General features: G+C 36.4%; 3 protein-coding genes across 4 annotated transcripts in view; 1 reads left to right on the plus strand and 2 right to left on the minus strand.

Moving 5' to 3' along the window:
• ppp1r3cb (protein phosphatase 1, regulatory subunit 3Cb) overlaps positions 1–4,204 on the plus strand; it is a 4,781-nt gene extending 577 nt beyond the window's left edge. The window contains exon 2 of the mRNA XM_056469654.1: positions 1,771–4,204. Coding sequence (XP_056325629.1) covers positions 1,771–2,710 — 940 coding nt within the window. The 3' untranslated portion in view covers positions 2,711–4,204. The remainder of the gene's footprint in view (positions 1–1,770) is intronic.
• Positions 4,205–55,717: 51,513 nt separating this feature from the next.
• Positions 55,718–100,126, minus strand: hectd2 (HECT domain containing 2). Of its 2 annotated transcripts, none has more exons than XM_056469553.1 (21): positions 99,617–100,126; positions 98,117–98,243; positions 97,156–97,294; positions 96,972–97,074; positions 96,311–96,400; positions 96,110–96,174; positions 95,959–96,004; positions 91,576–91,685; positions 89,647–89,795; positions 89,414–89,537; positions 86,331–86,427; positions 85,849–85,956; positions 82,553–82,685; positions 79,537–79,625; positions 76,488–76,646; positions 71,898–71,972; positions 71,648–71,735; positions 69,761–69,867; positions 58,966–59,081; positions 58,733–58,876; positions 55,718–58,649 (listed from the first exon to the last, which is right to left on the minus strand). In XM_056469553.1, the coding sequence occupies exons 1-21, from the start codon at positions 99,692–99,694 to the stop codon at positions 58,529–58,531; spliced, it is 2,268 nt and encodes a 755-aa protein (XP_056325528.1). In that variant the 5' UTR covers positions 99,695–100,126; the 3' UTR covers positions 55,718–58,528. The 2 variants fall into 2 exon arrangements, with proteins under 2 accessions (XP_056325528.1, XP_056325527.1); XM_056469552.1 differs by having other exon boundaries at positions 98,117–98,246; positions 99,617–100,125.
• Positions 100,127–128,974: 28,848 nt separating this feature from the next.
• The window catches only part of pcgf5b (polycomb group ring finger 5b), a 42,518-nt gene continuing 27,313 nt past the window's right edge, over positions 128,975–144,179 (minus strand). The window contains exons 8-9 of the mRNA XM_056469331.1: positions 140,816–140,905; positions 128,975–130,177 (exon numbers count right to left, since the gene is read on the minus strand). Of these exons, the coding sequence (XP_056325306.1) occupies positions 130,130–130,177; positions 140,816–140,905 (138 nt within the window). The 3' untranslated portion in view covers positions 128,975–130,129. The remainder of the gene's footprint in view (positions 130,178–140,815; positions 140,906–144,179) is intronic.

A 144,179-nucleotide genomic window follows, 5' to 3' on the forward strand; every position in this document is an offset into this window, starting at 1 on the left:
AAAATTGTATTACTTTTATTATTGATCCTGCATTGTAAAAAAATATATGATCAATTAGTCCTGACATATGTTTTTAGGTCATTGTAACTTATTAAACTAAGTAAATCATGTTCTAACTTAAATTTCTAAGTTAGACACGCTGTTTTAAGTCACTTTACAATAATATAAGTTCAGTGGACTGAATATAAGTAATATAAGTAGGCCCACACGGAATCTGCGCGCAGAAATCTGCAGATTTCTGCAGATTTTTTAGCCCATCATTGATTCTATTCATTTACTTGTGTGCAAATTTATATTTCTTCAGTTTTTTAATTAATTTCAGTAATATTATTGACTAAAACGTAAATGTTAATTTGATTTATTTACAATACAGTTTCAGGGTTCAACGTTAAGGATTTTTTTCTACTGGCCCAAAATTTTTACTGGCCCAACAAGAAAAAAAAGCTATTTTAGCCTCATATTTTAAATAATGTGTCAAAAATAACGTCTGCGAATCTAGAATTATATAGTTAAACAATGTTAATACATGTATATTGAGTATAAATTCAAAATGTTATGCAAACAAAAAGAGCAGTATGGAAAATTTGGAGGTGATTTATTGCAGTTCTAAATTGTTTAACAAAAGGTGGCTGACTTGTCAAACTGAGGGCAAATTGTACAAAATACTTCATTTTTTTCATTGTGTTGTACCCACGTAAATGTCTGCTTCCAAGTCTGTTTTTTCCAGGGTACAGAAAAAAAAATTACGTGCTCACAACATCCAATCAAAAATGAGAAGAATCGAAAAGCTATATGGTAGTTACGACATCACAGAAAAGGTAGCATTGAAAGGCTTAAAAGCACAAACTGTTTCTCAATTCTAAGTCTGTATTTGACAATTGACAAATAGTCGCAGGCAAACTAAACTTCATCGGGCAGTCCTTATTGTTTAGCCCTGCAGTTTGTAAAGTAATATAATCTGTGTTTTAGTAGATATATCATAAGAGAGATATTATATAAAATACTTTGTTTTCCAAAAAAGTGGATCTAATTGTATTTGCATTGTAAACATTAAATAAAAGTTAAAAATGTATTATTTTTTTATTTCATATATCACGTTTGTTCCGCATAAATCCAAAGATTTGTTACAAAATTTTGCTCAGAAATAGCAAAAAATGTCAGCAGATTCTGTCTGGCCCTGCTCATAAGGATCATTTGATTCAGCTTAAAAATCTAAGGCAACCAAGATTTTTACAGTGTGCTGTTTACTGTATTATCCAAGTAAATATTCTATTACTTTTGCTGCAGCATATTTTATTGTCTGTGGTTCTGATGTCAATTTTATTCATATATCTGTTAAATTGTTTGTAGTAACTCTTAATTTTAAGTACTAGATGTACTAGATGGCGTGTAACTAAGTAGGAGTTATTTTGACTAATTACATTAGAATATGAACTTGTCATAAGCCTACTGTACTGTTATACTGACTTGATATGTTGCCTAATGTACAAGTAACATTTAAAAAATAATAATTTTACTAGCAGTGATTGAAAAAGCAACCAATTGGCCATTCATAAGAAACTTGATCTGTTGAAGATAAAATCAGTAGATATGGCTCTAAACGTACTGTAAAACAACTAACTGAAACTAGTAACTGTAAAACTAGCTGAAACTGTAGTGGTTTTGTTTGTTAATCTCTACATTCTGTGCCAAGACTTCAACTATGTGACTGTCACATCTCCTGCCTAATTGGTCACTCTAGTGTTTTTTTCACTATTGTTTTCATCACAGGGTTCTGCAGATACTGAACCCCAGGCCAATGCCAAGTCCAATTATGCCTGTGGATGTGGCAATGAGAATCTGCCTGGCCCATTCGCCGCCTCTTCGCAGTTTCCTCAGTTCATATGAGGACTGCAAATCCAGGAACCTTGTCAACCAGTACAAACCTCTGCGATCCTGCATCAGCTCCAAGACAGATGACGACACAGCCAACATAACATGGAAGAGTCCCGAGACCAAAGCTAAAAAGAAAGTGGTTTTTGCCGACTCCAAAGGCATGTCTCTGACAGCAGTGCATGTGTTCAAGGAATTCGAGGAAGACCTCATGTTAGACCTGCAGTTTGAACTATCAGATTTGGAGGATGCCATTGTTGGCCTGAAAGCAGAGAAGGAGAAGAATTTTAGTTTAGGCTTCCCTCAACCTGCCGCCGACTATTTGGACTTCCGGAATCGTCTAAAGAAGAACCTGGTATGCTTGGAAAACTGTATAATTCAGGAGAGATCTGTCACTGGCACAGTCAAAGTGAGTAACGTAAGCTTCGAGAAGGTTGTCCATGTGCGAATAACTTTTGATTCATGGAAAAGCCACACTGACATTCCTTGTACGTACATGAATAATGTTTATGGTTGTGAGGACGTTGACACCTTCTCCTTTTCCATCGACCTTCCAACTTTTGTGGCTCCACATGAACAGGTGGAATTCTGCATATCCTACAAAACTCACGATATGACATACTGGGACAATAACGATGGGAAAAATTACAAGTTGGTACATACGGAGAACGACTCCAGTCAGGCCAGCATCACACAAAATGCCACCCCAGATTTCAAGGCTCAAGGAAAACGGCCAGAAATGGAATTTGACCAATTTGGGAGCCCGAGAACATCTAGTGGATTCTTCCCCGAGTGGCAAAGCTGGGGTCATATAGAGAACAACACCCCCTACTGGTGACAGTTTAACACGTACCTACGAACTGGTCGCCGTAACACGGACAAATGCAAGGAGAGTATTGGATCCTTTCAGAATGGATTTCTGAAAAACCAGAAGAGACGAAATGAGCAATGAAGTACTGAAGCGAACGTCTGTTTGGACATCAATTCAGTGTCGGTGTATGTTTTTAAGATAAACATTTAGCTTAAAATAAAATGTTTGGGCTCTTAAATTATGCAAACCTGGGACTAACCATGTTAATCTTAAAGCAGTTTTTTCAGAATGTTTTGTTTTTTCTAATTTTGTAGCACACTACATATGCTGTTTTGTAGATCTGACATGGGGTAAACCAATAATTTGCATAACATAGATGCCTTCCTTTGTGTTATTCTGTGATTAACTGTAATACAATGGCGTTGTTTTTTGGATAGCTTTCCAAATGTCTTTGTATAAAGTGAACAACTAGATTCTTCCTCAAAACTACTTTGTTACCCTGAAGGGTAACAACTTTGCTGTTAAAACAATTGCTTCTGAAATGTGACTGGATGTTAATATGTAATCATTTTAATCATCCTTAAAGGTATAGTTCACCCAAAAAATGAATGTTCTGTTGTCTACTTTAAACTTCATTCCAAACCTGCCCTGCTGACCTTCATATTAGGAATAAAACAATACTTGTATATCTACTTTTGAGTTACGCAGATGAAAACGAAGCTGTAGATGTTTAAAACAGCATGAAAGCTAGTAAATAATGACTACATATTTAATTATGGGTGAACCGTCCCTTTAATGGAAGATGAATCGGCGCAGCATACTGTATGTATTGCTCAGATTATGGAAGTGGAATAATCTGGAACAAAATGAGATTGCTTCATATTGAAGTTTATGTGTCTCATTTGATAGCACCAGTTTATCGGTCACTTTCTAATGAATGCACTAATCATGAGGGAGTCTGTGAGATTATGATACCTATTAAGTGCTAAATCTCTGCTGTTGCTATTTCCTATGTTTGTTCTACTTTTTTAAAACTGCAGTTTTGATGTATTTTACACTTCTTTCCTACGACATTTTTGCTGCTATGCTCTTGTTTGTGCTGCGTTGTGATTTATGACCCATGGTGTGTAAAAACTCTCCATTGTTATTTGGAGATAGAAGATGAGGGATGTTGGACGTTACTTGAATGAGGCCCTAGAATGTGAGAAAGAATGGCTAAAGAGGACAACGATCTTGAATGAGGTTCTTGTGTTTTTCATGACTGCCCCCACTCCCCCCCTGCTGCAATAGAAACACAGGTTGATGCCTTGCAGGATGGAGATTGTGGACTGTGGTGAACCGCGAGCTGCTGTAACTGCTGAGAGGGATAATGCAGGTTGAATGTAAACAGAGGCCTAAGCGAGACAGTATATGCCTACGTATTTTTTCTACTGCAAAGAAAGATGTTTGTACGAAAGAATGCTGTACTATACTCTTGTGTTCCTTTTAGAAATAAAACCTAATGTTTCTATGAGGAGTGAACTTCAGTTTGTTTTATGTCTACTTATCTTAATGAAAAGTTCATTCAAAAAGAGAAAAAGTATACGACACTGTAAATAATATCTGTAAATTAGCAGTTTTCCTTATTCATAATTTTATTATCCCCCATTTCTGCTTTTAAATTGCATTATGGTACCTGGATCTTTCTTCAAATATTTTTGTGATATAATGTTTGGGTTGGTGTTGTATATAAGCAATTCCAGTGTTATGGATGTGACATCTGCAGTAAAATCTCAAAACATAAATTCACAGAGAAAGTATGTTAACATTATATTGAAACATTTGCTTACATTTTTCAAAACAACCAACCACAGAGTTATGGGAGCAGAAAAATATCAATCTGTAAACATTTTTTATATTTTAAATGAGGAAAATAAATGTGCGTTATGGATGTGACCAAAAAAGTCAGCGAGATTACATATACAACACACTTTGTAGTAATTCTGTGAATTAAACTGCACAACCCAAAAGAAATCATGCTGATCAAAAGGATAAAAGTTGGCTCTCAAAAATGATTTATTTTATTTTATTTTATTTGACATTTTTGCATTTTTGAGAAAAAAGTTTTGTTATGGATGTGACACCTCTATGTTATGGATGTGACAGATGTGAAATTGGCACTTGTGTGACTTTGGTAAATCAAATGTAAAAGTTTGAAAACATTAACAGAGACATTTTTAAGTATTTTGAAAGCACTGTAAAGTACTTGCTTACAAAAAAAACGCAGAAACGGATTTGATATTTTGGCAAAAACCTTTTTTCATGGCAAGGTTGACATTTGCATGGAATTGCTCGTATCACGATACAAAAAACCTTGTAATAAACTCCCAGTACATTTTCTGTTATTTTACAGACTAATTTCTCTCTATATTACTTCTTATACATTATATTATTTTAAACTACTAAAATGTCAATAAAATTCACTTTATTAAACTGTTTTATTTTAGTTGAATTTTCAACATCAAAACACAAAAGAACTGAGATCAGGGTCCCAAAAACATGTGAATCCCAAAATACTGTTAAAAAAAAGATATTTTACTAGTGTTTGGAAGTCAGTGGGGACCAGAAATGTAAAAAAAATAAAAGAAAGAAAGAAACTTTAGAACAACCAGTGGTGTAAAGTACCAGCTTACAAATAGTCAAATTACTGATATTGAGTCGTTTGTCTCATTTGTCTTTACTACGTTAATTTCCCTCAACCTGCAGTCACTGCTTTATATGTTTATTTGTTTTTTATCTAGGGTGATTGTCTAAGTAGAATAATAAAAGCTGTGATTCCCGTCCAATCAAATCCTGCATCAGAAAGATTGACCTCAAGATTAGGGCTGGGCGATTTGGACTAAAATCAAAATCTTAATAAATTGAACATTTTAACTCTATTACAATTAATGAACGATTATTTTATTCATTTATTTATTTATTGGCCTTCTAGTTCACTGACAAGTTTAGTAAATATGCTCTCATATTACGAGTGAGAGAATTTTGAGTGAAGGGTGCATTACCTGATTTGAAGAAAACACACACTACCCTGCAGGCACAGGATGTCAGATTGACATTGTATTGATGTTGATTTTGGTTGGAAATAAAATCGGTTTGATGTCAGAACCCAACGTCAGACAGACGTCAATGTCCAACGTCAGGCAGACGTTTAATTTTGGTTAGTTAATGCCACAAATTTAAACCAACCAAAGGTCACCTTCTACTGATGTTAGACTTTAACGTTGTATGGACGTCAAATTATAAGGCTAAGATGATGTTGGACTTTAATTGGTTAATTTCATAACCTAAAATAAACCAATGATCAACGTCTATTGATGGTTTACTGACGTTGCATTGACGACTTATTATGACATCATTTGACATTAAACTGACATTGGATTATGCTCCCGTGATGTCGCAACCAAAATATAACCAAATACACACATCATATGATGTTGTGTGCCTGCTGGGTATCTGCTCTCTATGATTATTTATTGAATATCAACAGTGAACCACTGAAATTAAAACACACATTGCCTAAAACCAACAGTCACTTTTTTCTTCTAAAAAAGTGAAAATAAATCAGCGGTGTATATTTGAGAGCATGCAAAACTTTTTTGTGCATGAACAGAGGATATCGGAGCGCGAGCAAAGAGATTCGCACGCTCGTATTACATAAATGTGCTTTCAACTTGTAATACTGCACTCACAAGATTTTTCAGGACCACACTCAACACCAAAGGTTAAGAAAATTTCCCAGAATACACCAGCCACAATGGCAGTATAGCTGCACCCGGATGTCAGGAGATGCATATATAAGTATTTTTTGTCATTATTATGAATTTCTACAACAAACAAGCACATGTTTTAATATATTCATAACCATGTCCGTGTTTTACCTTCATGGTTTAAAAAAAAAAAAAACGCTAAAATAAAAACAATAAAAACCGCTAAATTTTGCTATCTATCTATTGTTTAATCCCTAATAACTCCTGTATAGCAGTCCCACAACATTCTGACACTCGATAACACTCGAATACCCTATTAGAAAAGTCTTTTTACAGTGTCTGCTATAATGTTAATGTTGTTTTCCTGATGAATATGGACAGGGTGTAAATGCACAGTATTACTTATTGCTACATTAAATCGTTATGATTACATGATATATGCCTTCAGTAATTTCCTGAAGATAAATACCAAAAAATAACACAACTGGAATAACTACAGCAGTCGCGATCGTCAATCTCATGTGAAGCAAGTGCTCACGATGACATATGATGACGTGTGCAAGTACTGTAGTGCTGTCCCATTTCTTAGGGGTACATTTTGAAGCCCTCTACCTTCGCACTCTGTTTCAAGGGCCAAGGGGAAGGGGTAGGGGTTACAAAAATAGCATTGGGATTGGGCCTTTATCAATGCAGCAAACATGTACAGTGTGCAGCATTTAAAGTGTCTAAGTATCGTTACACAAAACGCCCGAGAGACTGTTTAGACTGCATGTCACTGATGAGAATATGAAGAATGTCTACTGTATGATGACAAAAACACCAAATAGCCTTAAGTGACAACTACACTCACTACAGATTGTTATGTTTTCAAAGACATTCACAAATTGTATGTCTAATATCAATGCTGCATGAGCTTGGTTTGCGGCGCCAACTGCTAGATACTAATAGCTGGTAAATCAGGGGTATATATACATATATACATACAGGGCTTGACATTAAGTTTTTTGATCACCAGCCACTGTGGCTAATAGTTTTCCAAAATTACTAGCCACTCGCCATTTTCACTAGCCACAATTTTATTGTTGGGAAAATATATTTTATACACATAAATATGACTTTGACATGCTGAAATTACTTGATTTAGATTTTGCGTTATCTTCACATGCCTCCTCATTCATTTAACTTTTTGTGTGTCGTGTATGAGCTTGCTCAATGTGCATGAGCAAATGGGTCATGGCTTCATTCTATTACAATTAGTTTTTATTTCACATAATTTTCTAAGCTCAAAATAAAGGATTTACCAAATTTATCTCTGACCACACCAAACATAAACAATTAATTATTTCTTAGCCACAAATTTTAAATGTGTCAAAACAAGCAAAATATAGCTGTATACTATACTTTTTATTTAACAAAACATATGCACAGTAATCTGTCCTGGCTAAAGGTCCCAGATCACCAGTTAACTACACATAAATGGGGAGTTAATCTCCCATTAAAGAAATGTTATTGTAAAAAATGATAATTAAACAATTTTAAGCAGGTAAAAGCATACAGTGTGATAATGAAAGGATGATCACACACACCCGGTTAACGTTAGACTCATAAATAATCTGTTCAAAGAATGATTAAAGCGAAAGCAACTGGCGCTGCTAGCAAAAAGACAAATCTGAAAATCTTGAAAGCAGCAAGACTGTGGGTGCATGTTTATCACTTTTTGTCTAGTCTATTTGAAAGAGAACCGATCACATCAGTTGTGTTTCTAGACACCATTGCTTCACGCAAGGAAACGGGAGCACGGGTTTTAAACAGTCGCGCATATCACCTCAGCTGTTAGCACGAGTGATTATCCTCTCATTCGGTATTCACCTGCTTTCTATTGCTCACACAAACGCAATTATTTTTGTCAGTCGTGTTGTTTCTCAATTCTAAGATCACCTTTGCATGCATAATGAATCATCCTTATTGTCGAACTCTGTTTTTAAGAATTATTATACTGGAAAATTATTTTCAACCAGCCAAAGTGGTTAGAGGGAGTGTCTGTTTTACCGCCACCCGTATGAAAATCTACTAGCGCATATCTACCCGCATTTGGCAGGTTGGCTGGTGTTAATGTCAAGCCCTGTATATATATATATATATATATATATATATATATATATTGCATGATGAGCATTAACAAAAGAAAATGAAACTTATATAAGCTACATTTTTAATTTGCAGGGACTAAGGAGGATTTTTTTTTTTACGCTGTGATATTCACCTCTCACTACTATTGGGTCATTTTAGAAGAGATACATTTTAGTCATACTTTTAAGTAGTATTTAGATAAAATAATTTACTCCATTTTACACCACACACTTTTTTAGCAAGAAATGTAGCTTTTACTTGATTATGATTTTTTCTGTACTCTTTCAGCCATGGGGTTATTAAAAAATATATATATTTCATATATATAATTTGTATGTATACTATTTTGTAACCGCTGTGTATGCTGGATAAGTTGGCGGTTCATTCCACTGTGGCAACCACTGATAAATAAAGGGACTAGGCCGAAGGAAAATGAATGAATAAATTATAATGTTTTCATTTAAATAAGCAGTTTGAAATATAAAGTCACTAAGATTTAATTGCAGGACAAACTAAAGTTGTCCTGAATAAAAGAAATAGCTGTTTTGCAAATTATAATAATAAATATTCAAAAACAAAGTTTTGTAAACAGACAACTAATGAGCATAAATTGGTTTAAATGAATGAAAGTTCATTTCCAATAACAGCCCGAGTGCTGTTGAGATAGCTGACAAACATTTACTGTCAGAGGCAGGGAAGTTCAGCTCGAAATAAAGCAATAGTTTACTCTTGACATAAACAATCATGATGTTGTATAACTTACTGATGAGCAGTTTTTGTGTCTGGGAGGGAAAAGATAAAGTTTTTGTTAAGATGTTCATCACAATGCACACTGCTACATAAAAAGTGTACAGTTGAAGACAGAATTATTATCCCCCTTTGAATTTTTTCTTTTTTTTTTCTTTTTTTTTAATTTCCCAAATGATGTTTAAGCAAGGAAATGTTCACAGTAATGTCTGATAATATTTTTTCTTCTGGAGAAAGTCTGTTTTATTTCAGCTAGAAAAAAAAGCAGTTTTTAATTTTTTAAACACCATTTTAAAGACAAAATTATTAGCCCCTTTAGGCTATTTTTTTTCCGATAGTCTACAGAACAAACCATTGTTTTACAATAACTTGCCTAATTACCCTAACCACTTTAAGCTGTATAGAAGTGTCTTGAAAAATATCCAGTAAAATATTATTTACTGTCATCATGGCAAAGATAAAATAAATCAGTTATTAGAAATGAGTAATTAAACTATTATGTTTAGAAAAAATCTTTAGAAAAATTATGTATTAAAAAAATCTTTTCTCCGTTAAACAGAAATTGGGGGGGGATAAACAGGGGGGGTGGATAATTCAGGGGGGGTAATAATTCTGTGAATTTTTCAGCAGAGTAAAGCAAATTAAATAGGTTGAGAAGTATTTAAACCTATAAACTTAAAAGTAACTTTGTCTGGTTTTGCAGATTTGATTTCTTGGTTACAAATCAAATGATTAAATTTGTGATACTGATCATGTGACTACAGTTAGGCAGATGTTTTTTTAAAATCAGATGAAACTTTTGCATCACTCTCAAATAATGCTAAAGAACATGGAGTTTGTGTAGAGGGGATAAAAATGCACACATCAACACATTAAATATTTGAATATTTACCATTGCAACAAAAACAATATACAAGTAAAATATCTGTTTTGGGGATACACATGCATTCTAATTCAGTTATAATTCATTCATTCATTCATTCATTCATTCATTCATTCATTCATTTTCTTTTTGGCTTAGTTCCTTTATTAATCTGGGGTTGCCAGAGCGGACTGTACCACCAACTTATCCAGCACATGTTTTTACGTAGTGGATGCCCTTCCAGCTGCAAACCATCACTGGGAAACACTCATGTACTCTCATTCACACACATACACTACGGACAATTTTAGCTAACCCAATTCACCTATACCACATGTTTTTGGATTTGTGGGGGAAACCAGAGCACCTGCAAATTCCACACAGAAATGACAACTGACCCAGCCAAGGCTCGAATCAGCGACCTTCTTGCTGTGAGGCGACAGCACTACCTACTGCGCCACCGCGTCGCCCTTCAGTTATCATTACTGATAAAACTTTATTTGGTTTTGCAATAAGTTTGTAACTCAGAATGATAGAGGGGTTAAAACTGGATTAAACCAAATTACAAACAAACAGCAAAACATTATTCCACAATCATGGTATTGTGCTCAGAGTAATGAAGGTGATACAGTAATTCAAATCGTGTGTTAGAAGAAAAGGAACAAGTCTATGTGGAAAAAAGCCCTTTCTGTCAAGAACTGGCATCTGTGCTGCATTACAGGCTTCTTCCATTAGAAGCATCACAGCAAACGAGATTTGAGCCATTCATCCGGAACAGTTGAATCTCCTGATCCAGGGTCATTCAACTAATCTAAAATAAGCACTGCACATTTACAGTAATTTATACAACAAGGGTGTTTAGTGCTTAATTTTGATTTGGCTGATAAACAGATTTAAGTGTACAGAACAAGTTGCTTTATGCTACTGGCTGGTTTTGACCACAATACATATCAAAAGTTATTTCAGCCCACAACAGCAAAATGACCAAATCCCACAAAACACTGAGCAAGTAAATATTTTAAATAAAAATGTAATTCCATATTTTTCCACGAAAGCCTCTTTTCTCCGGTAATCCAATTATTATGATTATTATTTTTGGGGGGTTTTGTTTTTGCAGCTGAAAAAACAAATGACTATTCTCTGTAGTGAGGCAGTAATGTTGCTTGAAGTAGTTAAATTAAGTAGTTAATTAAATGTACAGTTAAGTTATTCAGTTTTTATTTAGCCTTGAAATAAAATCTGCAAACAATGACTTTAGTCGTGTTAAGAAGAGAATAAGTGGAATAATAGTGGATCCAATACTGCACATTTCTCAATATATGAAAAACTGCACGTGAGCCAAGCAGAATGGCATAAAGTACATAAAGTAGTATTCAAAAACTATATATTTGAGAAGTTCCCAGAAGATCTACCGTTTCCACTGAGTATGGATACCATTTTAAAGTATGCATCCAATGGACACAGAAGTGAAGTGATGGAACTGACACAGGTAGATTGTGTGACAACATGGTGGATGTTGTACATCTGAACTCTATTCATGTCCATATGAAATTCCTACTCCTAAAATACGTCATTTTAGATACATTGATTGCCCCCAGGCATGTGTATTATCAAATTGATTCTAAATAGCCATTGGTTGATGAACATTAAAAGTGTGCAGTTATTTTCAGAGAATTTCAGATCATTTTGCTAAAGGATTTCAGCTATTGCACAGCCTGCATTTGAGATTCCTAAAACAAATAGTTTTACAATCAAAAGTTTTCTGAAAACAAAATAACTCACAAATGTCTTGAAATCTGAACAACATCTGACCCATCAACATCTGAACAATGTTTTAAGATCTGGTTTAAGACAGCAGTATAAGTAGGAAAACGGACTCCAGCCTACTTTATTAGAAAATGATGTGTTTATAAGACTGGCATGAAACCTTTATAATCATCACATGACATGAATGTAAATAAGATTTTATAAATAGGACAACTGTTATTAAGTGTGATTTGATCAGTTATGCCATTTTAAATGCAAAGATGACAAAAGATAACATTGTTTGTTATGAAAAATTGACAAACTAATACATATGACAAACTGACATTACCAAGACAGCATAAGTTGTCATAAATCTGTCATTAACATGACTGTTATAAGAAGATAATTGTATCATGAATATTTTTCTGATGAAGTTTTTAGTGGAACAAACTGAATTTATCATTAAAATGTCTGATTAAAAGTGTCATTACTCTGTCAAATCATTCTTAACAGCGTTATTAAACTTTAATGAAATTTATTCACAAATTCAGCCAATAATGGCTAAATGACATTCATGTTTATGACAGGTTTATAAAAAGTTGTGTTGTCTCTGTAATGTCAAGTTGTCATGACAAAAACAGGTTGTGGTGTATGTGCTTATGTCAAGTTGTCTCACAAACAATGTAATCTTGCATTTAAAAGGACATAACTGAGCAGATGACACTTGTTGGTAACACTTTACAATAAAAGTACATGAAAATGGTGTATTAATATGTAAACTAAACATTATTATGTTTTATTAGGAACTTACAACATGATTCACATGAGTTCATGTGTAAATAATCTACCTTAATTCCTTGTTAGTACATGTTGTTAATTAATGTATTAAGTTTAAGCTAAAAGTAACCAACATAAACTCATGAGTTATTAATGTATAATTATGTCATGACTTTATTTGGAGGTGCACATCATCATTAACTCATCCTTAACTACTCATGAACTCCTGTGTTTGAAGTGTTCATGTTGACAGAACACTTTTCAATTGTTATTCAGTGTAAACGCACTAGACGGATGTGCATAAGGAGTTCATGAGTAGTTAAGAATGGGTTAATGATGATGTGCCCCTCTAAGTAAAGTCATGATAAAATTATACATTAACAGCTCATGAGTTCATGATGGTTACCCAGTTGTTATAAGCATAAACAAAATCCCATTCACATTGATGACATGTTTCATGTTGTGATTATAAATGTTTAATGACAGTCTTATGAACTTAATGTGTTACTGAAAGTTATGCTCAGCTGAGGTGTAATACCACTGGAATCTAATGGCAGTTCGTAACTTTTTGATTTAGTGGCTAATTTGTATGATATAATTTGTAAATTAAAGAATGATTTGCTTATCCCACAATGATGGCTGGGTTTCAACAGTGGATTATTTTCTAATAACCATAAATTATTTCTGATATAATGCTGTCAGTTATTTTGTATTTAACATGATATTGTGGCCTAGTGGATAAAGCTCGGGATTAATGAAAGGGAGGTTGCTGTTTCATTTCCCATAACGAGCAAGCAATTAGTTGTGACCATGTGCATGTGAGTTAAACACTTCACACTGGGCTCAGGGAGATTATCCTCATAATGCGTCTCTTGTAAGTTGCTTTAGATAAAAGCAACTGGTAGCTAAAATAACTTTACTGCAGGGATTACAATCGCTTGAAGTCACATTACAGGCCAAGATAATTATAAGCATTATATTGTTTGTAGTGAATTCTACTTGAAATGCACTAATAAAACAATAGCTTCAAGCTCATTTAAATGAATTGATTGGTTACCAAAACACCCTTCAGATTACATTGACTTGTTTTGTTTTTATAGTTCTTGTTACCTTATATAGTATTGTGGGTATTTCCTTAAAAATATTGCCAAGCACTACCAATAGCATCTACAGCAGCTACTCATTTCTATTAACATTTGGTCTGTATGTACAAAATCTGTACCTATTAGTCAAATCTGAAAAAAAGTAAGCCTCTCTCACAGTGTCTTTTATCTGTAGTACATCTTAAACTGTAATGTTGAAGTTTTCATGTTCAAAACCAGCAGCATTGAAGCTCTCTGATTGAACACGACACTCTGGCAAACAAGCAGCTGATTAAAATTCCACCTTTTATCACACTGTTGTCTACCACAAATGATTAAATAAGTAAACAAGTTTAGCTCTTCAGTGAGCGAATGCATTTAAAATCCTTTGAGACAGATTTGGTATTCGTTTGCCTACTTTCAGTGAGTTTATTACAAAGTGCCCAAGTTTTCACAAAAGTCTTTTGTGAGCAAATATGTAATAAAAGTTAAAAAGAAAATGCAACACGCAAATGTATATAAAACTGGTGTTGGAAATAATATAAGATTCTTTTGAGAGCCCACAAAAATGTATCTGGGGAACACAGTGCTGTTAAATAAAGGCAAATGTTTGGCAAGCAAAACAATTCCATATGAACATGTTTCTCAAGTAAAAACTGAAAGCCTTTAGATGAACAGCAATACACAATGGTTTAGTCATTCTGCTGATTTTGGGGAGTTCAGGGTCCAGAAAAGACAACATAAGCTCATTCTGAAAATGTAGCCCTATTTACATTTCCGGAGATCACGAATTATGTAGCCAGAGCTACTCATGGCTGCATTTAATTTTAAACATTTTCCATTAAACATTTAATATTAAAATGAACGCTACGGGGCAGTTTGATGTCGTTCCTTTTCGCGCTTTCCAGCTGACCGCTTACCTCTGTGTGGACGGCTTTCCTGATGTTACCAGTTTGTCCAGTAGCTTGCCATGTACGCCGGCAGACTTGAGACACAGAGAGAAGTTGACCACAATGACGGGGTTCGAGTTCGGTTCGGTTCGAGGAATGGTTCCAGAAAGCAAGTAAGACAAAAACAGAAGGCAAAAAATAAAATCAACAAGTAAAAAACAAGGTGAGAATATGGTAAAATCTGAAAATGTAGTAAAAATCAGACGAGGGCTTTTCTTTTTGTCTATTGCTTTTCAAAACACTGTGGTTGGAATTAGGGTAGGGCGAGGGTTGCTCAGTCGATCGGTCAGTCAGTAGGTCAGTCAGTCAGTCAGTCGACAGCGGCCACTGGTGGATTTATGCGAGAACTGCAGGTACGAATAGATTTTTGAGAAATTTGAGATCTCAAAAAGCATATCTTCATACCCGTACTCAAAAAACAGCAGCCTCTGCTGGATTAGCGAAAACAAAAACTGCAAAAAAAATGTAGCTCTTGGGATGTATTTTGCAATCTCCACAAATGTATATATCGGTATGTTTTCAGAATGAGCCTGGGTTGATAAAAGAACACCCAAATGAAAAAATAATAAATTAAATTAAATAAAAACAGATTTTGCACTTGCAAAAGAAAAAAGTTATCTGTGGAAAAAAAATTGCAAGAAAATAAATAAAACTTGTGTTTGAAATTGGTATGAGATGGAGAGATGCAATTGAGTGAAAACCAAAAATGTATTGGGGAAGTGCATTGCTTCATAGAGAATGTAAACAAGCAAAATGATTGCAATTGAGCAGATAATTTTTCAAGACATGCAAAAGTTTTTGCAAGCAGAAAGCAAAAGATTTAAAGTTAAATTCTTCTATCCATCAATTCATCCATTCATCCACCCATTCATTCGATTGATTGATTGATTGATTGATTGATTGATTGATTGATTGATTGATTGATTGATTGATTGATTGATTGATTGATTGATTGATGTTTCTCCAGAAAACAATTTTCCAGTAAATCTTTCAAAAGAAAAAATCCCTTTTACCTCCTTTCCCCTCCCCCATTCACCTTTAGAAGCACCAAATCAGTATATCAGATATATCAGTTGGTTGAATGCCTCTCTTCATCAGTGATCTTGAATATTCTAGTCCTCAGTGTTGTGTTGAACCTATCATCAGCAGCTTTAAGTAGCATATGACCTTCTGGAAACACTCCAGAATTTTCCACTCCCCTTTGACTGAGGGTCAAGCTCAGGCTTAAAAGCCCAGCTGAGGACAGTGAGACCAGTATTACTCAGCACTCCAAATCCCACCCATACGTCTGTGACTGATTGGCCTGCTGGGCAATGTTTGCATTGAGCTGGAAGAGTTTCTCATGTCTATTCTTAGTTCCTAAACTCACACCTCTTCTGCTTCACATGCCAGCAAGTGAGCTAAATGTCAAGCATCTTTCTTGATGTACTACAGAGGTTAAGGATGTTTAAGGATCCTGTGTGTATCGACCAAAACATTTAGAAGTCACATACATGTCCTAGTTTTGAATTTGTCTATAGGTACTAAATTTGCATGGCAACTGCGCTACATGTCAAGTATGTTTTATGAGACCCTAGGTATCCTAGGTTCTTCTAATAAATCAGGGGCCTGTGTTTACCATACAGAATAAGTGAATGATGTGATGCAAAAACAGTGTTGGGTAAGTTGTGTCCAGTGTTGGGTAAGTTACACTGAAAAAATTAATTTTGCTGTTTGTTCAAACTGTTTATTTAAAATAATCCAAAACAGCACAACTCTTGAGGGGTTTTTGGGACAACATAATTGTTTTATGTTCAATCCACCTAAATTAGTAAAAATTAACAAGTTAAGTTAATTTCTTCATGTTGTCCAAACACATATTGGCTATGTGTAACCCAGCATTTTTTACAGTGTACATCAAAAAAGTAATTGATTATTAATAACATCATTACAATTGTATTTAAATTACTGTAAATTACTTTTCTAATGACTTAGTCAACTTAGTTACTCAATACATAATTCATTCACTTGACTAATGCAATACTAATGGAATTCTTTCAATTTGAGTCCAACAAGGCTTTTTAGCTTTGTTTTAAAAAAATAAACATTTAATGTAAATAATATATGTATTGAAACAAAACATTTCCAAGTAATGACACCATATTTCGTACATATTTATTGGCATACAGTTGAAGTCTGAATTATTAGCCACCTTGTTTATTTTTTCTCCAATTTCTGTTTAACGGAGAGAAGATTTCTTCAACACATTTCTAAACATAATAGTTTTAATAACTCATTTCTAATAACTGATTTATTTTATCTTTGCCATGATGACAGTAAATAATATTTGACTTATTTTTCAATAATTATTTTTCAAGCGTGCACAGCTGGCGTCAATGACAATCAGTCATGCTATAAAGACGCAGCCAGTGCCATGCTCGACATCCTTTCGCTTTCAGAGCCTTTCACAAAGCTTCTGAGAGAGTCTTTGAGGGTATCTCCAACCTGTGTCTACAAAGAGAGATTGAGAAGCAGCTTCTCCCGGTCCAGAGCGCGTATACGCAGTGGCAGATGGTCGAGCTGGGTATTTCTCCCTTGCCTGGCGTACTTTGGGTTCGGTCCTCCAAGAGCGGTTTGTATATAGGAAAAAAGCTTTCCTAAAAGAGCAACACGGTCGTGCAGCGCGTCTTTTTCAAGACGTCACTCCGAACGTGCGTTTCTGGATGCGGTGGTTTCCTATCCCCGGATGATGGGCACGAGCACAGCGTTTCATGTCTGGGGGTCCAGCATGTTAATGCGGTGCTCGCGGGCAGTGCATGCCATCACTGATGTCATGTCTGTTGCGCAGTTAAGATCGCGGCTCGCTCTTGCAAAAGAGCCACCCACCCCAGTTGTCCCCCGCACTGCGGTTGGCACTCGGGCAGATCTGAGGGTTTCAGTGGGAGTAAATCCGCCGCCCCCGGGCCGCGGACCTCTCGCTCCTCCACGCGCTCCATCCAAGCTTCAGGTGAAGAGAAGCGCTCCGTCCTCCGTCGCTCTCACCTGATGACACCGGGGGTCAGATGTCCATCGCTGCATCGGAGGATGGGCTGTCATTGTCTGATGAGGATGCGAGCCCGTTCGCTCCCTCCCTCCGGGGTGGAGAGCGCGGCGTTAGCATCTAAAAAGCAGACGTGATGGCTGTGCTTTCTCGGGCTGCTTCGGCCGTGGGTCTGGTGATGGTTTATCCCCCAGCCCCGCGGCCGGACCGACTAGATGGGTGTGATGTGGAGGATATAAGGAGGCAAGACCTTCAAAGCCTCCCGTCCCCTTCTTCCCGGAAGTGCACAGTAAACTCACGCTGTCCTGAGGGCACTTTTTTCTGCCCGATTTGCGTGCGCTTCCATCCTCACCATCCTTGGAGGTTGGGCTGTCAAGGTCTGACGAGGATTCGAACCCGCTCGCTCCCTCCGGGACTTTGAGCGCGGCATCGAATCCAGAAGCAGACTTTGCGGCTGTGCTTCCCCAGGCTGCTTCGGCTGTGGCTCTGGAGATGGTTTATCCCCCAGCCCCGCGGCCGGACCGATTAGAGGGGTGTGATGTGGAGGATGAAGGCGAGACCTTCTAAGCCTCCCCATCCATTTCTTCCTGGATGGGCACAGTAGGCTCACGCAGTTTGCTGCGTGCGCCTTCCCCCTCACCATGCACGCTATGGCCACCTACCAGCGCTACCAAGCGCAGGCGCTGGCCCGGCTCCGCGAGGATGGTTCTGACCCAGGACTGAGCATGCGCTCCGCACCGCAACCGACTATGCTCTTACAAAAAAAAAAAAAAAAAAAAAAGGCGGCTGTGTGTGCCCTGGGAAGGACGATGATCACATCCGTGATCCAGGAATGCCACCTCAGGCTAAACCTGGTGATGTGCGTGACGTTGACAAAGTTCGCTTTCTTAACTCACCCATATCCCAGGCTGGCCTGTTCGGCGACACTGGCGGTGAATTCGCCCAGGAATTCACGCCGGTGATAGAGCAGTCGGAGGCGATGGGCGAGGTCTCTATCGGCGGGATTGTATGACCGCTCCCCCCCGCCGAGCCATCCACATCCACTGCTTTTTCGCCGAGGACGCCCGCCCGCAGCTTTGCTTCGCCGCCCCTGCCTGCGCCTCCGGCCACGCGGCTGCGCGGAGCATCGCGCGGGCAACCAGCGTCCCCCGCCCAGGGCGCCGCTAAGTTCGGTAAAACGGACCGCGAAGCGTCCCTGAGGCGGGCCATCTGGGGAGGAGGGAATTTGCTCTTTCCCCGCTGGAGGGCGGGGCACGCTATTTAAAGGCGTAAAAAAAAAATAACGCCATCAAAATCCTCAGTGAAAGAGCACTTTTCCCCTCCTCCGGATGTGACAGCCCGAACACTGCCAGTCTGGGACGCTATGCCTTCCAGCTCGCAGGATCGGTGCATTTCGCCAATGGCTCACGGAGCGCGAGAGAACGGTCTCCTTTCTCTCCACTCCCAGCCCCTCTCCTGGAGTTTGAGTGCGAGACGAGAACATCTCCTCTCCTGCTCTCCTGTGGGACCCCAGCGCTCCCCGGATGAGCCCACTCACTCCACACTGCCCCGCCGCTGGCACGTCAGCGATCGTGCGGGTGAGACCATTTGCGGGGGCTCTGCCTGCCTGGTTAGCGCGGGCCAGCCCATCGCAATGGCTCATCCATACGACCAGACTCGGCTATGCGATTCAGTTCGCGAAACGGCCTCCCAGGTTCACGGGCGACCAGGGTCAGTCCTGCGTCCGCCCCTGTCTTGCGAGAGGAGATTGCTGTCCTCCTGGTGAAGGATGCAATCAAGCGCTTCGGAATGCTTACGCAGATGTGCATCACGCGATGCGTTCGTCCTCAGGATTGGTTTGCAGCAATAGATCTGAAGGACGCGTATTTTCATATCTCCACACTTCCACGCCACCGGCAGTTTCTGCGGTTTGCGTTTGAAGGTCGAGCGTGGCAATACAAGGTCCTCCCCTTCGGGCTCTCTCTGTCTCCGCGAGTTTTCACCAAGCTCGCGGAGGGTGCCCTCGCGCCCCTTCGGCTCGCCGGCATCCGCACGCTCAATTATTTCGATGACTGGCTGATTTTTAGCCCACTCTCGGGAGCAATTGATTATGCACAGAGACAAGGTGCTCCGGCACCTCCGCCCGTTGGGGTTTCAGGTCAACCGAGAAAAGAGCAAGCTCGCCCCCGTGCAGAGCATCTCCTTTCTCGGGTTGGAGCTGGACTCGATCACTATGGAGGCGCGCCTCTCACGAGAGCGTGCCGAGGTAATGCTGAACTGTCTGAGAGAGTTCGACAGGAAAAAAAAGTGGTCCCCCTGAAATTATTTCAGAGGCTCCTGGGGCATATGGCATCCGCAGCCGCGGCCACGCCGCTCGGATTGCTCCATATGAGACCACTACAGCATTGGCTTCACGATCGGGTCCCCAGACGCGCATGGCACGTGGGCACACACCGAGTGACTGTCACTACGCTGTGTCACCGCACCCTCACCCCCTGGAAAGGACCCCTCCTTCCTACGGGCCAGTGTGCCCCTAGGTCAGGTGTCCAGGCAGGCTGTCATTTCGGCAGATGCCTCCAGTATGAGGTGGGGGGCCGTGTGTAGCGGGCATGCTGCTGCGGACCTGTGGAGGGGAACCCAGCTGCATTGGCATATCAACTGCCTAGAGCTGTTGGCAGTGTTTCTCGCTCTGCGCTGCTTTTTACCGGTGCTGAGGGGGCAACACGTGCTGGTCAGGACGGACAGCACGGCCGCGGTAGCGTATTCCATCCGGAATCCATTCCATCTCGCTCGCCGTCTGCTCCTCTGGAGTCATACGTGGCTGAAGTCGCTGCTTGCTATTCACACCCCGGATGGGCTCAACCGTGCGGCCAACAGGCTCTCACGGCAGCTCCTTCCCCGGGAGAATGGCGGCTCCACCCCGAGTCATGCGTAAGTATGCACTCCCCCCAGTGAGCCTACTCGCGCAGTTTCTGTGCAAGGTCAGGGAGGACGAGGGGCAGGTCCTGCTAGTTGCGCCCCTGGCCCAACCGGACCTGGATATCAGAACTCTCCCTCCTCGCGATGCCCCCCCTGGCGAGTCCCTTTGAGAGAGGACCTACTCTCTCAGGGACAGGGCACCATCTGGCACCCTCGCTTAGTTCTGTGGAACCTCCACGTGGGGTCCATAAGACGCGACGAGGAAGACTTAGGTAACCTACCGGTGGCGGTGGTTAATACCATCACTCAGGCTAGTGCACCCTCTACGAGGCATGCCTACGCCCTGGAGTGGAGTCTATTCACTGAGTGGTGCGCTTCTCGCCGAGAAGACCCCCGATCTTGCCAGATCAGTGTTGTGCTTTCTTTCCTTCAGGACAGGTGGAGCGAAGGCTGTCGCGCTCCACACTGAGGGTTTACGTGGCCACCATCTCCGCTCATCATGATGCGTGGATGGCGGCACTGTGGGGAGGCATAACCTCATCATCCAGTTCCTCAGAGGTGCTAGGCGGATGTTTCCACCCCGCCCCCCTTTCATACCCTCTTGAGATCTCGCAGTAGTGCTACGAGCCTACGTGGGGATCCCTTTGAACCACTAGACCCAGTATCCTTGAGATTTCTGTCCTTGAAGACAGCTCTGCTGGTCGTGTTGGCATCGGTTAAGAGGGTTAGGTACCTGGAGGCTTTTTCGGTCAGTGACTCGTGCCTAGAATTCGGGCCCGGCTATGTGCCCAAGGTTCCTACCATGCCGTTTAAGAATCAGGTAGTGAGCCTGCAAGCGCTGCCCGCGGAGGAGGCAGACCCAGCCCTTTCATTGTTGCGTCCTGTTCGCGCTTTGCGAATATATGTGGACCACACTCAGAGCCTTAGATCCTCTGACCAGCTCTTTGTCCATTACAGTGGTCGGCAGATGGGAAGTGCCGTATCTAAACAGAGGTTGGCAAACTGGATAGTGGATGCCATCTCCCTCGCCTTTGGGCCAGGGTGAGCCGTGTCCCCCGGGGGTGAGAGCGCACTCCACTACGGAGCATCGCATCCTCCTGGGCGTTAGCACGCGGCGCCTCTCTGACAGACATTTGTAGAGCTACGGGTTGGGTGACACCCAATACATTTGCAAGGTTACAATCTGCGAGTGGAGCCGGTTTCCTCAAGGGTATTAGGCAACCCTTGGTGATTGAGGAAACGATTCGGTTGAGGTGTCGAAACACGCTTGCTGCGCCACTCTCCCTAACCCGGAGATACGTGCGCTTTTTCAGCTTTGTCAGTTAGTTCCCCATTTATTTGGCGAACCCTGCAGAGTTCCTCCGAGGCCCCCAGCACCTGACTCAGCGGAGGAGTCAGGTTTTGGCCCGTTATGTTGTCGGCATGCCCGCTGGTCAGCCCGCGTTCTGGGTATAGGTGCCTGCTATGTGTGATCCCCGCTGGCGATCCCATACGTTCACTCAACCACGGTATAGTCCCCCCTTCTAGGGCAGGCTCATGTCTTCCCTCCCTGCTAACCATCCTTATGCAAGGACTCCCCATCTCTGGGCTAGTCCACAGGTTGTCACCAGGTCTCCCCTCTGGGTAACAGGTGAGCTCCACAGCGTCCTCCCTATCGGGACTGAACGCTTTCCCAACGTACTGTCGTATCAAAACCTATTTTACTGGGTTATTGCGACTCCCCGAAAAACATAACTGTTTCTGAACAGGTAAGTGAGGGCCAGGGGACACGTTGGAAGTCTCGGGGTGTTGTAGGTGCGCTCGCTCTACTGCGTGGCACACCTTTCGCCAGGGACGCAGTAAGGTTCTTTCGTTGTGGCGTTTTCCATAGATTTCCCCATAGTGGAAGTTTCCACATAGCATTGGAGTTCCCCATCCGAAGGGGAGCGCTACGGTTACTAAAGTAACCCTTCGTTCCCCGAGGGGGGGAACGGAAATGCTATGCTCCTTTGCCACAACGATTGTCCCTTAGCTGTTGAGCGTGAAAGTCTCTGAAAGCTAGAAAAGGATGTCGAGCATGGCACTGACTGCGTCTTTATAGCATGACTGATTGTCATTGATGCCAGCTGTGCACGCTGATGCTGCCAACTCATTGGCATTTCATTGGCCCGTTTTTATACTCTTTCAGATGATTGGATTCTGACGAAATCCCCATAGTGGAAGTTTCCACAAAGCATTTCCGTTCCCCCCCTCGGGGAACGAAGGATTACTTTAGTAACCGTAGCGTTCTGTGGACAATCTGAAAAAAAATCTGTTTAAAGGGGCTAATAATTTTGATCTTAAAATGTTTTTTTTTAAAAATGTAAACTGCTTTTATTCTAGCCGAAATAAAGCAAATAAGACTTTCTCCGGAAGAAAAAAATGTACTGTGAAAATTTGCTTGCTCTGTTAAACATAATTCGGGAAAAAGAAAAATTCAAAGAGGGGGCTAATAATTCTGACTTCAACTGTAACTTTAAATGTCATTGTTCATTAAGCATGTGTTATTGTCAGACAGATAATATGCAAAATATCTGACTAACAAAAATATCTACTGTAATAACAATTTCACTTCCTCTCTGAATTTATACCTTATATTTTTTATATTTTCATGATCTAATTTCTCAGTTAAATGTTTTATTAATTTGCAGTTGTCTTGATAAATGTTTTTTATTTGAAAAATAGAATTATTCTGAAATATATATATATATATATATATATATATATATATATATATATATATATATATATATATATATATATATATATATATATATATATATATATATATTATTTATATTACATACTATTATATAAAACACAGTGCAATTATGAAGTATGCTGCACACAGGTGAGTGGGCTTGACAAACCACCTGTAGAAACACTCTTCTCTTTATAAAGAAAATGCCTTTTCGATTGTTGTCGCATTTGACAAAAGCATCTGCTAAATGACTTAATGTAAGTGTAATATATTGTCTCAAACTTCAAATCAAAACAAATTTCAAATCACTTTTATTGTCACATTATCAGCAGCATGTGTACTATGATAAGTGAAAAGCTTAGGTGCTGGCTCCAGAAAGTGCAAAATACAGACAGTCCAAACTACAATGAAATACTCCAAAAAACAAAACAATAAACACTTGGCAATGTTGACAGCAATACGTAAAAGACAATAAATACGTAAAAGACAATAAATTCTTAAAGAAAAACACACACTACACATGTGTAAGCACAGATAGAGAAATACACAGTCAGAAAGGTGTACATAGTTTGACTGTTGGTGGAAAACTTGAAAAATAAAATTCATTTATGAATTTAAGTATCAACACAATTTCACAGCACTTTGTAACTTTTTGATCTAGTGGCTATTTCGTTTGAATTCTTATGATCTTATTCTGACAATCTAGTATGATTTGCTTATCCACCAATGACGGTTGGGATTAGTAGTGGGGTTGGGTGCCAAAACCTCCTTTTAAAATCGTACATTTTCATATGACTGAACTTTTGAATTCACTGATGTGAATTAGTCACTAAACTGACAAACAAAAATAATTATGTTTCTTTGTGAGATCTGGCTGGATTTAGCCTATATAGAACTGTAATTTATGTACAGTATTTAAGGCAAAATTAATATAAGTAACTGTGATTAAATAAAAAAAAAATTTAAAGGTAATCCCTAAAAAGGGAAAAGTAATTTAATTAAAGTAACTAGATGCTTTGTAACTAATTACACCCAACACTGGTTGAGTGTGGAAAAAACGTAGTTATATCAGGATATTGAATAGTAGTCATCTTAAAGCTTTGCCTTTGTGAAACACGTTTGAGACAAGTGGAATTTGAATTTCCCAAAAAATCTTTGGTTATTTTATTAATTACTATTATAGCAGTAGCATGACATTAACTTTATCAAAGTCATCCTGCTCAAAGGTACCGTCAACACTTTTGATTAGAGACAAATGCACAACAGAATCTTAATATTTGTTAATTCACTGTAAACATTATAGTTATTTTAGTATTATTGTATATCAATCATATATATACAGCTTTATTTATCTATGTCCTTATTTTTGTTGTTATATAAAGAACAGAAGCTGGAATGCCAATTATCATGAGTAAAGGGAGGTGTTGAAGGCATTGCTAAATTATTAATAAGTTTGAATTGAACAGAGATGACAGGCATGAACAGACATGTCATGGTAGTTTAAAAACTGCTGGTTTTCACGAGTCGGGCATTTGAGCATAATTATGTTCATAATTAGACAACACATCAGCTGAAATTCACTTTCCCAGACAAAAAGAGAACGCAAAACACAAGATAATTATAAAAGCAAATTTATGATTAAATAATAAATAAACACAATATTTACTGAATGAAATCAAAACTGAACTGAATCAAAATTAAACCGCATTCATTCAATTTTAAATACTAAAATTAAAACAAAATAACATCGTAAAAGTGATTGTATTGAGCATTAATTGATATGTATTGATATTTAGTCATGAAATGTTACTGTGGATTAAAGAATATAAATCAAATGCCTCTTATGGATCTTGGATTAAACAGTGATAATTTAAAAAATGACTCCTATGAATATAGCAGGTGAATTTGCACTGAAATCAAAAGATCATCAGCTGTACTGTATAGAAAGAGATTAAATAACATGACGGTGGGCTGGGCCTCAAAAGTAGGACGCATCAAGGGATTATTATGGCCAGTGTTTATCTCACTAGCTTGAAGCCTTTAAACCCTGACCATTGACACAGACATGTGTGCCAAACACTACACAATTCAAAATTAATTAAAGCACATTTCCACTGCAAAATCTATATTTTTGTCAAAAACTTACTTTTGTCAAGATTTTATATTTTTTTACTCTGTTCAACACAAAAATATATTTAGAAAAATACGACAAACCAAAAAGTTTATATAGACATTCACAGGTTGCTTTGCTATTGACTATCAACAATGTAGCTTAAATTAATACTTAGAATGAGTTTTCTTTTTACACATTCAGTTTTTATTGGCATTTTGAAGGTTTGGTAATTCTTTTGTTTAGCATTTTTTAATTAAAATGTATGTCTAGTATTTTGTTTGTTTTGTTTGATTATGTTAATGTTAATATTATTATTACTTTTTATTTTTATTCTGTTTTATGTTATTCATATATTATTAATATCATATTTATTTATCTTATATGTACAGTTGAAGTCAGAATTATTAGTCCCCCTTTGATTTTTTCTTCTTTTTTAAATATTTCCCAAATGATGTTTAACAGAGCAAGGAAATTTTCACAGTATGTCTGATAATATTTTTTCTTATGGAGAAAGTCTTATTTGTTTTATTTCGACTAGAATAAAAAGGAGTGTTTAATTTTGTAAAATTAATTTTAAGGTCAAAATTATTAGCCCCTTCAAGCTAATTTTTTAGATAGTCAACAGATCATCAAACCATTGTTATACAATAACTTGCCTAATTACCTGCCTAGTTAACCTAATTAACCTAGTAAAACCTTTAAATGTCACTTTAAGCTGTATAGAAGTATCTTGAAAAATATCTAGTCAAATATAATTTACTGTCATCATGGCAAAGATAAAATAAATCAGATATTAGAAATGAGTTATCAAAACTATATGTTTAGAAATGTGTTGAGAAAATCTTCTCTCCGTTAAACAGAAATTCCGGAAAAAAATAAACAGGGAGGCTAATAATTCTGACTTCAACTGTAACATTTATGTTATTTCAAGCAACAAGAAGAATTTTAACTGTATGGTTTTTGTAACGAAGTGGACGCTGACAACAGAAGTGTGGATCCAAGTGCAGTTTATTAAAGACAGGCCGTACAGGCAATGGCCCATACAGGAGCAAAACAGGAGCATAGGGGTAATCCAAAAATGTAGTCAAAATACAGCCGAGAGGTCAGGCTAGGCGGCAAAGGATCAAAACGAGGAACAAAGGAAAAAAACAAGACATAAGAAATATTTCATTCATTAATTTTCTTTTCGGCTTAGTTCCCTTATTAATCTGGGGTCGCCACAGCGGAATGAACCGCCAACTTATCCAGCACAAGTTTTACACAGTGGATATCCTTCCAGCTGCAATCCAACACTGGGAAACAACCACACACCCTTGTACACATACACACACACTACAGCCAATTTAGTTTATGCAATTCACCTACAGGACATGTTTTTGGACTGTGGGGGAAACCGGAGCACCCGGAGGAAACCCACGCAAACACATGGTGAACATGCAAACTCCACACAGAAATGCTAACTGACATAGCCGGGGCTCGAACCAGCGACCTTCTTGCTGTGAGGCGATTGTACTACCCACAATAAATCAAAACAGTAAAATCGCTTCACGATGTTCATGAAAGAAACAAAGTTTGTGTGTGTGTGCCCAGATAATTGTCACCCGGAGCGGGTGTTGATTGGTGCACAGCATCATTGTAGTTGTAGTTCCCCAGTGATCTGCAACTGCTAGATCATTGGTGAGCATGACAGTTTTAGTTAGCACTTACGTAATCTAAGGCTTTTTTTAATTTTTAATCATACCTTAAATTAAATATTTTTTCATCTACTAGCAAATGACAACAAAAGTCTATAAACAAGTAAATAAAACATTGGTCGCATTAATGTACTTACTAAATTGTTTTAATTGTTGCATTCATTTAAAATAGGGAAATAAGGAAAGCATCTAATTTAGTACTGAAATACTAGAAATTCCATACAAAATTTTATATATTTTATAATACCCCTGGGGTATGAATAATTTCGGGGTTGACTCCTTCTTTCGGGCCATTCTCCTCTGACCTCTGCCATCTCTTTTTTGGACCATTTTCTGTAAACCCTAGAGATGGCTGTGCGTGAAAATCCCAGTAGATCAGCAGTTTCTGAAGTACTCAGAAAAGCCCATCTGGCACCAATTCATGCCACGTTCAAAGTCACTTAAATCACCTTTCTTCCCCATTCTGATGCTCGGATTGAACTGCAGCAGATCGTCATGACCATTTCTACATGCCTAAATGTATTGAGTTGCTGCAATGTGATTAGCTGATTAGAAATTTGCATTAACAAGCAGTTTTACCTAATAAAGTGGCTGGTGAGTGTATATTTGATAATATAGATAATATATATTTTCTCCAAATATTTATTATCTGCCAACAGGTAAGCAGTTTAATTTTTTATATGTTTAGTTTTACTTAAAATTGTGCAAGTCCATTTTCTGCTGCAATATACTGTTAGTTCTTTTGAGACTTAAATATCAAAACAATTCACCTGAGACTTACACACTGCACTTTTTGACCTCATGCACTCTTTGATCCTGTATGCAGTTGAGATCCTATTAAAATCACTATTTATCTGTATTTGCAGTCAAGACCCGCTCTGGGCTGATCTTATTCCACAAAAACTGTGCAACTAAACTATGGCGGTGCAATCATAGAACAATGAGAAGACCAAATCCCAGAAACCTAACCTGCATTATTTACTTTCCAAAGATCCCACTGAAACCAGTATGAAATTGGACTTAGACAATCCAAAAGAATGAAATGCTCTAGGCAAGTTTTTTTCTTTTCTTTTTTTTTACCCAGAATCTTTCTAGTGTGTTTGTATGTAATACTGAAGTTACTCCAGCATGCAACCATAGTTTATAACAATAGCAGAATGGCTTTAATAGAAAACGCATCATTCCTTTACAAGCACAAACATTTGAAGATCTTGAAAATGGCTAGCCACTGTAATCTGTCCAAGATGGGACGGAAATTGAAAAGTTTGGCGGCGAAAGTCTTTCCTGAATTCATGTCTCTTTAGTGGCACGCTCCACAGAGGCCTTCCAAATCCTTTCTTTAAGTACAAATCTCTCTCCATCAATCTAGTATTTGATACACAGGTCAAGCCGAAGCTGTGCCAAAGAACAGCACCCGCTTGCAGGGCATGCAGAGGTCAAAACTTTCCACACCTGCCCCAAAACATCTTTTGCTGCGCTCTAAACTGAGCAAATAATGTGATAACCGAAACCGGTCTCAAAACTTACTCTACAAAGAGCGCTTCACAATGTCCTTTTGTTTTCACAAGCAAATCAAGGACATTGTGACCTATAGCATGAGATGGGAGAACAGCTTGACCAAAAAAAAAGACTTGTTTGTTGTGAACTGGGGCAAAAGGAAGTTCTCCTTTCGTACCTCCTGCATTTAGCACAGGGATACTGTTGAAATGCAAACCCTCATCATGTGACACATACCATGTTTTGACATCTGGATGATTTGTGGGATCGTGTTTCTGCTGTGTGCTCTGAAGTGTCAGGTCCAGCAGAAAGGTCATGTTTTTTTTTTTCATTCCCCCAGGACAACATATTCAATCCCCTCAAATATCCAAGACCTTCAACAATGTAAACAAATAAAGAATGTTCTATTGCACTCATCAGTACGTTTTTTTTTTTGTTTTCATTTTATGAATAGAGATTTACAATGCATATTTATTATATATAAATGCACTCAGTAAACCCACAGTACAGGCCCGCTATCACACACGAGGACTTTGTTTTGGCTGGCATTGCATCCCTGCCTTTTTCTGGCTTACTAAACAGAGACACTTTGGTTATGGTGCAAAATTGAATTTGTGGCTGCATAACATTTTAAACTCACAAACATCATAAAAACAGTCTTTAGCGAAAAGATAAATAAACAATGACTATAAATTGCTGACCAAACGAAAAGAGCTTAAATATTTTGTTCACACAGCACACATTAAATTAGTTATTTAAAAACAAATAGAATATATGTTAACGACGTAACTCGCGACTGAACTATCATAGTATGATGCATCGTTTGGGAAAAGAACGATGTAGTGATGAGTGTTTCCAAAATCCGTAGTTTCTCTGTCGCAGATCTATTGATTAAACAAAGTTATTTATATGGATATGCTGGATGGATATGCTCCATTATGTGAGTTTGTGACACACAAGAATAATAATGATCAAGCAACATGATCTATTACTAGAGGAGACTGTGCTGTGCAGTTTAGGCGTACAACTTTTGCACGGTCAGTCTTCTCAGTTAGAGACAGTCATTTCTGGAACACACTTCCTATTGATTTAAGGGGTGTTACAAATTATTCAACATTTGAATACAAGTTAAAGAAATGGCTAAAAGCAAATCAAGTTTGTTATCATGTTTAATTCTTTTTTAGTGTTTTGGTAAAAACATGCACTAGCGTTTCATATTAATTAAAATATATGTAAATGGCACATATAGAGCCTGTGTTTTCTTTACAAATATTATTGAGAACATTACATATTCTATTCTAAAACCTAAAATCATTTACAACAGCTAACACGTATTCTAATCTCATATATAAATCATATAAATGAATAATGAGGCTATTTATTAGGAAATGAAAAAATCCTACTTTAATAATAATATTAATAATAATGATGATGATGATGATGATGATGATTATTATTATTATTAAGTAGGATATTGTTTTTTTTTTTTTATTTATTTGTTTTTAAAAGTCTACTTTTACAATTTGAAACATGCAAACCACTGCAGAAATGTTCTAACCAACAGGCCCATGTCATATACAGTACAGAAACTTAATAAATAACCCACTAAAAATAATAGCATTAACGTATGCTGTGTTTTTTGTTTTCACAAGCTTTGGAGACGTAACAAAAATTCCGCTTTTAAATAATAGGTCACCTATAGATTTCGTCATGAGCTGTGATGAAAATGACATCATGTTTTCAAAGAGCACTTCGAAGGGAGCACAATTGTAAACATGAAGATCACTAAAACTGAACTGTAAAAATACTTTGAAAGCAAATTACACCTAAGAGTGATGACTTTAATGCTTTAAAAAAATAATTCCAAGTGTAAATGTTAGAATGTTCTAAACGAATAGGGCATAATAAGGATAACTGGGAATTGAACACAGTCAGGAACTATGTTTCTAACTACAGCCTAGAGGTGTAGAGTTTGCGAATGTTCGTTGGAACGATGGATTTGGGAAACGACAAATCAACAAACTATGTTTGCAACAATGGAACTTGCGACCTTTGTTGGCTAACGATGGTTTTTGAAAACGCACCCCTGCTCGGCTGATGAATAGCTTTTTTCCCAGCAACATACTGCTAAATCAAAATTTGTGTTTAATTTAATACAAATTCAAAGTATTTAAAATAATATGACTTGGTTATTTATGTTAAAATATTTATTTAAACATTTTGTTTTTTTAAATGCTCTGAACTGTAAGATGTGGACTATGTAAATTCAAGAGTTCACACTGATGAATGATAATAAAGCTTGTTTTTCATGCTGTCCTGGGAGAGAGCCCTGAGCTTATACGATCCTTAAGCCCTGGGCTCCCTCCCTTTAGCAGGGCAAGAGGGGAGTTGGACCTCAGGTAGATCTCGATGAACTCCCACGACTTGTAAATACTTAATGACAGATTATAGTGATAGCTAGACTGCTTACTATGAGCTCGTCTATAGTGCCAATTTGGTATGGTCAAATTACTTTGACGTTTACGTTTTTGGACTGTGGGAGGAAACCAGGGAACCCGGGGGTGTCAACTGGTTCAGTAAGGACTTTTAACCTGTGCCATTCTTGCTGTGAGGCAACAGTGCTAATCACAAGGGAGGAGTAGAGGTTGGAGGGGGGACTCTTCAAAAAGAAAATACTTACAGTAGGTAAGAATTTCTGGTTATTTATAGTGAGTTAGGAATCGTCCAATTGGTGAATCGTGTGTTAGCAAATGCGGGACCAGCTGTGGACAATCATAAGCATGCGCTCCTCTCGAAATTAATTTATAAATAGACATAATTTTGTATGCGACAAAAATGACAAATAAAGTATCAATTAATAATTCTAAAAGATTTTTCTTTGTGCTTCTTTCTTTCTTTACTTAATATTTACTGATTTATTTTTATAATATTTAATTAAATATCTTTCCCTTCACTCCCTTCTGCAGTGGCATCTCTTCTCTTCTCTGAATAAGCCTTTATCATCACGTGGGCGAGACAGCCTGTCCCATCTGAGATTACAGCAGTAGCAAACATCAATGACTCAGCAATGAAATCAGTTCCTGATGGACAAAATAAAGTCTTGTCCTTGTTTAATCTCAAAGCTAAGTATGAAAAGACAAACTGCAACTTTTGCTTCACCATTCCAGGGGCCCCACAGATCCCCATTCATTCATTCATTTCCTTTTCGGCATAGTCCCTTTATTAATCAGGGGTTGCCACAGCGGAATAAAACGCCAACATATACAGCACATGTTTTACACAGCGGATGCCCCTCCAGGCACAATCCAACACTGGGAAACACCCATATACTCATACATTCACACACATACACTACGGCTAATTTAGCTTATTCAATTCACCTATACCGCATGTCTTTGGACTTGTGGGGGAAACCGGAGCACCCAGAAGAAACCCACACGAACATGGGGAGAACATGCTAACTTCACACAGAAATGTCAACTGACCCAGCGGGGGCTCGAACCATTGACCTTCCTGCTGTGAAGTGCCATTCATTGACATGTGTTTTATTTGAGAATAATTGCACAATTATCTATTAGGGCATAGACTAAAGGTGCCATAGACTAAAAATCTGGCATAGCTGAAAAAAGCTATGGCACAAATGGCTTTTAATATTTTCCTAGATGTCTAAAAAGAAAATGCAATTTACGGCTGTAAAAGAAGCCACTGTGTGCCTTTTTTCTTCAATAAATAACTTGAACCTCAGAAGGCATGAGATGCTTATAGGGAATGCAGATGCTCAAGACGGTTCTGAAAGTAATAATACTGAACCACAGTGATGACGGACTTTGACTAAGGCACTTTTAGAATGACCAAAACAACATTTTATGTTATACAATGTGGCCGTCTGCTGTTTTGTTAATACTGTCCCATCATGGCCATATTTGTTATTACGTGATCTTTTTAAAAAAATTTTGAAGTGTATGCTGTAATTTAATCTGTAAATGTGTTTACATAGTTTATGCTTATATTATCTTCATTCATTAATTTTCTTTTTGGCTTAGTCCCTTTTTTAATCAAGGGTCACCACAGCGGAAGGAACCGCCAACTTATCCAGCATATGTTTTATGCAGCGGATGCCCTTCCAGCCACAAACCATCCCTGGAAAACACCCATACACTCCCATTCACTCACATACAATACGGATAATTTAGCCTAACCAATTTACCTATAGGGCGTGTCTTTGGAAACTGGAGCACCCGGAGGAAACCCCCGCGAACACGGGAAGAATATGTAAACTCCACACAGAAATGCCAACTGACCCAGCCGGGACTCAAACCAGTGATCTTCTTGCAGTCATATGCACTACCCACCCCGCCACCCACTTATATTATCTTTTATCAGATGAAAAAAATTATCCTACTCAGTTGTGCGCAAAGGTTTTTTATGCAGTTTTAAAACTTACGTGTGTCTTCGTGGACTAACAAAAAAGAACTAACAAAAAAGAGTGTTAACCCATTTGTGGCAATTTTTTTCAGAATGGTTTCATGTATATACTGTAGTCATATGTTAAACCATCAAAAGAGAAACAAAAATATAACGACTCTTCAATGGATTTTACAATAGGCCTGTATAATGTTTGTATTTAGTTATGGATCATTTCAGTTAATTTAACCAACTGTTCAAATAAATGCTTTATTGTCTCTCAATAAATATGCAATAAGGCTGATGCTTATTGATACTGGTTGTTGCTACATGTGACATCAAGATATGATTAATCACATGGGGCCTGTAGTCCAAATTAGTCAAGGGGCCCAGAAACCCTAGCGGCATCACTGCTCACACTAAGCTATCTGAACCATGCTCAAGCCCATTTCCCGAATCATTTGAGAAGTGTGAGTGCTCTGAATCGGGCCCGGTTCACTTGGGCTTTGGCGCAGTACGCTTGTGTGTGAGTGCAAAACGCGCCAAAGCCCGAAACTGAAGGCGAGACGTGACTTTTAAGGGGCTGTTTCATATGTGTTTATTAATCATTCTTACTGTTCAATGAATGCAAACTGTCATAGATTATTAAAGACGCAAACCTCTCACTGCACGAAGGTTCTGCACCTTCAGCAAACCTCTTAAATTCCTGCAGCACGAGAACTTTATGATTGTTTATGAGCATCAAAAGTGGCAGATCTGTTCTGCGAAATATTTGACTGCGTGTCGCTGCACATCAAATAACTTAAACGATGATATAACTGAAGAAATCTCCACTGTGCTGAGCGAGAGAGTTTCTGACCAGTGCATCATCGATGACGTAAGCGTGCCCAGGCCCGAATGTAATGTGAGTGCAGGCCGTCGGGGGAGACGGGAGGGGGGACAAGCGTGCTTTGGCCCGGTTTAAGGAAACTGTACATAGTGTGAGTACGCCCTAATTCGCCAGGTGATGTGAGTTCAATTTTACCATGTGACCTGCAGTGTATACCTTACTTTATAGTAGTCAACATTTGAAGTGGATCAAAAAATTTTCCTCAGACAAGAATGGGTGTTGTTCAGTAGTTTTAGGACAACTTTAATGAAAGGGTTTATTCACTTCAAATGTTGACTACAGTATATTTTTCTTTACTTCTTTTTAATTCACTTTTACGTCTTGTAATAAATAATAAATATTACCAACACTCTAAAAATGTTGGGGTAAATTGGGTAAAATATGGACTAACCCAAACATTGGGTTAACTTTTGTCGTATTAAGCTGATTTAAAAGGCACCTATGATGAAAATCATCTTTTGTAAGCTGTTTGGACAGAACTGTGTGTAGATGTAGTGTGTTCACAGTCATATTGGGGTGATATAAACACAAGTCTCTTTTTTTAATTTCCTGATGTTAAAATAGGATCCAAATCCCTCCCATTTTGAGGCCCACCGAACTGATTGACAGTCGTGTATTAACATGTCTCCGTAGTAACACGTATAATCATATCCACAAGACAAGACCTTCGAAAAGGAACTGGGATTACAGCTAATGTTTTTAACAGCTCAAATTTCCCAGATTTAAAAAAGTATAATGAATAATCTGATGGGTATTTTGAGCTGAAACTTTACAGAAACATTCTGGAGACACAAAAGACAATCTAGAAAAAGGGATAAAATAGGTGCCCTTTAAAAAATTTACCCAGCAGTTGGATTACTTTCTAATACACCTAGAATTGGATTGAATTAGCGTGCCATTTTTTTAGAGAGAATGCAATCTCCTGGCAAATTGTAACTTTGATTTAGTGGCTATTGTAGATAATATGAATTTGTATCTCATTTATACATTATAGTATGCTTTACTCATCACTAGGCCCACACAAATCAGCAAGCACAGAAATCTGCAGATTTCCGCCGATTTTTAGCCCATCATTGAGTCTATGTATTGTATAAATGTGTGTAAATTTATATTTATTCAGTTTTTAAATTAATTTCACTAATATTATTGTGATTATAATAATAATATTAAAATGTTCATATGATTTATTTACACTACAGTTTGTAAAGTAATATTTTCTGTCTTTTATTATACGATCTATTATACAAAAGACTTGCTTTGATTACCAAATATGTGGATCTAATTGGATTTGCATTTTAAACATTAAATAAGTTAAAAATGTATTATTTTTATTTTATGATTATTTACTAAAATAATATTATATTATTATTAAAATTATTTACTAAAATAATTAAAAACATTAAGTTTTTACTTATGATACTCCTATAGCAAAAAATGTCCACAGATTCTGTCTGACCCTGCTCATCACCCAATGATGATTGGGTTTAGGGGTCTGGGTTTGGGGCACACAAAAATCATACGCATTTGTACAATTGAAATCGTTTGAATTTGTGCGCCACTTTTTTGATAGTATGCAAAATAGTTTTTTTCCTCCTGAGATTGGGCTATTATTAAAATATTAGGCCTTTTGTCTTCTTCTGTCTGAAATCAGCATGCCATTTTTTCCAGAAATGATTCATTATTTCCCAGGGGAGCACACTATTTGACAATGGGAGTGCCATGGCTGGTAGCAAAAATTACACATTCAATTAGACATTAATAGTGTTTCCATAGTAACACATAATTTTGAACAGCTCTTAGCAGAACGTTGTTTATAAGGAGTCACAGCGCAGCCTATTTTAGGGGAGGGTTAAGTTTGTAGACAGCACCACATCAATGCCGGTGGCACTGACACTGCCAAAATATTCTGCTTCATCAAGCACCAGTCCATGATTAAGAATGACTGTAGCACTGAACTCTAAAGAGCTGATGAATGAGAGATGACAATGCCATCAACACAGGTGCCTGTTTGTTTGTAAGACCGTACAGAAAATAATGTTTCATAAAACTACAGAATGTCAAATAATCACACAATATTCAGTGTTCTGATTGAAAAGATCAATTATTATTATATTATGGATACAAAGATTATTGCATTACCCATTTGCTTTGACATGATCATAGTTTAACTTGACGCATTAACCTTGTTTTCAAGTTATTAGGAGAACTATGCGAGGGAGTTTTCACTTTTTAAAGCATGAGAAACAAAGTAAGGATTCAAGCTGATAAAATGGCTCTGGTCCAGTGTTAGGATAAGAGTCTTGAAGGGTTGTATTTGTTTCAGATTAACACTAAGCTCTTAAAATCTAAATAGTGAATTCTTTACCCTGCACCTTGACAATTATTTACTGATAAACTGATGGGAATGCTTCAATTGCAGACTATGGAGATATCAGTAATAATGCATTTACAATATTTCAGCTGATGGCATCTTTCAGTCATTGTCCATTTGATAAAAACCAGGCTTTTGGGCAAATTTCATATGATCTTACAGGAAATGTTTTTAAAATCCCAACCTTGCCGCAGGCAAATGACAGAGATGTTTCGTAAGGACATTGCTTTGAAGGAATGTAATTCACCATTTAAGCATGAATTTCTTTTGAAACGCATCAATTAGGGTGTCAGATCATGGCTGATGGTTTCGAAGCATGTGCTGATCTAAAGTACACATATAAGTACCTAAAGAAATACAAAAATGTACTCTTTAAAAGGGTACAACACCAGGGACAGCATTAAACCTTTATTCTGAAAGTCTATTTTTATTAGATGAGCGCTCATGAAGAACGGATAGCACTGTTGCATTACAGAAAGAAGGTCGCTGGTTTTAGTCCAGGTGGTCCTGGATGCATTTTTGTGTGGCTCCGGTTTCCCCCAGAGATTTGCGGTATAGGTGAATTGGGTAAAACCATGGAGACAGCATATCTAATGTCTGTACTGAACTACAATATGAAGGAAATGAAAGTCGTGACATGTGGCCAAGTATGGTGTCCCATACTTAGAATTTGTGCTCTGCATTTCACCCATCCAAGTGGACATACACAGCAGTGAATAGTGAACACACACACACATATGCACGCATCAGCACCCAGAAAGCAGCTGGGGGTTCAATACCTTGCTCAAGAGTCTAACATCAATCATGGTACAGTACTGAGGGTGGAAAGAGACTATGTTTCTCTCTAACCATTAGGTCCTTTAACAGCTACTATATGTTAGACCATACTTTCAGGGTCAAATTTTAAGTTAGTTTTTAGTTACTTTGTCTTTAGTTCTTCTTGAGTTGTTTGGTCCACATTGTAATTGTATATCAAATCAGCACCAGTTGGTGTGTGCCACAATTTGAATGGCAACCTTCAAACCCATCCAACTGAATGACACTAAAAAGCAATGCACTAGTTCATTTTAACTGAAACAAACCAACCAAGAATGAAAACATCCCAAAAGAGTACATATTGTAATAATGTCAACATAAAGTTTATGTGTACCTTTTGTTAAAATAATGTTTAGTTGGTTTAAAGAAGTACACTTATTTTAATTTGGAAAGTAGTTAATTGTTCATCATTTAAACTGCAGTGCCTTGTTTGATATTACTTTTCAAATTTACATTAACAATTTAAATATACTAAAGGGTAACTTGATTATGTAGCTATTAACATTTGAATACATGCCAAACAAGTTTCATCAGAAACTACACAAAACATATATGTTAGTGTAATAATACTATGCAGTCATTAACCACATAATCAATTTCGCAATCAATCAAAAATCACATAACATGTACCATTTCAGACGGCTATATATAGTGACATAAAGTTGGGATTAGCCCTATATAAGTAACACAAAATGTGCAATGACTGGGTTTTTAACACGAGGCCCTGCACGTGTTTACATATAGCACCATACCAGACTGGAAAATGTGGGGACTGGCATGTACTAGAGAAAGGGTGTCTAAGTTCACTCTAAACTTAGACTCGGAAAAGTCAGAGTGATCTGGCAACAGTAACATGTCTGACATAATCTACAGCTCTATAGTTTAATCACATGTAAAGGTCAATATTTTAGTACCAGGGGGACACAATTGGCATGTTATTCTTAATTGTGCACTGTACTTGTCCTAGCTCAATATACATTCTGCAGTTTAATTTGACATAGTGCTCATTCATAATGGATAGTTTACCTAGAAATGGCAATTATGCTGTCAGTTACTCACCATCAGAGTTGGGTGTAACACGTTCAACAGTAACGTGTTACTGTATTCTAATTACTTTTTTGAGGAAAGCAGTAATGTAATGAATTAAATTTTAAATTAGTAACTGAGTATAAGGTTCAGCACAGTGGCGCAGTGGGTAGCACAATCGCCTCACAGCAAGAAGGTCACTGGTTCGATCCTCGGCTGGGTCAGTTGGCATTTCTGTGTGGAGTTTGCATGTTCTCCCGGTATTAGCATGGGTTTCCTCCAGGTTTCCCCCACAAATCCAAAAAAAAAAAACGTGGTATAGGTGAATTGGGTTAACTAAATTAACTCATTGTGTAAATGAGTGTGTATAGATGTTTCCCAGTTATGGGTTGTGGCTGCAAGGGCATCTGCTGCGTAAAACATATGCTGAATAAGTTGGTGGTTCATTCCGCTGTGGTGACCCCAGATTAATAAAGGGACTAAGTCGAAAAGAAAATTAATGAATTTGAGTATTAGTAGACTGTAGATTAGTAGACTGATACTGCTGCTAAACAGACTATAAGAAACTTTGTAGGTACATAACAACTTACACTAACCCCAACCCTAACCAACCCTAACAGTCTACTTATAATCTAATGAGAATTAGTTGGCAGGTAGATGGCATGTAACTTAAATTCAACAAACGCACCATCAAAATAAAGTGTGACCATTAGTTGATATACAGTTGGTGTGAAATGTGTGACATGGTGTGACATGGGTGTGAAATTTATTCCAGAGTTTTAATTTCTGGTAAACTCTCACACTTCAGGGTCAAATGTCCAGAAATGACTTCTAGAGGAGTACTCTGACTGTGCTAGAGTCACTAATATGTCAAAATAACTTTCATAACTGCAGGAGAAATTACCTTTAAAGCCACCCTTGAGCAAAGAGGTACAGTAAAGCCTCAATAAACAGGTGAACCAGGCAAGACTTTTCTATTTAAATAAATGATGGATTTGGAAAAAAAACATCTAAGCTTTAAAATACTTAGGAATGGCACTCTTTTCACATAATGTGGAGACAATTATCTCTGTGGTTACGGAGATATTTCTGTCTTCATTTATCTACCCTCATGTTGCTCCAAACCTGTTTGACTTACTTTCAGTTTGCTAGGTCACTTTCTTTTTCTTTTTGGAAAAAATAAACAAAATGAAAATAAAAAGCGAATGATTTTTACACCTATCTTACAAAATATTTCTTGATTTTATCTTAAATCCATTCATAAATAGTATAAAGTTTCATCACAGATTTTTTTTCCTGTAAATATATATCTAAAGGAGCTGTTGACATGATATTGTAATTAATGCTTTGTATAAAAGCCATGATATATAAAATATCTTGATAATGACAGCTTCAAGACCTCTTGTATGGAGAATATAGTAGCATGCATTACTCAGATGTGATTTTTCCTCCACAGACTCTAAAAATCTTGAAAGTTCTGAGAAACTCACCTATGAACTTTTATTTTTAGTTTTTTTTTCTACTGGATTCAAGTCAAGTGATCGGCTGGGCTATTCATGCAGATTTATATCCTTTTCTGAAACCAGTTAAGAATCTCCTTGGCTGTTTTGGGATCATTGTGTTGCTGAAATGTCCATCTTGTTTTTATCTTTGTCATCTGGCAATATAGGTGTTGGGACTGAGGGATGTAATACATCTAATGTGTCTCACTGGCACATCTGTGACCAAGACAGTAAGTCTTTGTGATATATCAAGAGCCACAGTATCCAGGGTAATGTCAGAATACCACCAAGAGGGAAGAACCACATCCAACAGGTGTAACAGTGGAAGCAAAAAAAAGTCCTAACCGGATTGTATCCACACCTGCCCAGCTCATTGGAGAATAAAATGTGCACCTCAACTTGTGGAAAGCATCACATCAGGGTCAATATACATGGTTGGGCTGCTATAGCCAAACCTTTGGTCCCTTTACCAATGCCAAACGTTGGTTTCAATGGTGCCAGCAGCAAAAATCTTGGGCTGTGGACAATGTAAAACATGTATTGTTCTTTAATGAGTCCACCTTCACTGTGTTTTCCACATCCAGGATAATCATGGGGATGCACCCAATGGTTCAAACACTGTTTCCTAAGGGCAGTGTCATGTATCAGGATGATAATGAACCAATACACACAGCAAGACTCTTGACAGGGGTGCATTTCCGAAAACCGAAATCTGAAAGTTTTTCCATTACAAACATGGTTCATTGATTTGGTGTTTCCCAAATCCATCATTGCAACGAACATTCACAAACTGCGTTGCAATCTTGTACATTTGCAACTACACCTCTAGAGGTGTAGTTATGCCCGATTCACACGGGGTTTCAGCATCAACACTTGACAGAAGGCGTGTCTGAAGTTGGGGCTAACGCGATCATCATAGCAGTGTCAGCCAATGAAATTAGTTCGCAATCGGCTACTATTTGAGCTGGTGTATTTGCATAAAGCGATCTGATTGACTGACGCGTCCATTGGCGCTTAAAAGGTTGAGAAATTCCAAACTTCTGCAGGGAGCAATGCCACTAAAAGCCTCATTCACACTACAAGCGACTCGCAACGGCAAAGCAACAAGTGACCTTTCATTTAAACGGAGAGCGAGTGAGTTCCGGCGACCTCCGTCTACATTGGCGACCGTTGGCGACCAGGTGGGCATGTGGAGTGACGCAACAAAGTTGAGAATCCTTCAACTTTATGCAAATGAAGAGCAACTTTCTTAAGTGACAGCCAATAGGAGCACCAATACAGCTCACTTGATCCTCTGTCAGCTCGCTCAGTGGCCAGTTGTATTCGTGCTGTATAGACCTACACAGACCTGCGTTTGAAGCAGGTCGCCACCCAGAGTGACAGGCAGCTAAAAAGTCGCTGCCAGTCTGAATGAGGCAGAAGCGGCACGATGGAACCACAGGGCAGTTTGGCAACACCTGACATCACCTATTCAAACTGAATGGGAAGCTTTCACGCTGACACCTCGTATAAATAGGCCATTAGAATCATAGTTCATGGCTGTGTTCTGTTCCCTATTTCCCTATAAGCACTATTCATTTAGAATGAATTTCTAATGAACATTTAAACTCAGAATGATAAAAAAAACATTAAAGCCACCTCTCTTACGTGTAATTTGCTTTCAAGGTATTTTTTACAATTCAGTTTGAGTGATCTTCACATTGACAATTGTGCGCCCTTCATTTATGCTATTTTGAACACAGCCGTGGCTCATGACGAAAGCTATAGGTGACCTATGGAAAGTGGAATCTAAATTACCTCTCTAAAATTCTTCAAACAAAAATATGACACAAAAAAACAAAAACAATATATATATATATATATATATATATATATATATATATATATATATATATATATATATATATATATTAACAATATATATAATATAACATATATTAACTACTAAATCTAATATTGAATTTTTTTTTTATTGCGTTTGCATGTAAAACAATAATTTGCACAAAAAAGTTATGGGGATTTTTACTAAAGAAGTTGTTACTTCACCCCATTTAGAACACCATTATAGACGTTTTACGTTATAACTAACGTGGTTCAAATGATGGATCTGCAACAGAGCAACTACGGTTTTGGGGACACACTCATCAATCCATCGTTCTTTTCCCAAACGATGCATCGTACCATGAGAGTTCAGCCATGAGTTATGTTGTTGTTTAGGAAACACCCTAGGCCACTGTGCAGGACTTGTATCTGCCATTCCCAAGACCAATTGATGTTGTATTGGCTGTAAAAGGCGGCGCTACATAATACCAATGAATTATGGTGCTCTAAAACCAGGACTTTCTGTTTCATTGTCCAACCACTGTATATATATATATATATATATATATATATATATATATATATATATATATATATATATATATATATATATATATATATATATATATATATATTATTAATCCTACATCAGCATAGATTTTGTGGGAAAGTGCTATATACTAATGTAATTCACCATTGCGTTTTTTGTTACATCAGTAAACAGAATTTAAAAAGTATAGTCTCTCTAATTACACATTTCTACTCTGAAAAAGCTGACCATGTTTTTTTAATGTATAATCATGTGACTCAGAGAAGCTAAGAAAGGTATTAAAACGTTTTTGTCTCTCTTCCAGATGTAATTTCTATTCATTCATTCATTCATTCATTTTCTTTTCGGCTTAGTTCCTTTATTAATCTGGGGTCGCCACAGCGGAATGAACTGCCAACTTATCCAGCATATGTTTTACGCAGCAGATGCCCTTGCAGCTGCAACCCATCTCTGGGAAACATCCATTCACACACATACACTACGCAAAATTTTGCCTACCCAATTTACCTGTACCGCATGTCATTAGACTTGTGGGGGAAACCAGAGCACCCAGAGGAAACCCACAGGGAGAACATGCAAACGCCAAACGCTCAAACCAGCGACCTTCTTGCTGTGAGGCGAACGTGCTACCCACTGCGTCACCATGCAGCCCCATGTAATTTCTATAAATCTTGAAATTGTGCACAGTTAAACAGTTTTAAATTGCTTTACAACCCCCATTAAATAATCACTTTAGTTGAAAGCACCAATCAAGGTCAGAACTCAAAATCAGAGAATATCATTGATTGTAGCAAGCAGCAAGATTACAACTACATTTTCTTGATGTTACAGACATCAAAAATTACTAATTAAATTAATTCGAAGCACAGCTGCAAACACAGGACATCAATAGTTTCATACTGTGCTTTGCTGATCTTATCCCACTCTTCTTCCAGTCTTTTTCATGGTTCGGTGACTGTGGTGGTTTTCTTAGCCTACTTACCTTTGTCACCAATAATTTAAAATATATATTTTAATCAAGTTTATTAATTAATAAATAATTAATTCCTTACATTTATATAGGACTTTTCTAGACACTCGCTTTACACACTGGGGGGAAATCTCCTCATCCACCACCAGGGATATGGGGATGGTTACGAGGCTATGATGAACAGAGGCCTGTGGGCAAATTTGGTTAAACCCCTACTCTTTTTCGAAGGACATCCTGGGATTTTTTTACGACCACAAAGAGTCAGGACCTCAGTTTGACGTTTTATCTGAAAGACTGCGCTCATTGAGCAGTATATAGAGTCCCCCTCACTATACTTAGGGGTTAGGACCCACACAGACTGCAGGTTGATCAGCCCCTGCTGGTCTCACTAACACCCCTTCCGACAGCAATCTAGGTTTCCCATGTGGTCTCCCATCCAGGTACTGACCAGGCGCAGCCCTGTTTAGACCATGCGGAGAGCTGCCAGCTAGATCAAGTTTAGTTCAGGACTCTGAGCTGGCCATTTCATTATTTCTGTTTCCATCTTCAAATATCAGTTTACTCTTTTTCTGTGTGACATTGTACTGCATGTAAATTATTGGCTAATTGGGTGATAAAAAAGTCAAATAAAACAACGCTGAGACTTATTTTACATCTTGTAAAAAGGGACATAATAGGTCCCATTTAATAGAAACGAGCGATTAGTGACATTGAAAAGATGCAAAATATTAAACATCATGACATGTTTGTATTTAGTATCAATTGCTCAATGTATAGAAAAAGAGCAGCTTGAACATTCCTAAAAATATCTTCATGTTGAAACAGGATTCAAGTAAACAGGACTGAAACAGCAGAAGGATGATGACAGAATTGACAGTTTTTGGTGAACTATCCCTTTAGGGTTTGTATCTCACAGTATTCTAAATCTGTGCTGAACCAGTCTGTCTCTTTCTTTGCAAATGTGTGTGTCACAGACAGAACCAGGCCACACAGCACTGCATTTTGGGATGTCTAACAAGCCCTCTTGTCCTGCAGCCAGAGTTTTTACTGCACCACAGCAGTGCTGGATATTTAAAGCAGACATGTCAGCAATACTTCATTGCATTGAGAGGAAGCCGTGAATAAACCACAGGCATACCTTCAAATAAAATGGAAGTTAAGGCTGATGAAAACTGATTATAGACAAAAGATGAAGCTGTCAGAGGATCAGGGGTTTGATCAATGCTCTGTTGTCATGGAAAATCAATCTTTGCATTTAAGCTGCGCCATGTAAGAGAGATTACACTGTCCATTCAGGGTCAAACAAATACACATTTTAGGTGGTCTGACGTATAGTGTTACATTGCAACTATATACATCTGCAGGCTGTCTTTAACCATATGTACTAAAAAGATAAAAATAAACTAGAACAGTAAAGTTCATAGACAAACGTTATGAGAAAGCTTCATCTGAAAGTTTGAAGTAGTTTAAAAGTTTAAACAATTGAAGTAGTTTTTAAGAAGTTTGAAAGTTATAACTATATGTTAACACGTTTCTAGTATGGATTGGTATGTTTCTTGCTAGGCTGTTAATACGGGGTTTTGAGTGGTTGCTAAAGTGTTGCTAAGTGGTTGCTAAGGTGTTCTGAATGGTTGCTAGGGTGTTCTGAGTGGTTGCTTAGGTGTTGCTAAGCGGTTGCTAGGGTGTTCTGAGTGGTTGCTTAGGTGTTGCCAAGTGGTTGCTTTGGTGTTCTGAGTGGTTGCAAGGCGGCTGCTAAGGCGTTGCTATGGTGTTTTGACTGGTTGTGAAGGCATTGCTAGGCGGTCGCAAATTGTTGCTATGTGGTTGCTAGCGTGTTTTGAGAAGTTGCTATGGCGTTGCTAGGATGTTTTATGTAGTTGCTAAGATGTTGCTAGGTGGTTGATAGGCTGTTCTGGGTGGTTGCTAAAGCGCTGCTAGGCGGTTGCTAAGGTCTTCTAGATTGTTGCCAAGGTGTTGCTAGACGGTTGCTAGGGGTATTCAGAGTGGTTGCTAGGCAGTTGTTACAGCGTTGCTAGGTGTTTGGTAGGTCATTTCCATGGTGTAGCTCGGTGGTTGCTAGGGTGTTCTAATTAGCTACTAGGTGGTTGCTAAGGCATTGCAGGTGGTTACTAAGGTGTTGCTAGGCAGTTGCTAAGGTGTTGCTAGGCAGTTGCTAAGGTGTTGCTAGATGGTTGCTATGGTGTACTGATTGGTTGCAAAGGCATTGCTAGGTGGTTGCTAAGGTGTTGCTAGGAGGTTGCTAAGGGGTTCTAAGTAGTTGGTAAGGAGTTGCTAACATAAATTAGCATGCTTCTAGTATGAATTAGCGTGTTGCTAGCATGTTTCTTGCATAAATAAGCATGCTATTAGCATGGTTCTAGTATGAATTAGAGGGTGACGCTGTGGCGCAGTAGGAAGTACTGTTGCGTCACAGCAAGAAGGTCGCTGGTTCGAGGCTCGGCTGGGTCAGTTGGCATTTCTGTGTGGAGTTTGCATGTTCTCCCTGCATGGTTTTCCTCCGGGTGCTCCGGTTTCCCCCACAAGTCCAAAGACATGAGGTATAGGTGAATTGGGTAAGCTAAATTGTCCATAGTGTGAATGAGTGTTTATGGGTGTTTCTCAGTGATGGGTTGTGGCTGGAAGGGCATCCGCTGTGTAAAACATGTGCTGGATAAGTTGGGGTTCTGCTGTGGCGACCCCAGATTGATGAAGGGACTAAGCCGAAAAGAAAATGAATGAATGAATAGTATAAATTATGTTGCTAGCATGATTCTGGTATAAACTAGCATGTTGTTAGCATGAATTAGCATGTTGCTAGTATGTTTACAGTATGAATTAGCATGTTGCTAGTATGGATTGGTATGTTTTTAGTATGTTTCTAGCATGGATTAGTATATTGTTAGTGGATTGATATAATGTTGTTAGAATGTTTTTAGTATGGATCGGTATGTCTTTAGCATGTCCAATGTAAAGTCAATGACAGTTTTTTTACAATGGAAGTAAATGGGACAATTGCTAGGCTGCCATAAGTGGTTGCTAGAGTGTGACTAGTGAATTGAAACGTGATCAGTGTTTGGCAGATTGGTAGTCTGAGTTAAAAGACCCCAACTTTAAGTCTGTATGACTTAAAAGTCTGGCACAAAGTTATGAGGTCAAAGAGTTTGGTCCAATGTTAAGTCAATTGAACTTTTCGGAATTTTCCAGATCAGTTTTGGGAAAACCGTAAGTCAGATCAGTTGGAAAAGATATAGCAACTTAATTCAGTATAGTTTGGAGGTTTGGAGTTAGTTTGGTGGTTGTAGTATGAACGGTCTAGGAGGAGATGCGTTCTTAAAATAGTCTAAGAAAAAAAAGAAGACGAAAGAATAATAAGTTTATTGTACTATAACAGTATGTTGGCTTTCTCAAACCACAATAATAAATGCACATTTAAATGAGGTTAACTGTAGAGTTCTTATTATCACCAAATCAATATGATTTATTTCTAATGCTGAATCATCCCCTTGCTTCTGAAATAAAATCTCTCTAAAAATGCTTTATTCACTTTCCATTTTAATCTCTGGCTTGGGTCTATTGACCCTGGTGTTAGTTTGGCTATTGCATTATGTAATGAGATTGCAGCCTTGAGCACACATGGGAAATAGTGGCCATTTCCTTCATGTTTTGTGTTTGTTTGCTATGGTCTGCTGTAACCCAGGGCTATATCACTTTACTGCACGTTCCTTTGTGCTCTCCTACCAAGCAAACATCATGCTAGCATATTACAAAAAGAACAACCCATGAAAAAATACAGATATACTCCATATGTGGAACATTATAAGATATAATAATGTTACACTCTGGGTATATTACTGGGCTGTCATAACCCAACATTGGGTCAAATATGAACAGTCATTCATTCAATCATTTTCTTTTCGGCTTAGTTTCTTTGTTAATCTGGGGTCGCCACAGCAGAGTGAACCGCCAACTTATCCAGCATATGTTTTATGCAGCGAATGCCCTTCCAGCTGCAATCCATCACTGGGAAACATCCATACACACTCTTTCACACACACACTACGGGCAGTTTTAGCTTACCCAATTCACCTATAACAAATATCTTTGGACTTGGGGAAACCGAAGCACCCGGAGAAAACCCACGCCAACACAGGGAGAACATTCAAACTCCAAACAGAAATACCAACTGACCCAGCTGAGGCTCGAACCAGCGACATTCTTGCTGTGAGGCGACAGCACTACCTACTGCGCCACCGCGTCACCTTAATATGAACATTAGGTTTAAATTTTTTTCAATTCAATTTAAACGGAACTTTTTTTACCTGGAATTTTTAGTGAACACAAAATATCCATATATGAACAATTTTCTGTATTTTGTGATTTGGGTTTTTTAACAATATATTTATGCTTTTTAAAAATTGCATTCTGAGATGTTAATCTGACCGGCTGGGTCAGTTTGCGTTTCTGTGTGAAGTTTGCCTGTTCTCCCTGCGTTTGCGTGGGTTTCCTCCGGGTGCTCCGGTTTCCCCCACAGTCCAAAGACATGCGGTACAGGTGAATTGGGTAGGCTAAATTGTCCATAGTGTATGAGTGAGAGAGTATGGATGTTTCCCAGAGATGGGTTGTAGCTGGAAAGGCATCCGCTGCGAAAAACATGTGCTGGATAAGTTGGTGGTTCATTCCGCTGTGGCGACCCCAGATTAATAAAGGGACTGAGACGAAAAGAAAATGAATAAATCAAACTACTAAAACCTTACTAATAGTCACTTTGATAACATGCACAATTAAAATTTGATCATCAAAAGTCAACAGAGCAGAGATCAACATCCCATAATGCAATTCATAACAGTAAACAGAACAAAACACCTGTAAATGACAACCTGTTAATTAACTCAGATTTGTTTTACTATGTAGTAACAAGAAAATGACAGTAATGAATTATAAATAAATGACAAATCAAGTTGATGCCTTGCTAACTTAAGTTGTTTAACCAGCCTGGTTTAAGCTAGAAATAGCTGGTTTTGAATGGGCTCCCAGCCTTGCTAGACTGGTCAAGCTGGTTTTAGCTGGTCATTTCCCAGCCTGGAGTGGGTTTTCCAAACAATACTCCAAAACATAACTGTTGAACTATCAAATGACCATGCATCTTTTGGGTAAGAGCAATGGAGTGAGGAGTGTTTCCCAAAACCCTAGTTTCTCTGTCGCAGGTTAATCATGAACCGGTGTGAATCTGAACCAGCTTAGTTATAGCGTAAAACGTCCACAATGATGCTCTAAACAGGGTGGAGGAACAACTTCTTTAGAGAAAACTTTTTAATGCAAATTATTTTGTTTTACACTCACATTCATTAAAAAAATCCAATATTAGTTTTGGTAAAAACATGTACTCGTTTTTCATATTAATTGAAGTATATGTAAACGACACATATAGAACATATAAATGTTTCCTTGACAAATAATATTGAGAATATTCCATGTAAAATCACTAAGCTAACACATATTCTACGTACAGTAGGCTATTTATTAAGAAATAAAAAAAATCCTACTATAATTATTATTATTATTATTATTATTATTATTATTATTATTATTATTATTATTATTATTATTATTATTAAGTAGGATATTATTTATTTATTTATTTATTTATTTATTTATTTATTTATTTATTTATTTATTTATTTTTAAAGTCTACTTTTACAATTCGACAGATTCAAACCTCTGCAGAAATGTTCTAATCAACAGGCCTATGCCATATGCAGATATATTTCTTAATAAATAACCTACTAAAAATTTAAACTATAAACCTATGTTATATATTTTTTTTTCACAAGCTTTAAAGACTTAACATAAATTCACTTTTAAATAATAAGTCACCTATAGCTTTCGTCATGAGCCATGGCTTTGTTCAAGTGCACTACAAAAGGAAAACAACTGTCAATACGAAGATCGCTAAAACTGTAAAAATATTTTGAAAGCAAATTACACCCAAGAGAAATGACTTTAATGTTTTTTTTAAATCATTCCAAATTTAAAGTTCTAAAATGTTCTAAATTAATAGGGCATAGGGGGATAACTAGGAATAGAGCACAACCATAAACTGCTTCTCTAAAGGTGTAGTTGCAAGCATACAAGTTTGCGACAGTTTGCAAATGTTCATAGGAACGATGGATTTGGGAAACGGCAAATCAATGAACTATGTTTGTGACGATGAAAATTGTGACCTTAGTTGGCTAATGATGGATTTTCGGAAATGCACCCCTGACCAGCTAAGCCCAGGCTGCAAATGGCTGAAACTTGCCTGACAATGGCCTTCTGAAAAACCTTCTAAAACCAGGCTGGTTGCCCAGCTAAAACCAGCCAACTAACTAGCTAACTTAGGCTGGTTTAAGCTTTTTTTTTTTACCATTCATAATATACACAAAGAAATGCTTAAATTTAACACTTTCTGACAATGCTATAAAACAGGACAGATAAATGAATCACTATTGTGTGCAGGCATAATACATACATGATTTTCATTAAGGGCCATTCTGATTGATACCTGTCAGTGTGCCTTTTATAATTTCCCAACACAGCCAAGGCACACCAAAGGCACCTGTTAATGAAACTTGTCACCAACCCAAGGCCTCTGCTCTAGACTGACCGCTTATACCTTCACCCTGGAGAGCAGCCAGGCCCTCACCGATATCAGCCGGTCTTTCGCAAATGTCTGGAATGTTGACAAGTTATATTATTACCCATCTAGTTTCCCAATACGACAACCTGAGCCATTTGTGACCTTGGAACATACTCGATCTGAAATTTCAGTGTTTGTTTCACCTGCTTTTACCTCTCAGGTGAGGACAGCTGGAGTCCTGTGATGCGCACGACGTGTCATACAGCCTTGGTTGAATCACATTGTACTCTCTCTCTTTAAATGAATACCAAAAGGTCATTGTTTTGAATAGCAATGCCCTTAAGCGCAGGCTGGAGCAGCTGCAGATTATGCACTGATCTCACCAGGGGTTATACAGCAATAAGCTTAGACTAGATGAGGTATAAAAAAGAGAAACCTTTTGTTATTCTGTGTATATATTTAGCCTTTTCATGATTCATGATGATATTACACATAGTAGAAAGTTATTAGACATTACACGACCTGTCAAACACCAGTTGAATTTTGTCAAATATATTAAACCTGAGGAAGCACGGGGCACAAAGTAACGCGGGGTAAAATGTAACATGGAGGTTAAAGGTATTTGCTCAGGGTTAACCATGACATGCTTTTGAGGCCAATTATTGAAAAAGTTCTGCGAAATTTGGAAGAGAAACACAGGAGAAACCATTTTAGCAGCATAAATATATTTTTTATTATCGTGGATATTTTTTTATTTTTAAAAAATCTGTGAAAGTATGGAAGTAAAACCTTATATTGTTGTGATTACGTCTGCTAGGCTAAAAGATGAAAGCATTTTGAAAGATGTAAAAAACACACAGTGACTGCTAATTTTGAGGAAAACATGACACAGTGGGGTTAGTTATAACAGGGTGTTACAAATAAGCCACACACTTTTGTACACCAATTAACAAAATATTTTTTGAATTTTGAGTGTATGTTGAGAACTTTTTATATAAAAATGTTTTTTAATAGAAAATATATATTGTTTTAAAGAAAAAAATACTTTTATTGCTAAAAATGCAAATAAATGCATTGTATAATGATAGATAATAATGCAAATAAATTCAAATGTGTTCGTCCAATAGATAAATAAATAAATAAATAAATAAATAAATAAATAAATAAATAAATAAATAAACATACTGTGGGCCACATAAATTGGGACAAGTACTGAGGAAATATAGCAACTATTTAAAGTAAACTGGATTTAAATGAACTGGGTGTGAAATCTGCCTTTTTAAGCATGTTTTACAACTAACTCTCTGACTGTTACAAATTGTCCCGCAGGTGGGGTAAACAGTAACATTTTTACTCTTGGCACTTTTGGCAAAACTGCACAGAAGGTCCGGCAGTCATACAACCAGTGTTAATTTGTAGAAGAGGCTTGTGTGTTGTTGGTAAAAAAAATATGGTTTGTCTAACCCCATTACTTTGTTCATTATTTGGCCAAATCTAAAAAGTGTAACTTTGTACCACGTTCTCCCCTATCCAATAAAACCAGGCAAAGAGTCTGTTGATTGGTGTCAGTCAGTATGATATATCTTTAAACCTTCTACAGTGAAACCAAACAGCTCCATGCATAATAATACAATTTTAATAAATTAACAATAAAAGTCAATGAGGATCAAAAAATAAATAAAATTGGTTTCCCTTATTCTTCAAAACACCTCTTTAAAGCAACTTGTAATTGCTTTTAATGAATTATCTTTTTAATAATGTTTTAAATATGTGCATCAATATGTTTTTTAATTTTTTTACATATTTTAAATATTCAATTTACTTTAGTACACTGTAAAAAATATCTGTAAATTAGCAGTTTTTTCCGTATTTTGTGATTTATGTTTTTTCCTACATATTCAGGCCTTTGAATCACATTATGGAATTTTGATCTTTCTTCCAACAACTTTTTAATCTTGAAAAGTTAGAAAAAATGACTTTTATAGTCATTTTTATTAGTTTGAAGTGATATATTGTCTGGGTTGGTGTTGTATATTATGCTGCAAAAACCTGGAAATAAACAGCCAATAAATTTTCTTAACAAACTTATTTCTCTATACAGTATATTTTCCTAAACAATATCTTGTCTCAAACGACTAAAATGTCAATAAATGTCACTGTTAAACTTTAGTTGAATTTTCAACATCAAAAGTCGACAGAGCAGAGATCACCATCCCATAATGCAATTCACAACCTTAAACAAATGTAAAACACAAAATACTGTTAATTAACAGATATTTATTACAGAGTTTGTGTTCTTTTATACTATACAGTCTGCCAAAAGAGCTTGGTTAAATACTCTGAATTTATGGCAAAGAAAACCCAGAAGACCATTGATTAAGAATCTTTCAGTAATACTGCCTTTTTCATTTGTTTGTTTGAAAGATGTTAATACTTTTTTTCAGATGACTATCAAATGTGACAGTAAAAACATATGTTTGGAATATTAAAATGATTTATGAAGGACTATGTAACGTACTGTAAATCTAGAGTAATGACGGCTGAAAATTCAGCTTTGCCCTCAGGAAAAAAGTGATTAATGATTGATAGGTATGATTACAAATTCAATATAAAATATTTATTTTTAAAATTGTGGTAATATTTCAGAATAATCAAATTTATTGTGAAATATTACTACAATTTATTATACAGTTGAAGTCAGAATTATTAGCCCCCCTTTTTCTTTTAATTTTTTTTTCCCAAATGATGTTTAACAGAGCAAGGAAATGTTCAGTTATTTCAGCTAAAATTAAAGCAGTTTTAAATTTTTTTAAATAACATTTTAAGGTCAAAATTATAAGCCCCTTTAAGGTATACATATTTTTTGATAGTTTACAGAACAAAAAATCATTATACAATATTAATTGATTAACATGAATTAATTAACTGTAAAGGCCTAATTACCCTAACCTGCCTAGTTAACTTAAAAAACCTAGTTAAGCCTTTAAATGTCACTTTAAGCTGTATAGAAGTATCTAGAAGAAATCTAGTAAAATATTATTTACTGTCATCATGGCAAAGATAAAATAAATCAGTTATTAGAAATGAGTTATTAAAACTATTATGTTAAGAAATGTGTTGAAAAAAATCTTCTCTCCATTAAGCAGTAAATGGGGAGAAAAAAATCAGGGGGCCAATAATTCTGACTTCAACTGTTAAGTGTTTTAAATTTACATTATAATTTACAATGACTGTTTTTAGATTTAAAACCACATATCCAGTGCCCAGCAGAAATGAATACAGCCTCACAGATTTCATTTGAATGTACACTACCGGTCAAACGTTTGGGGTCAGTTATTTTTTTTCATGTTTTTTTTTTTAAGAAAATTATTCTGTTCATCCAGGTGGCATTTATTAAATGTAAAAAAATGTTAAATTGATAAATATTTATCAAAAAATTTTATAAAATTAATAAAAGCTTTCTTATTGTTTGTAGTTTCAAATGGATTTATTACTACTGTCATTATTGCTGTTATTACTATTACCATTAATAATAACGTTAATAATAATAATAATTAATATTAGAGTAATTTCTGAAGGATCATGTGACTCTAAAGACTGGGGTAATGAAGCTGAACATTCATCTGTAAAATCACTGAAATAAATTATTAAATTAAATGATTAACTACTTTTGAACCGTTATTTTATTGTGCAATAACATTTCACAATTTTACAATTGGTACTGTATTTAAAATGAAATAAATGTGAGCAGGATAAGCTTATTTTAAAACGTTTAAAAATCTTACTGACTCCAAAATTTTCTCCGTTAGTGTATATGTTCTTTAGGATGCTAAACAAGTAATATATTTGTGAATATTATATAGGACACTTCTTTTGAAATCATTTAATAATCTTAACCAACCTCAAAGTTTTGATTGTATAAAATGTATCCTGCCTAACTCTTCTTTTCACATTCAGATTCTTTTAAGTAAAACTTTAAAGTATTGCTTCAGGATCATAATCTAGTCAGGCGGTGACAAAAATCGCATGTTTTTTTAAGACCTCAAACAAACCTTCTTCATAAAACCAAAGTTGCAACAACATCGTCATCACAATAAAAAAAGGCAAAACATTTATTTTCTGTATAACTTTATTCATTAAAAATGAATGAGCAAAGTTGAAATAAATATAAGGTAAATACATTTGTATTCAGTCACTGGAGAACATAAACCATAGCATGAACACTGATGTGATTTAGATTAACAGATGATATAAATACAAATAAAACCACTGTATGAAAATCTCATGACGTGAGCAAAGCCAGAATAACAAAGAGGACTGAAAATCACCAGACCTGTTAAAGGTCATCAACTAGAATACTGCGGTAGCACTGTGGTCCTAAATGAATCATGAAACAGAAAGCTCAAGCATTAGTTGCAAAATAAATTACGTTTTCATTGGGACAAATACTGCTGTCAACCAGTCTATCTGAAGAAAACAACCAGAATCATCATCGACAAAAGCAAAATAAAAAAAATTAAATGTTCATCCATTTTATGGCCAGTCAGCAAACATGAGAAAAATCTGACATGAACACACACACACGCACACGCACATAAAAATCAAGTCACATTACTGATATTCCTTTCATTTCAGGTTAAGAAAGGGTTGTCAACAACTACTAAACTACATTTAACAAAATCGCAACGTTTGAGCTCAGACACAAACCCTCATTTAAAGTCAAGCTAAATTTGAAAAGCATCATAATTCCAAAGGGAATGTTGAGTTATGTTTCACACAGAAGCTTGTATAAACCACGGGCTCCTGTAACCCTGGTGACAGAGCGCTGTCTCTTTAAGAATGCTGGGTAAGTTTGACAGCCTGTTTGCCAGGCTATTTTAGCTGAGACCAAGCCCCTTATTGACCTACTTTCAGCTAGGACATTAGACCAGACCCATGCTGAAGAAAAAGTCTGAAACATTTGAATTTAACAATGCCGAACACACACATGCTTTCTGAACACACACACACATGTACTCTATATTATACATCAAATTCATGTATTCTAATACCACATAAAATGTTTGGTCATTCCCTCAAGCAGTCGGTAATGATGAGTCCACATTACATAACGACTAAAGACAGACAGATTAACTGGGTTCCTCAAAGAACCCTGGTTTACAACATAATAATACCACACTTTACACACAATCAACAATACATCACACTGCTGAAACTTTACACCTAGAGCTTACATGATCACTGCTGTGCGTTATTTTCATGCTTTCCTGATGTGGCTCTCAGGGTTGAGCAAAACTCACAATTAGAGAAGTGCAATGAATGTGAACTAAGTTAAAAGCACGGACAAGAAGCTGAACCGGAATGTTAATGGACACGACGGAAAAAGGAATGCACTGACTTTATCTTTGTTCCTTGTCTATGAAAATATTTAAAGGAATTGTTCACCCAAAAATGGAAATTATGTCATCATTTACTCCCCCTTGTTTAAAACCTATATGAGTTTCTTTCATTTTTTGAACACAAAAGAAGATATTTTGAAAAATGCTGGCTGCATTGACTTTTTTATTAATCTGAAAGTCAATGGGTCCCAGCAACCAGCATTCTTCGAAATATCATCTTTTGAGTTATAAATTGGTAATTGGTAATAAATTGGTAATAAATTCCTGAAGGTGTAATCCACACGAGGGTGAACAAATAATCAGGTAATTTTCATGTCTGTGTATGCTTTTAAATAAAAACATACATACATATATATATATATATATATATATATATATATATATATATATATATATATATATATATATATATATATATATATATATAGTATCATGCAACCCAGGCTCATTCTGAAAGAGTATCTCTATATACATTTCTAGAGAGCACCAAATATGTCCCGGGAGTTTTTGTTTTTGCGAATCCACCAGAGGCCGCTCAGTACGCTTTTTCAGATCCCAAATTTCTGTCGCGAGAGCCATTCGCGTGTGCTCTTCTTGCATAAATCCACCAGAGGCTGCTGACGATTAACAGTTTGACTGACTGACCCACCCTCCTCCTTCCCTAAACCCAACCAATAGTGTTTTCAAAAGAACCAATTGACCTGCCCACCAACTTCCCTAAACTCAACCGACAAATTTAAAAAGCAATGCAGAAAAAGAAAAGCCCACACCCGATTTTCATCAGGTTTTTATATTTTACCACATTCTCACTTTGTTATTTACTTGTCTATTTTATTTTTTGGATCAAGTCCACTGATGTACATGGCGAGCTAACTGGACAAACTGATCACAGCCGGAAAGCTATCCATACGGAGGAAATCGGTCAGCTGGTAAGTGCAAAAAGGAACGCTGTCATATCGCCCTGTAGCATTTGTTTTAAAAACAATATGAGGCAATACTGTCACAATCACCAGCGATCTAATCTTAGCAGGTTTCTGGTAAACACACAGATCGCTAACGGACTAGCCATTACATGGACTACAAGTTTCAATCATGCACCGCTCACACGCACCTGTTCCACATTCAGTAGAGTACACACACTCACGGCTGGGAGCCGCTCATGAACTGATAACATAGACTTTATAAACCGCATACACATACACCTCTGGGCAGAGTCTTGTTATACTGTTTGTGAACATTATTACACGGTTTTCTTGCCTTGCTGGTTTTGACCCTCACTTTGTTTTGTTTGTTTTACTGTTTATTCCTGTCTGCTGCCCGCCTTTTGACCAATTGCCTGTTTTATGATCACGACTCTAGATTGCCTGTATACATCCTGTGTTGACCATTGCTTGCCTGACCATTCTGTAGATTAAATCCTGCATTTGGATCCGCACTCCGTTGTCAGCAACCACTTCACATTACACAAACGTACTTCTGGCAACATAATTCGTGATCTCTAGAAAAGTATATAGGGCTACGTTTTCAGAATGAGCCTGTGTTGGCATCATGTGTATGAGTAAATCAAATCATGCACTGTGGCAAAAGTGCTTTGATGTTTATACTGCCCTTAGTGTATATTTCATCTGAAAACTGCAGAAAATTTTATGAACAGGCACTTTTTTGGAGTTGGTAAAACCACATTTTTCCAATAAGCATTGGCAGCAACAAGAAATATAGTATCACCTTAAATATCCATAACATCATTTTTGATTAATTTAGACTATAGATGTTTTAAGTTCTTTCTCAAACTTTTCAATAAAGGTCAACAATCTTTACTAAATTGAAAGGTTTGACATTAGCTATGTTTCCATCCAAAGATGCAAATAAAATGTATGCGCAAAACTGGAATATTGAACATAAGACTTGCGCAGCGTTTCTATCCAATGAGTCATAGAGAAAAAATCATCACCTACTGATTTACTGGTGCCAAATATCAAAAAACTAAAAACAGAATTTACAGCAGTAGAAGAAGCTGAGTGAATCTTTTCTTTATCTATTGAATTACTTGTGCCTCAGAATACAAATGCCGATGCACACAGAACACATGGTGTTGTTTGAAGACATGAGACACTGAACACCACTCTTGATTCTGGAGGTCAGCAATAATATAATAAAATAAATACTGAAATAGTTAAGGTGTTTTAGAATGACCAAAACAACATTTCAGATGTTTTACAATGTGCTCAGCCTGCTGGTGTGTCTATCACGCACATTTTTATCATCATATGATCTCTTTTAACAAAATCACATGAATTTTTTAATGCACATACTAGGGCTGTGTGATTTGGGGAAAATATCTAATTGCGAATTTTTTGACAGATATTTCAATTTGATTTGCAATTAAATTTTTTAGTTAAGCTTCAGCTCAATCACACTCCTCATATAGCCGCCTGTGGTGCTATTTTAGGTGCTGGTTGTATTTCCTCATGCTGGCAACAATTCTGTGACAGCTCTTACAAATGACCTTTTTTTGTTCGTTGTCTGTGACTTTGAAACCAAAATATTCCCATATTACCCACATGCTGTTTTTCCTTTGATATTAAGGCCCAATCCAAATTCTATTTTGTAAGCTAAAGGAAATGCGCAAAATGAGGGGTAGGGGTAAGGGTAAGGGCTAAGGGGTAGAATTGGGATTGGGCCTAATTCATCTATTAATGCGTTTGAAGCAGAAGACGTCATCATTCCATTCGTTCGGGCTTTTCTGTTTGTTTGTTTTTTTATTGTGGGAGTTCCGCATAGTTCTGTTGCACTATTCTGATTGGGCAGAACAAAAGTGTGCTCACTCAATTGGCTAGTAAGACTGTCACTCACAGATGACAGTCATGCATTTGCTCTGGGTGGGGGAAATTAAATAATATACATTCATATCGCAGCCTCTTGCGATTAGCTAATTGCAACATTTAAAATTGTCATTGCGATTAAATTTCGATTAATTGCACAGCCCTAGTGCATACTGGAATTTGTTCGGTACAAGTGTTTCAATCGTAGTTTACGCACATATTTTCTTACCGAAAAAAAAGTTTATCCTCCTCAGTTATGTGCATAAGTGTTTTATGTAAATTTTCTAAATTTATGCGCATCATGGCTTTCCATCAACCAATTTTTTATGCGCATATACAAAATGCACATAAAAATAGGTGGATGGAAACATAGCTACTGACAGGTGAAAATCTGATGTACCTGCTTACACTGCAGACATGAGGGCACAATTCACATTGGATGCATTTCCACATATGAACGAGGTTCAAATCTGATCTAAAAATTGGAATCCATGTGTTTTTATCTAGCTTATATGTACTGTATGTGGGCCATATCCGAACTGAAAAAAAAAACTGGAATTGGGTCACTTGAACCATGCAGTGTAAAAATGCAGTGATTCTGAATTGAAAAGACATTGTCAAATATAATTCTGATGCACAACCCTGTTTAAAAAAAGATTATTTTATCTCCATCTGTAACCTACTCTAATCCGAAACCCTCCGCATTTGAAATGGCAATAGTTAACTTTTGCCGCAGTTCTTTCTTGCTCTTGTATGGAGGTAGACAGATCTGGTTGAAGCACGTATGTGACACCGGCAGCCTGCAATGAGAATGATTAAATGAACTTTGGAGAATAAGCATGTATGCTGTTGCTTTAGCATAATTAACCATTGTGATGATTACCAGTCAGTGGAGACATCAATCTTGGAGATCTTGAAGTTGAGGTCAGCCATTCCCCCCACAGGAACGCGGTCACTTCCTGTGGTAAAGTGGAGCAGTTTCTTCTGCAGCTCCAAAGGAAAAGCCAGAACCACGTCCCAGAAAGCTCTGCAAAGGAACAACAAAACTGTCACCTTTGCAGCGATAGGTCAACATACGGAAGTATGATAGTGACTAACTGTAAACAGGACATGTACCGGACGGTGGGGTCAGTCTTGCTGTAGCCCTCATACTGCACCACTCGCTGCAGAGAGCCCATATCCAGATTAGGACTACCACACACCAGGATCTCAACCTCCTCTGGCCTTAAGAGCTACGAACAGAATTGACAGATTTAATGGCATTTAAAGTTCTACCATTTTTGCACTTAGATGCATTAAAAAACATTTCAATAATCTGTAATAAATTATAACAATAATACTAACAATAAAGTAACATGCACACTACGATTCACAAGTTTGCTGTTGTTAAGATTTTATTCATTCATTTTCCTTCAGTTTAGTCACCTATTAGTGAAAAGGAGGGAGGAGTAGGGGTTAAAGGGGGGATTCTTCAAGACGAAGACAACTAAGATAAGAAATTCAGATTATTTATAGCGAGTTAGGAATTATCTGATAGGTGAATCCTGCGTTGCTAATGCAGGACCAGCTGTGGTCAATCATAAGCACGTGATCCTATATTATTAATGAATTATAAACTTCACTTATCTTAAGGGGCAATCGTGTGTGTGTGTGTGTGTGTGTGTGTGTGTGTGTGTGTGTGTGTGTGTGTGTGTGTGTGTACACATTTCTAAACATAATCGTTTTAATAACTCATTTCTAATAACTGATTTATTTTATCTTTGCCATGATGACAGTAAATAATATTTGACTAGATATAGATATTTTTCAAGACACTTCTATACAGATTAAAGTGACATTTAAAGGCGTAATTAGGTTAATTAGGTTAACTAGGCAGGTCAGGGTAAATAGGCAAGTTATTGTATAATGAATGTTTGTTCTGTAGACAATCAAAAAAATATAAAGCTTAAAGGGGCTAATAATTTTGACCTTAAAATGGTTTTTAAAAAAATTTAAAACTGCTTTTATTCTAGCTGAAATAGTTATATATATCTGCTAATACTCCATATTTAACACCTATCTACCGCCACCCACCCATTTTTGTTATTTCTCCCAGGATACTCCCATAATTTGTATGGCCCAATCTAGTTATGAAAGTCACTTTTTTAATAAACGATTGTCAAGTTGCCAGATGTTGTATGAAGCTCATCACCTCACACATTTGACAAAATATTCAAATATTAAAGCATTTTTATCTCAATCTGGAAACATATGTTACAACCCAATTGCACTGTTAATTTTTGCACAAGTGGTAGATGCGGGATTTCAAATGTGATTATATATTATTTGCGGAGACAATTACATAAATAATCAAAAATATATATTTGTTGGCTTTTGGTCCAAATTGATTGAGCATAACTTCTATTCAACCTAATGCTTTCATGCCTTTTTTTTTAAATATTAAATTTACTCAACCTTTCTTCTGTAAATAGTTTTTGTATAAATGGAAGATAACGTAAAGGGATATATTGCTCTGTTATTATCATAAGGAAGTCTCTAATTGTTTTCTTTCCCTGATTTTATTACGAGGGTTGGTTGGTGATTGGATGGATGTCGGCCCAACTCAGTGGCTTTACTTGGACAGAGGAAAGACCTGTTTAAAATTATTTAAAATCACACAACAAAATATTTCAGTGAATGTAAGACTTTTTAAGGCCTAAAATTTACTTTTTGAAATTTAAGATGTTTTAAGACTTTTTTAAGACCCTGCAGACACCATTAAATATTTAATAACCATAAAAAAAGAAAATGTATTATTCTTGAGCATATAAGACATGCAAAAAAAATTACAAAATAACTGAAAGTGTCATTATGATTTGCATATTCATTCATATAAACAACAATATATATATATATATATATATATATATATATATATATATATATATATATATATATATATATATATATATATATATATATATATATATATATAGTAATATTTACTTATTGAATTATCTGCATCAAAGGAAAAATACAGCATTTAAGACTATATATATATATAGTCTTAAATGCTGTATTTTTCCATTGGTGCAGATAATTCATAGCAAAATAAGTAATATTAATGTAAAATGACTTAGTGTGCATGACACTTTCAAAAATCTATCTTATCAAAATACAATTCTTGCCACACCCGGCGTGTACACAGGCTGCTCTGTGCAATGTGTTGAGAAATAGACAGACACTATGAAACACAGAGAGAGAAAGATAAAGATAGATCTTTAAGCTCCTGAATCGGCAGCAACGGCACAAAGTACCGATCCGTCATGTCCCTCCCCCACCACTAACCCTCCCCGCCTCACACTACACCAGGACCCAAGTCAGATATTACTGTTACAGAGGCTCTTACATAAGCAGGCCAGGACACAGTCAGCTGTTGCATAATCACTAAAGAAAAGGAGGGTCTAAAGTTGGTCATGGCCAGCAAAATCAGGCCAGAGGAGGTCTGAAATCATGATTATCTCTTCACATCGTAACAGCGTGTTATTGCTGTTGGTTAACAACTGGACACATGTACAGCTCATCCCACAGCATAATAAAAAAAAAAATACTAATAATAAAAAGTAAAAAAAAAATTACTTTCACAGAAAAAAAATGTTAGGGTAACACACTGACATTAGACTCTTTATTAATCTGGGGTAGCCACAGCGGAATGAACCGCCAACTTATCCAGCATATGATTTACACAGTGGATGCCCTTCCAGCTGCAACCCATCACTGGGAAACATCCATGCACACTCATTCACACACATACACTGCGGACAATTTAGCCTACCCAATTCACCTGTACCACATTTCTTTGGACTGTGGGGAAAACCGGAGCACCCCACGCAAACACGGGAAAAACATGCAAACTCCAAACAGAAACGCCAACTGACCCAGCCGAGGCTTGAACCAGCGACCTTCTTGCTGTGAGGTGACAGCACTACCTACTGCACCACTGTGTTGCCTTATTTCCACACGATAATTTAGTAAATATTTAGTATTAATGCACTTTTTCATTCATTTATTCATTTATTCATTCATTCATTTTATTTTCAGCTTAGTCCCTTTATTCATCAGGGGTCGCCACAGAGGAGTGAACCGTCAACTATCCAGCATATGTTTTACACAGCGGATGCCCTTCCAGCCTCAACCCAACATTGGGAAACACCCCTACACTCTCACATTCACACACACACACACACACTACGGACAATTTAGTTTATTCAATTCATCTATAGCGCATGTCTTTGGACTGTGGGGGAAACTGGAGCACCCGGAGGAAACCTACACAAACACGAGGAGAACATGCAAACTCCACACAGAAATGCCAACTGGCCCAGCCGGGGCTTGAACCAGCGACTTGCTGTGAGGCGATCGTGCTACCCACTGCGCTGCCCCATATTGTTATTATCCAGTTTAATATTTGGAATGTCCACCTTTTGCTGTAATTACAACAGCACATATACAGTATAGGCAGAGTGTCTATATATTTTCAGAGTAAACTCAAACAATTATTTTTTGCTTGTCTAGAAAATGCTTCTTGATTTAGGAATTTTTAAAATATTTTGACTATACAAAAAAGACAAAAAAATCTGAATAAAAATATTCAGACATTTTTGGCAGTGTACAGCATCTCGAAAGAAAAAAAAAGAGCAGAGCAACTGGTGAGTGTGCAGTTCACTGAACTCGGACACAAACCAATGACTCACAGGCTGAACATTCCTAAAAATGGTCTGATGAAATAACGATCCCTCTGATTTTTTTCTCTGTACATCTCTTGATTAAAGACCAGTCTGAGGAAACACCATATTGGGAAGTCAAAATCGAGGTGGAACCATCGCCAACATAAACATACATGCAATTTGCGATTTTACCCTGGTGAACAGTGAAAAACACCCAACAAACACAACACACCATCCTAAAATAATCTCAAAGTTAAAGTTAAGAACTAAAGTTTTGCAGTGTGAAAGAAAATATGTATTTGGTAAATGTGGTTTGGTGAACACACTATTCCAGCACACAGTTTGAAACACTCTCTCGATGTGTTAACACGCAATGATTTTAATGAAGAACTATTACCCTGCAGCAAATTGCAGGGAATGTCGAATACGTGCCAACATGCACAACACAAAAACAACAAAAACAAAAACTTGTTCTGCAGAGACAAAACTACATGCAAAAATCAGTACAGCAACATTAGAGTGCCATCAGACATTATAAAAAAAAGTCCAAAGATAAAAAAGTTACAGTTACAATAAACAAATAAAGATATTTAAAAATCCAAAGATTTGAGAAATAGTCAGTATTTTAATATCTATATTGTTTCTTTAATTTATTCTGTGTATTCTTTCACACAATGTGCATGTTTAAAAGGATACTAAGGTGTGAACAGCTTTGTGTTTTGGGCACCTAATTGTATTTTTGGATCTAATAATACACAATGAGCATATTATTTTGATTTATTACTACTAATAAAACATTTTAATCAGTAATTGTTTTGATGATCAATTTAACAAAAAAAAAAAAAAACTAAATGTAATTCATAGGCCTGTCACAATTATCAATATATCGACTTATAGCACAATACGTGAACATGTCCTCAATAATTTTTCGTGATGCAATATATATCGTCCATACATAAAAACATTTCTGACCATATTTAAGCTGATTACGCAGCCTCTCTTTCTCTATTGGAGGTGTCAGGGTCAATATGTTTAAAAAACACGATAATATATACTAAAAATTACTGTAGTATATTTTCATGTGGGTGCCTGATGACTGAAAATAGATCTAGTACTTTTTCTATATTCTATATTATTATTATCATTAATTATTTGTTTAGGACACCCGGTTTCACATTCTGATTCCAACAGATAATTATTCAATCGTTAAAAAGACTATAATTAAATGAAATATTCTTAAGAATAAAACATTATGGGCTCTATTTTGACGATCCATGCGCGAAGTGCAAAGCGCAGGGCGCAAAAGCATTAAGGGTGTGTCCGAATCCACTTTTGCTATTTTAAGGATGGAAAAATCTGCTTTGCACCGTGGCGCATGGTCTAACAGGGTTGAGCTTATTCTCTTAATGAGTTATAGGTATGTTTTGAGAATAAACCAATCAAAGTCTCATCTCCCATTCTCTTAAAGAGTCTTTAAGAGTTGCGTCGCGCCCAAGCGGCAACCTCCCGCTCTCCCTCGGGAGGCCAATACGGAAGTAACTGAAACTGCAATTCATCAAAATTCCGCTAGTCCTGGCTCCATAATAGAGCAAGTTGCAATTGAGCCCACTGTTAGAATGGCCAACTTTACAACAGAAAAAAAGGTGTTTACAGCCTGGTACAAAGAACGATTTTGGTTCGTATAGCTATTATTACCCTCCATGACAACTGTGAGGGGGGTGAATTTTTTTATAACTCATCCATTTCCTTTATTTTAGGTTATATTAAGTTTGCATAATTAAGGGCGTGGCCACTTGAGTGACAGCTAGGTCTCGCTGGTCGCCGTCACTTCACCTCATCTAAATCCAGCAGATTAGCCACTGATCTCGTATTTTTGTGTTGTTCTAGGTGGCTTTACACAGTCAGCTGCCTTTTGGACTTATTTCTTACAATTATCAGATGATATGAGATGCTGTGTCCACTTAATTGTGCTCACAAACCATTCACGTGGCCTCGTTTCCCATGTGAGTAAAGTTATATACTTGTATACCATCTCTATAAATGTATTTGTTTTATTTAAGATCATTTATCATTAATATTTTTCTTTAGACCCGTAAAGCACTCCAGAATGTGACAGATTGTTTAGCTGTAGGCTCTAGAACAGTCATCTGAAGTGTTGTCATACAGTGTTATGCTGGAGTTCATCAATAGTCTTGCATTTACTAACACACACAATATCTGAAGTGTTTGGAAGTAATTCGCGTTTTCCTCCTGTAGAAAAACATCATAAGAACAATGTTTAGTGGCTCACTGTATTACTACAGTGTTTTTAAAAGTCTAAACACTTTATTGATATAGTGTACAGCCAAGCACATGTGGTCAGAACACAAACGAGTCGCAGGTAATAAAGTATCAAGCGTTTCTCCCAAAGTAAAATCTGTCTCCTAGGTCTAAGCAAAGTGCCAGCAGGCATCTGTAGCTCCGTCCACTCTCCGCCTCTTTGCCCTTGTTTGGTATCCCGCCGTGGGTGCGATGACGCGCGAACAAAATGGCGACGGTTGGCCGCGCCTACTTGTAGCTTCTTTTGCAGTGTTCAGAAACCTATGGGTGACGTCACGGATGCTCCGTCCATATATTTTACAGTCTATGGTCGCGCCATGGTGCATTTGCTATTTACATAGCGGACTTTGTAAGTGTAAAAACTGAACGCTTCACTAGCGATAAAACAGTTAAACAGAGCATCTGCAGGCTAGAATGAGAGATGTGCCTCCTCGTTATTTACTTTCACTTTCACTCTCGTGGATAGGGAAACGTGTTGTACGCACAAACATCTATTAGCCTATACATAATTAATTTTGTTTATTAAACGCAAAGATTTGTTTCAAACCTATTTCTAAATTCAGTTCTAATTTCCAGCAAACGAATAAATGTACAATAATAACGAGGTGTGGTCAAAAAATTATATTCAAATACACATTCTGTGCCCTATATGGTCTGAAACCTGACTGGTGGGCAAATCTAAGCTTGTTTTTAATAAAACAAATATAAATATGCATATAATAAATAATAATACTAATAATAACAACATTATACAAAAGCAAATTGTTATGAATAAACTAAAAAAAGCCCCCCGAGATGAAGAAGGCATGGATGCTTTAATCCTTTAATTCTTTTTCATTTGTAAAGACATTAGCGTATTGCTGGACACCCTGTTTGTATTACGCAATGTTTAAGCGAGGCACACAAATAACGCGCTCTGAGCTGGACTTTAGACCAGCTTTGATCTGATCTATTGAACAGTCTATTTATGTTCCTCAAAATAGCAAGGTGCCAGCAATGCGCCTCAACACGCCTCCTTTTTTAGACCAGAACGCCTATGGGCGCACATATGAGCGCAAGTGCATTTGATATTTAAACAGCGTGCTGCAAAACGTCAAAACAGCTCTTGCGCCAAGCTGAAACTAGCAAATAACAATTGCGTCGCGCATTGCACCAGGTGTATGATAGGGCCCTGTGTGTTCTTTGGAAGAGTGTGTTTGCATTAGGATGCTATTATATTGGTCTTAAAATTAAAATAATATCGTTTATCACAATAAATTTTATTGTACTACAACAGATAGATATCGTGACAGGCCTAGTACTTCATTACTAAATAGTAACTAGGGTGGCACAGTGGCTCAGTGGTTAGCACTGTCGCCTCACAGCAAGAAGGTCACTGGTTCGAGTCCCAACTGGACCAGTTGGCATTTCTGTGTGGAGTTTGCATGTTTTCCCCATGTTCACGTGGGTTTCCGCCGGGTGCTCTAGTTTCCCCCACAGTCGAAAGACACGCGTTATAAGTGAATTGGGTAAACAAAATTGGCTGTAGTGTTTGAGTGTGTGCGAACATGTATAGGTGTTTTCTAGTGCTGGATTGCAGCCAGAAGGGCATCCACTGCGTAAAACAAGCAATAGTTGGTGGTTTATTCTGCTGTGGCGACCTCTGAAATAGTGACTAAGTCAAAAGAAAATGAATGAATGAATAAATAAATAGTAAGTATTCTTCTTTCATTATAATTATTCTTATTAATAAAAAAATTCTAATTTTATTACATTGTTAAACAGTAACTTATTTATAAGTAATTATTATTATTATTATTAAATTAGTCAGTAAAAATGCAGTATTAAAATATAACAATATTTATATAAACCAATAATTATAAAACCACTGAATAAAAATGATGAAAGTTATCAATATTATTATTAACAATATAATTATAATATTTTATCTATAATTATTATTTAATATTTTATTTATAGGATTACTGTTTAACTGCTATATCATATTGTTTTGTGCAATCATTGCTAATATTATAGGTGTAACAGTCACTAATGAATGAATGAATTGATAAATAGTAACTATTCTTCTTTCATTATAATTATTGTTATGAATTAAAATTATAATTTTATTACATTGTGTACATCAGTGGTTCTCAAACTGGGGGTCGCGACCCCTACGGGGGTCGCAGAATAATTTCAAGGGGTGATTTGAAAATTGCGTAATTTTCAGAGATTATAATAAAGATTTTTCAGTATTACAAGTGAAAGCTAATATTTTCAGATTTTTAAAAAGATATTACTGATTTACTCATAAAGTATTTAGGACATATTCAGGCAGAATGCATCTTTGTACTTGAAACGCAGCGCTCAGGAACAGTTTAAAACTTGTCATGTCAACTTGCCACAGTAAACAAAGCCCGCAACGCTTGCCCCGCCTTTGCGCTCTTCTTATTGGCCCACTGCTCTAAGAACTGAACATGAATGGATTGGCTAAAATCAGCTGTCAATCACTCAGTCAACGCCTCTTGTCTTCAGATGACAGGAGCTACAACCGCAAAAATGTAAAGCGCTGAAGATGAGAATGAAAACAACACTGACAGATTTTGTCTTAGAAACACCTAAAGCTACAAATAATGGCACATCTGATTACTGATCATGTGGTGAATGTTAATCCACCATCTACATTTTTCGAAGAGTGGATAAAAGACTTCAATTGGCTTCAAGTCCGTTATGAAAATAACTATAGCATTCACTGTAAAGTCTGTGGGATGGAATTTTCAGGTAATTGTTTGCCACATCTACACATTTTAAGCACGATAGTTTCTGTTTAATCCTTCATTTAATCGCCAGATGCTGTCAGCCGTACAAGTGGCAGCTATATGTAAAATTTAACACCACGTACACCATCGCAAAAGGGTATGCACCGACTAAGATTAAACTAATAGTGCAGCTCATGAAAAGACTAGTATTGCTATTAAAATGACGTATGCAAATAATAAGGTATATGTCAAAAGCATCTGTGCAATATCAGACACCACCCGTGAGAACACAGCACAGTTATCGTTAACAGATTCATTGATAAATTCATGTAAAGCAGTGCCTGCAGGGCCGGTGAGCGGTCCGTCCGTGTATCTTTTGGTCACTCAATTATGTTATAAACATGTATTTTCTTGTGATAACGGGATTTCATTGAGACATATTTTCCTCACGCATACATGTATATTTTTTTGCTTGTTAGTTTTGATTAGTGTTGATTTTCAAATGCAATAAATCTGTTTATAAAACTTGTAGTAACAGTGCAATAATTGGTGGGTGCCACTAAATTTTGACTGGTGCGCCTAAATTTTTAAAGTTAGGAGCACCAGTACTACCAAGCAAAAATGTTAATTTCGAGCCCTGTAATGTATAGTAAATATAGTTAAAAGATTGTGAACAGCTTAAAAAAGGTTATTTTTATTGTTTGTATATGCTTTGGTAGTGGGGGGGTCGCGAGTTCTTGACGATCTTACATTGGGGGTCGCTGGTTTAAAGGTTTGAGAACCACTGTTTTACATAATAGTTTACTATATATAAAGTTTATTAACAAAGTACATACAGTAATCAGAGAGTATAATTCAATAGCTTTTAAGACCTTTTTTAAGACTTTTTGCATACATTTTAAGACCCTATAACCACTTTAGGTTCATTCGGAAACACTGGTGAGATTTTAACTTACAGTATATTTACTTAATATTAATATAAGAAATCAATTCAAAACTAAAACATTATTCATATACTGAATAAAAATCTATTAAATCTAGCTAATTCAGCAGGTTGGCGCCTATAGAACTGCAGAAATAATAGTGTGGCATTGGTTACTGCAGTAAACAAAGCAGCATGATGTCAAATCTAGCATGATTTCATTGATTTCATAAACTACACAGCATCCTGATATTTGCAGATTTAATTCAGGCAAACTTTAACATACAACCATACATTGCATAATCAAAAATGTTATAAAATATAATACCTTGCAAAATAGCATTTAAGACTTTTTAATACTATTTAAGGGTCCTAAATTCTTCTACATTGATTTGTCAACTTTTAATAGTTTTAGGACACCCCGATTAATATTATTATTAAATTAGTCTGTAAAAATGCAGTATTAAAATATAACAATATTTATTTAAACCAATAATGGAAGTTATTAATATTATTATTAACAATATAATTATAATATTTTATCTATAATTATTATTTAAAATTATACTCAAAGGAATTTCTTTTTAATTGCTGTATCATTTTGTTTTGTGTAATCATTGCTATTGTTATAGGTGTAAGTCATTAATGAAAAAAAATACACACAAAAATGTTCTCATAAACTAGCAAGCTCCCTGAGTCAGCATTGGTTTGGCTTAAGCAAGTGGAAGAAAACATATTAAGTGACATTCATGAGCTGTTCACAGTCTCCAAGAAGTTGCATCTTTGTTCGCGTTCCAATTGACATGCTAAGCAGGGCAAGAAACTTGTACATTTTCTGGTGGTCTCTATGTATTCATTCTATATGACCTTGAATGCTGAGGTCTCCTCCAGCCAGTAGCAGAAGAGCCTGAATACGGTATGGAGATTGAACAAACAAAGCAGCCCCAGTTACAGGGCACCCTTCCAAAAGAGGGGGAAGGGACAGCCCATACACAGATGCAGCCTTCACACACAGTCACACACACACACTCCTACCCCTGAAACTCCCTCTGCCTGAGAACCATTTGTAGAATATTCCAGAGTTTGCGGTGCCTCACAACAAAACTAGCAGTTAAAAATGACTAGCTGCAGTCAAATGTCAAGGTGATTGTTGGCTTCTACTTGCTTGCAAGTTTTTCCTTATAATTTTCATGATCATGCATTAAAAAACTCTATAACAAACTCACCATTAGGGCATTTGAAGCACAAACGCTGTGAAAACCATTATAGAAAGCAGCAAACTGCCTGTAGATAGACTTATTCAGCAGGAAATCAATGTAGAGCTGGACATATTCTGTGCGAGGACAAACAGATCAATCTGTTAGTAGTGAAAATAAGACCATGATGGTTCCCACTTTATATTAGCTGACCTTAACTAGTATGTACTTGCATCAAAAAATAAATACAATGTACTTACACTGCAAAAATACTTTTCTTTTGTCTTGTTTCTAGACAAATATCAAAAAAATCATAAATCAATAAGCATTTTCTAGACAAGTGAGCTTTTCCTTAAAACAAGCCAAATAATTCTACAGGTTTCTTTTGACATAATATTATTTTGTTGACCTCAATTTCAGATTATTTTGCTAGTTTTAAGGAAAGAATCACTTTATTTTGATATTATTTCTTAAAACAAGACAATGGGTTTATTTAAGTAAGAAGTCTAAGTAAGAAATAAAATCTAAGTAAGAAAAAGCATTTTTGCAGTGTACTGTGTTCATAATGTATTGCAGATCCCTCTTGAGGGGGTATTCGGTTAGGGTTAGGGACAGAATTGGTGATTGGGTAGGTTTAAGGTGTAAAGAATTGTCAACGGTGAAATTTCATATGTAATTACAGATGCAATTACATGCAGGTACTTGTAAGTAATATACAGTTAAAGTCAGAACTATTATCCCTGTTTATTTTTTTCCCAGTGTTCTGTTCAACAGAGAGAAGATTTTTTCAACACATTTCTAAACCCTTTTTTTATTAACAAGAATCAGCTTGTACAGTTTTCTTATACAACAAAACCATTTTACATTTCTTAACAAGAATGAAACAAATGAGAAAAAAAAAAAAACACACAAAGGAGAGGGTACATAATTATCAAATTACATATGAATATATTACACACATTTTTCCAATTTTAGGTATTAACAAAAGTTATTAAATGCACTTTTACTACAGAAAATGCATATATACAAACATTTTTAAGCAAAAAATGTTAAAGTAGGAGCATATATTAACTATTTTAATTGCTTTTCTATTTTTAGACATTTGAATCTCTTTTTCTAGCACCATGAAGAGAGGTTTGCTTTTGGCAAACTTGTATTTATGTATATGAAATTTACATAATAAAAAAATTTAGTTTATAACAAAACCAGCATCTCTTAAATAATAACCCAAAATCAAGGAAGGAAATAAGGATAAGGAAAATTATTTTTAAATATTATGAGCAATAAAAGCTTTAACATTAACCCAAAAAGTTAAGTATATTGGCAAGATCAAAAACACATTTCTAAACATAATCGTTTAATAACTCATTTCTAATACCTGATTTAATTTATCTTTACCATGATGACAGTAAATAATATTTGACTAGATATTTTTCAAGACACTTCTATACAGCTTAAAGTAACATTTAAAGGCTTAACTACTGTATACAAGTTATTGTATAAAGATGTTTTTTTCTGTAGACTATCGAAAAAAATATAGCTCAAAGAGGCTAATAATTTTGACCTTAAAATGGTCTTTAAAAAAATAAAAACTTCTTTTATTCTAGCCGAAATAAAACAAATAAGACTTTCTCCAGAAGCAAACATATTATCAGACATACTGTGAAAATTTCTTTGCTCTGTTAAACGTCATTTGGGAATTATTTGAAAAAGAAAAAAAATTCAAAGGGTGGCTAATAATTCTGACTTCAACTATAATCACAATGTAAAACAGGTACTTACACAATAAGTGTATTGTTACAATTTATCAGTTTCAGTGTAAGTACACCTTAGTTAAAGCCACCTATATAAACTGGCACCCAATGATGCAGTCATGTACATAACTACAAAATGGAGACTACTAAAGATAGTCCAAACCTTTTCTGTTTAGATTGGTTACAGGGATCTTGTCCCCCCCTGGTTTCAGATTATAGGCTTTGACCACTCCAAGTTCTTCTTGAAAAACCTGAAGGAAAAAAAAGGAATTGCATAGAAATGACCTCTGCTTATTTGCAGATATTGTTGTCTCGTTCAATTATACAAACAGACTTATCTATGAGATATGATGGACTGAAAGAAAAGAGCGCAAACATCCTGATTGTGCAGGCCATGTTTAGAGGGCAATCACCTGAAAGGTGGTATAGAAGTCCTCTTCAACATTTCCTTCATAGCTGAGCAGTTCCCCAAGGCCATGAGCAAGATCCTGAAATGCATGCAGAATAAACTTTTTTAGCATTTCAGTGCAAAAGACACTTTTCAGTACAAATAACAAAAGTGCAATTAAAAAAATTTAACATTGTTTCTTGTTTAAATGTGTATGTGGCTAATAAAATACAAGCAGATGAAATGTTTCTATTGCTCGATAAACATAAAAATATAGCTTTTTAACAGAGTAGATTTAGAGGCTCCACGTCCACATTACCTTCGGAAAAAGTTTGAAGGAAGCAAAGAAGCAAACAACGCCTGTAGGCAGTTATGTAAGTTTGGAGGAAGCCAGAGACTGTTAAAACAGAACATCTGGCTCATTTAAATCTGACTTTGCAATAACTGGATAGTGAAGGAAAATCAATATGAAAGCACAGCTTAACTTGTTTTTCAAAATACAATCAAGCTATTGTATATTACATTTCAGCATACATATGCCAAGAGTTGGTGTAAAAGAGATGATATTGGGCGCCCTCTGCTGGACACGTTATTAGAAGCACTGGCTGAATCTTAAAGCGATTGCTCACCTAAACATGAAAATGTACTCCCTATTTACTCACGCTCAAGTGATTACAAACATTTATGAGGTGCTTTTTTGTTTGAAGAATGTAAGAAGCCTATAACCAACTTTTATAAAAAAGAAAAATAAATGCTATGGAAGTCAATGGTTAACGGTTTCCACCATTCTTCAAAATAACTTCTTTTGTGTTCAACAACAAAAAACTGTAATTAAAGAGCTTTGTTATAAGTGAAGGTTGAGTAAAGTTTCATTTTTGGGCGAACTATTCATTTACTGGATAAGGACTCAAAAAAACACAAATGATCATACGAATGAGTTTTTACAGTGTTTTTTTAACACATATTTAAATTAAGTTGGGTAAATAAGTGAACACCACTACTTTTCAAAAGGTAAAGTCTCTATGTATTATTCAAGATGTATTACATACAGTAAAAACAGCAACATCATAAAATATTATTTACATTTATTAATTACATTATTATGAATACATTTATGTGTGAACAGTTGAAGTCAAAATTATTAGCCCCCCCTTTGAATTTTTTTTCTCTTTTAAATATTTAATAATGATGTTTAACAGAGCAAGAACATTTTTCATTTTTTCCTCCGAAGAAAGTCTTATTTGTTTTATTTATAGAATAAAAGCAGTTTATAATCTTTTGAAAACCATTTTAGGGACAAAATTATTAGCCCCTTAAAGCTATATATTTTTTGATAGTCTACAAAACAAACTATCGTTTACAATAACTTGCCCAATTACCCTAACCTGCCTAGTTCACCTAATTAACCTAGTTATATATAGTTACCTAGTTATATATAGTTATATTGTATAGAAGTGTCTTAAAAAATATCTAGTCAAATTATTTACTGTCATCATGACAAAGATAAAATAAATTAGTTATTAGAAATTAGTTTTTTTTAGAAATGTATTGAAAAAATCAGAAGAAAATCAGAAATTGGGGAAAAAAATAAACAGGGCTAATTCAGGGGGGCTAATAATTTTGACTTCAACTGTATTTCAAAGTGTAATTTCTTTTCAGTGAGATTCTTTTCTGAATGAGAAGTGTTCAGTGTCATATTGTTCTTAATAAATCATAATATACTGATTGACACTGAAAACAATTTGTGATTATAATGAAACAAATGATTATAATGAAGAAAAAAAAATTAAGTGTTTATGGAAATCTTGATTTTTGAACACCAGCTTTTCCCCATTTAGACAGTGGTTTGATAGTTTGTTTTGTCTTAGTACACAAAAATATCACATGAGTATATTTTTTACATAAATCGATCATGATTGAAAGTTGATGTTGTTGTGGAATTGTCTTATAACGAATTAAATTAAATTAAATAATTATCCTAGACCTTGATCTGAGCAGAATAAAATTAAATTAGTTCAATATAAGGACATTTTTTTCTGGGTTTTTGGGTTGGTCATGTAAATTATGGTACAACAACCGGGTAATTATCTGCCAATACTTTACAAGTTTGTCTATTTATTTATTGAGTTAGCAAGTTTTTATAGATTGTTTTATCATTAGCAGTAATAGATACCAGCAATGAAGCATTTTTTTCTTGATATTTTGTTATATTTGAAGCAAGAGGAACTAGCGTTTTAAGAGTTAAAAAGTTCAAAAGAAAAACATGATACTTCAAAGGCTGCCGAGAGATTCACAAAACAGGCATGACTTTATCAGCAGAGCTGAAAGCCAACAGAACACCACACTACTGTCATCAGAACAATGCGCCATCTGAGGCTTATTAAAGACATCCAGCAGACTAGACAGCAGGAGTGAGTGAGCCTAAGATGGCCTGCAAGTGTAACCGATAATGCAAGAGCTATTTCTGAATCCAGTGACTCAGTGCTATTCTGCCAGCCACCGACACTGTTTATATATGGCCGAATGAGCTCAGTTTCACCGTATAATGAGCAACACATCCTAAACAGAACATGCTGTCGGAATTATTATTATATTTGATAATAATGTGACAGCTGGTGGTTCTCATAATTGACAAGCATGTGTTCATCAAGATTTGATGAGTTGTGTTGAGTATAGAGTGCATATTTTAAGTGCTAAGTGTATATAACATAGTTTACAGGTGCTGGAAATCCAAAAAAAAAAACTTGAATTTAAACCTGCTTTCAAGGTTTGAAAAGAATGCTAAGATTTTGGGTAAAGTGCTTAAAACTACTTGAAAATGTAACTGTGTTACTTTCATAATAACTTATCGTACTAAATAGGCAATAATAATTAACTCATTCATTTTCCTTCAGCTTAGTGCCTTTATTTTTCAGGGGTCGCCACAGCAGAATGAACCGCCAATTTATCCAGCATGTTTTACGCAGCGAGTTCCCTTCCAGCTGCAACCCAGTACTGGGAAACAGTCATACACTCTTACATTTACACACATACACTACGGTCAATTTAGTTTATTCAGTTAACCTATAGCACATGTATTTAGACTGAGGGAGCCACTAATAATAATTAATTATTTGAATATAAATAAAATAATTGCAAAAATTGTCTATTTACTTTTAAAAAAATCTGTGCTCTTTAAAATGAGAATGAATTTAAATTAAAGATGAAAAAGGACACATTCAAGATGCAAACAAATTTAAGAGAATAAATGACAGTAATTAAATATTGTAATTGGGGCAAGCATGCCATCATACGCTTTCCTTAAGCATCCCTAATAACATCTCATATAATGTCAGTTAAGTATATTTATGTAAATATGTAATTAACACATTTAAAGTGATGAAAAATGTTGAAAACGCATCTGGAAAGTGCTTGAAAAGTGCTTAGATTTGCCCTTTTGGAAAAGGTGTAAGAATTTTGTCATTTAGGCTAAATTGTGCAATGTCTGCACAACCAGTGTCATAAAACAGAATTGCGATATGGAAAACCAACTGAAAATGAAGTGTTCTTTAAAGGGCACCTATTTTACTCCTTTTACAAGATGTAAAATAAGCCTTTGGTGTCTCCAGAATGTGTCTGTAAAGTTTCAGCTCAAAATACCCATCAGATAAATTAAAGTGTCCAGAATTTGCCCATTTTGAAGTTTGAGTATACTGTAGCTGTTTTTGTAGCCTGTGGCTTTAAATCCAAATGACCTGCTTTTCCCCACTCACCGCCCCCCATGTGCGTGTTGCTTCTCATCATGTGTTACATCAGATAAACAGCACAGTGACAGAGACAGACTTGGATATAGCTGAAATACAGCTCATTAGTCAAACATATTAAGTAAGTTTATTTTATGTATTTGTGATGGAGTTTATTCAAGCCTTTCTGAAATGATGAGTCCCACACAAACACACACACACACACACACACACACATATTAGCGTTTACTGGCACCATGGGGCCGTGGTGATTACAGCGGTTAATAATTAGTGATTTTACTGTCTTTATTACAAACATGCTCTGTTTAAAAAACGTTTTAAACTTATAAAACAAATATTTTAATCCCAGTTTCTTTGCAAAAAACGTTGTGTGGACATGTGTTTACATGTTATTATAGTGACATGGAGTCTGTCTATCAATTCAGTGGGCGGGGAAAACCACACTCCTACGTCACGTTGCGGTGGGCCTCAAAATCACTGGGATTTGGATCCTAATTTAACGTTAGAAAATAAAAAAAAAGAAACATGGGTTTATATCACTCCAGTATGACAGTGGACACACTACATACAGACAGTTCTGTCCAAACAGCTAACAAAAATTTATGTTTTGTTTAATATTATTAAATAATAACTAATATTAACTAATATTTTGCTAACAATACCTACACCAGCAGTGGATATATAGAAGAACACACAACAGGAGTGCAATACATTTAGAGTAATATCATTACTTTATATTGGATAAGAGAAATGTGTTGCACTAAACAGTGACAGTTGGTGGTTTTGAAAATGAAAAGTGTTTGTTCATTAAGGCTTGGCTGAATTGAGTATTATTCCATGTGGTGCGTGTGTCACAGCTTGTGTATACATACAGGCATAATCTGCTGGAGGTCGTCCAGGGTGAGGGTCGCCATGCCAACGGGGGTGTCGAGGTCACACGGCACAATGGGCGGGGTCAGCAGCTTCTTGTAGACACAGGGGGGAAAACGGATGTCCAGTGTGATGCTGTTGTACACAGCCAATCCCATAAGCTGACAGAAAGGGTTAAGTGTGCACAGCTAGAGAGATTCACAGGTCTGACCTACACCTCTAATCTTCAGTTGAACTGCATCTGAAAATAAAGGAAGCTTCCTCACTTCTTGGCGATCCATGATTTAACAGGCAGCAGGTTTGTATGATGGCAATACCATGACATCATGTCTCAAGATTTACAGCAAGATCAAGTGAGTTTTCATCATAACCACTGTATTGACTTTTTATAAGAACAAATCAAATATGCCTAAATAAATAAATGTATAGTATATGTATTATATACAGTATACAGTTGAAGGCAAAAATATTAGCTGTCCTGAACTATTAATTCCTTTCCAAATATTTCATAAGTGATTTTAGATGGAATAATAAAAATTTGAAAAAATAAAATAGTGTTTAAAGTCATTATTATTAGCCTCCTCGAGAAATTATTTTTGTGACTGGCTACAGAACATACTACTGTTGTCCTATGACTTGCCGAATCTATTTAAATTCAATAGTTAAACTACTTAATCAAGTTAAGACTCTAAATTGCACTTTAAGCTAATTATGAATATTTAGCAAAATAGCTAGTAAAATTATTATATTAAATTATTAATTATATTATTAGTATTATTATGTTTTTTTCATTATGTCAACAACCAAAATACAAATCAGTCAGATTTTAATAATAATAATAATAATAATAATAATAATAATAATAATAATAATAATAATGTCACTGTATTTATTATATATAATTATATTTTATACAATTATAAAAATTATATATACAGTTGAAGTCAAAATTATTAATCCCCCTGAATTATTAGCCCCGTTTATTTTTTTTTTCCCGATTTCTGTTAAACTGAGAGATTTTTTTCAACACATTTCTAAACATAATAGTTTTAATAACTTATTTCTAATAATTTATTTATTTTATCTTTGCCATGATGACAGTAAATAATTGACTAGATATTTTTCAAAACATTTCTAAACAGCTTAAAGTGACATTTAAAGCTTAACTATGTTAATTAGGTTAACTAGGCAAGTTAGGGTAATTAGGCAAGTCATTGTATAATGATGGTTTGTTCTGTAGACTATTGAAAAATATATAGCTTAAAGGGGCTAATAATTTTGACCTTAAAATGTTTTTTAAAAAATTAAAAACTGCTTTTATTCTAGCCGATATAAAACAAGCAAGACTTTCTCCAGAAGAAAAAATATTATCAGACATACTGTGAAAGTTTCCTTGCTCTATTAAACATAATTTGGGAAATATTTTAAAAAGAAAAAAAATCAAAGGGGGACAAATAATTCTGACTTCAACTGCAATTATATATTATATAATTATATAAATTATATATAATTAAAAACATAATATGTAAAATAATATGAACCAAACTGGTAAACAAAAAAAATCTGATAGATCATGTGACACCTTAAGTATTCAAAGTTACTTTTGTTAGATAAACTAATTTTATTTATTTCCATATATTCTATTTATATTCTTTTTATATATGTATATATTTAAAGGAAGCCAAAGTTAATGTTATAAATGTATGTGCTTCTTGATATAATCGCATGCTCAACTGTAGTTTCAATCAGTTGAATGTTTGGAATGTGCCAGTTGCAGGAATATTGAGCTGACAATGATTTGATTATATAATCAATGGGATTTTACCAAACAAACTGTTTAGACTGACGATTAAAGACAACGCATCGCCATCTGTTTGTATGCCTGTTTGTATGCCTGTATATAACTTGAAGGATTGCCCTTTAAGCAACCAGAATGGAACCTCTTGTGTTTCTTCTGTTTTGTTCCCTTGCTGCAAGTGCATTGAAATCTCAGAAAATTAGTCTTGGAATCATTTTTGATCATGAGAACTTAAAATTATAGATTAAAACCAATTACTATTGAAAGGTAGTGGCTGATAGGCTTGGAAACTTCTGTTTGGTGCCACTAGAGGCGCGTAAATCACACATCTTTGATATTTGCTAATAGCAGCTAATCTCCAAATATTCACTAACAACAACTACACCAGCACAGTGAGATGCATGGAAGAACACACAACAGGTGTACAATACATTTAAATGAAAAGGTGAAGAGCCATGCACATAAGTGCTTTCAGCTGTAGCTGACAACTCAGCTTCATATGCTTTCCACATGTGAAGCAAGGGCAATGGAAAAAAAGTCCTCAGCTCCAGAGAGAGAAAGAGAGAAAGAGGGGAGAGAGCAGACAGACGGGACAGTTTCCATGAGGACTGCAGCAATGAGACAACACAAACCAAGCCCTGGCTGTTCCTAACAAGACAAAACAAAAGAATCTTTATTTCATCATTTTTCACTGATGTGACACAGCAGTTCTGTGCAGCAGGAGAGAGAGAGAGAGAGAGAGAGAGAGAGAGAGAGACAGAGACAGAGACAGAGACAGAGAGAGTTTAGAGGCTGTGAACTGAACTGGCAGCCACATGTATCAAGAAGGCCGAGCCAGAGGGGTAACAACAGGACATGGCAGGCTTTGACTTCCACCGTGTCTTTCCCTACATGAACCATAAGGACCGGATGTCGACACATGCCCGCTTACCTACCACATTATTTACAAAACTCTTTCACAACTATAACTATATCTCAGCATCTTTCATTAGCGTCACATTGCATTATAACCCTATGTACTTGACATTTAGAAACCGTATGGCATAAATATAGCATATGTTCCTTTTTCTCAGCATCGCAGCACAGATTGGTGGCAGAAAACACATTTCCCATCAGAAAACAGAAGGATATGAATAAACTTCAGATGTGTGTGCCAAGTGAGAGCTGACTCTATATTTACATGCTATTTTAAGTTCGTCACGCCCACGTGTGACCACCTATACTGTATAAACTGCAGGAAAATGAAAGGATACGGCTCCAACCAATCGGAATTCAGAGTAGTTGTCACATTTCCAGCTGCTGAACCAATAACACTGAGACTCCTTCACATACGTGAACATGCCTGCAAATTGACACAAAGACAGAAAATAACAATTAAATTTCCTTAAAAATGAGAGGTGTGATGTATTAACTAGGGCTGAGCAATATATCAAAATAATCATGTCAGTGGTCATGTCAGTTATGTCAATATATGGCAACCACACATCTATGAAAACAAACAAGTGATGAAACCCTTCCTTTATTGAATTTTTTTCTGGAAAAATTCACATATCTGATATACACATCAAAAACACTTCCGGCAGGGACGGGAGGAGCTACTTTATGTTCCATGCTGTCGTCATGTTTCAGTTGAGATTACGTCAAACACTAAATAAAAAATGCAAATTTCAAAGCTATTCACCTTTAAAAAGATGTTGTGATGCTTTATTTTGCCTGAAATACCCACTGATTGAGATATGTGTTTACACATGCTTTAAACACAAATTTAATTTTAAAGTGGTCCTATGAGGTAATAACTTGCTGGATGCACATTATCCTGTTTATCACATGCAAAATATTGATCTAAGTTAAAATATTTTTTAGCTTCCAGAAAGCAAAGCTTCAGTAAAGTAAGCAGTCACCTACAAGTCACAAGATTAGGAAAACATTAAAAGATTATGGCACAGCCATACCACTACTATTACACTACTTTTTACCACATAATAATTATTGTTATATGATATTGATGAAAATTGATGAAATTAAAAATGTTTTTTTATCTAATAATCCATTAAAGTTCAAAAAATCATCTTGGCAAAATGATGAACACAGCAAAAATATTTCAGTACTGTTAAACCTGAAATCATTTAATTTAATCAATAACTATTACAAATTGGCAGCTGCTGCGTTGGTATAAAATAGGAGAGCAAATTCAGGACACAAAATTAAATAACTGCACACAAAATATATATTTGAGTTTTAATATTTAACAAAAACATTGTCATTTAAAAATAGTTTTAGTATTTTTTAAAAAACCTTAACAAGTTTTTTATTCATTCATTTTCTTCTGCTTATTCAAGATCAAGTCGCTGGGTAAGCAATTTCAGGAGGGTACTCAAGACTTCCCTCTTCCCAGACACCTCCTCCAGCTCCTCATGGGGGAACCAGAGGCATTTCCTGGGTCTTTCCCTAGCCCCTCTCCCGGTGGAACATGCCTGGAAGACCTTCCTAGGCAGGCTTCCAGGAGGCATCCAAAACAGATGCCTGAGCCACTTCATCTGGCTTCTCTTGATGTGGAAGATCAGTGGCTCTACTCCAAGTTCTTCCAAGGTGCCACCTCCTCACCCTATCTATAAGGGTGTGCCCTGCCACCCTGCGAAGGAAACTCATTTCAGCTGCTTGTATCCGAGATCCTGTTCTTTCGGTTATGACCCAAAGCTCATAAAAGTAGGAATGTAGATTGACCGGTAACTCAAGCGCTTTGCCTTTTGGCTCAGCTCCTTCTTTACCTCAATGGACTGGTATATCAAATGCGTGAACAAAACAGAGTTTTACAGAGAGTGGTCCAAGAAAGATAAAATATCCAGTGAGCGACAGTTCTGTAGGTGCAAATGCCTTGTTGATGCCAGAGGTCAGAGAAGAATGGCCAGACTGGTTCGAGGTGATTAGAAAGGCAACAGTAACTCAAATAACCACTCATTACAACCGAGGTATGCAGAAGAGCATCTCTGAAAGCACAACACATTCAACCTTGAGACGGATGGGCTACAGAAGCAGAAGACCACACCGGGTGCCACTCCGGTCAGCTAAAAACAGGAAACTGGGGCTACAATTTGCACAAGCTCACCAAAATTGGACAAGAGAAGATTGGAAAAACGTTGCCTGGTCTGATGAGTCTCGATTTCTGCTGCGACATTCGGATGGTAGGGTAAGAATTTGGTGTCAACAACATGAAAGCATGGATCCATCCTGCCTTGTATCAACAGTTCAGGCTGGTGGTGGTGGTGTAATGGTGTGGAGGATAATTTGTTGGCACACTTTGTGCCCATTAGTACCAATTGAGAATCGTGTCAACACCGCAGCCTACCTGAGTATTGTTGCTGACTATGTCCATCCCTTTATGACCACAGTGTACCTGTCTTCTAATGGCTACTTCCAAGCAGTATAACGCACCATGTCATAAAGTGCGAACCATCTCAGACGGGTTTCTTGAACATGACAATGAGTTCACTGTACTAAAATAGCCTCCACAGTCACCAGATCTCAATCCAATAGAGCACCTATGGGATTCAGTGGAACGAATGATTCGCATCATAGATGTGCAGCCAACAAATCGGCATCAACTGCGTGATGCTATCATGTCAATATGGACCAAAATCTCTGAGGAATATTTCCAGTACCTTGTTGAATCTATGCCACAAAGGATTAAGGTAGATCTGAAGGCAAAAGGGGGTCCAACCCGGTACTAGTGGCCGGTGAGTGTATACATATATTAGTGTGTGCACTCAGTTTAATGAAAAACCTTTCAAACTGTATTCCATTTAGTTTGTCCAAACACAGGAGCTTAAACACAAAGGTTAATTTAATCTCTGGATTTGATGAAGTGATAAAAATGTATTTGTAGTCATTTAAAACAGATCTGCATTGTTTTTGAGTCTTCAGGGATTGTTAATATTTCTTCTTTGCTTTTTTACCCTTTGTAAAACAACAGCCTAGTTCACCTTTGACATCCTGTGGACAAACTAAGTGGAACAAAAACAATTAAAAGTGCATGTGTGAGATGCAAGGTCACTCAATTGGATAATACGTATACTATTCTGGTGATGAAATTTGCATATATGAACCATTGTGTATGCATAAAAAGCTATACATTGATATTAAACCTTTTACCTCAATAAATGAATTCTCTTTTTTATATGCTTACGTATTTTTCTAGGGAAATAAAAGCAAAACATAGATTGAAGAATATAACAGCTGAATTATATCTAATACTAGTGCTGACTCTCTTACCGTAGTCTGTGTGAAAAATCTGTCGAATCAGGAGAAGAAACCACTCTTTTGTGAGTCCACCCATGTCCAATCCTGCTTCCCCAACAAACGTCACTTTCAGTTTTTTCTTCAGGTCTGCTCGCTTTCTTGAAAGCTATTAAAAAAAGGAATACGTTTATGGAGGGGCCATTTTTCCAAATTAAGTCTTAGCCAGACTTAGAACTTTCCAGAACATGAAGTACATGCTTTTGGCTGAAAATCCTCTCAGCCTAGGAAAACAAACTGTAGATTTTTATAGCTACTTTATACAGAGCAATGCAGCTCATACAAAAGTCCATCATTCTAGTAGGGCTGGGCAATATGGCGAATAATAAGAATCTAGATTTTTTTCCTAAAGTTTGATCAATTCCTGATTTAATTTTTTTATGTGTAACTAGTCAGTTTTGTTCATTAATGTGAAGAGCCATCCATCTCTATGATATAAGATCTTTTTTCTAGTAACTTCCTTCGCTCATCATGTAGTTGGACAATAGCTCTATAATTATTATGCCATTGGTGCAATGACTATGGGCCCTATCATACACCCGGCGCAATAAGGCGCAAGACGTGTTTGGCGTGGATTGTTGCTGTTTTCAGACCAACGCAAACCTAATTTTCACGTTTTGCGCCACGTTGTTTAAATAGCAAATCCATTTGTGGCACTTTGTGGACTCATGGGTGTTCCAGTCTACAAAGAAGGTGTGTTAAGGCACATTGTTGGTGCATTGCTATTTTGAAGAGCTGAAATAGACTGCACCATTGACCAGCTAAAACCTGGTCTAAAGTCCAGAACAAAGGTCTAAAATGCTTACACATTGCTTAATAAACAAATATCTATACATATGAAAAAAAAGTAAGATTTAAAATGTTACAAAAATTATAATTTAGCACATAAATATAAAAACCGTAGTGGTTTTTATATTTATGTGCTAAATTATAATTTTTGTAACATTTTAAACATTTCCATGCCTTCTTCATGTCGGATTTTTTTAGTTTATTCATGACAATTTGCATTTGTATAATGTTTTTATTAATAGCAGTTTTATTTTTTATATGCATATTTATATTTCTTTTAATAAAAAAAAGTTTAGATTTGACCACTTGTTGGGTTTTGAAGACGTATGCATCACCATATGGGGCATAAGAATAGGACGTGTGTTTGGATATAACTATATAATAGTTTTTTGACCACACTTCATTATTTTTGATAATTTATTCATTTGCTGGAAATTAGAACTGAATTTAGAAATAGTTTTGAAACAAATTTTTGTGCTTAACAAATGAAATTAAATATGCAGGCTGATTGATGTCTTCAGTGGAGTGCGTACAACACCGTTTCCTTATCTACAAAAGTAAAGGAGTAAAGTAAAGAGTAAAAATAAAGTAAAGAGGCTAAATGGAGGAGGCTCGTTCTTTATCCTCGTGCTGCAGATGCTCTGTTTAACTGTTTTCTCGCTAGTGAAGCGTTCAGTTTTTCCTCTTACAAAGTCCGCCATGTAAATAGCAAATGCACCATTGCGTGACGCAACTGACTCTTAAAGGGAATGGGAGATGAGACTCTGATTGGTTTATTGCATGTTATGCTCAAAACATACCCATAACTCATTAAGAGCAAACTGTATTTTTTCGTCCTTAAAACAGCAAAAGTGGATTCGGACATGCCCTTAAATTTTCAGGACACCCTACTTTTTTTATTTTAACAGATTTGTGTGTTGAGCATCAATTAAGACAACATTAGCACTTGTTAGCTTTAATTGTTGTGTAATTCTGGATTTTGTCAGCTTACTTCATCTTCCGGGTTTAAAAAAATTTTGGGGGCAGGATCAAAATCAGTGATATAGTGCGAATCTGCTAGTGGAGTGATGACGTGTCAGTTTCTCATTATTATTCATAGCGTAGTTTTCTTATCCTATGAGAAGACCCTGCTTCTTAATTATTCATGAGAGCATGTGCTTTCCGAAAGCAAGGCTGACCTGCCAAGCTGTGAAACCCAATGTTTCCATGATCCACGGGGTTTGTTGCATGTCTTGCTCCGCGATTCTGTCAGGTCCAATACAGCAAAGCTGTTGGTTTGCAGCAAGAATTTTTTATCAGGAGAGATGTACAACAATTGGAGAATGGTGGACTTTGTCTTTTATCTGTTGAGTTTGTTGCCATTGAGACACATCACCTATATCCGTGCTAAGTTCGCCATATGTGTAAAATCCTCCAGATTACCAGCAGCGCTAATGGGTAAAATAGACAGGAAAGAGACCTGCTGCACTGATATCCACTGTGTCTGCATTCAAACCCGCAGAGTGAGGAGGGAAAAGTCTTTCACATTTATAGTGTTTATATAAACACCATCGATATATACACTAGATATCGCATACGGACCCTGAGCATACGTCAATAGTGGCACGGTCACTGATCCATCACTATAAAAAAGTGATGTAAAATAAAAAAATTCATAATAAAAAAAAATAATTTGCATACTGACCACTGGGAAAACTCCCGATCATAGATATATGTGTATATGTCTGGCTCTGGATAGCCACAGTCCTCCACTGCAGATTGGTCCGGCATTCATTTAAAAGGAGCTCTTCCCTGTACTAAAATGGCAGCTCTATTGATGCATTCCTTACAATAGACAACAACAGGGCAGGTGACATCTAATGTAAATATCTATATATAAACACGATTATCTTCATGATGATATAACAAACTGTGGTTATGTGTGGTATGAAAATACAAATGTAGCAGGGCATTAAATTACTTACTGTTTATTTCTGTGCAATTTAACCTTGTAAACTATAAAATCAAGGGTCTCCTCACGGTTTGTGTCTCACTTTGTGAGCCAACTAACAGTTGTTCACTCTTTTTCCCTGCTCTGCTGGCCACACCCACTCCTCCCTCTGCCTGCAGAGCTTCACGCCCATTACAAAGCATTTTTTTTTTATTCTGACGTAGACTTGAACTGAAAAAAGGGGGGGTTTCATGGTCCTTTAATGCTTTTGCACCATGCACTTTAGACTTTGTGCCAAGATTGTTAAAATAGAGCCCAATGTATCTAATATTTTTTATTAAAAATCATAATTTCTCAATTTAAGAACTATATAAACGGTCTTAAAATGTGAATGCAAATTTGAATTAATCTAAAGGAATTAATAAATAAAATTGCCAAGCCCTACTGACTAGAGAGCTCAACAGTTTTCTATGGTTCAAAGGAGCTCCTGGTAACATCTTGAGGAACAGATGCAAGTCAACGTTTACAGATCTGAATTGAGCAGTATTATTACCTCATCCAGTGAGTCACTGACCAGCTGCAGACGCCTAACTTTAATGTTGAGAAACAGCAGACTCATATCCACCCTCTGCCTGCGAGAGACCTTGTCCACCAGGGTTTGCTGCAATAGACACGGAAACCAATCCATTTATCAGTCAATATTGGCCTGAAAGAAACAAGCTCTAAAAGAACATGGCCACAAGTCTGACTTAATGCCTTATTTCCAAGCAGCACATATTCTTAGACAAATGATGTCTGTCTATCTGCGGTGTATGATGATATGATTCTCTAGCCACGTATCTGTTTATCCTACAGTCTGGACACATATGTTTGGGAGGGAGCCATAGGAATGGCCGATTATGCTGCCCCACCCATGCTAGGATTGTTATCAGAAAACTTTCTGAGCCTAGAAGACATGTTCACCCAAATAGAGATTAGTTTCTTCTTCATCTTAAGACAGTTTTGGCAATGGTGAGAGAGCATGGGAATTCTCACCCTGGCCATGCTGATCATCTGCTGCTCTGAATCTCTCTGGATGATGGCTTTCTTCACCACTGTGGACAGGATGAAGGGGAACTGACAGAACGTGAACCTGAGAAAATAGAAGATGAGAAATAAATATGTGTGAAAAGTACACAATATAGAGACCAATAAAGTATACCAGTCTAATGATTAATAAGTTAATCAATAATAATAATAATAATTCATAAAATATATTTTTTTCAGAATTTCCAGCAGCAATCTCGAAACAAGGCCATCATACTCAGAAGGCAAACAGAAGTGTGAGACTATGGGGTGACTATGTGAGACTTTTCACACAGTATATAACAAATTGCGTTTATATTTCTATTTTAATTATTATTGTTATTATCATTAATATTATTATTATTATTGTTAGTATTATTATTACTATTATTATTATTATTGTTGTTGTTGTTGTTGTTGTTGTTACTATTATTATTATTATTATTATTATTATTATTATTATTATTGTTATTATTGTTATTATTACTAATATTATTATTTATTACTATTATTATTGTTGTTGTCGTTATTACTATTATTATTAGGGTGACTATTATTATTATTATTATTATTATTATTATTATTATTATTATTATTGTTATTATTACTAATATTATTATTTATTACTATTATTATTGTTGTTGTCGTTATTACTATTATTATTAGGGTGTTATTTTATACATTTGTATAAAATTTTACAAACAAATCTGTTATACTCACCCAGGCTTCATTGAACAGTGATATGGTCAAATTTAAATTACAAATTTAAACGGCCCATTTCTTGTTTGAATGTAAACATATTTGTTCATTTATTTACTGGCAAAGCTGAATTTTCAACAGCAATTAGTCTAGTCTTTAGTGTCACATTATCCTTCACAAATAATTTTTTAGCTAATTTGGTGCTTAATAAATTCTGTCTTATTGCCAATGCTATAACAGTTCTATTCAGGGCTTGACATTAACTTTTTTGATCACCAGCCACTGTGGCTAGTAGATTTCCAACATTACTAACCATTCACCATTTTCACTAGCCACTCTTTTGTTGTTGGGAATATATATTTTAAATGCATAAATTTGACTGTGGCTAAAATTACTTGATTTAGATTTCGTGTTATGTTCTCATGCCTTCTCATTCATTTCATTTTTTGTGTGTGTTGAGCATGACAAATGGGTTGTGTCGCATTGCAATTAATTTTTTATCTCACATGACTTTTCAGGGCTCAAAATTAAGGATTTACCAAATGTATCTCTGACCACACCAAAAATAAATAATTATTTTTAGCTACAAATTTTAAATGTGTTTAAATAAGCAAAACAGATGTAGACATGCACTTTTTAATTCAACAAAACTTTTCTTATAAAACATTGACATTTAAAAAAGTACTATTGTCATGTACAGTATCTAAAATATGCTTAGTAATCTGTCCTGGCTAAAGATCCCAGATCACCAGTTAACTAGACATAAAGGGGGAGTTAATCTCATATTAAAGCAAAATTATTGTGAAAAAATAATTAAATAATTAAACCATATTAACAAAATAATTATAAGCAAAAGAAAACAAGTAAAACAACATACTGTGAGTGATAATGAAAGAATAATTAAAATGAAAGCAGTGACCGCTGCTATATATATATATATATATATATATATATATATATATATATATATATATATATATATAGTTCAAGTCAGAATTATTAGCCCCCTTTGAATGTTTTTTCTTTTTTTTAAATTTCCCAAATAATGTTTAACAGAGCAAGGAAATTTTCACAGTATGTCTGATCATATTTTTTCTTCTGGAGAAAGTCTTGTTTGTTTTATTTCGGCTAGAATAAAAGTAGTTTTTATTTTTTATGGTCAAATTTATTAGCACCTTTAAGCTATATATTTTTTTGATAGTCTACAGAACAAACCATTGTTATCCAATACCTTGCCTAATTACCCTAACTTGCCTGGTTAACCAAATTGACCTAGTTAAGGCTTTACTTTAAGTTGTATAGAAGTGTCCTGAAAAATATCTAGTAAAATATTATTTACTGTCATCATGGCAAAGATAAATTAGTCAGTTTTTAGAGATAAGTTATTAAAACTATTATGTTCAGAAATGTGTTGAACAAATCTTCTCTTCGTTAAACAGAAATTGGGGAAAAAATTAACCCAGGGGCTAATAATTCAGGAGGCTAATAATTCTGACTTCAACTGTATATATATATCAGCTTTTTGTCCAGTCTATTTCAAAGAGAACCTGTTGCGTTTCCTCTATGCACAGTTGCTTCGTACAAGTAAACGGGAGCGTGAATGCTTTTTAACAGTCACTCCTCTCGTTCGGTATTCTGCTGCTTTCTTTTGCTCGCACGAACACGCTTAGTTTTGTCAGTCGTGCTGCTTCGATTCTAAGATCACATTTGCACGAATATTGGGCCATCCTTATTGTCGAACCCTGCTTTCAAGAAAACTACAATTTAAAAAATATTTACAACCAGCCAAAGTGGCTAGTGGGAGTGTCTGTCTAACCCACCACAGCTGAAATCTACCCACATTTGGCGGGCTGGTGGGTATTAATGTCGAACCCTGGTTCTATTGTAAACAATTTTGTAGAAACCAATCAGGATTCAGGTTTTACAAATAAAAGGTAAAAAGAAGAGGATTTATTTGAAATGTATTTAAAATAGGATATTTAACCATAAAAATGGATTTACTGTCACTTTTGATTAATTTACAAAAAAAATTATTACTGATATCAAAATAAATGATAATGTAATTCAATGATGTTTGATGTATAGATCTTACAACTTTTTTGTCATAAATGAAAGATTTATGTTTACTATTGCCTAAATTGAGTATGTCATTCAAAATTCTAATTAATTTAGAAAACATAAATGCTGAAGTATGAAAAACAGAAATAATAAAGTTAATATTCTGTAAAAATTTCGACCTACTTGTTTGTACTGAACTTAATATATATTTTTTTGTTTTATGCATGTCTTCCTAAACAACAAGTCAAAAATACACATTTTTTGGAGTGTCTAAAATAAAATTTCTCCTGTCAGACCTGTTTGAATTTCCATGAACCTGCCATGTGTGGTAATCCTCCATAAAGTCTATGTGGTCCAATGTTAGGTTGTAGAAATCAGTGAAAGGGATGATAGGGGCAGATGAAATGCTGTTTGCAGCATCTGTTGAAAGAAGACCAATGTTCAAACCCCTTTTTTTGCTGAATACTTTATGGGAAAGCACATTTTCTTTTTCTAAGCCCTCTCTAGTGTCCAGCACAGTAGTACTCACTAAGCAGGGAGAGGACTTTAGTGGCCGAGGGAATCCACCAAGAGCATTTGGCCATGGGCGGCAACTCTTCTGGTTTGGTAGGAAATAGGCGGGTGGTGATGAAGAGTTGCAAACGCTCCACCAGCTGCTTGAAACGCTTCTGAGGCAGCCTGGAAGATGAAACATATCGTAAGCAGAAAGATATGATCCATACACACTTATTTTTCCCTGTCAGATTTTGTAAAGTCTTATTGGTGGACAGTTTGGCTGCAACTGTAAAAAATTATGCTTTTACAGTGCATCCGTAAAAGTTATTCATAGCACTTCACTTTTTCCACATTTTTTTACATGCCCTATTCCAAAATAGAATAAATTAATTTACTTCACATAATACACACAATACCACATAATGACAATGTGAAAAAAGATTTTTTGAAATTGTTGCAAATTTATTAAAAACCTGAAAAATCACATTCATAAGTATTCACAGTCTTTGCTCAATACTTTGTTGATGCACTTTTGGCAGCAATTACAGCCTCAAGTCTTTCTGAATATGAATATCAGGTTGGATGGAAAGCGATGGTGTACAGCCATTTTCAGTTCTCTCCAGAGATGTTCAATAGGATTTAGGTCTGGGCTATGGCTGGGCCACTCAAGGACATTCACCAAGTTGTTGTGAAGCCACTCCATTGATATTTTGGCAGTATGCTTTGGGTCATTGTCCTGCTGGAAGATGAACCGTCACCCCAGTCTGAGGTCAAAAGCACTCTGAAGCAGGTTTTCATTCAGGATGTCTCTATACATTGCTGTATTCATCTTTCCCTCTATCCTGACTAGTCTTCCAGTTCATGCTGCTAAAAAACATCACTACAGCATGATTCACTGTAAAGATGGTATTAGCGTGGTGATGAGTGGTGCCTGATTTTCTCCAAATGTAACACCTAACATTCACTCCAAAGAGTTAAATTTTAGTCTCATCATACCACAAATTTTGTTTCTTATGGTCTGAGAGTCCTTCGTATGCCTTTTGGCAAATTCCAGGCGGGGAGTGGCTTCCGTCTGGCCACTCTACCATACAGCCCTCATTAGTGGATTGCTGCACAGATGGTTGTCTTTCTGTAAGGTTCTCTTCTCTCCACAGAAGAACGCTGGAGCTCAGACAGAGTAACCATCGGGTTATTGATCGCCTCCCTGACTAAGGACCTTCTCCCCCGATCACTCAGCTTAGATGGCCGGCCAGTTCTAGGAAGAGCATATGTTTTACACAGCGGATACCCTTCCAGCTGCAACCCAGTACTGGGAAACATCCATACACACTCATACACACAAATGCATACACTATGGCCAATTTACTTTATTCAGTTTACCTATACCGCATGTCTTGAGACTGTGGGGGAAAGCGGAACACCCAGAGGAAACCTACGTGAACACGGGGAGAACATTGTGGCAAAGATAAAAGAACATTTTTATTAAAAATTAGTTATTAAAACTAAAATGTGATGTAAAAACTCTCTATTAAAAAGCACTTTGCACACCTGAGGGTTGACAAGTTTTAAAACGCTTCAAAAACACATCAAAAATCTAAATTTATACTTCATTTAATAGGCCAAAGAGTTCATTTATTTATTTATAAAAATGAGAACAACCATTAAAATAACTGACTTTAAACTTTTGTATATTAATCATGTCTAACAATTTAAACATAAATGATAGATTTAAAGGATATCATACATTTTAAAGGATATCATACAAACAAAAAATGTGCATAATGATTAACACAATTTTAAAAGACTGATACCAAGCCTTATCTAAGTAAGCTGACAGTCTACTAATTGTCCAGTGACCAATATTTGATAAAGATACAAAAAAAAACATTAATTTAAAACAGAAGGAGCTAGACTATTCCATTGTAAACTGCTCTCTTGTACTGACTGACTGCTTAAAACTCACTTTTTAAACCAGTGCATCAGGAAATGGTGGTCCGCTTCAGCCAGGGCTGCTATTTGCCTCAGTAAGTGTGCATAGATGACATATGTGGCAGGGCTGGTGTACTGAGGGTTCTGCGACACAGAGAAACATTTCAGCAAACTTCAAGAAAGGAAATATAACTTTTCGTTTAGCAGCAGAGAAAGAAGTCTGGCTTTTAATAAGAAATGGCATTGCAGCGGAAACCAGCTCTTTTCCTCTCCAGCATGACCTCATCCCTTCCTTAGGCACGGCGAACGCAAATAATACAGAGCCTGCCTGACATTAGTAGGAGACAGATCAGCCCAATAATTGCTTCTGCTTTTCAATTTCGCCATATCCTCCGGAGAAATGTAGGTCAGGGAGCCCATCAAGAGTCTAACAATATATGCACATTCTGGAGAAGGCTGACATCTGTACATGATTCTGTTTATGAAAATGTTTAATTCCCACCACCGCTGATCACCATCAAATGGAGAGGAGGGAAAAATGTTTCATTAAACTGAAAACCCAAAATTGAACCAAATCCCAGCTAACCAAGCCATGGTCTCTTATTCTGCCCACGGCTTCCCAGGCTAAATCCAGTGGCTGTGTCCTTATTTGGACAGTCCCAGGCCAGTCTGCGCTGGTCATGTGTGAAGTAAACACTTAGCTCATGATCTGTCTGCACCAGAGCAGAGCTATGGCTAGAGTCAATGGGCCATGTGGTGAGAGAGGAGATCAAGAGTTTCCTGCAATTCCGATTCGCCTTTTACTCAGCCTGGGGTGTTTTAACGTGACTGCCAACACAAAGGGCAACTCAAAGACAGATTAGAGCAATTTTGCTGTGTAAGTGCACATCTATAGGATCGCACACAGATAACTGCTTTGGTTTGCAGAGAAAAATTACGCCAAAGTATCAGATGTCATTAGGTTCTGTGAAATGAAAGGGGATAGTTCACTCAAAAATGAAAATTCTGTCATCGTTTACTCGCTCTTTACTTGTTCCAAAACCATTGGAGTTTCTTTATTTTGTTGAACAAAAGGAAGATATTTTAAAGAAAGTTGAAAACCTGTAACCATTGACTTCCATAGTATTATTTGTTTTTCCTACTATGGACGTTAATGGGTACAGGGTTTGAGCTTTCTTCAAAAATATTCCTTTGTGTTCAACAAAATGAAGAAACCACTTGAAGGTAAGTAAACTTAAAATTTTGGGTGAACTATCCCTCAATTTTGTATCAAGGATGCCTTCACACTTGTAGTACGTTTCCTTTTGTCTGGACCATGATGAAAAATTATACATTGTACTGTGGCATTTTTCAGCCATTTTAGTTCTGTTTGAAACCAGACTGACTTCTCTGAACCAAACGAAAAAGCAGTCATGTGACAACATCTGTCATTAGCTAGACAAATTTAGTCAGAATATATATAGACCTATATATATATAGACCTCCATCTATATATATATATTTATACACTACACATATGGACCCTGAGCATGCGTCAAGACCAAAGCCAATGTGAAGATGCTGGACTTTAGTGCTGTGTATGGGTGTAGTAACAAGCAAACAAAGAAAACAAAGCACAAAGGCAGAACATTTCATAGGTAAGATTTTGTTTTTTACGTTTTTGTATGTTATGAACTTTTGTGCTAAACGAGTAACGCTATTAATGATAATACAGTCACGTACTGCATACACCATAAGGCAAAGTAGCACCAACTTGCACTAAATTCTTGGCTTATGCTTGTTTTGTTGAATAAAATCAGAAAACAATGTAAATGAAATGTGAAAACAAGATGCTGCGGTGCTAGAAACTTCTATTATTGTCGGCTCCGTGAACAAGTCGTACATAACGGAGATTCATTCACAAACTAATCACTCTCTCCATTAGAATAAGAAGTTAAAGCAGGAGAGGTGGTGTGTTTCAGGACATGGATTATATCAAATGACATGCACACAAGCACTCGCTCTTTGTCGGCAATGCCCGTGCAGGCACTTATCCATCAATGCAGAAAAGTGACGTGAAATTATAATCATAATTTTAAAAAAATATTTGCATACTGACAACTGGGAAAACTTCCAATCATAGATATATGTATATATGTGTATATATCTCTGGAGGGCAAAGGAGCGCTAACCTAAACTAAAATGACGCATTCCTTCCAATATACAACAACAGGGTAGGCGACATCAAATGTAAATACATCTATGGATCTACGTGAGCAACAGCGACAAAGTTGAGAATCCTTCAACTTTATGCAAATGAAGAGCGACTTTCTTGAGCAACAGCCAATAGGAGCACCAGTAGAGCTCACGTTATCCTCTCTTAGCTCCCGCAGAGGCTGGCTGTATTTTCCGTGCTGTATATCTACACAGACCTGCATTTGCAGCAGATAAATAGACAGAGAACCCACTTTTTTCTTGATCATTGTTGTAATTAAGCAGTTTATGTGCTGATTCCATTTATGTTTAGTGTTTTCTCTGAACAATGTTTTCTTTCAGCAGCAAGTAAACGCATTCGCTCTCTGTGAATATCACCATAAACGTTTCATAAGCGACCTCAAGGTGGGAACACCCACAATGGTTTCAATCGCCACCCAGAGTGACAGGCAGCTACAAAGTTGCTGCTAGTGTGATTGAGGCTATTAGTGTGAGCAACACACGCAAGTATACAAAGTGTTGAGGAAAAGTCAGCAGGCAGTATGGACCTCCTCACAACTCCACAACTCCAACTTTTTCTCATCCTAGAATGCACATCACAGCTGATAATAGCAGCTGGTTGGTCCAAAAAAAGCAAATTGCCCAGCTAGCAAAGAATTCTGGCCCAGATTCGGCATAAAGTTGGCACAGCAGGCATTCCTTCACTGGCATACAGCATGTGGGCCAAACAAGACCCGGGTTTCACAGAGGTTGCATCTTTAAGATGTCAAATGTAGTATTTGGCACAGATGATAAAAATGTATAAGTGGGCCACGTAAGTTTGGCCTATCTTGACCCACTTTTAAAATACAATAAATTATTTTTGAGAAAAGAAAAAATTCTATCAATCGGGTTGCTTTGAGAAAAAGCATGGCCATTAAGCAAAATGCTTCATGGGTTTATCAAATTCATTGCAGTCATGACACACCAACATATCTGGCCCAGTTCAGGCCTAGTCATGGGTTATTAACTTGGCTAAGACTTGGCCCAGATATGGTCCATGTTTGGCCCTTGTATGGAAGCCATACTTGGTCCAATCATGTACCGTAATTCACAGCGGCATGTGGGCCAAGCAAAAGCTGAATGTGTAGGCCAGATCTGGGCCAGAGAAAATTTTGCTATGTGGGTATTTTTGCATTAGGATTGGTTTGAGGTCAGTATACGTTCTCACCAAAATACTAACCACTTCAGGGTTTGTTTAAAAGCATACAAAGGCCACCTATTCGAGCAGGTCTTGGTACGCTTGTTTGGTCGGCTTTTGGTGCGCACCTGAGTATGATTTCCAGCTTCACACCTGCACAAGCGAACTGCATCAAAATGGCAAACAAACTTTGGTATGTTTTAACCGAACTAAACAGGACAGGTGTGAAAGCACCCTTAAGGCATGCGTTTAATCACCAGAAAAAGGAGATCAGCAGTAGGGTTGGGAACCGAAACCTGATGCCATTATAGCACCGGTACCTTGGTATGTACCGGATCAAATCAGCATATGAATCTCAGTGCCTAATTTCGGTGCCACTGGTGCTGCGGCAAGGACGTAAGAAACATCAAGGGGTGCATCAAAGGCACACATAGGTACGCATTGTCACACCATCTCTAAACATTTAATTCTAAACAACTTTGAGGAATATGGACAGGCGATGTCAGGCGTTTGTTCTTGTTGCTTAGGCAACGGACAAACGCACACACCGCACGCAGTACAGCGAATTCGGTGATCGAGAGCGACTCTCTTCAGATCAACACGCATGATCGCATTCATCAAATTTGCCTAAACTAAGCGTTCTAAAGCATATTTTACAAGCAAGGATTTTGACTCTGCAACGTGAAGCAAATGGTTTACAAATGTTAATTGTAAGAGGGAACTACATCAAACTTAATGACACATTTGAGGGCTCAAAGGCAGAGGAATGCATTGTCTCTGAAAGCTTGCGACAAAACTCGCTGAGTTTTTTTTCTTTCCATTTAACGTGCGGTATCAAATTCCATTAAAAGAGCACTCTTCCACCTGTCCCCATGTCAAAAAGCTTGGTTTCCAAATCAAAATAACTTTCTTTGTGTTCAACAGAAAATACAAACTCAAACAGGTATGTGCCAAGTGAACGGTGAGTGAATAATGACAGAATTTTCAGTTTTGGGTGAACTGTCCCCCAAACAATAAAAATAAATCAATAATTAAATAAATTACCTGCACAAGAACAAAGTATGCTCTGAGGTCATCCTTTGTCCGAGGCCTAAAAACACAGAAACAAAGCTGATAGTGATTCTTTTTAATCACAATTTTCAGACTGCAAGTCCTTTTTTAGTGCTTCAGTGAGAGAACACAATGCACTACTCACCCTTTCCATTGTCTTAATAAGCTATTAATAATTCCCTTCAGGACTGACTTCTGTGTGTCCGCGGGCTGCAAATTATCCAGATTAAACCAATTTTTGTTAAAGCCAAATTCAAAACAACAGAGAGAACACAATGGATAACTGTGCAAAACAACTGTAAGAGAACTTGAGTCAGATCATCCAGTGGAAAGTTTCTTTACGTACCGTATGGAGTAAGGTATCATAAACAATATTGACAAATTTGATGTTTATTCCTGAGTCTTCAATAGTGTTGAAGGGAGCATTTGCTTCTTTCTGAGGAGAATATTACAACATAACATTAAGCATACTTGCACGGTGCATTTTATATATACTTCCCATATAAAATGAATAGTAAAACATTCACCTCATATAAGAATAACATTTTTTTTTAAGAAACCATAAGCAGATGTTGCTTTTTACTCCCTGAATGAGCTCATTGATTCATTTGGAGAGCAAAATGTTCAGTTTTCCTCCTTTCCTGACTTCACAGTTACTTTTCCACTGACTTTCAAGAGTTCTCAATAAAAGCACTGGCTGCACTTAAAAGGATGTTTCATTCATAAAATAGCCGTTGTTCTAATAAATAAATAAAAGCATGTTTACACAAGTCAATCGTATGCTACTATTAATTGCCCACCTACTCAAATCACTTTTAAAAAGCTGTTTAGAAATAATTTTTCGAATTTAACACACACCAAATAGATGCATAATTTACAGTGCGCTGTAATTTGGATATTCTGGCAAAGCAAGTTCATACTCAATAAACAATCTGAAAACAATAAACAGCAATAAAATAAAGCACTCGAAGCATATCCAGCACATTATATCGTAAGCTTCAACACACCTTAAAGGCACCGTTGAGTTCCAAAAAAGAGTCAAACGTGGTCAAGTAGAAATCATGGACTTGCTTCCAATCCCCTGAGATAGTTGCCCGTTCAACATCGTCCCTACAGCCAGACAAAGACGTCAGTTAAACATCCCAGAGCTGGGAATATCGCAGGTTGACGGAGGTAAAGAGAAAGACGTACTGAAACTCTTTGGCTGTTTTAGTTCGAATAGGAATAATGGGCTCTGAGACAAAACGAGCCTTCACCTCTGGAGGGAGTACATCAATAGAGATACGATGCTTCTGTCTCACATCTGGATATATTGGGGGAAGCTCTCTCACTGAAAACAACGCACAGGAGAGTGAATTAGATGGCAGTTCACAATCTGAGCAAGGTGAGCCATTCATCATTCACTTAAGTAGGGCTTTGAAATCCTTTTCAAGCTAACAATTATTTACCATTATCTCATCAGAAGCAACTCTAAAAGAATCACTCTCAGCATCCCAACAACCATGTTGTAACATGCAATCACCATCAGCACAGTGTTATTACATTTATATGCACCTTAAATCTAAACAAATGCACTGATTAAGGATGATGAGTCAAAATGTTATACTTGTGGACTTGTAGAAGTAGGAACAACAGACGTTTTTCACAATTCACCCATTGAATTTACAAGGTAAAATGAGAACATTTAACAAGCTTTAGCACAGCAGCAGGCACTAGGCCATGTACAATGTCGTCATAACAAGTCCCCAGCTCATCTGTGCTAAAGAAGACATGTTAGGCATGAACACAACTGTGCCTTGTCAGAAACTTGAAGATAAATACATCACATAGACAACATCTTTGATCTCCAAGACAAAGAAAGGAAAACATCTGCTTGAAACAGTGAAGTGCTTATTAATTCAAAGCAGCCGAATGGACTGCTTTGAAATGCAATGAGTTTTTTGCCCTCTGTTTTAAAAAGGAATCACCTTTAAATAACGCTTGCATATCATTTTAAAGCCTTAGTAACCAGTGCTTGCGTTATTGTAGACCTACTGTGGTGTACAGATTATGGATGGTTCAAACTTAAAGGAGGATAAAAAGGATTAAAAAATAAAATGGATCAGAACAACAAGAATTAGCCAGGAGTGGCACAGCTGGAAATTGGTCTGACCTTGTTTAACTGCAGGTAGAAAGAATGGAGAGGAGAAACTGTGGTTGCCTGACTCTCTTTTGTGATTCAAGGTGGAGATAAAACTTCCATAGGAGGGGAAAGGGAGCTTCGGTCCACGGTCCAAGTTCTGCTGATCAAACGTTTCTTGTTATATTTCAATATTGTTAAGAAATAAGCAATGCTGCAATCCATCTGTACAGTGCTTGTACAAAAAAAAAAAATGAAGATAGCACTGCACAATTGCTACAGCAATGAAGTAGGCAACTGAACAGAAATAAGAAATTAAATGATAATTTGATGAAAATACTTGTGTATTTAAATTGCAGCACTCTGTAATGCAACAGTGTAGTTCACTATTCAAGATGTTTTTAAGATAATTCATTTTTTAAAAAGGTATCAGGACTGTTGTAAAGCAGCAAAAATTGCTCTAATAGCAACATAATACAAACATAAAAACTACAATATTCCTCCAAAAAACTTATCTTCTCTCAAAATAAATACAAAAATTACCCAAATAAAAACTGTATATACAGTTGAAGTCAGACTTATTAGTCCTGCTGTGAATTTTTTTTCTTTTTTAAATATTTTCCAAATTATGTTTAACAGAGCAAGAAAATTTTCACAGTGTGTCTGATAATATTTTTGCTTCTGGAGAAAGTCTTTTTTGTTTTATTTCGGCTAGAATAAAAGTAGTTTTAATTTCTTAAAAAAAAAAAACATTTTAAGGTCAAAGTTATAAGCCCCTTTAAGCTATTTTTTTTTTTTTTTGATAGTCTGTAGAACAAACCACTGCTACACAATAACTTGCCTAATTACCCTATCCTGCCTAGTTAATCTAATTAACCTAGTTAAGCCTTTAAATGTCACTTTAAGCTGTATTTTCTTGAAAAAAATCTAGTAAAATATTATTTACTGTCACTGGCAAAGATAAAATTAATCAGTTACTAGAAATGAGTTATTAAAACTATTATGTTTAGAATTGTGTTGGAAAAACATCTACTTTAAACAGAAGATTGGGCAAAAAAATAAACAGGGGGGGGGGGCTAATAATTCAGGAGGTTTAATAATTATGACTTCAACTGTATATATATAGGCTACAAACGTACAAATTTAACAAATTTAAATAGCTGGTAAAAGCAAATCCTGGTCAAATGCCTCTCATTGCATAACCACTAAGAAAATACAAATAAGTACGTTAACTACAAAATATGTAGTGCAGTTAAATGAATCACACATGCTGCCTTTTTAACTGATTTAACACCACAAACAAGGTGTTGTCTCAACAGTTAAAGTCTAACGTTAACGTACTTTCTTAATGCAGCCTTACATTTCCATTATCGCATCAATGCAAATGACTCATATGAAAAAGTAAAGCAAAAAATCACACTAATACAGTGTTACAAAATATGCATTGACGTTAAGGTTATATGGGTACATATTACTTGTGTGTATTATCTTCTGCATTGCCTGAAATTCATGAAGATATGTTGCTTAACTTACATGGTTTAGTATTGGAGGAAGTCTGTCTCTATCCCTTTCTTCAAGTGGACAGTTATTTTCGCTCATGTTTAGATGCATGTCCTCTGATGAAGAAAAGCCTCTCGAGCACCGTTACATGGCTTATTTTTGTTGGAAAAGTACTTTCACCGTCTGCGTGATCTTCAGTGCCCACTTTTCTTTCACTTCAAGAAATACAGCAGCTGTGAGTTGGTCCAGTACGATATGTTCTTTCTGCTAGGCAGGTGAGTATATGAGACCAAGATGTTCAAAAAAGTCGCATATTTGCTTGCCAAAGAGAATAAACAAACAGTTTAAGAAGAGAAGTAAAAAGAAAAGCTACAAAAAAATCTTCGCGACGCTGCGTTTAGTGAGTGAAGTAACTTGTTGAAGTAGTGCCGTGGCGTCTATGCGCGGTCCAGCTGTACGCTGGCGCCATGTTGTTGAGGATGATGATGATGAGGATGATGATGATGATGATGAGGTTTGTAGTTACGGACTTGGATACGGCCGCTACATCGACGTAACACTGGGGCCGTGCTGTGCTGAGTCAGATTTATTGCACACCTCTAATTAGGACACACACGCACACAAATACTGTACACACACACACTTTCCTCTCCCAAAGTTGTGTAACATCAAAATCACAGCTTGAATGTCGTGGTAATATAAAACAAATCGAAGAATAACGCATAGAAAAGTGAAAACGCTATGTCCATTGAGACTTGGATTAAATCTGAACACAGGCTAGTTTATGCCTGTTTTTGCTAATAACTACATGAGATGTTGCGTGTACTGTATTACGTTCTCAGCTCTTCACTCATAGACTCATACCAAATTTTGGGAGGTGTGGCCAATGTGCACACACTATGGAAAAATGAGGAGACCTCTTGAAAATGCTGTAGATTCACGATTTATAGTCAGTGATTCAGTAAATCGTAAAAAAAATTAATATAAATAAATAAATATTATATATTTTTGTACACTGTGACCTTTCTTTTAAATTTAAAATTATGGTGTCATTATGAATATTGTTTGCAAATACGCCATGTATTCAGACTAGGCTATTTTAGACTATTATGTATTATTACACACTGTGTGTGTGTGTGCGTGTGTGTGCGTGTGTGTGTGTGTGTGTGTGTGCGTGCGTGCGTGCGCGCGCGCGCGTGTGTGTGTGTGTGTGTGTGTGTATATATATATATATATATATATATATATATATATATATATATATATATATATATATATATATATACAGTTGAAGTCAGAATTATTAGCCCCCCTTTTATTTATTTATTTTTTTATATTTACCAAATGATGTTTAACAGATCAAGATAATTTTCACAGTATGTCTGATAATATTTTTGCTTCTAGAAAAAGTCTTATTTGTTTTATTTCGGCTACAATCAAGGCAGCTTTTAATTTTTTTAAAAACATTTTAAGGTCAAAATTATTAGCCCCTTTAATGCTATATATTTTTCAATAGTCTACAGAACAAACTATCGTTATACAATAATGCTTAATTAACCAAACCTGCCTAGTTAACCTAATTAACCTAGGTAAGCCTTTAAATGTCACTTCAGGCTGTTTAGAAGTGTCTTGAAAAATATCTAGTCAAATTACTGTTGTCATGGCAAAGTTAAAATAAATCAGTTATTAGAAATGAGTTATTAAAACGTTTTAATGTGTTGAAAAAAATCTTCTCTCCATTAAACAGAAATTGGGGAAAAAATAAACAGGGGGGTTAATAATTCTGACTTCAACTGTATATATACTATGTTATATTATTTTAGAAACAAAAATTCAAAAGAGCAAAAACAACTAGGCTATATTTGGTGGAATAATTTTGATTTCTGGTCACAGCACAATTGTCAACTTCTGAAAAATAAAAAGGTAAAAAAAATGTATATGGAAAATTTTATTAGATGTAGAATTAAAAAACAAACAAAAAAAAAAAAAACATTATTGCCAAAACAATGCCAAAAGCATTAATGCCGATCACATAGCTAATAGATCCAGATAATCCAGCATAACAGAATTTTTAAGTGGTTTCTTGATTTTTTCCATAGTTTTATATTGCTCGAGAGAGAGAGAGCGAGGGAGAGAAAGAGGGAGAGAGAAATTTCAAAATAGTTCTAAATAAATCCTAAATTGCTGATTGTTGAATATACTGTTAATTATTGTTTGGGGTTTCTTCTTCACTAACTCTCTTCAATGTAAACCTCAAATGCTTAGGCAATACATATGCAACATTTGTCATGCCAATGAAGCAAGTTTGAGAAAGAGATGGAGAGAGATGTTTGTGTGAACTGTGAGTGAATGAGCTTCAGTCTCAAGGGAGGACTCTGAGCATTGCCAGGTCCTTGTGTGTTGTGTCAGTATAAAGAATAAACCATATATTAGGCTTGAAGTCAAATCTGTCACAAGCCAGTGAATGGTAGCGATTAACTTAATCTAAAATGTAAGCTAAAGTAAAACTAATATAAAGATTATATACTAAATACAATTTTAAAATAAAATAAACAAAAAAGATAAAAACTTTCATAAGAAAAAATTAACATTTAGCAATTACCCAACATGTTGTACTGCGACTCTCGGCCAGCAGGTGGAGGAAGAGGTTTTCTTTTGGAAGATGTGACGCTGCACAAATTGGCAGTAATTCATAATATGCTGTATTACAACCATATTTGTTATAGCAACTGTATTCAGTCAATATTTACTGTACAGTATTTGTTTACTCTAATATTTGATGTCTATATCTATCTTACAGGATGACTATAGCAAAGACCTTTTATTATTCTGTTTATCATTAGTATTTATTACTCATCTAGGTAATAAATTATAAAGAGCCACAGAGAACACACACTAATTCTATTTAGCTCTGACCTGAATAAGATTTAAAAAAAAAGAAGTACATTTAGTCCCGAAAAGAAAATAAGAAAATACATTTTATTTTAAATTACCCTGCTCAAAAGTGTACATACATGTTACAGTCTTGTTACACTGTTTTTTTTAACAACTTCATTGTAAGATGTAAAAAATTTTTACTAAAAAGTTTTTATCCCCTAGCTCCCTATGTGTTTTGTTTTGTTTAGTTTTTCCTTCCTGTGCATGAGTGAGCATTTAAACCTTCTATGAGCCCCTCAGATGTTCAAATGTGAAAAGTTGGATCTCGACAACCTAGTAATTTTTTGGAAAGGGGTCCAAAAATGCTAAAACTAAGTGAAGTTTATTTAAAAACTAATTTTAAGAGGATCACATGCTTATGATTGACTTCGGCTGGTCCAGCATTAGCTATCAAATGATTTAACAATCAGAGGAATCCAAATGTACATAAATAACCAGATTTCCTTACCTTATTCATCCATACTCCCCCTCTTTCCTAGATTATGCCAAGACAAGGTGGCACGGCGGCTCAGTGGTTAGAACTTTTGTCTAACAGCAAGAAGCTCGCTGGTTTGAGCCTTGGCTGACAAGTGACATGTTCTCCCCATGGTCGCGTGGGTTTGCCCTGGATACTCCACTTTCCTCCCACAGTCCAAAGACATGCAGTATAAGTGAATTGAGTAAGTCAAATTGGCACAGTATATGAGTGTTTTAGTACTGGGCATTCACTGCATAAACATATGCTAGTATAGTTGGCAGTTCATTCCACTGTGGTAACCCCTAATAATCAAGGAATAGGCCAAACAAATGAATTCGGGCGAACTGTCTGGACCTACATTAGCACAGACTTCCCTCACTCCCGATGAAACTGAATGGAGCCCCGGGCTCGAGGATCTTCTGAGCTTAGGGCTCTCTCCCGGGACAGCATGACGAACAAGCTTTATTATCAATCATCAGCTAAGTTTGAACACTTGAATTGTGGGTAATTGGAAGGTTCCGATATATTATATGCCACACTATAAAAAATTTCTGACCGCCCAAACTCAAAACTTTATAATGACTGGTCATATCAAAATTTTTTCTAATAAAAATGATTTTATTCAATTGTAGCAACAGCCTGTTAACTATGAGAAATAAGGCCCAATGAGTAATAATTTGTTGAATTTGTTTATGTGTGAGTCTCGTTGTTTGGGGCTTATCATTGGGAAGTAATTTGTTGAGTCAGATTTATTAGCCCCCCTTTGAATTATTTTATCTCTTTTAAACATTTCGCAAATTAGGTTTAACAGAGCAAGGAAATTTTCACAGTATGTCTGATAATATTTTTTCTTATTTGTTTTATTTTGGCTAGAATATAAGCAGTTTTTGAACCCATTTTAAGGACAAAATTATTAGCCCCTTTAAGCTATACTTTTTTTTCGATAGTCTACAGAACAAACCATCGTTATACAATAACTTGCCTAATTACCATAACCTGCCTAGTTAACCTAATTAACCCAGTTAAGCCTTTAAATGTCACTTTAAGCTGTATAGAAGTGTCTTGTAAAATATGTAGTAAAATATTATTTACTGTCGTCATGGCAAAGATAAAATAAATCAGTTATATAGAAATGAGTTATTAATACTATTATGTTTAGAAATGTGTTGAAAAAATCTTCTCTCCGTTAAACAGAAATTGGGGAAAAAAATAAACAGGGGGCTAATAAATCTTCAACTGTATCTTATATATCTTATTTGCCATGTGTCTCATATATGTATACTTTGAACTATCTGTGTATTTGTGTGAGGATATAATAGAGTGCATTAAAGTCTGTATTTTCCCATGAGAACACACAATCTGTTAGAAAGTGACCATGAGTCTTGCCACGGGTTGAAGATAATGAAGGAAGCATTTCACGACACATATGGCACCTGTTGGGAAAAGAAAAGAGATAATGGTGGCAGGTGGATGAGAACCAGACAGTAATGGTTGGTGTGATTTTCCCGGGTGGGATGTATTGCTGGATCGACATGTATGTTGATCCTGGAACAACATTCCAGTCAGCCAATCAGAATTAAGGGATTGCATCGTGCTTGGCGAGGTAATATCAGAAAATAAGGATTTGCGTCATTGGTTTGGATGACCCAGTTGCAGTCAACAAACTAATTGTAAGTTTTAACTGGAGACTCTAAAAAGCAGGGAAATGAACCAAGATAAAAACACAGGTGCAGATAGAGGAAATATATAAGAATGCTAGGTTCCGAATGCTTGGACAGGCTGATTCTTGCTGTAGCAATAAAACACTTGATCTTGATATTTGGAAGATGCCATCTTTATTTTTAACTTTGACTTTTTTATAATTTTTTATAGCTTCAATTATTTATTCTTCTCTTGTGGACTATATATGTAAATGTCTTTTATAGAAAATACCTTTTTTAGAATAATAATACATACATTTTGTATAATCCTTCTTAGGTTGGTAAATTATTGGTATGATATGCAATTTTGCAGATTCTGCAATGTGTATGTAAATTCTGACTTGATTTAATTTTGATTTTCTTTTCATGTGCCCTTTAATTTTTTTACTCTCATTTCTTTCTATACCTTTGTTATACTATTTATACTATTTAAATTTTTTTATGTAATTCATATTTCCTTTATTGTAAAAAAAGTAATCATGGTTTGTACTGTATTTCTTTAATATATTTAGTTTTATATACACTGCAATTGTTGTTATTGCAATAAATGAAAAATAAAATCTATTTTTAAAATAAAAAATAAAAAATCTGATTTGATTTATTTACTTACCTTTTTGATCTCAGTATTCAACCAGTAATAACCATCCCTATTTTTTCAAAAAAGATATACTCTTTGCTCCCTGCTTGTTTTGACCATATCAGGGCCCCTGCCTTACTGTCTCCTGTCAGGCAGACGAACATTCCTATACAGTAACATGAGGGTTTGAGTACACGACTTGGATTCTGCGGCTAGCATTGACTAATATGGCTCAGGTGTCATTTGGCAGCTCTCAGAACTGGATAGACACCCTGTCGTACAACTGATCCTGTCAGCATGACATTAAAACATAGACTAACACCATGCTTTACTGTTTGATTTGTTTATGTCTTCAGATTACCACATTTGAAAAGGCTCTTCTTTATTGATGGAACAGACATTGACACCAGATCATAACATCTTAATTAACAAGACAGTTTGAACAAGCTTTCCAATAATATATCTGGCATATGAAATGAGGTTAATCAGTGAATTTATAAACTTGTCCAGCCTTTTTTTTTTTCAATAAAATTATCTATCAAATCACTGAAATTAAAAAATAAGATTTTCCAAATATTTTAGTGGCCCAGGCCTGTAACCATGACTTGACCCTTAAAAACAACCATGAAAGAAAACAATCTGCACTTTTGCATTTTCATTGAGTTTGACTTTAAGTTTTCCTGTACCCCTTACAAATACATATTTTCAGGTATTACTACACTTGATGCAATATATACAAAATTATGAGAAATAGCATTTATAATAATACTCGTATATGTGTATTGTCTGCTTCAAATAAATTTTACATTATCTTACAATTTTTTTTAAGATGATGTATTTTATGCCCATAAAGGATTTATTTATTTGAGCATAACAAATGCATTGAAAGCAGAACTATACACACACACACATACATATTTTAAGTCAAAATTGCATTCACAGCTTTTGCAGTTAAGCTAAATTGAGCTCGGTGCATTCTGTTTCCACTGATCATTCTTGAGATGTTTCAGCAGCTTAATTGGAGTTCCCCTGTGTTAAATTCAGTTGATTGGACATGATTTGAAAAGGCGTACACCTGTCTATATAAGGTCCCAGGGTTGACAGTGCATGTATATATATATATATATATATATATATATATATATATATATATATATATATATATATATATATATATATATATGCAAAATCCGCTAAACGGCATTTCTGCAAAAAATGAGATTGAGCGAATGCTTTTGGCACATAGTACACCATCAACAAGATTTGCTACAAATCATCTAAATCGCAGCATCAGTGCATTCAGAAATAACAGTTTGTTGGAAAGCCTCTAAACACCTCTTATCTTTGGCAGCAAATCTATATCCCGAGAACCAATCAGAAGGCGCGAATCGAATCATATGTTTTCAATATACGCCGACTTTTATGAGGAGACTGTTTTATTCCGCTTTCGATTTTGATTTTAAAAGAAAGAGTTTGATGAACTGGATGAGCCTGACTGTCAGTGAATGACAAATGAATGTCCCTTACCACAAAACTCTGTGCATTGTAAGAAAAAAAAACACACTGTACAGTCGGAAGTGTAGCGTGCATTCATAACGTTTTTTACTACTTTGAATGAGTCCGATTTACTATACATTGAATGGCAACTGCGTTTCACGAAAGAGTTAAGATGACGTTCTTTTATCCCACGTGGATGCTATGAGAATAAACAAGGGACCAAGACCTTGAGTATGGTGAGAATGAATATGACAGCTTCTAAAATTGTCTGAGAGGTATCCCCTTTTTGTCCAGTAGGCCTACCTTGTGTTTTATTTGCTAATTTAAGATATATAAGTATATAAGATAAGTATAATGTATAAAAACTTTACATTATTTATATTACTTCATAATACCTATATGTCTGATAAGCTTTTTATATTAATGGACAATGCACACATACTGTATTGATGTTTCACTGTGTAAATTATTTGAATCTAACAAGCTTAGTTTACAGTGTTTGTAATGTTTACAGTACATTGCTCAACATTAAATCTGAATCCCAAATACCAGAAATGACAACAGATTGTTAAGATTTAATTAATGTCAGTTTTAATGTTATTGATTAATGCACTTACTTGACAGATTTCATTCATTCATTTTCCTACTGCTTTTTCCCTGGTTTATCACAGCAGAACCACCGCCTACTTGACAGATTTATGTATTTGTAATTTTGGATGGTTTGCGTAATATGTTTTATGTTTGGTAAAATAATTTCTAATTTCATCTTTAGTGAATTTTTTGCTAATTAACTGTCCTGTCCCAATAGGTGGATTTAAAGGTTTTTGCAAAAAAAAAAAAAAGCACAATGGATTTAGCTGGTTTTGACGCAAAAGAAAATCTACCTTTTTAAAAACCAAAGAATTGTCTAAAGTGACATTTTTGAAAAAAGTTATTTTATTTACCTGCTTATAACCTTATCATTAACTATAAAATGAAACTTCTGAACCTAATTATAGAAACCTGATAGAAAACGCTCATTTACAAGAAAAGAGGTCAGATAGATTTAGAGGGTTTTGCATCTGAACTCATCTCACACACACACACACACACGCACACACACACACACACACACACACACACACACACACACACAACACACACACACAACACACACACACACACACACACACATATATTATAACATTAATGCACATCAACTTGCCAGTACTCCCCTTTTTAATGTATGTTACTTAAATCAGAAAACATTGTAAATCATGGTAAATTAGGCAACCGCAATAATCAAACTCTTGGGAACAACTGTGGTTGGAACCAAAGTTCACAGGACTGTGCTTTCTGGAATCCTTTCAAGTGGTGGACTTCTACATTTTGATTGCTTGCCGCTAAACTGTGTCATAGCTCATTACTATAAAGTTGACTCGATTTCTATTCTCCTTGACGGCCACATCGGCGATGATGACTATGCCACTCCTAGCTGCTTATCGCCACCAGCTCCCATTGAAAATGAATGACTTCCGGTGACTTTGACGCTGTCACCACTGTCACGCACAGCAATACACTTGGAGCTTCCTCAAATACTGGGGAGCTAACCCATTAAGGGCTTTGTGGGTAGTCACTTAGATTTAAACATTTATACAATGTTTAACAGAGAGCCAATGGACGGCTGAAAGAACCAGAGTATTATGGTCATATTCTTTCATTCTAGAAAGCACTCTAGAAGCACTCTTTGTTAATTAAAGGGCACATAGTTTACCTCTTTTTTATGATTTAATATTAATATTATGGTTCTTCTGAGTGTGCCAGTTTAGGTTTAGTTTAAAACACAATTCAGATTTTTTTATTATAATGTGTTAAAAAGTGTCATGTTGGGGGCGTGTCCACAGTTCATTGATTTAGGGGTGTGTTGCTTCACATGTAGACTAGTTTCGGCTTCCCGCCCAACGTAACAAGGGGGCGGGGCCATGAGCTTACCCGCTCTGTGTTTGCAACACAGACAGGCATACAGAGAAGGAGAAGGAGCAGGAGGAGAGGATCCGCATTCAGTCGTACATGTACGACTTGGACACAGACCAAGCAGAGAGTACAAAACCATATGTGTCTTTGTACAGTTTTACAGCCAACTGTGTGTTAGTTTCAAGTGGCGAGCTTGTACACAGAAACTAATAACCACGCACACTGAATTAACTTTGACTGAGGCACCGGATGCGCCACAGAGAGTGTCTGGTGTGCCGTGTCGCGGCAGATACATGAAGTGTCCCGAATCGTTGCGCCACGCATTTTTGAATTCTAAACATAGGTTTCTGCAGCGGTCCGTGGCGCCCAGCCATCGACTTGAGTGTACCCTGATAGAAACCTATGTTTAGAATTCTAAAACGCATGCTAGTTAAGATCACAGCGAGCTTCTGGGATCGCGAGAAATGCAAACGGCTGAAGTATAAGGTAGACTCAATGAGAAGTACACATGTTTGCAAACCTACCTAAAGATACAACCAATAATTCCGATTAGAGCAATAATGTGGAGAATATTGCTCTTGTGTTGAGCCCAATGAGCCTTGCATCTAAAAATAGAGCAAGGGTGTTCCTTTAGTGATATTGCTTCGACTCACGCTGAAAATGGTGGACGTGAATCAACAAACTGAGGATATGATGATGCGCCTGTCAATCAATATTGGTGGGCGGGGGGACCGCTCCAATTGGTCCACCGTTTTTTATGTTGTTAAATTGAAAAAAAAGCACTGGGTGTGCTTTTATCAGCCCAATATGACGGTCTATACACCATACATGCACATATGTCTGTCTAAACAGCTTGAAAAGTAGATTTTTTACCATAGGTGCCCTTTAAGCCTACAGGGAAACCCCTAATAAACCACCAATCTAACCAAGAGGTCATAAAAGCATGACTAAGCTTTTCCAAATTAGACATTGTTAGCATATTTGGAATATTGGCAACATCTTTAAGATGAAAAAATGCAGTTTAACAGATGCTTAAAATGTGGCCTTCACATGACAGGTTGCTATCAAACATCACCAAAATATTCTAGGTTATTGCGCAAGAGGTTTTTGGGTACAATAAACAAGACGTCAGTTTTATCTGAATTTAGTAATAAGACACTTAAGTCATCTAATTTGTTCATTTTGTGAATTCTAACAGATTATCAGATTAAGAGGAGATATAGAGCTGTGGAAAATAACTATATAATAAATATATAATGTAAAAAGTAAGGGACCAAGAACTGAGGTTTGTGTTAGTGTACTTTTGATCATTATGTCTTCTTTTCAGTTTAGAAGGTGATGATTTACTCTTGCATGTTCCTTGCAGACAGCATTGGTTTCATATGGCATCCTCAGAAGTGTCTATATACTATATATGTTTCAGTAATCAATGTGGCTTGGGAGGAAAAGAACATAGAATTCCCAAACCCAGAAAACCCAGATTCACAAACCCAGAAAAAAATCATTCACTTTTTGCTTTTAGATCCATTACAAAAATGAACTAATATATGGATATGAAAATGAAAACTGTGTGTCTTTGACATATTCACACCATGCGTGCAGCATCACAGCTGTTTTACATAATCTCTCTGAACACATCATTAACATGACACAATGAGCGTGTGATGAAGGTCCTGGGAGTGACCAGCGGCCTCCCTCATGAGGAATCTCACACCATGGATGAGTGCGCTGAACTTTCATCTGTATCCTGCTGGCTGAATGCCATTCCAGAGTCATGCTGGACTCAGCAGGAGTGAGCCAAACCCAGCAGGAGGCTTCTGTCCAGTACACATAATGACAGCTATCAGTTGCATGAAGGTTGTAAAGTTATGGATGAGCTGCTCATGATTTCTCTGAAAGGAAAACCAAGAAATCACTCTTTTAGACATGGTCATGATTGACATATTGGCTGATTTAACATAACATAATTAAAATGTACTCATTCAGGGAACGTTCTGTTCTGTACAGGATCATCCCTATGACTTAATCCCTTTGAAGTGCCTTCCAGATTGAGAGATATTAAGGGTGTAGGGGACAAAAAACATTTCTAAAAATGTGCTTCTGTACCATCAGTGTCGATATTTGATTATGTGTAAAGAAACATGGAAGCAAAATGTGTTTATCAGTTGTACCGGTCAAAATCTTCCATACTAAAGAGAGCTCAGTTTGGAGCACTTTGGCTTTGAATGACACTTTAATATGGCAGCCATAAATGTTCTTCAGTCCAAAGTGGCCTTCAGAGAAGTATTTGCCCTGTTTGGAATGCAGCTTATGGTTTTTCAGTCTGTTCTATTTAGAAGTGTTCATCCCTATGCCCTAATCTCCAAAAAGATTAAAAAAAAAAAGAATGAAAGGTGTTGGTGACCAAATGACTCCTTTACTAAAAACAAAACAAATAAAAAAAAAAAACACGTGCAATCACATTAAAATCATGTGTGAAATATGCAAACACTGCAAGTAAGACATGTTCATGTGAAACTCGAGATCACATGAAAACAAATGTGGACATGTGTGGAAACATGAAACTTTCTAAAACCAAGTTTCACACGTTATACCCATTACACACTCTCAGAAAAAAAGGTACACGGTGGTACAAATAATGTTCCTTAAGGAACAGATTTGTACCTTTGTAAAAGTTGTGCCTATTTCTCCCGGAAGCTCAGCCCGGCGGAAAGGAACTATGACATCGGGAATCGAGAACTTCTTGCCATCAAGCTCGCCCTGGAGGAGTGGCAACACTGGTTGGAGGAGGCCAAACACCCATTCCAGGTGATCACAGATCATAAAAACTTACAATACCTCAAAGATGTTAAAAGACTCTGTCCTCGTCAGGCCCATTGGTCATTGTTCTTCTCCAGATTTCATTTCTCTATATCCTATCGACCAGGATCAAAAAATATCCGAGCAGACGCACTTTCCAGAATTCACGATCAGCAACCATTGAAACCAAACCATTGAAACCCCGACCAAGATCCTTCCCGATCAGATTTCTGTCTGTCCCATCACATGGTCAGCTCCTACAGTCGTCGCCACTCCAGAATCCAGACCTCCGCCGGGCTGTCCCCCTAATCGACAGTTTGTCCCTGAAAATCAACAGGTAGATATCATCCATTCTAGTCATACATCTCTGGGCACTGGACATCCTGGGGCCAACAACACCCTCTCGCTGCTATCCCAACGCTTTTGGTGGCAGAATATGGCAAGGGATGTGACGAGATACGTGCAAGGCTGTAGAGAATGTGCTATGTCAAAGAGTCCTCCCATCTACCTGCAGGCAAACTCCATCCCTTGCCCATCCCGAACCGTCCCTGGTCACACCTAGGAGTAGACTTCATGACGGATCTCCCATCATCTGATGGTAATACCTGCATTCTGGTCATTGTAGATCAATTCTCAAAATTCTGTAATTTGATTCCCTTGAAGGGTCTGCCCTCAGCCCTAGAGACAGCTGAAAATCTTTTCAACCATGTCTTTCGATATTTTGGGTTACCTGAAGATATAATCTCGGACCGAGGGCCCTAGTTCATTTCCAGACTATGGAAAGCCTTCTTCAGACTCCTAGGTGTGACCGTCAGCCTCTCGTCTGGCTATCATCCACAAACCAACGGCCAGACAGAGAGGAAGATCCAAGAAGTGGGGCGGTTCCTCAGGACCTTCTGCCACGGTCATCAAAACTCCTGGAACCAGTTTCTGGGATGGGCGGAATACGCCCAGAATTCCATGCGGCAACCTACCACTGGGCTCACGCCATTCCAGTGCATTCTGGGATTCCAACCTCCACTCTTTCCCTGGGATGGCGAACTATCTTATGTACCTGCAGTAAATTACTGGTTCCGGGAGAGCGAGAGGGTCTGGGACGATGCTCATCACCATCCAGGAGCGGGCCCTGGGGAGGGGGGTAATGTCACGGATTGGCCAGGCTCCTCCACCAGTATTACACAGCGAGCATCATCACCTGAGTTTTGATCATGCACAGCTGCACTTTATCACTCTAGCACACTACAAAAGCACACACCTCACATCACTCATTGTCCGGGCTCGTTTCTATGAAGCGGACTCATAGAGAGTACCCTACTGGTATTCAGCTAAACTCGTCTCTTGTACTTACCTGATCTCTGTTTCCTTACAGTCTGTCCAGCGTTCCCGGTCTCCTGTCAGAGTTGTGTGTTTCGTCAGTCTGTCTTCCCCGCAAGCCCTCTGGTGTGTGCATTCGGTCTTCCTCAGTGTCTGTCATCCATCCTGCTCCAGAGAAGGAGTATCAGATCAACCCGAACTTCATTCACTTTCCCATTGTTATCCTTCTGTGGCTCCGTTGTTATAATAAACATCGCTAATCATTTACTCACCCTGTTTGTCCGTCTGCTTCCCTAACAGGTACAACATTGTATTATTTTTTTCTGAGAGTGCAGATGTGGGCCACACTTTATTTTAATATACAATTCACACTTTATTAACAAACTATAACCTAACTAAACTAAATCAACTACTAATTAACTGCCTATTAATAGTTAGGTAGTAGTTGGGTTTAGGTATTGGGTAGGATTAGGGATGTAAAATAAGATCACACTTTATAAGTTTTTCACTTTGCCTGACTGGCATCACTAATTAAATTGCAGATAATCATGAGACGAATACATAATTTTTACCCTTATGTCTTCATATATTTGATGACACCAAAGTCCTTTTTCACTTTGCGGCCATCTTTGAAATGCCTCTCGGGCAGTATGCTCGGGTAATCTGTCTGAATGGGGAAACATCAAATTCTCCAAGCTTACAATTATACATATTTGGAATCATCAATAAAATAAAATTAAATTTCTCATAAATCTCATTTATGGCCGTACTACACATTATCATCCTCTGGGTAATGATTGTCTGATTGTGCTGCTCTTCAAGACCAAATCTCCTCCAGAAATGACAGTGACTCTTTGTTTACAACTTTGTGGGCATTTGAGTAGTTGCTGTAATGTGATGTGCATTTAACAGAAGGGACTGTACCTTGCATTCGTTTCATTTAGATTACAAAACCAAAAACTTTTAAAAGCACAGATTTCAAGCTTTATTTGGATATATTGTCTGTGAAGCAAGTATTCACTAAGATTCCAGTGTGCATGTTGACCAGAAAACCGTCCTAATAGCACATGTCTTGTTTGAGCTTCTCCCCCGGAGAAACATCAGTGTATAGCGTTCGATGATTTGCTCCTGTACAAGTGGACGGAGCTTCATTTGCCATATTGACCGTTACACTTTTTCCCATTCAAAACTATAGGAATGACATGTCCTGTGTATTCTATAGTCTTTTGGTGACACTTCAATATGGTGGCTGTCAGGGATGGGAAGTATTTATGTATTTAAAATATGTATTTTAAATACAAAATAGTATTTTGTAATTTGTATTTTATGGCGTTTATGAAAATGGCTTAATATTTGTATCAAAATACTTTAGTGTCTTGTATTTTTGTATTTTAAAATACTGAAAAATACTTTGTAAGAAGTCTACATGATGACGTCATCAAAATGGGGCTTCAGATTGATCGTTCTCAGTTATTTGCCTAGGCTTGAGATCTGAACAGAAAATTGATTAAGAAGGTGGTCAATGCTTGGAGTGTGAATGGAAATTATGCAACACACATAAAGGGTATAATTTTAACGATCTAGGTGCAGAGTGTAAAGAGCATGGAGCAAAAGCATTAAGGGCGCGTCCGAATCCACTTTTGCTTTTTTAAGGATGGAAAAATACACTCTTTTACAATTTTTACATTAAAAGATGTTTTAAAAATATTATAAAATAAATGAAGTGCTAATTGGCGTGCACCAACGCACATTCTCACGTTAATTTCAACGTTAGTAAATCCAAATGTGAACGTGAAATCTGGCATACGCAAAGTTTTTGTGCATACGCAACGTTGATACATGAGGCCCCTGATCTGTAAACTGTGTGTGAGATCACTCTCTCTCTGCTACACCACTAACCTGCTTCATCTCTCTGCATTATCTGCATTGTTTTGAATAAATACGCTTAAAAGATAACCATCCTTGTCTTCTTTGTGTGACTGTGACAGGATTCCAGCCCAAAGAAAAACTATACATGGCTAATGCAGACTAGCGGCGTGCTAACCGGAAGTTCTCTGTACCCATTCGCTGGAATGGTACATTCCATGCGACAAACGTTACCATCCACTCCTATGAGCACCACTACTAACCCGGTGGTCATCAAGAGCACACCCCTCGCTCACCTAATGAGCTACTTAGGCGATCCGAGTACTTGCAATAGTTTTCTCCCACAATGCTCTCTGTATATTGAGGCTAATGCACACCAGTTTCCCAATGAATTTCGAAAATCACTTTCGTGATCTCCTTCTCACAGAGCGAGCCCTCCAGTGAGCGGAAGCAACGTCGCTTATCGTGGAAGTGTTAGTGGATATCGTTAAACCAAGTGAGGGTCCCAACCACCTCCCCGCTGCTGAGAGTGAGTTGTCCCTGGACCCAGACCTATTGCTCATAGACTTCTGGAGGAAAGCCAAACGAAGCCAAACCCCTTCCGCTGTTTCCAGACAGCAAAGATATTACTTCGATTCCACTGTTTACAGACAGTCTTAGAGTCCCCTTGATTCCCGAGGATGTTAGCTCCAGGATATTGAGAAGTACCCCACCGTGCCCACCCTCTCCTCGGCCGTTTGTGATAGAAACTCTAGCCAGTCAACCAGCACTAGCTCCTCTGCTGGCAGCTAGCCCCTCAGCTAACCCTCAAGCCCCAGGTGTGGAAGCTTCGCTGTGGTTCTGCCAACCAGCGCCGGCTTTCGGAGGATGTCACTTGGTGTCATCTCCTCCGCCCTCCTAGCTACGGACTCCGCCTTGGCCCTCCGACCCTACAGTTCCACGTGGGCTCTCTCCTCTTTCGTCTTCTCCGTGGGCCGTCAGCCCACCAGCTCCACCAGTCTCCCTCTTCCCTCTGGATCTGCTTTGGTCATTCTTAGCCCTGCTTCTGCCTCTGGACTCTGGACATTCCTCCATCCGGCCAGCTACATTGATCTCCTCCTTCCCTCCAGCTATGCCTTGGTCCTCTGTCTCTCTGTCTCCACCACAGGCTTCCGGACCTGTGTTATCGCCTCAGTCGAGTGAGCTGTCTGCTCCACCTCGGCCCTCCGGGACCTCGACGTCACCTTCGCCCTACGGCTCTCCGTCTCCTCCTTGGGCTCTATCTCCATCAGCAGTGTCTCCCTCGGTCGGACTCCAGAAGTCAGTGGCCACTCCTCCTCCATGGCTCCTTCCTCCATCGACTTCACCCTGGGCGTTCCTCTTGGCTGCGCCCTGGGTCATTCTGCTCCTGCTTCATCTCCCCGCCACCAGTCTTGGGTGCCAGGAGTCACCCGTGGAAGGGGGGTACTGTCACACCCTCAGCTCGTACCTGCTGCTCCAATCACTGTTCTCCCTCTCCATCCACCTCTCACCACACCTGTGAACAATCACTAGAATACTAATTGCCTGCACCTGCACCCACAATCACCACATACCATAAATACTCACCTCCTTCACTCACATTCCAATGTATGGAAACACAATCAAAAGATATAGTACTGTATTCAAACTCCATACTGTATTATCTCCATTACATGGTTTTTACAGTGATTAAACAGATCATCTTCTTCAACACGGAACTTTCTGTATGAAATTTGTACAAAATTTATACTGAAATGAAAGAGTAAGTCAGTTTAAGGGTAAAGGGATTGATTAAATATGGCTATTAATTGAAGGTTTGCGAAGAAATGTCATGCACTCTTGTAAAAGTATTTTGTATTTTCAAAATACAAAATACAGTATTTTATTTTGATACTTGTTGTGGCTGCTGTGTTTTGTAGTTTATTTTGATACACGTAAAACTGAGGCTTTTTGTATTTTATTTTAAAATACATTTCAATGTATTTTTGACCATCCCTGGTTGCCGTGAATGTTCTCACCTCAAAGTGGCCTTGGGAAATGGTTTTACCCTGTTTGGAATGTAGTTTACAATTCTCAGGCCACATTCCTTTCTGAAGGGCTCATACTGTACTAATCCATAAGGTTTACCTGGCCTCTTCTGTGTTAATATCAACACATGCATCATTTGCATCACAAATTAAATATCTGCAAAGAGTCATTTATCCAATTTACTCATTTAACTGATCCAATATGACTACAAATGAGGAAAACAATAATGTAGCTACACAAACCATTAAAACAATATTCTCAGCCATAGTGCTGTTTTATTTTAACTTGTTTGTCATCATTACACATTGCACTTCTAGGGTTTAAGTGTGTGGGTTTGGTTTTGTCTATAAGGGATAGTTAAACATGATATTTTTTGACACTGTAAGGACTATCGAGCAGTAAAAAAATAAAATAAAATAATAAACAATTTTTATCTCTTAAAGGTGCAGTCGGTTATCTGCCAAAATACTAACTGTTAGCATAATAGCTTTGAAAACACAATCCCTCCACTGCCGTCCAAAGCCACACCTCCTGAAATCAGGAGTGCACACCATAAAGATGATAGTAGACAACCCACTAGATCATGTCATTCTCCAGGTGGAAAACTTTATAATACTTTATAATACTACAATTCCAAACGATATTATGTATTATATGTATTATATCTAGCATGTTTTCAGTTGTGCAGCAAGCAAAACTTGTCATAATGTGCAATATTTCATGCATGCAAGGATCGCTGGACTCATGCGCTTTGTGCAAAATCAATTATGGTCCTTGGCCGGCAGGGTGCAGGAATTACACTTATTAGTAAGCCATACTTACATGCTATTTCACACCGAATATTTAAAGTAGCATGGTAAACAATATAGGAGCGTGTCATTCTTCAAAAATGAACATATGTGATTTGAATATAAAACCAACTTCAGCTCAGTAAAGCAGGTTAGGCAGACAATCGCTATTTACTTGTTTTTTTGTTAAACTAAAGAAAAATCTACATGATCGATGCTGTAAAAGGTCCCTTATGAAACTGAAAATACTCAAATCAATCTTTCTCTAGAAGATTTTAGTGGCTGAACAACACTTCTGTGCATATAACCCATCCATAACAACTTAATCTACATCAGCTCTGCGTGACTAAAATAGTTTTAAAACATAACATTACCTGTCTAAAAGTAATATTTCAGCCATGGTGTCGTCCTTCCTCCAGCTGTGCAAAAGTAACTGCAATATTGATTCAGGATTTTTAAAAGTTTTGATTCAGCATTTGTTTTTACTGCTGTCACTCTCTTTTGTGAATGTGAATGCAGATGTACAAATCAACACTGTGTTGACAGATAGTTTGGGCTATGAGTTATGTTTATGGGCAGGGATGGGCAGTATTTATGATACAAGTATTTCAAATACGCATTTCAAATATAAAATAGTATTTTGTCATTTGTAATTGATAGGGTTTATAAAAATGACTTTATATTTTGTATCAAAATATTTGTATGTCGTGTATGTAGTGTCTTGTATTTTTATGTTTTTAAAATACTGTAAAATGCTTTGTAAGAAATCTACAGCAGTCTACATCATATAAATGCACCCTCTGATTGGTGCTTTGGATGTTATTGCCTCCATTTAAAGTAGAATTGAAAAAATCTTAAGAGAAAGAGTATACTGTTCAGATAATAGTAGTTTTGGATGGATTGCTGATGCCAAATGTTTGTTGTTAAAACAAAAAACATAAAAATAAATCCTACAGTGGTAATTCCTACAATACTTCATTGGCTGTTTCAAATGCCAGTAGTTGATCAGTAGGTCCACTGTATAGTTAATGAAGAGGAAAGATGTACAGTACGCCTTAAAATGTCCCAACATATGAAACACAAATATTTAATAATCAAAAACTCCTAATACAGTTTTTACATTGAGTATTAAAGAGTTCAATAGCAAAAAAATTGATAAAAATAAAAAAAGATTCTGAAAAATTCTGTGAACAAACATTTTTAATTAACTCTTTATTTAACACCCTTTTAAAATATTAAGAGGTTGAATGATCATTGGACAGAGATGATGGCAATTTTACTGGCCACATTCACTATCTAACTAAGTCACTAACTAAGTAACTATCTTCACTAAGTCAGTTTAATGGGGAAGGGATTGATCGAATAGGTCAAACTGATGGAAGATTTGCAAAGAAATATCATGCTCCTTTGTAAAAGTATTTTGTAGTATTTTTAAAATACAAAATACTATATTTTATTTTGATACATTTGTGGCTGCTGTATTTTGTAGTTCATTTTAATACACCTAAAATTAAGGCATTAAGTTTTTCATTTTAAAATACATTTCAATGTATTTTTGCCCAACCCTGTTTATGGGTGGGTTTAGGTTTGGTGACAGAAAATATTGTCTGGTCAATATAGCAGTTTCAAATGTGTGTGTGTGTGTGTGCGTGCGTGCGTGTGTGTGTATGTGTGCTTGTGTGCATGTGTGTGTTTGGTGTCTTGGCTTGTTCTCATCTCTCACAGCGAAAGCAGCTGAAGGTGCGACAAGAATGCAAGAATGGAGGTCTTTGTCCACACAGTACTCTTTCATTTTCACAGAACCTTCTTTCATGACTCTCTCCTACTCTCCATCTGTCTTTGTTCACTTGCAAATACATTCTATTTAAGACATTTTTAAACATTGGTTGAAATTCTGGTGCTTCATTGTTCTTTACTTTTAGCTTGCTGTAAGTTACTGATGTAGCAAATTACAAGTGGTGGAAAGAGTTCTGAAAAATCATACTCAAGTAAAAGTACCATTCCATTACCATTACAAAAATGTAGTGAAAATAGAGTAAGGCTCAATCCCAATTCTATTTTTCTACCCCTACCCCTACCCCTTCCCCTTGGCCCTTAAAACCGAGTGTGAAGGGGAAGGGCTTCAAAATTTATCCCTGATGGGACAGCACTACAGCACCTGCACACGTAATCATATGTCATCGCGATCTCTTGCTTCATATACTGTAAACCCTAATGTTGTCTTTACTTAATTAAGTAAAGTTGACTGAACATAACTTAAAATTTAGCATTTTGGTCCTATCACTTAAAAATATGAGTTAATGTAACTTATGTACCATGAAGATGCATAAACTTAAGATTTCAAGTGTAGTGAGCTCAAAATCATAATTAACCCTTTTGTGAAAATATATTGTAACAGAATGAAATGTCTGCCTCTTGTTTGTTTGTTTTTTGTCCGTGGAATAATGGAAATAAAAATGCTGTTCTAATGGAACTACAGGGCAGTAGAGGGCGCTGGTCAGACACCTGGAATGTATAATAGGTGAGTGGGTGAATGAAGAAGAGATTCAGTTGTGGTAGAGGGAATGCATGGTTCCTTAAAGCTACTTCAAACTGTTTGTACTGTGAAGTCCTAGTTGGGAAACCTTGCATTTTAAGCTCAGCCTAAGGATCTTATTGTCCAGATAGCTGAATATTTGGAAAATGTATTGGTATGCTGTCTGAATAAGATTTGACATTTTGGATACCATCATTATGAAGTTTCATTCCTCAATTATCTGCAAGTCAATAAATCAACACAAAAATAGATCAACATATTTCTATACACTCAGTGTTTTTTTACTCCAAATGAGTGACCAGTTTTTTATTTTTATTTTTTTAAGAAAAAGACCATCATCCATGGAACAGCTAAGACTTTTTTTTTTTTTTTTGAGAGAAGTTTCAAAGTTATTAGGAGTTTCTTAACTTTATTTAGGGTACATTATTCTTTAATTCAACATATTTTCCATCTAAGAAATTATATATATATATATATATATATATATAACTCTGTTAAGTTTATTGAGTAGTACTAAGTTTGGCGAACTGAACAATTTAAGTATAGTCTACAAAAAAAGCATGTCGTCTTCAAAAAAATCATACAAAACAAGCATAAATATCATACAATTCAATGACAGAACGCATGCTTGATCACTGTCAGCTTCTTCTCCGTCAAATGATGTCACTTCCTTCATAGTTTTACTACGGTGGATTTCATTGAGTTAGTATTTTACTGCCATTATTTTTTTTTGAACAAATTGTAAAATTGTGGTTGATATTTCGGAATCATATTGGCATTATGACTGATTACTATAGCTTTACTGAAGTATTAATTATGACAATAGTACTATAGTAAAACCAAGGTCTCAAAACCATGATTTTTAAAACCACTGTATGCACAAAAAACATATAGTTGTACTATATTAAAACCATGGCTAATTTTTGCAAGGGTTACTTATGTTGTTCCAGTTACATAAAACTCTGTTTTATCTTTAAATGTATCTTCAGATATAAAGTTATTTTTTCTCCAGTTGTTTGAACCCAGTTTTATGAAGTGATACAAATTGTATGTATGCTTTGTCTAAATATCTTTAAATTTTGTATTGATATCTGCACATTCACAAGAAACCCACAGTGCATACATGTGTCAGTGTTGCGGCCACACATTACAAGTATTTTGAGATATGTAATCAGATTACTTTTTTTAAGTAACTAGTAGCACATTATTTGTTCATTTTCAAGAATTTTTTTTTTCTTAAGGAAAAATAATGCCAGTTACTTTGCTTTCCCATGTACTGATTGAAAAGTTCAGATATAAAAATCTCTAAGTGCCGTCTAAAATTTCCATCGAAAATGAATATTTTTCTCAGCCTCCTTTGTTTATGTTAAGATATTTCACTTTAAAGACCTTGCCATAAAAGTAATATTTTTGAACATACACACAGGAGCCTAATAAAAATGCTCATTTTAGAGGAAAATTTCTGAAGGTATTTAGAGATTTTTTGCATCTTAACTCTTCATTTACTTCAGCCTGAGGTTTTTTCACTTCATATTTGCCTTTTGGAGTAAAACAGCTTTTTGTTTTTCAATTATATGTTTTTACAAATAAACATGCCCAGCCCGGATGAAACAAGTATCGCAAAAGTAAAATAACACATTACTTTGTCTAAAAAAAAAACTAATTACTCCATTTAGTAAATTTTTAAAGTGACACAAGATTGTAATATCCGTTCATTCTTTTTCCCTTAGGCTTAGTCCCTTTATTTTTTCAGGGGTCACCATAGCGGAATGAACCGCCAACTTATCCAGCATAAATTTTACGCAGTGGATGCCCTTTCAGCCACAACCCAGTACTGGGTAACACTCGTGCACTCTCACACACACACATACACTTCGGCCAATTTAGCCTATTCAATTCACCTGTACCTGATATCTTTGGACTGTGGGGGAAACAAGAGCACCCGGAGGAAACCCACACGAGCACAGAGAGAACATGCAAACTCCACACAGAAATGGCAACTGACGCAGCTGGGGCTCGAACTGGCGTCTTGTGAGGCGACAGTGCTCTCTGAGCCACAGTGCTGCCAAGATTGGAACAAATTGAATTTACAAGTAACTTTCTGCATGTTGTGACAAAAACAATAATGAACTCACAATTACAATTTTTACAAAGACACAAACCAAATCTCCAAGGATTAACAAAATTCGATAACACTTTACTATTTTACTTCATAACACACCTGACACTTGGTGACACACATGACACCTTGATAATTGTGACATGATACATGTCATGAATAGAAAGGAGATTTTTGTCATTCGCTCAGTTATGATATTTTAAATGCAGATGACATTGAGATATGTGATGACAAACCAAATACATTATAACCTGTCTTTGTATTGTCATGATAAAGTGACATTACAAACTCAACTAAATTTGCCATAAATCTGTCATATGCATGATTGTCATGAGGTCATTATAATTGTGTCATGACAATTTTTCTGATCACTTTTTTTCAGTGGAACTGAATTTGTCATTAATATTTGTCATTAGTGTCATTAGTCAAATAATTTTATAATAGTGTCATTAATATTCAATGACATTTCATGACAATTTAAATTTCTACCACTGTAGTTGATGTTAGGGAAATTATTAATGATACTGTCATAAAATTTGTGGTAATTATAATGGCCTCATGACAGTCATGTTTATGACAGATTCATGACAATTCATATTGTCTTTATTGCCAAGACTCACAACAAAAACATCTAAAAAAATCACATTTGCATTTAGAAAGACATAACTGATTGAAGGGTCCTGAGTGAATGTCACCTAATGACAGCTGTCATAAGCATGCATAAAATCTTTATGAAAAGTGTCATGTCGTGATTATAATGGTTTCATGACAGTCTTATGAACACTTCCTTCAAGTAAAGTGTTACCTAAAAAGCTAAGGGTTTGTAAAAACATGAGGTTGAGTAAATGATGATACAATTTTCAGAATTTGGGGTAAATCACCTTTTAAGTCATATGAAGCTTAGTCAAGACATCTCACAAGTTCATGCAGATCAATAATTGTGCAAACACTTTCAGGCAAGTGTCACAATAGTTCACTCATATTTTAAATCGTCCAAAATGAAATTGTGCCAGTGAGTTAGATTTCTTGGATTTTACTTTATTTATGCTCTTGAATGGTGAAAATCTATGTTTGACTTGCAAACATGCCACAAAAAACATATATGCTAGGCTTTGTTGCTAATGAAATCAGACAGGAAGGGTCAAGACTAATAATTGACTACACTATTGCTGTGCAGTATATTTGGCTCTGTTCATTCATTAATTTTTCTTTTCAGCTTAGTCCCTTTATTGATCAGGGAATGAACCGCCAACGTATCCAGCATATGTTTTACGCAGCGGATGCCCTTCCAGCCACAACCCAACACTGGGAAACCCCTAAACACTCTTGCATTCACACACATACACTACGACCAATTTAGCTTTTTTTATTCACCAATAGCGCATGTCTTTGGACTGTAGGTGAAACCGGAGTACCCAGAGGAAACCCACACAAACACAGGGAGAGCATGCTAACTCCACACAGAAATGTCAACTGAGCCAGCCGGGGTTCAAACCAGCGACCTTCTTGCTGTGAGGCGATTGTGCTACCCACTGCACCACCATGATACCTCTTTGGCTCTGTATATGATCTTATTTATACCAGTTAACCTTGAAAAGTGCTCCCAAAAGTTGATTTAATACAGTCAAACACTGAAAGAGCCCCAGTTAAAAGTGTGGCACAAATGTTTGGTTAAACATTAGGGGAGCCAGCACAGACATATAAAAGCAGACCGCTGAGCAAATAGACACTAATTAGGCTAAAATGAAATGCCAAACTGTTTGCACAAGAGTATATGGTGCAGAGTTGGCGTGCAGGTATACAGGCAGTTCAATTAGATTTGAACAATTCAATATATTCATTTCAATTAAAATGAATGAATGAATGAAAGAATAAACAAAAAAATTCGAAGCTACAGCCCTCAAAGATCTCTGCAATAATGTTAGTGTTTGGTTTATCATTTTAATTATATTATAAAAACATATTGTTATGATTAATAAAGAAATTAATATCAGTGCATCATAAACATGTGTATCATAAACATTGTAATTTTCTTTCCCAATATTTCAAATGAATTTATTGTCTTTTTATTTCTGAAGATGTTTAGGGGCCAAAATATTATTTTATTAAATATATCTTGTTTAATAAATATGTTTTGTTCAAATGCACCAAAATATTTGGATAAAAATATTCATTTTCAAAATAGTGTGTGCTCAGTTATGCTGAGCACTGTAACTTACTTAACATAACGTGCCTACTTAACCAAATAACAAGCTTAAGCCTTTAAATTGCACTTTAAGCAGCAATTATAATTAATAATTGTATATAATTAGGCTTATAATTTTATCTATAACTTTTTGTTTGACATTTGAACTGATCTTGCATATTTTAGTAAAATCTATTTGTGGGGGTGGTGATATTGTGCTTAGGGCACCACCATCAACAAGAATTGTTTCCTTCAGTATTCAACCCCTGGTCTCCTTTATGGAAAACAGTGGAAAGTTCGTTTCAAAACCAAAAGATTCCAATAATGCTCTATTGTGCAGATGGAGAATGCATTTGGCACAGATACAAGAGCAAGCACTTTCCTAGACAGAAGTGAAAGCTTTGGAAAAACTGACTGCTGGCTTCAGTGCAGAGTGGAAATCCAGATCTGTTTTGAGCAACCTGTTGAAGAAAGTGAGATAAATCCACTTTGATGAGTGCAGTGTGCATGTCAGCAGTGAGGCATCTGTCTGCATAAACTCCTAGAATGCAAAGCTGTGGGACTTTTTCATTTTCGAGATAAAGAAAAAATAGAAAAATATGCTGATGGACACTTCCATACATTACCTCTTCAACTTTAAAGGGCACCGATTATGCCCCTTTTTACAGGATGTAAAATAAGTCTCCCAGAGTATGTGAATTTTCAGGTGGGGGCAAAAGGGGGGCAATGCCTCCTCAGAAAGAATTTGTGCCCCCTTAGTTCTCATAAAAGGATTAGCTCACGCAAAAATGAAAATTCTTTCTGTCATTAATTACTAACACTCTTGTCATTCCAACCTTCAGAGCACAAATTTAGATATTTTAGAATAAGAAAAAGCAATTCAATTATGAAAATTGTGATATTAAAGCAATGGCCCAGAGATCTGGTCCCTACGTCAGATCGGGGTGAATTCGTATATAGCCTTTAAAATGTGCAAACTCTAAACTCACAAGAGGGAAAACTGGACTAGTGGATGACATGAAGGCAAGCTGCTTAATTCATTTCATGTTTTGGTAAACTAATTCTTTAAATGAGCTCTAAAGAGAAAAAAACGCAAAGAAATTTGCTGTAAAATTAATTTTAGCAGAGAGGCAACTGCTAGTCATTTTTACATTCATTTTTTAGTTAGGGATTATTATTAGCGTAGCCTAATAAAAATGTTTAGTTGGACACTGTAGAGTCCCACAGTAGTCTACACTCGAATTAACATTATAATTTATTATATTTAATAATATTAATATTATTATAAGCTATAAAATTGACAAAATGCAGAACCTTTTTGAATGTTTGCTTTCATTTTCAAATCACTAAAGTGCACTTTTACAGTTGTGAAAAAAAAACATCCCATTATGCAGCAGCAGCCTCAAGTTAGGACACTGAAAAACTGTTTTTCAAGTGTAAAGATGATCAGCCTGCAAAATGAAATAGGTATATTGTGTGTGAGTAAGTGGATTTGCAGCAGATCAACTTCTCACATGTGCTGCAGGTAGGCTGAATGATTTTTTTTTTTTTTTTACTTTTTTGAACAAAGTAAACAATACAACTAGAAATTACCTGATACAAAATACAAACCTCCTGAATCAGACAACAGACAAGCATAATAAACAAAATGTTATAAAAAAGATAAAAATAAATAATAATAATAATAATAAAAAAAAGGTAGGCTGAATGATAATTTAAAAAAAAATAATTTAGGCTATACTGCTATTTGCTCATGCAAAATTAAACACCAGAAAATATACTGTAGTTCTATCTTAACGGCTAAAATACAGTTAGCATATTCATTTTATTTTGACTTGTAAGCTCATGGCCCTAAAAATTTAAATGTAACCTGAAAACTAGTTATTTAAATAGGCTTAATAAATAAATAAATAAAATGATGGGTAGGCCTGATAGCCTAATGGCTTATGGTGGCATTTTTACAAATGCCAACCGGACAATTTCACGAAAAAAACCCAACTCATGATAGCCTAACATAAATCATTATTTTTACCTTTAAAATACCTTTTGTTTTACCTTTTTTTTGGCTACACTAATGACCTAAAATGTAACAAATACAATACAAATCTAACCATACATTTAGCCACAATTTTTAAAATGACATTAGAATCCTAATTGTGCCATTTTGCTGACTGTGGCTTTAAATTCAAATGAGATTGTCTTCCCAGCCCTCTAGGGATTTTATGCTAATAGGGATGGATCGTCACTAATGGGTGGGGCTTTCTCCCTCTGATGACATGTACAAGGAGAGAATGTCAATCAAAGTGTTTCTGCTCACTGGTTTTATAAAGTGTGATTATAAAAAAATACAATTGATAAATGTTTACCATTAGAAGCTGGTTATATTCACAGGCTGTTGCCACACAGCTGTTTAAACACTTTTAAAAGGGATTTTTTGCAAAATCTGAGTGAGTGGGTAAATTAGATTCTTAAAAAAATAAACGTTTGGCAGCAATTGCTATTCATCAAAAGCAATGAAAACTAAATCATTTGAAAAGTCAATGGATTTTGGCTGGGGATAAATTCTGTCCTTGGCAGATGAACCTTAGATGAAGTCACAACAGAGAAAATATGAGGCAGTGCTACATGCCGCACCCACAGCTACACACAAACACACACAAAAGGCATTTTCAGGAATAAGGGAGAATTGTGAAACATTTGTAATACATGCAATATACTGTAATAAAATCAGTATTATCAGTAGTGTTACAGTAATTATTTAATTTTAAAAAATGTAACACGAAGACTTGTTTTATCAATAGTCATGAGTGTATTTTCCACTTTTCTTCTAAACGAAGACACACAATACAATAATGTTATTTACATTTACATTCTCTATGGGAATGAGGGGCTTTACATTGAAAAATAGAATATTCTAAGCAGCATTTGATGTTTGTTTAACATAAAAGATACATTTAGATTTTTCAAAAGATAAAATATCTACAAGGGCTTCTTACAAAAATACATCCTGATCATTGCAGCACAACAACATTCAGAGGTCTATTCTAAACACATCATTCAACTTCAACTTAATAATTTATTCTTAAAGTCACCATTTTGAATGTGAAACCAATTTCAAGATAATATTTAATAATATACCTTGATTGCCGTTATGATTTTTGTTTTGATTCTGTCAATGTAAATTTTCAGGGACATTTAAAAACAAAAATCATAAATGTGTCACTAAGTAATGCAAAAAAAAAAAAAGCTTCTTTGAATTCTGTTTGACAGATTAGGTAGCTTTGCTTCATGCACCGAAATTCTAGCTTTATCTTTTCCACATGGTCTCTGTCTGTGAGTATAGTTTGTTGTAAGTCAAGGCAAACAGTTTTTAGCCACAGCATCCCATGTGGTCTTTGGTGTAATATGACCAGTCTAATATACTGTAATAATTCCTGTTTATGAGGTCTAGCAAATCCCTTAATTCTATTTTATTAGAGTAAACTATTAGTACTTCCTTTGTGTTGGCATTTCTTTCTTTGGAGTACTTGTTTTGGGATTTATTCTGACATAAAACAGGCAAGCCAGGATTTTACAAATTGTGAGTAGTTTTTTTAACCTACTAGCTACCCAACATAAACAAAATTATGGTAAATCTTAATTCCTTCTCAATAGGGTTTAGGCAGAAGTATGCAGAAGGACTTTTAATTTTCAGTAACCTGGGTCAAGCGCTTCCAGTGCAAAATTGTCAAAATTGACGCATTTAAGGTCTGTTTTCTTTAAAAATCAACAATCTTTACTGCCTGATTGATATATGATATAAAGCGGGTCTCAGATTGTACAAGAAGCACTGCCCATGCCATGTCTTTAAAATATGAACATTTATTTTACTCCAGTATTTTCAATGGTGTTTCTGCGTAAGCCTGCTGATTCTGACAGTGCGTCCGTGCAAACGGCTTTTTATTTAGTTTTACGCTTGAACAACTAAATTAACGCTTAACTGATTGTATTTTAATTACATTACAACATCCATGCTGTAAAAGGAACCATATAATATTGAAAAGTCACATTACCTGTTCACGGGCAGTTTATCGGTATGGGAAGAAACACTACATTGTAAAAAAATCCTGGTTGCCTTAAATTTTTAAGCTAAATCAAACTAACCTAATGAGTCTATTATACTTATATTGTGTAAACTGACTTAAAACATCTTGCATAACTCATAAAACTAAGTTAGAACATAATTAATTTAGTTTAATAAGTTATAATGACTTAAAAACATATTCTGTCAGGACTAATTGATCATATAACTTTTTACAGTGTAGCTGTGCATATACCCTATTAAGATAGCAGATAGTATGATGGCATTATTAAACATCTACTTACTGTATTTAGCCAAGTTAACTGCTGCTTTATTTACAATTAACTAATTAATTAATGAGGCACATCTGCAAAGAAGTCACCAAATAACCAAAACGCATTTGTGTGATCACAGAAGTATGTCTTATAATAAATACACTATAAATAACTGTTGTAAAATTTACAGTTTTACTGGCAATTTTGGTTGCCAGTAATACCGTAAAATTTACAAACGCACTGTAAATTAACAATTACAATTATGCTTTAATGAGTTTTACAGCATAATTGTAATTATTAATTTACAGTGTACTTGTAAATTTTACAGTATTATTGGCAATTTTTACAGTATTACTGGCAAAAATTACGAGCGCACTGTGAATTAACAATTACAACTGGGCTGTTGTTTTACAGTAAATTTTACAGTATTACTGGCAACAAAAATTGCCAGTACTACTGTAAATGTTACAGCAATTTGTTTTACAGTGTAGAACACTTAAAGGAACACTCCACTTTTTTTTCTTTTTTTGAAAATAAACCAACTTCGCTAGAGTTAAACAGTTTGCCACACTGTAAAATTTACAAAAACAGTTAGTCATGACAGCATATGTTTTTAATTCATTGCAACTTATTACTTAACTTAGTTAATCATGTTCTAACTTAATTTTATTAGTTACGCAAGCTATTTTAAGTCAGTTTAACACAATACAAGTTCAATGGAATCATAAGGTTAATTTGATTCAGCTTCAAAATTTAAGGCAACCAGGATATTTTTACAGAGCAGCTTTACCATTTTCACCATGGAATGGCAGCAAAGTTTCTTGATTCATATGCCTGAATGGGAGAATAGTTCTTAACCACATCGGCCAGAAAAGCTTTTCATTTTCCATTGGACTTATAGAGTCAAGCTTTAATTAGGAAAATTATGGATTAAAAATGGTAAAACTCAACTGTAATGTACTGTAAAATGAGCTTATTAAAAAAGTGCAGTGTTCCTTTAAATGGGCAAATAAAAAACAGACTAAACTTAAAACCCTTAAAAGACTTTGAGATTTCCAATCATCTCAGACTCTTTAAATATTAGAAAACTGATTTTAAACCACTTAAAGGGACCTAAAAATATAAAATATATTTATAAGCTTAGCTCTTCATAAGATGATTTAAGGCACTATAACGTTTTCCACTGTGACATTTTTCAAAGGAAGCTACAATCATATGTAAATCGCTGAAGGTCCTTAACATGACGTCACTTTGGTAAATAAAGCACAAGATAAGAGAGAAAAATCACACAGTCTTGTGGCATGGTCATGTTGTAGGTCACAATAAAGATGGCCCCAATCAAGAGAGTTAATGAAACTGAACAGAAGAGACAGGTAGAGTATATCTTCAGAAGAGGACGTGTCCATTCAATTCGCTGTCTGTTGATGGGCTGAAACTTGTGCAGGATATTTCAACCTAGCCAAAGTCAATGCGCGGTCGATATTCAAGTACCATTGGGTAGACCTGAAAGAGAATTAGCAGAATAGTAAAATACATCAAATTGACAGTTTTTGGAAGACAACATGTGCTCTATCACAGTGTTTCTCAACCACGTTCCTGGATGACCACCAACACTACATGTTTTAAATGTCTTCTTTGTCTGTCACACCCATTGCAGGTCTTTCAGTCTCTGCTAAAGAGCTGATGATCTGAATCAGGTGTGTTTGGTTAAGGAGATATGGAAAATGTGCAGAGCTGGCGGTCCTCCAGTTCAGAAATACTGCTTTGGTTGAGAAACACTGCTCGATCCAGCCTCACGAGAAAACATAAGTATTTTACATTGTCAGTTTAGTGGCTAATTTGTACGAATTCGTATGAGTTCAGTCATACGAAAATGTACAATTTTAAAAAGGAGGCATGGGACCTAACCCCGCCCCTAAACGCAACTGTCATTGGGTGATGAGCAAATCGTACCAAATTTTACAAATTAGATTGTACGAATTCATACGAATTAGCCACTAAATCAAAATGTTATGATTTGCAGTGAGATTGCGTTACTCTATCAGACATATTCAATAATTCAATATATTGTCATAGTGAACCTACACAATACTGATATCATGGGCATCTCAAAATACAGTAAATAATTATTTAGGTCACACTTTATTTTAAATGTACAATAATCAAAAAATAAGACCACACATTATAAGCACTAATAAACTGTTAATATCTTAATAATGGGCAGGTATACGCCACAAGTAAATGGTGTGAATTGTTTCTTAACCTAAAGTGTTACCATTATTTATTATTCAAAAATTTAGAGTGCTTTTTAAGAATATGCGCATTGCAATATCCAAATGCATGGAGATATAATTGGTTAGTTGAATAGATCAAATGAAGAATTTTACATGTTAATCTGGCCTGCTACATGTTGAAATACTGATTGATAATTCTGTGACTTTTTATATGGCTATTGTATGTTACTATCAATGTGCAATATGGCTCTAATAGTTAATATTAGTTCATTTTAATAAAGTCATGATGAAAACTACAAAGCCTTTTATTAAGTTGATTTCTGAGGTCATGGCATTACATTCATATTCATAATCTGATTCCAAGTCAATCTTATTATTATTATTTAGAGTTGATTACTAAAACTATTCAGTTGATTTTTTTTTCTAATATTAACATAGTAACAGTAATCAAACTTACTTTTTCTCACTGTTGCTGACTGTGAGAAAAAGTTGACTGTCTTGTAAAGCGTATCTATTGTGCTATTGTAGTTTTGCAATTAATTAGCTTGAAACACTTGTTTACTCTGAACATGTAGATACAATAAAGCACCAAGGATTTTTTTTTTAAATATTATACCTATTAAAGTAACTTTTTTGCAGCTTAGATCAATTTTATCCTCCTTACACTGGCTGCCTGTTAAGTTTCTTATTGACTTTAAAATATTACTTCTTATCTACATAGCTTTAAATAATCTAGCTCCTGTTTATCTAACCAACCTCCTGTCTTGCTACAATCCAACCCGATCTTTAAGATCTCAAAACCTAGAGCTTCTGGTAGTACCCAGAATAGCAAAGTTGAGTAAATGAGGTCGAGCCTTCTCATTTATGGCTCTTAATCTCTGGAATAGCCTTCTTGATAATGCCCGAGGCTCAGACACACTCTTGCAGTTCAAAACTAGATTAAAGACTTTTTAGTAAAGCATACACTCAATGCATCACATTGCAGTATGATGTATGAATGTGCTCCATGCATCTCATTTATATACACTATGAACAGCAGCTACGCTAATTATTCGCTTTGTTCTCTATTTCCACCTGGGGATATTAATCCCGAGGTCCCAAGAGATTATGCAGTGCCACTGATGCGATCCAAGACCTGTGAAGGGATGATCCCAAGGTTTCCACAATCCTGTGCCAGACCGTATCCTGAGCAGCTGCTGTGGTGGTCATGGATGAGTGGAGAGCATGAGACTGATTCCTGTGATACTCCAGAGACAGACAAGTCTTCCCTGATGTCCAGCGTTCTCCAGCCTCCGGTGCCTAGACTGCAGCTCTGCACAACAGGAAAAATGGTCGTGCACAACTGAGCCTGGTTTCTCTCGAGGTTTTTTATCCTTCACTTTCACCAATTGATGAAGTTTTTTCCTCGCCGCTGTCGCCACTGGCTTGCATAGTTCAGGACTTGTAAAGCTGCGCATCGATGGATTGCCCTTCAGTGTTTGGACTCTCAAAAGTGAATATTAAACCACACTGAACTAAACTGAACTGACACGGTTTCAATTTACTATAATCTTCTATGTGAAGCTGCTTTGACACAACTTACAATGTTAAAAGCGCTATACAAATGAAGATTAATTGAATATCGTGAAAATACCATCTACCGTGATAAAAGCTTTAGCATTTAATTGCAGCAAGACAATATGAAAGCTTTATAAAACTATGTTCTTTATTGTTTTATTCATATTTAGGTAGTTTGAAAAACATCCACTATTTCAGTAATCTTCTAAATACCATTCCCAATTATTCCCCCCACAGAGTTTCCCATAAATTCTCAAAAAAACTAAACAGAACATAATTGCCAAAACAAACCAAAAAGTTTCAGCACTGCATTTTCTTTCCAGGAAAGCATATGCAAATCAGAGAAATGGGTAAGACTCTATATCAGTAGTTCTCAAATTTTTTTCACCAAGTACCACCTCAGAAAAAAATTGTCTCTCCAAGTACCACCATAATGACCAGTATTGAAACACAGTAGCATAGTAGGCCTAATTAAGCAGCTACAGCACTGCACAGTTCAAAAACGTGGCAGATTAATTCTTCTTCTTATGAATATTTATTATTGTCAGCCACTTTAAACATTATAAATAGTTTGAACATAAACACTGTACTGTGCTTACAGGTAAAAAGAAATAAAATGTCAACGTTTAAATTAAAATGTGCTTTTAAAAGTTAATTAAAAATGACAATGTTCTTAAAAGTGAAAAGAATACTGCTGTACTTAAAATGTAAAGTATTACCTTGAAGTAACCTGTTTATCAAAACCTGAAAATGTTCCTTGGACCTCATAAATATAGGCTATGTCATCATATTCACATATATTAAACTCTTTTTGATAAATTTTGAAATATATGATGCATGTATATATAACTTATTTGTATCTTTGAAATCTAAAAATGAACTTGTATTTTAGATTAGATTAGATTCAACTTTATTGTCATTACACATGTACAAGTACAAGGCAACGAAATGCAGTTTAGGTCTAACCAGCAGTGCAATAGCAGCAAGTGCAGGATACAGGTATAAGTTATAAAGTGCAGTTATAGAAAAACTATGGTGATATTTACAGATGGATGTACTATCAACATTATATACAGGTTGTATTAGCTATGAACAGATTTACAATAAATGAATATATGTACAGGATGCTATTAATAATCAGGAGTGGCAGATAGATAACATAATTACAAATGTCCATGTGCTGTGGGTATGTCCAGTTCAAGTAAATGAATCAGTGCAATGAATATGTGCAAACTTTAAATGTGCAAATGTTAAATAGTGCAGTGATTGTGAGGAGTATAAGTTAGAGGAGTGTGGGGGGTGTATTGGGGGGGCAAAAGAGTCAGTGAGGGGCAGAGTTCAAAAGGGAGACAGCTCTGGGGAAAAAGCTGTTTCTCAGTCTGCTGGTTTTTGTCCGGGGGAGCCTGAAGCGCCTGCCGGAAGGCAGGAGAGAAAACAGTCTGTGAGCAGGGTGAGAGGTGTCCTTAAGAATACTGCGTGCTCGGCGCAGACAGTGTTTCTTCTGGATGTCCTCAATGGTTGGCAGTGTAGTCCCTGTGATGCGTTGGGCAGTTTTCACCACCCGCTGCAGTGCCTTACGCTCAGCAACAGAGCAGCTTCCATACCAGACTGTGACGCAGTTGGTCAGGATGCTTTCTATTGTGCAGCGGTAGAAGTTCACCAAGACGGCTGATGAAAGCTGGTTCTTCTTAAGTTGCCTCAAGAAAAATAGACGCTGGTGAGCCTTCTTGACCAGGCTGGAGGTGTTGGTGGTCCAGGAAAGGTCCTTAGAGATGTGGGTCCCCAGGAACTTGAAGGATGAGACAGGCTCAACGGCCATCCCATTAATGTGGATGGGATCATGCGAGCCTGATCGTCCCTTCCTGAAGTCCACAATGAGCTCCTTGGTCTTGCTGGTGTTAAGGAGCAGATTATTGTCGGTGCACCAAGTGGCCAGATGCTGTATCTCCTCCCTGTAGGCAGTCTCATCATTATTGCTGATTAGACCAATCACTGTGGTGTCATCTGCAAATTTGATGATGGTGTTGGATCTGTTCACAGGCCTACAGTCGATGGTAAAGAGAGAGTAGAGGAAGGGGCTCAGCACGCAGCCCTGGGGTACACCAGTGTTGAGTGTGACGGTGGTGGAGCAGATGTGGCCTGATCTAACATTCTGAGGTCTGTTAGTCAGAAAGTCCATAACCCAGTTGCAGAGAGACGTGTTGATATCCAGGTCTCTGAGTTTGATCATTAGCTTAGAGGGTATAAGAGTGTTAAATGCTGAGCTGAAGTCAACAAACAGCATTCGTGCATAAGTGTTTTTATTGTCCAGGTGTGTGAGGACAGAGTGCAGTGCTATGGAGACGGCATCTTCTGTGCTCCTGTTGCCACGGTAGGCAAACTGATGTGGGTCCAGTGTGGATGGCAGAGAGTCTTTCAGATGTGCCAGGACCAACCGCTCGAAGCACTTCATGATGATGGGTGTGAGTGCTACAGGGCGGTAGTCATTCAGGCATGTTGGGCTGGAGTGTTTGGGCACTGGCAAAATAGAGGTGGTTTTAAAGCATGTTGGCACAGTTGCTAGGTTAAGTGACAGGTTGAAAATGTCTGTGAATACCCCAGTGAGCTGTTCTGCACATGCTTTGAGGACGCGCCCAGGGATACCGTCTGGTCCAGCAGCCTTACGCACATTGATCCGACTCAGTGCAGTGTAGACTTCTGAGGAGGTGAGTGTGATAGGTGAGTGGTCGGTTGAGGTAGTGTTCCTGGTGTAGGGTTCTGTATTGTCTCTTTCAAAGCGGGCATAAAAGTCATTTAGCTCGTTCAGGAAGGAGACATTTGTGGCTGTGGGGGTGGACTGGCTGGGTTTGTAGTTGCTGATGGCCTGGATGCCCTGCCACATGCGCCGAGGATCAGAGTTGGAAAAGTGCTCCTCTAGCTTTAGCTTGTAGCAGTGCTTGGCCTTTTTGATGCCCCTCTTCAGATTAGCCCTGGAAGTGCTGTAGGCCTGTGCATCCCCTGATCTGAATGCAGTGTTGCGTGCCTTCAGCAGGAGGCGCACCTCCTTGTTCATCCATGGCTTTTGATTTGGGTATGTGGTGATCTGTTTCTGGGTTGTATATGAATTGGATTTACATATTTAAATTAGAAATTAGATCTGCTTACTGCACGTTAGAGTAGGCTATTTGTGTCAGAAAAGCAAGTGATTAAACTATACCTGTCAACACTGGGATATAAAAATAGATGTGAAAAATGACGGGATATGTCCACAACAACAGTTACAAATATGGGGAGGAAATTAGCTTCAAATGATAGAATACATAACAAACATTAGAAAATTGACAATAAAATAAAAGGTTTAGCCTATTAAAATCAATTTACTGATCACGTCGGTGTTATCATACACGTCAAAGGTGTGTACCACAGTTTGAGAACCACTGCTCTATATAACACAATGATCTAAGCATTGATGTCACTGAATCAAAAACTTGTATAATATAAAACTAATAGTTTATTGAAAACTATTCACACATTGTTTTATGTTGTTTATACGAGGCTGTTACATCATTTTAAAAAACTACATGAAAGAGACCAGTCCGATCTTTTCAACTTGTTATAGCAATATGTATTGGAAACATGCTCCGCTAAAGTAGAAGGCCTAGACTGTGTTTACGCTTCCATATCACTTTGCCAAAGGATTCAAAAAGTCCTCGCATTTTTTCTACATCTGAAACTGTTTATTGCTTCACTTAAGTGTTATTGTTGATGTGTAATCTGATTCTGAGTTAGTCATTACAGAATTCACAGATGTTTTATTCTTCATGGAGAATGCAGCTACATCTCAAACACATTGATTCACAAATGCTCTCAAACAACACAGTCAGAGAAGCTTTTCTATGCAGAAGTAGGTAAGGATATTTCACCACTGTACCAGAAAAATAAAAAAGGTCTGCCCTTTCGGACCCGTTCTGAGCCTCAACATTTTTCAAGGATTTCAGTTTTAAACTTATGTAGATTTCATAACCCCAGAAGATGTCAAAATCCCAAAACAGATTATGTAAATCTGTCTTCTAAATCTTATTTAAAGGTGCAGTTGGGGATTGTCTTCAGAAATATTTTTGTTGTGCTGGTTGAAAGTCTCTTCATATTCTAATAGTACTGATTAAAAGTACGTAAATGATCTAATGATGAATGAAGAATCAATGAAAATCTAAAATATTTTTTTAAATCCTGAATTACTATTGGAGTTACTTTTTTCCATGCAGGAGGAAGGACGACACCATGGCTGAAGTATTTCTTTTTAACAGGTAATTTTATGTTTTAAAACTATTTTAGCCATGCAAAGCTTAAGTAGATTTTGTTGTTACGAATGGGCTATATGCAAAGAAGTGCTGTTCAGCTACTGAAGTTTTCCGGTGAAAGATTGATGTGAGTATTTTCAGTTTCATAAGGGACCTTTTACAGCATCGATAATGTAGATTTTTTTTATTTAGTTTGACAACAAAACAGAAGTAAATAGCGCTATTCCGCCTAGCCTGCTTTACTGCGGTGAAGTTGGTTTATATTCACATTTGTTCATTTTTGAACAATGACAAGCTATGGCACACCTTTTGTATTGTTTACCATGCTACTTTAAATATTTGGTCTGAAATAGCATGTACATAGTCGCTTTAGGACAAAGCACGTGAGAGTCCAGCGATCCTTGCATGCATGAAATATTGCACATTATGACAAGTTTTGCTTGCGAACTACACAACTGAAAATGTGCTAGATATAATACAGCGTAATACAATTACTGTCTTCGTGTGGAAACGAACATGAGGAGAACATGCAAACTCCCCACTGCGCCATAGCGCAGACATTATATTATATTATATTATATTATATTATATTATAGTCACACCATATCAAATGCATAGTTTTTAGTTACTAGTTATAGTAATTAAAGGTATTAGTAACTAATAAAGTTATGGTAACTAATATCCTTAACTTTTCTGATTTTTTTTGTAATGCAATAATGTAATGGTTCCCAATGTGAGGGTCGGGATCCCCTGGGGGGTCACGAGACAATGACAAGGGGTTGCTTGGGGACTTCCAAAAGTCAAATAAATTTTATTAAACTATTAGAATAACTATATTTTATCCATACCCTACAGAAGATAAAAATAGCAGTTAATAGTTACATAAAAAGCAATAGCATGCAAATAAAAAGCCATCAACCTTTTATTTTTTTTATAGGATTGGTGTGTTTACTTTAGATTAACAACACAGCTAAAGCATCAGCTGCAGCAGATTGCCATGAAGGTGTCAGAAAGTTTAACCTGCTGTAAAATCAATCAAATACATTAAAAAGAGTACAGGTCACGACTGAACATTGAGAATGATCTCTGAGAGACGGTCACCAAAATTACACCAAGAATAGACTTGTGCTGAAAACATTGTGTCCACCAGTCTCATTCAATGCGGTTAATATTAAATTGAACAAATTAATAAATTACTATATAAATTATAGCCTATAGTTGTTAGACTGTTGCACTTTTTTGTGTTGCCAGTGTGCTCTTGTTTATATAGACCTATTGTTATCTGTGTAACATTACTATATTTATAACCACCTCCGAGAAATGTGGAGGTCGCGAGTCACTGGTATTGTTATTTTGGGGGTCATGGGCTGAAAAGTTTGGGAACCCTTGCAATAATGAGCACCTTTTTTAAAGCTGCTTTGAAACAATAATTATTGTGAAAAGTGCTATACCATCAAACTTGAATTGAATGGCCAAAAAGAACAATAAATACAAATTTCTTTCAGAAATAATGTAGAATAGACTACTGGTAAACTTACATAAAACTGAAAATGACAAACACTTTAAACATGAATTTCAGTTCCTCTCACTACACAACATAACCATTATTTTTTAAGTCATTTACATAAATAAAAAGTCATACTTTGCTGTTTACAATATACATGCTACCCCTGGGAGACATTATTAGAAGACATGGGATCAGCTTTCACTGCTATGCAGATGATACTCAATTATATATTTCAACTAAACCTGACGAGACGTCTAATCTGTCCAAGCTAACTGAGTGTATTAAAGATGTTAAAGACTGGATGACCAACAATTATCTTCTCTTAAACTCAGACAAAACAGAATTATTACTTATTGGGCCTAAATCCTGTACACAGCAGATCTCACAACTCGACCTACAATTAGAGGGATACAAAGTTAGCGTTAGCTCTACTATAAAAGATCTGGGTGTCATATTAGACAGCAATTTAACTTTTAAAAATCATATATCCCATGTCACAAAAACTGCTTTCTTTCATCTGAGAAATATCGCTAAGTTACGAAGTATGCTATCCATCTCAGATGCAGAAAAGCTAGTCCATGCTTTTATGACTTCTAGGCTGGACTACTGTAATGCACTGTTTGCTGGCTGCCCAGCATCCTCTATTAACAAACTTCAATTAGTACAAAATGCAGCTGCCAGAGTTCTTACCAGGTCTAGAAAATTTGATCACATCACCCCAATTTTATCCTCCTTACACTGGCTGCCTGTTAAGTTTCGTATTGAATTTAAAATATTGCTCCTTACATATAAAGCTTTAAATAATCTAGCTCCTGTTTATCTAACCAATCTTCTGTCTCGCTACAATCCAACTCGCTCTCTAAGGTCTCAAAACTCAGGGCTTCTGGTAGTACCTAGAATAGCAAAGTCGAGTAAAGGAGGTCGAGCCTTCTCATTTATAGCTCCTAAACTCTGGAATAGCCTTCCTGATAACGTCCGAGGCTCAGACACACTCTCCCAATTCAAAACTAGATTAAAGACCTATCTGTTCAGTAAAGCATACACTTAGTGCACCACTTAGGGGGCTTCCACACAGGTTATGCATCTTGTTGATATACACTATGAACATCAGCTATGCTAATTATTTTCTTTATTCTCCATTTCCACCTGGGGATACTCTTCCCGAGGCCCTCAGACTATGCAGAGTCACTGATTCGATCCAAGACCAACGACGAGATGATCCCAAGGTTTTTTTTATATCCTGGACCTGGCCGAATCCTGAGCAGCTACTGTGATGGTCATGGAAGAGTGGAGAACATGAGACTGATTCCTGTGACGCTCCAGAGACAGACGAGTCTTCGCTGAGGCCTGCTTCCAGCCTCCGCCACTGAGACTGCAGCTCTGCACAAGACGTTTGGCCAGCGGAGAAATTAAAATGGTCGTGCCCAACTGAGCCTGGTTTCTCTCAAGGTTTTTTTTCTTCACTTCCGCCTTTAGTGAAGTTTTTTTTCCCTCTCCGCTGTCGCCACTGGCTTCCATGGTTCGGGATCTGTAGAGCTGCGCATCGTTGGATTTGCTCTTCAGTATTGGACTCTCAGTAGTGATTATTAAACCACACTGAACTGAGCTAAACTGAACTGAACTTAAACACTACAAACTGAACTACACTGTTCCTATTTACTGTGACCTTTTATGTGAAGCTGCTTTGACACAATCTACATTGTATAAGCGCTATACAAATAAAGGTGAATTGAATTGAATTGAATAAAAATAAAAAGTCATAAAAAATAAACAAATATTCTACATGATATAACATGCCAAGTTACATGATATAACTCATACTCATATATAAAAATCACCATGTTTTTTTATCTAGAATTTTATATTATTAGATTTAATCTTGAAGAATTAAAACTCAAATGGTGTGTGGGATTAAAAAAAGAAAATGCTGAAATGTTAATGCCTAAACAAGCTGTTCTTTCAACCGTTAGAATACACAAAAATAGATTTAAGTTGTTTTACTAAAAATAAGAGTCTGCGGGGTGGCTGTACCACACAGATGGAAAGGCATACACAAATCAAAAGGGTATGCAGGGACCCTCATTAAGACGTGACATTACACGATGAAGACCCCGGGTGAGTTTCACGAGGACACGCACGAGTAGGGACCCCCTGCTGGGGCATCCATAGCCCTCCTTCACCACTTGAGCAATTCATGACCTGACCCCTACACCTCATACCTCCATACTTCATTACAGCCTTGTGTAAAAGTGACAGTCACAATGCTAGATTTAACTCTAAATGGCCTGCCCACTTAAGGCTGGACACGAGAGACTGAGCTGACTTGTTTTGGAATAAACCTTAAAGTTTTATGGACTTAACTTCGCTGCTTTGAATTGTAAATACCTTGAAGAGCACAAGCCACACAACTTGCTATGAAGCTGCTTTGAATAACAGGCTCTGCCACACTGCTCACCCCAGTGGAAAAGATGAGAGGATTTAGATTTCACACATGAGAGGATAGGAGAGGAGAGGAGAGGAGAGAGAGAGGAGAGAAGGAGATGCTGGTATTCTCATGACTTACATTTTCTCCCCGAAGCCTCCAGCGGGTCATGTAGATGAACTCCATGGTGTGGTCTTTACCCATGATTTCACCATTGCATAGAACGTCTAGCTGTGGAAACAGTTAAGTCACTGTCAGGTCAATTTAAATATACGGTAGGCTGAAACACACAAGCAGAAATCAAACAAGCAAGACAAAATGGAAACAAAGGGGTTATCATACACCCGGTGCAATAAGGTGCAAGACGTGTTTGGCGCAACGTGTTGCTATTTTCAGACCAGCTCAACACTTGTTTTTCCATTTTGCACCATGTTGTTTAAATAGCAAATCTATTTGCCCCACTTTGTGGACTCATGGGTGTGCCGGTCTAGAAAAGAGGTGTGTTAAGGCGCATTGTTGGGTGAAAGCTGGTCTAAAGTCCAGCACAGAGCGCGTTAGTTGTGCGCCTTAAACGCTTACACATTGCTTAATACACACAGAATGTACAACAATACGCAAATATCTTTACAAATGAAAAAGAATTAACCACTACCTCCATGCCTTCTTCATCTCAGGGGGCTTTTTTTCAGTCTATTCATGACAACTTGCTTTTGTATAATGTTATTATCTTTATTAATATTATTATTATTATTAGTAGTAGTAGTATTTATTATATGTATATTTCTTTTAGTAAAAACAAGCTTAGATTTGTCCAGCTGACAGGTTTTGGACCATATGGGGCATAGGACATGTGTTTGGATATAACAAATTTTTTTGAGACTCAACCCTGTTAGACCATGCACCATGGCGCAAATCGTATTTTTCCATCCTTAAAATAGCAAAAGTGGTTTCGGACACGGCCTTAATGCTTTTGCGCCCTGCACTTTAGACTTTGCACCTAGATCTTTAAAATAGAGCACATAATCTGACTGTCAAAAATGCAGGGTTCACACAATTCTTTTATGTTGTTCCAACACAAATTGATTAGGAAACAACAAATTTGACTCCCTGCGTGATGCCATAATACACTCAAAAAATATTTTTGCTGCTTGTTCAAACTACATAATTAAAATGAGCTGAAACAACACTATTATTGAGATTTTTTTTGAGATCCCATAATTATTTTAATGTTCAATCCACTTAAATTTCTAAAAACTTGTTAAAGTCTTAATTTAATCTATTTGTGTTAAGACAACATGGAAGAATTAAGTGAACTTATTAGTCATCAGAAATTCTGCAACGATGACTCGCACACAATGTCGCTACAATTTCTGTGCGTGCACACACACTCACGTATATGTTTAACTTTGCACTGTTTTTGAATGGCAAATGTGACAGGATACATGTTAAATAGATGTAATATACACCGCTGTATGGATACTAGTTACGTTAATGTACAAATTAAAACTGATTTAATGTCCACAAACTGGGACACTAAAATTTGTAAATCTTATTCTTGAGGAGCAGATGATCACAGAGAGCTGAACGGATCATTTAATCCCACTTGTTTTGCACAAGTCCTGTCTTGTGGATATGATTATTTGCATTACTATAAAGACATGTTAATAAGTGGCTGTCAATTAATTCAGTATGCCGGGAAAACCGCGCTCCTGTGTCACATTGCAGTGGGCCTTAAAATGGCAAGAATTTGGATCCTATTTTAACATCAGGAAATTAAAAAAAAAGACTTATTGTATTTCTATCTTTCCAATATGACTGCGGACACACTACACCTACACAAAACAGCTTCCAAAAGTTGATTTTCATTATAAGTGCCCTTTAAAATGAAAATTCGCTCCTCATTTACTCATATTCATGTTGTTCCAAACCCTTGAGTCTTTTATTGATCTTCTGAAAACAAATGAAGATGGTGTTAATAAAATCCAAAAGATTTAAAGTCTATTTACAGTAAAATCTGATACTTTAAAGTCTTTGGGCTCTATTTTAACGATCTAGGCATAAAGTCTAAAGCGCAGGGCACAAAAGCATTATGAGCGCTGTCTGAATCCACCTTTGTTATTTTAAGGATGGAAAAATGGCGCATGGTCTAACAGGGTTGAGCTTATTCTCTTAATGAGTTATAGGTGTGTTTTGAGAATAAACCTATCAGAGTCTCATCTCCCATTCCTTTTAAGAGTCAGTTGTGTCGCTCCATGGCACATTTGCTATTTACATGGCAGACTTTGTAAGTGGAAAAACTGAACGCTTCACTAGCAAGAAAACAGTTAACAGACCATCTGCAGCACGAGAGCCTCCTCATTCTTTACTTTCACTTTCCCTCTCTTTCTTGGATCGGGAAACGTGTTGTACGCACAGACATCCATTAGCCTACATAATTTTGTTTGTCAAGCGCAAAGATTTGTTTCAAAACTATTTCTAAATTCAGTTCTATTTTCCAGCAAACGAATAAATGAACAGTAATAACGAAGTGTGGTCAAAAAACTGAGTTATATCCAAATACACATGCTTTGCTCCATATAGTCCAAAACCTGACATGTGGGCAAATCTAAGCTTGTTTTTAATAAAACAAATATAAATATGCATACAATAAATAATAATACTAATAAAAAACAACATTATACAAAAGCAAATTGTCATGAATAAACTGAAAAAGCCCCCCAGATGAAATAGGCACGAAGGCAGTGGTTTTTATATTTAAGTAGAAAATAAAAATTTTTGTAATGTTTTATTCTTTTAATTATTTTTTCATTTGTAAACATATTTGCGTATTGCTTACATCCTGAGTGTATTAAGCAATGTGTAAGAGAGACGCACAACTAACACGCTCTGCGTTGGACTTTAGACCTGCTCTCAGCTGGTCTATTGCAAGGTTTGTTTTAGATCCTCAAAATAGTAAAGCGCCTACAATGCGCCTTAACACGCTTCTTATCTAGACCGAAACACCAATGAGTCCACAAAGTGGCACAAATGGATTTGCGATTTAAACAACGTGGCGAAAAATAGAAAAATTTGTGTCTGAAAAAAGCAACACGTCATGGAAACACGTCTTGCACCTTATTGCACCGGGTATATGATAGGGCCTTTTGTGTGAAAAACAAATACAACGGAAGTCAATGTTTAACAGTTTCCAGCTTTCTTCAGAATACCTTTTGTGTTCAGCAGAAGAAAAGTTAAACCGGTTTGGAACAAGTGAATGAAGAACAATTTCTTTTCTTCTTTTTATTTCTTTAACATAATTTTCAGTTTGGTTTCACTAGCTTTTAAAATGCATTGCTCAAAATCGAAATTTTACTTGCATAAATGTTGAATATTAGCATGATGCCAAGGCATATTCTGAGGGAAAAAAATGTAGTGGATATGAATTAAGATTTATTTAAAATTTGGGTTAAGTATTTCCTAATCCTGGAATATTACAATGCCATCTAAATATTTTTGTAAATTGTAT

This window comes from Danio aesculapii, chromosome 12 (assembly GCF_903798145.1).
Source record: "Danio aesculapii chromosome 12, fDanAes4.1, whole genome shotgun sequence".
NCBI classification, from domain to species: domain Eukaryota; kingdom Metazoa; phylum Chordata; class Actinopteri; order Cypriniformes; family Danionidae; genus Danio; species Danio aesculapii.

Bases quoted from the DNA above. Each gene is read 5' to 3' on its own strand.
- hectd2 (XM_056469552.1), bottom strand. From the start codon at position 99,694: ATGCATCTAAACATGAGCGAAAATAACTGTCCACTTGAAGAAAGGGAT. The intron at 97,295-98,116 runs GTCAGACCAATT...CGTTGTTTTCAG, and splicing joins TCTACCTGCAGTTAAACAAG to TGAGAGAGCTTCCCCCAATA. The intron at 71,736-71,897 runs GTGATTGCCCTC...TTTTTCCTTCAG, and splicing joins ACTTCTATACCACCTTTCAG to GTTTTTCAAGAAGAACTTGG.